Source organism: Primulina tabacum, chromosome 12, assembly GCF_025594145.1.
Source record: "Primulina tabacum isolate GXHZ01 chromosome 12, ASM2559414v2, whole genome shotgun sequence".
Classification (NCBI taxonomy): Eukaryota; Viridiplantae; Streptophyta; class Magnoliopsida; order Lamiales; family Gesneriaceae; genus Primulina; species Primulina tabacum.
The window spans coordinates 10,017,639-10,161,817 of NC_134561.1; the positions used below are offsets into that span (position 1 = coordinate 10,017,639).

At 39.2% G+C, this 144,179-nt stretch overlaps 3 protein-coding genes and 1 long non-coding RNA gene across 4 annotated transcripts in view; all 4 read left to right on the plus strand.

Moving 5' to 3' along the window:
- Window positions 1–30,564: 30,564 nt before the first annotated feature.
- Window positions 30,565–30,972, plus strand: LOC142520202 (uncharacterized). Its single transcript, XM_075623204.1, has one exon. The coding sequence runs from the start codon at window positions 30,565–30,567 to the stop codon at window positions 30,970–30,972; it is 408 nt and encodes a 135-aa protein (XP_075479319.1).
- A 399-nt stretch (window positions 30,973–31,371) lies between these two features.
- Window positions 31,372–119,954, plus strand: LOC142520060 (uncharacterized). Its single transcript, XR_012813893.1, has 3 exons — window positions 31,372–31,482; window positions 119,123–119,177; window positions 119,794–119,954. It is a non-coding gene; the product is annotated as an uncharacterized LOC142520060 (long non-coding RNA).
- Window positions 119,955–127,071: 7,117 nt separating this feature from the next.
- On the plus strand, window positions 127,072–127,590 carry LOC142520203 (uncharacterized). Its single transcript, XM_075623205.1, has one exon. It carries the CDS (start codon window positions 127,072–127,074, stop codon window positions 127,588–127,590), a length of 519 nt encoding a protein of 172 aa, XP_075479320.1.
- Window positions 127,591–142,536: 14,946 nt separating this feature from the next.
- The window catches only part of LOC142520205 (serine/threonine-protein phosphatase 7 long form homolog), a 1,659-nt gene continuing 16 nt past the window's right edge, over window positions 142,537–144,179 (plus strand). Inside the window, exons 1-5 of the mRNA XM_075623206.1 lie at window positions 142,537–143,174; window positions 143,397–143,479; window positions 143,555–143,667; window positions 143,752–143,839; window positions 143,937–144,068. Of these exons, the coding sequence (XP_075479321.1) occupies window positions 142,721–143,174; window positions 143,397–143,479; window positions 143,555–143,667; window positions 143,752–143,839; window positions 143,937–144,068 (870 nt within the window). The 5' untranslated portion in view covers window positions 142,537–142,720. The remainder of the gene's footprint in view (window positions 143,175–143,396; window positions 143,480–143,554; window positions 143,668–143,751; window positions 143,840–143,936; window positions 144,069–144,179) is intronic.

Consider the following 144,179-nt stretch of genomic DNA (forward strand, 5'->3'; position numbering starts at 1 on the left):
GTATTGTTTATGACTCGATTGATACAGAAAGGAGCAGATGGTATCCTTATATATTCAGTAGACATACTGAAATCGAGCTTAGTATTGGCAGATTTGCCAAGTGATGTACGAGTTGGTTGACGTCTTCCTAGATAAGATTTTGGATTTGCTTTATATCAGGAAGATAGATTTCAGAATTGAATTGATACCAGGTACTGTTTGTGTTTTAGAATTCAGTACAGAATGATATTGAATATACAGAATGTCACTGAATAAATTGAAAGAATTGAAAGATCAGTAGAAGAGTACCGGCTAGGAGTTACATTTGATTTAGTGTTTCTCTGTGGCATGGTTCAGTATGTTCAGAGATTTTCTGATGATTTCATGCTCGTTGTATCTATGATATTTTGATATATTCGCAGCGTCTGATCGATTGAATCAAACAATTGAAAATTGTATTGAATACTCTGAGAATTGTGATTATTGTATACAGAAATTATTCAGATAAGAATCTTGCTTGAAACAGATTGTATTTAGAATAAGCGATATCTGAAGTTAATATACCGATTGATTTTGACACAGTTGAGATTGTGATCAGTGACTGAGAACGATACCTATATCAGAAAGATCAGAAATGTCAGAAATTTATTTTGGTCTGAGTCGGCAGATTATCCTATACGATTGTTATCTTGTATCTGCTTGAGTATTGTTATTGTTCTAAAACAATATTTGAGAAAGCTTATATTGTTTGAGGGCATATTATATTTGCAGATGATATATAGCAGTTGATCAGAACGACATGAAGACGTGATTGATTAGTCAGAATTGACAATATTGCCAGAAATTGCCGTTTATGAGTTTACTGAACTCACTAGATCAGTATAAATTAGTGATATTGTGAATCTGATTTGATAGTACTGTTATTATGAGTCAGTGTTTGATACAGATTATTCAAACCGAATCAGAGCTGAATTCGAGAATTTCGGCAGTTCAAAGATTTAACCAGAATGTTCAGAACTTAAATTCGATAATCAGAGCAGAATATCGATCAAAGTGGCAGATATGTGATTTTTACTGTACGAGAATGATTATCATATGATGTCAAATGTGTCAGATTTGCACGACAGAATTTGATATCGATAGTCAGAACCAAATACCAGGTAGGTATATTTTTTTAATTTATATTATTAACTGATTTGTTTGTACCAAATAGTTCGAATCTGAAATGACAGATAGTGTCAAAAACACACAATAGTGGATTCATTTTTCATTTTGGTAACTGAGAATGGATAATATTCGGACAGACAGTTTTGATATAGACAGATTAAATCAGTTATGATAGAAATTGTACTAAAATGTTGGCAGAAATTGTACTGAAAAGTTTGAATTGTCAATAAATGAAGACAGAAAGATAGAAATCAGAAGATTTATTACAAAATTTGTATAATTCTGACTAGACATGGGGAGTATATTTCGATGAATTTCGTAATGAGATCACTGCAATACTTTCCAGATTGTGATATGATATGATTGTGATTGACAGATTGTTCAATCTATATCTAGTAGTTGTACAAGATGACGTACAAACATGACCAGATGACAAAGATCGATGTCAGAGAAATGGTCAGATTAACCAGAATGTTGAAATAGATTATATCAGATTGTGAATTTTGATCGAGTTTGTAATTGTTGTAGAACATATCATGAACTCATTTAAATATTATCCACCGACTGACAGATAGCCAGAGTGTACTATCCAGATATTAAAGGATATTTAAGGAGTTGTAGTGCTGGATGTTAGCACTAGTTGACATGACATATTGTCACTATATGAATTATTGTATAATAATAGCTACCAAACGAGTATTGAGATAGCTACAGATGAGACATTGTACAGTGAGTATTGCGGATTTCCTCTGAATGGGAATGATATTACAGTGATATTTAAGATTGAATTTGATAAAAGCAGAAATCTGATAATGAAAATGAAACTGATTCAGGAAAGAATGAAAACCAGCTTCGAATGAACAGACTTAATATGTCGACGTCGGATGGTGACGATTGGTAATTGAAGCCGAAGATTGAGTAAATCCTTGACTAGGATAAACAGATTTGATAACAGCTGATGATATTAATTTTGTATGAGCTGTTGATTGGTATATACGGATGTTGTATAGCCAGTATTGTGAGATTGATTATGTCAGAGTTATTTCGAAGGGTATTATGATATTATACTTCTTGAATTCTTATTCCAGATTAGAATCACAGATCCGTACAAGAACAATATTTCAAAATGAAGACTATTCTATTATTGAAAATACAGTAAGTTGACAGGGCATCAAAGAGACTATCTGAAAGACAGAATTTGTCATGAGATTAAGATTTCAGAATGGATTTATTGAGATGAGTTTCTGATTAAACTCTGTATACATTTCTTCTGATATGTCTGAATTGATTACTTGCGAGTTCGAGGACGAACTCAGATCTAAGAGGGGGAGAAATGTAAAGCCCGAGAAATTTATCTTGTTAATCAAAAATGATTTGGTGATAATTATTATAATGTATTCATAATTGAGAGGTGTTTATAGACGGAATGGATCAGACCGGGAGAGCCGAAAGAAGATTTTAAATTTTGTGTGAGGGATAGTCCTCGCGCATCTGCGCGACGTGGATGGGCGCACATGCGCGAGGTAGGCAGAACATTGCGCGCACATGCGCGACTTGAAAGCGCGCACATGCGCGGGTTGTCCAGAATGTTGGGCGCATATGCGCCAAGATAGTACGCGCATATGCGCGAGAGCCATTGTGAAGACACGCGCGGAGACTTAGTGTCTCGCGCATATGCGCCGATGGTATGCGCGCATATGCGCGAGACGTGTTATTGAAAGAATCAAGCCACATTTCTTAGAATGCATAAGGTGTACATATATATATATATATACAAGCATTCATCCGTAAGAAATGAAAGGAATTGAGAGAAAAGGGTAAGTTCCGTTCAACGTAGAAGATTTGTGATTTACGAGAAATCCGTCCATCAGAATTTGAATCCGACTTCAGTACTGTGTTCCTATCAACGCAGGCTACAACTGGACGTAAGTTTTGTTACGTTTAGACACGATTTGAAATTATGATATTGTCAGAATTTGATATGAATCATATATGGTGTTTCTGATACAGTAGACATCGTATAATTGAAGTCAGATTGAAGAATAGATTGTTTATGCAATTGTTATGATTTTCGAAAGATATTGATTGGGATTTGATATCAGAGTTGTGTTGTTACTGATCTTAAGTGTACAGATATTGAGATTATGAATTGTACTGATACTGATTATGAATTTGATATGATATCTGTGATGTTGAGATTGACGGGGATATCGAAACTGTATTGTTATGCCGTCGAAACATCAGTTGATTTAGAGTGATCAGATTCAGTAATAATTTCGATGATATCGATGATATGAATTAGATTGTACCTTGTTCAGATATGGATCAGATTATATACTGCTTTGAGTATTGATCAAAACAGGTTTTGAGTCGAATTATATACTGATATTGTATTTATGTGATTGTCATTGCCAGACTGGGTATGGACAGATTGGAATACAAGACTTCGTCTTCGTCAGACCGGGAAGACAAATGTATAATTCATGTTTGTTTGGAGAGGACACAACCCAAATGAGATTCAATTTGAGTTTCCCAACAAAATCACATTCTTGTTCTGTTTGTACTTTATATTGATTTGTATATATGTACTGAGATAGAAGTGTCATTGGTAGATACGCCAATTTTCTAAACGTTCGGTGATATCGATGCTTCGGATCAGATTCACTCCGATTGTAGATTTCGATACAGACCAGACCGAAGTTTAGGAATAAGATGTAACGCCACCCCGATTGGGAGAGTAGGTGGGAGACCTGTTACATCTTATTCTCACCGGGATCCCTAGACTTAGATACGAGTCAAGTTAAAGAGTAAGAGTCAGATTGTTTTATCTATATTCACTAATGTGTTATAATTACTGATTATGTGTTATGATTTATATTAAACGGCATGACATGCATGTATACATGTTTTATACTGGGATTTATTATCACCGGAGTATCCGGCTGTTGTCTTGTTTTGTATGTGTGCATGACAACAGGTGGGGCAGGATCGGGGTCAAGAAGATGATGAGAGAAGATGAGTTAGAGTGGTGATTCCGGACTTATTGTAGACTTGGTTTAATACTTGAAATTTAGTAGTTGAACCTTAGACTAGTTTGAATAAGTGTTGTACATTATTGTACTTTTATACTGAGATGTATATTAGTTAAATTCCATTACGTTCCGCACTTTATTAGTTAAATTCCATTACGTTCCGCACTTACATTTTTAAAGAGAAAAAAATTTTAGACCCTGTTTATCTTAATTGATAATTAAATCCCAAAGATGATTAAGAAGATGATTAGCGTCCGAGTCCCTACACTTAGTCTTTCTTCTCCAGATGAACTAATTGGGTATCTCTCTGAATGAACTTGTGACTTATAAAAATTTATTCATTCAGTGCTGCTAGATGAACTAATTGGGTATCTCTCTGAATTAACTTGTGACTCATAAAAATTTATTCATTCAGTGCTGCTGAGCAATGAATAAGTGGGTTAAGCTTGTTTTTATGGCAGTTAGTTTTGGCCCATCTTTGCTTGGCAAGTAAATTGTTTCAATGTTTTATATCCATTCAATTTCTGTTGTCAAGACCATGATGCTGATGTTAAGTAGCCATTTGAGTCTGATGAAAGTTGAAATTTTTGGAAGCATAGGAATATTTCTTATTGTTTCTTTAAAAAATTTAACTTTATTTTCAATATATTTTGATATAAATTGTTGCATGAAGTGGATCTGGGTATTTGATCATTTGAGTACATTTTTATTTTAATTGACTTTTCTTATTTATATTTTACAGATGTCACACTGACGGGACTTAATAGGTTGCCTTAATCGGATGGTGCTTCAAAGAAGAATTCAAGCATTGATAGATTAGAAAATTATTACTTGTTAGTTTAAAAATTTTGAATATATGAATAGATGCTGATGCAGTTGTTTTTATAAAATATTTTGTTCAAGAAAATTATTTGTTCTAGAATTCATATTTTATTAGTAATGTCATCTTTTAATATAATGACAAATTAATATAAAATTTTTTTAATAAATTTCATCATAATTAAAAATATTTTTTAATGAGGTTAATTAATAATTTAATGAGGGATAATTTTATTGTTAAATCGATTTTTAGTGAGGGGTAAATGATGATATAACGAAGAGGTATATTGTATAAAAAATTATTTAATGAGAGGCAAATGGTATTATAATGACGAAATTTTTCGTCATTTAAATTAGTTTTAATGAGGTAAAATCCCGTCACTAAATATGCTAAAACAATAATGACGGGACGTCATTCCCATCATTAATTACCTTTACCTAGGAGGGCAATAACGACGGTCCATGATGAGAAATTTCCCGTCATTAAAATTATTTAACTAAGGGTTTTGAATATTTAATGATGATATTTCCCGTCACTATAGGTCTATTTTCTTGTAGTGTATAAACTTTCTGGTAAAACTTCTAAAGTTAAAGGTCTAAAAGCTATTTGAATTAAACATATATGCATGAATTTATAATTCTTCATATAAGGTAAAATATCTTTATTGTTTAACAATCTAATAACCATTTCATCATTATATAGAGGTACTGATGATTCTGTAGTTTTAACTACTTGTTTAAAACCAATTCTTTCAAAGGTTCCTAATTTATAGATCATTTTAGATTCTATCTTAGGAATAGTCCATTTATTCAATAAATCTAAATTCTAAGGGTAAATCATATTTTTCATTTAAACAGTTATGAACAGTTTCTTTCATACCAAAAATATTCATTTGAAAAATATAATATAATATTAAAAAAAAGAAGAAAAAGATAACTTTGAAAATATTGATCAAGAAATTCATTATTTTGAAAGCATGTTTTGACAGTAGGGTTAAATAAGAGAGAAATAAGATTTTTAAATTTTCTTTTTGATCGTGCGATTTATCGGTTTATCCACTCGACGAACCGACTTCAGTTTTGGGATCGTTGACACGAGTTCTTCGATTTGCGTTATAAATTTTGTAGTTTTGGTGATGTTTGAAATTCGTCGATTTCTGAAATAAGTCCGATAAATTGTTAAATCATACAGAAATTGAAGATTGTTGAATAGTGTATGATTTTAACGAAGTAGAGAAGATTATAGTGGTGTTATTTTTAATTATTCTCAATTTATTATAATTAAGGATTTTTAATCGTTGGATTGAGATTGGAGAATTGTTTGTCAGTTGTTATTAATTCTGATTATATATTTGGAGTCTACGAATTATAGGCTACACGTTGATATAAAGTTTTCGTAATTTGACGGATGTTGTAAAATAGCCTATTATTTGAAGTTAATTGATTATGGTGTATTTGATGGTAGTATTGTGAATTAATTACACCAGAATATTAAATTGTTCAACAATACGAATTTAAAATCGAGTTTTATATTTTGTTGAATTAATTGTTGTCGGACTATTTGATGTTATATATTGAGACTGTTATGATTGTGTTGATACGGTGACAATTATCTGATAATTGTTGTTGAATTATTTAGATACCTCACAAGCATCGGGATCAAAGAAATAGCCAGATTTTATATTTACTCGATTATCAGGTACTTGTTGACGTACGAGCATACGTTGTTATTGTTTAATATTGATAAATACTATTGTGTTGAACGATGGTAAATCACCGGAATTGGTTGATTTGATATTATATTTGCTGCAGTTTATTATTGTTGATGTTGTTGGCTGTCGTTGTTGGGAGATGTCACGTTGATGTTGTTCGTTCAACGATATTGTTGTCGCATGAGTTGGGGTGCGACTTATCGTTGATGTTATTCGTTCGACGATATTGCTATCGCCGATGTTGGGGTGCGACGTATCGTCGATGTTGTTGTTGCAGTGTGATGTTGTTGAGGTTGTTGATGGTTGATTGTCTAGAAACGGCAAAAGGGGTATTTCTGTTATCATTTCAGTTATATCTTATGTTGTTAGTATAACTGTTATGTATTACGATGATGATTGTTGTGTATGCTCACCCTTTGGGGGCTGTTTCTGTTGGACAAGTTACAGGATTTTGTCGTGAGACATGATAGAGGTGAAGGACTAGGTGTGTCTAGTCAAACAGTCCTGTAGTTGATAGTAGATAGAGACAGTATAGTTTATTGTCTTATTTGAGTTGTGTGTATTTATTTATTATATTGTTTCTGTTGCACTGATGTAGATAGTGTGATGATTGCACTATTTTATCGTATATGCATTATATTATTACGTCATTGAAAAGAAAATTTTTATTCATATGACATCACACGTTGTATGATTACGTGGCGAGGTTTGGAGCGCCACATTTGGTGGTATCAGAGCATATGTTAGATGCCTGGGAAGGTTAGAAGTTGTGTTTGTGATGAGGGAGTTGGATGACAATTTTATCTGCATATGTATGTGCATTTGACTTGTTATTGATTATTTCTCGATATGATTGATTGATCTTTAGTTACGTGTGTTTTTGTGCGAAAGGTGTGATGATGATTACTGGATTGTAATTGTTAAAAGTTATGATTAACAATTTGATTTCCAGTTATGGCAGCTAAAGAACAGGTACATCCACACGAGGAAACAGACGAGGTTGACAGTGGGTTTGGACAGATCAATCCATTGCCACCTCCTCCTATGGGACATGCATCTGCAGATCAGCCTTTATTGCCTGGTGAGTTGACTTTGGCACAGTTTAGCAGTTATCTTCCGCCGAGATTTGACATCTCTGAGACTGGCGAGCGAGCACAGGAATGGATTGAGAGGATAGGGCAGATATTTGTGACCACTCTGTGTGCTAGGTCTGCTTGGTTACGATTGGCTACATTTCAGCTTTCGAGAAATGTACTATTGTGGTGGCAGACGACTGAGGCCGGATTGAGAGCCCCAGGGCCGTACTGTTTATTGGGATGTGTTTCGCTCTCTTTTTCTTGATAATTATTTTTCTATAATAGCCAGACAGAAGAAAGAGAGAGACTTCGAGGATTTGAGACAGGGCAGTATGTCTGTTTCAGAGTATGAGTCTTGGTATTCTGCATTGTTTAAATATGTCCCACATATTGCTACAAATGTTCATGCTAAGATGAGGCATTTCTTGAGAGGGTTGAAGTTAGAGTTATTTGATCGTGTGCAATCAAATAACCCGGTATCATTTGAGGATGCAGTGACGAGGGCTGAGATGGCTGAGTTGGTTATGCAGGAGTATGGGGCTCAGGGACGATTATCAGAGCCGACTAGGGAGTCATTGCGACCACATGGACAGTCTTTTAAATATCAGAAAGGTTCATCTTCTTCTTCAGCATCATCTGGGAAACGTTGATTTGATTCACGACGTGTTGAAAGTCGTTGTGGGGACCCGGGCTCTAACTCAATTCTTTTTGGGATTAATTGGATCTTCATTAGAAAATGTGGGTCAAAATTTTTTTTTGCTTTTTAACATTAATTCAAATGTATACAAACATACACAATATATTATACAACATGTTTCCATTGCACTTTATTCAAAAGATCATGCACTTGTTCAACTACAAAGATGTCACTAGTGTTTAGAAAATCAGTACAAGTCTAGTAAGAAACAACTAGTAATCTTCTACGCCCGAAATCACCACGCTACCTTGATCTCTCATCTTTGTCGTGACCCTGATCCTGTCCCACCTGTTGTTATGCACACATACAGACACAACAACAGCCGGAAACTCCGGTGAGAACAAATCCCAGTATAAGACATGGTAAACATGCATATACACAACATAATCATGAAGCATACTATCATGAATAAAAATCAATAACTACATGTCCCATAGTCTATGAAACATGATCAATATAAGCATGCAATCTAAATCAACTCATATCTTGACTCAACTCTGGTCTAACTCTAGGGATCCCGGTGTGAATAAGACGTCACAGTCTGCCACCTACCATGCCAATCAGGGTGATGGTACGTCTTATTCCTAGACTTCGGTCCTGTCTGTATCGAATGTCTACAATCGGAGTCAATCTGCTCCTATGCGTCGATACCACCGAACATCTAGAAATTAGGCAATTCTTCCAATGACTCTCCTATCTCAATGCTTAAATATAAATTAATAGACAAAGCATAAACATATAACCTAGTATGTGATTTTGGGAAACTCAAATCAAGTCTAATTCGAGTTATATATTCCCGAATCAACATGAATTATACCTTTCGTTGTCGTACAATCTTTGTCGTAGTCGAAGTCTCGATCTCGAAATTACCAATACAAATCTGAAATGGCATAATTAATGTGCATTCTATCAATCTTCCACTCAATGCAACACATATACGAATCAATAATAATTCTCGATACAATTCGACGGCATAACAACGTAATCTTGCGATACCGATAACTTAAACAACAATTAACTAATACAAGGACCATATCATCAATTCATAACCATCACAATCTATATATCAAGATCTCAAAATCTACATAATCTCATACCCATATATGCTGGAAATCTAAACAATCTCATATCATATCCGTTCTTCGATTCGTTTGTAATTCTAAGATCATCATAATCATGGGAACACAAAATAGAAATCAAATCTGACTTCTCCCAACATATATATTTCGAACCATGCTGAAAATGAACCATACTTACATCCTTTTGAAGCTTATGATGCAAGGAACACAAATCTGAACTCAGAATTAAAATCGAATGAATGGATCTTGCACAAGCTAATTTCTAAGCTAGAAGAAACTTAGAAGATTCTTTCATGGATATCTCGGCCTTTGTTGCTGGAGAATGAAGGAAAGGAAGACACATCTAACATATATGCATGGCCTAGGACACATGGTTTATTTTTCATCAACAACGTCGCACCGCGGGTGCGGTAACTTTTCACCGCGGATGCGCTCGGCTTTCGGCCTCCCTTCCAATTTTCCAAAATCGACGACCACGGGTGCGGTCCTGCTTTCACCACGGGTGCAGTCTCATTTATATGTCAAAATCCTACCTACTGGCCATCAACCGCGGGTGCAGTCCATTTCATAGCGCAGGTGCGGTGTTGCTTCGGCAACACATTCTGAAATTCAAAATAAATGGCCGCGGGGGCGGTCTTGTTTGAGGCGCGGGTGCGGTTCCTCTCATCAATGCAACACTTCATATATATATCACAATTTAAAAGTATCAAACGAGAATCGCGGGAATTACAGTCGTGAGGGCAGTTCTCAGTCTGTTCAGGGATAGAGAGGGGAGACCAGAGCAGTGAGATGTTTTTGTTGTGGGGGACTTCATCTGATTAGACAGTGTACACAGACCGAGATCACCTCTTTTAAGTGTGGCGGTGCAGGCCATGTAGCCAGACATTGTCCTAGTCGTGACGGACAGCGAGAGCCGTGATTGAGGTAGATCCTCATGGAGAGGATGACGACAGCCTCAGCAGTTTACATCGCGACCTTCTGGAGGATAGCCACGTATGCAGGGAGCTGGTCGGCCTCAGGCACAGGTGTATGCTTTGACCCGAGAGCAGGCATTGGAGGCACGAGAGGAGATGATAGCGGTTAAGTGTTATTTATGTTCTTATCTTACTTATATCCTTATTGATAAAGGTACCTCATATACTTTTATATCGAAGAGGTTTGTGGTTGAGCATCATATGCGCCTGTATCCATTTTCTATGCCTCTTTCTGTTTCGACACCTTCTGGAGTTGATATATCAGTTGTATCTATGATATCAGATGGTATTATTTCTTATTAGGGCTATGAGATGAGATCTGATATGATTATTCTAGAGATGACTGATTTTGATTGTATTGTGAGAATTAATGTGCTGAGGAGATATTGTGCGACTGTTGATTGTTATCAACGAGTAGTATATTTTTATACAGATGACAAAGAGCGTCGTAAATTTTATGGGAAGGGTTCTCGTCCCCGTGTTCCGTTTGTATCTGCTATCCGGATGTCTCGGTTATTGGAGCATGGAGATAAGGGTTATCTTATTTATGCTGTAGATGTGACAGAGAAGAAGAAGGAGGTGGGAATAGAGGAGATACTTATTGTTGTTGAGTTTGCCGATGTATTTCCTGATGAGATTCCAGGCTTCCCACCAGCCCGTGAGGTGGAGTTTGGGATCGAGTTGATGCCAGATACTTCCACTATTTCTCGTGCTCCTTACAGAATGGCACCAGCAGAGTTGAGGGAATTGAAATCTCAGTTGCAGTACTTGTTGGACAAGCGATACATTCGTTTTAGTGTATCACCTTGGGATGCACCAGTCTTATTTGTGAGAAAGATAGATGGAAACGATGCGACTTTTTATTGACTATCGACAGCTGAATAAGGTAACGGTTAAGAATAAATATCCCCTGCCTCGTATTGATGATTTGTTTGGTCAGTTGCAGGGAACCTCAGTATATTCGAAGATTGATTTGAGGTCAGGATATCATCAGATACGAGTTAGAGAGGAGGATATTCAGAAGACAGCAATCAGGACCAGATATGGACATTATGAGCTTTTAGTTATGCCGCTTGGGTTGATGAATGCTCCAGTTGTATTTATGAGTTTGATGAATAGATTAATTCAGCTTTATCTCGACCAGTTTGTTATTGTGTTTATTGATGATATATTGATATATTCCAGTAGTGAGGCTGAGTATGCAGGGCATTTGCATTCTGTGTTACAGGTGTTGCGAGATAGACAGTTGTATGCCAAACTCAGTAAGTGTGAGTTTTGGTTGGATCGAGTGGTCTTCTTGGGTCATGTTATATCGAGAGATGGGATTTCTGTTGATCCAGCTAAGGTCGAAGCCGTATTGCAGTGGTCTGCACCTACATCTGTACCAAAGATCCGTAGTTTCTTGTGTTTAGCAGGTTATTATCGTCGATTTATCGAGGGATTTTCAAAGACTGCTAGACCTTTGACATAGTTGACTCAGAAAGATGTGCGATTTCAGTGGTCTGAAGCATGTGAGAGGAGTTTTCAGGAGTTGAAGCACCGACTGACGACTGCACCGGTGTTATCAATCCCTACAGAAAACGAGAGGTTTGTTGTTTATACTGATGCATCATTACATGGTTTAGGATGTGTTTTGATACAGGATCGACATGTTGTGGCATATGCCTCAAGACAGCTGAAACCACACGAAATAAGGTACCCTGTGCATGACTTGGATTTGGCAGCCATTATCTTTGCCTTGAAGATATGGCGACACTATTTATATGGTACCTCGTTTACGATTTATACTGATCATAAGAGCTTGAGATTTCTGTTTACTCAGATAGAGTTGAATATGAGAATAGACGATGGTTAGATTTGCTGAAGGATTATGATTGTGAGATTGAATATCATCCTGGTCGAGCCAATCTTACAGGTGATTCATTGAGCCGTAAAGTGAGTTGTACTGCAGAGGATGTGAGTCGTTTATCAGCTATGATGATGTCTTGTTGTTCCTTGGGATATGATTTTGATCTCTCGACGACTCATATCCAGGTATCTACCTTATTAGCTGAACCTGATATATATGGTTGTATTCGTGATGCACAGATGACAGACGAGAGAGTTCAGCAATGGAAGGGGTTAGTTTCTCATAAACAAGATACTCGTTTTAGAGTGGCTGATGATGGCAGTTTGAGGATGAATGATTGTAATGCCCGAGATTTTGATTCTGTTGATCTGAGATTATTGATTTGGAACTGATATGATTATAAACGTATCATTTCGAGACCGGATTGGGCCAAGCATATGAATTACACAACTTTTGGACAGAACTATTGGCGCTCGAGCGGTAGTTTTTGACCGCCCGAGCGCCACTGTTCAACAAGTATATGTTTCGGGCAGAAGATGCGGCGCCCGAGCGGTAGTTTTTGACCGTCCGAGCGCCATTAGATAATATGAGGGGGGCCGAACATTCTGCGCCCGGGCGGAAATTCATGACCGCCCGAGTGCCAACCAGAATTGAAGAAAATGATGACACGTATTCATACATGCAAGGTGATATATATATATATATATATCTTCCTTCCTTAAGAAACGAGAAAGGAAAATTCAGAAGAAAAGCCCCCGAGAAATCCTCCAGCTTCTTCGTAGCTTTGAATTGTGATTGTGCGAGATCCGTCCGTCTGATTTTCAATCCGACTTCAGTACTGAGTTCCTATCGACGAGAGCTACAACGGGACGTAAGTTTCATTGATTTCTGTTATGTTATGAAATTATGATGTTGAAAGAATCGGATATGATTTATATATGTTGTTCTTTCGATATCAGACATCATATAATTGAAACCGGATTGAAGAACGGATACCTTATACAATTGTTATGATGTTCTGAGTAGATTTGATTGAGATGTGATATCAGATTTGTCTCGTTATCGATTATGAGTTGTGGTAACTCATATCTGTTGATATTGTATTGACGGGGATATTCAGATTGTTCCGTTATGCCGTTGATTTTGAATTAGATTCAGATTGATCAGATTTGGTATTGATTTGAGCAGTATACTGATATTGTACTTCTTGGTATTGTCATTGCCAGATTGAGTATTGGCAGACTTCGAATTCCAGACTTGAACGTTGTCAGAACTGCTATTAAAGAAAGGTATAAGTCAATGTCGAACTGGGAGAATGACTCAAGTGTGAAATATTTGAGTTTCCCTAAACCACATACTTATTGTTATTGTGTGCATTGATTGGATTGATTTGCTTGTTCTATTGATTTATAGAAATCATGTATTAGACGATTGGTCTTGTGACAGACGGGCCTGATGGTGATGGAATCGTCACTGACCCATTGCACATTGTCACCGAATAGTGATTGGCGGAGGTTGCCAAAGTCTGTGATGGATAGGTCAAGACACCAGATGTTTGGTTTATATCGATGTTTGATTAGAGGTGAAATTTACTTGTTTTACTGAAATTCGATATAGGAATGCCAACGTCTGGAAACCGGGATCCCTAGACTAGGAAAGAGTCTATCCTGAGATATGGAGTCATGAGTTGATTTACAGATTTATATTGAATTATGCTTTCAGAATTTGATTCATATTATTGATATCTGTTTCATGCTTTATATTGATTATATGATTGCATGTATCATTGATTTATACTGGGATATATTTCTCACCGGAGTTATCCGGCTGTTGTCGTGTTTGTATGTGTGCATGGCTACAGGTGGGACAGGATCAGGGTCGAGGAGATAAAGAGAGATCGTGATTAGAGTGGAGACAACGGACTTGGATCATAGATAGGGTTTAAACACTTGATATGTAGTTGTTGAACCTTAGTTTAAATGATTATATATGGTACAAGACTTGTACTTTGGTTTCGATGTATATATTCGAATGAATTCCATTACGTTCCGCATTTGATACTTGTATAAAAAAAAATTTAGACCCTGTTTATTATAATTGATTTAATTATTCCCACAGACGATTAAGAATTGAATTAGCGTCCGGGTCCCCACAACAGGTGGTATCAGAGCGATAGATCCTTTAGATTGAGATAGGAGCTAGTGAGCGGGGTAGATTGAGTTTTCTTTCCTGCTTTTGATTGCTAGTATGTTCTAATGCTTTATAATACATGTTTATCTGTTTATCTGACTTGAATTGGAAACATGTGTTATTAAGAATGAATCAGATCCGATTCTTGATCAGCAGTAAGATGATCAGAGGAGGACTGAAACAGGTTTGTTGTATTTGGTTACAAATCCTTTTGGTAATCAGATATGCCTCCTTGAAGAATACCAGAACAGGATAGCACTTCGAATCCTCCAATGGATGTGACAGCAAAACCGATGGAAACGTTGCTGAAGAGATTTAGTCGTTCCATCCACCGACTCTGAAAGGTACCGAGACTTTGGTGGATTGTGAGAGTTGGCTAGATGACATTGAGATGCTGTTTGAGTCCTTGGATTACACCGATGAGCGGAGAGTAAAATTGATCGGGCACCAGTTGCATGATGTTGCCAAGAACTGGTGGATTACGACGAAGAAAGCATTGGAGCATCGAGGTACGACTATTACCTGGAATGTCTTTATAACTGAATTTTATCAAAGATTCTTTCCAGTGTCGTATAGAAAGGACAAGGGAGCAGAGTTTGCAAATTTGAGACAGGGACAACTGAATATCGAAGAGTATGTGGCCAAGTTCTCTACATTATTGCGATGTGCTCCACATGTGGCTGAAAATGACGAAGCTGTTGCGGATCAGTTCCTTAATGTCCTGAATCCTGAAATATTTACATTGGTGAATACGGGGCGACCGAACAATTTTACTGATGCCTTTAACAGAGGCAAGGGAGCCGAAGCTGGTCTGATGAGACAGAAGGGAGCTTCGTTTGTGCCTTCAGCACCGAGACCACAATAACCACCTCCCTGATTTGAGAGTGGCAGCAGCAGTGGTGGAAAAAAGACTTCTTGAAAGCTAGAGGGAAGCAGTTTAAGAGATCTAGAAGCAGTTCATCCAGTTCTAGTGGCTCAAAACAGATCGGTCAGGGCTAGAGTTATACAAGAGCCTATTGCAGCCCTTATGGAGGAAAACATGCCACAGATCAGTGCCGAGGAGTGTTTGGTAGTTGCCGTATCTGCAGACAGCAGGGACATTTTGCTAGAGTCTGCCCACAGAGAGATTCTCAGAGATCACAGGGTGCCGAATCATCTGGATCAGCGGCACAGACTGATAGACAATCGGCTGCTGTTCATTCGTTCCAGCAAGCACCATCTCAGTCACAACAGAGACCAAGATGTAGCCAGACAGTGAGCCAGCCTCCTAGACAGCAGGCCAGAGTATTTGCTTTGACAGAGGAGCAGGCTCAGGAGGCACCTGACGATGTTGTTGCATGTAACTGTTTTATTTCTGGTTATCCTGCATATGTATTGATAGATACTGGTGCATCGCATACATTTATATCTGAGCGATTTGCATTGATGCATTCTTTTCCTATTGAGTCATTATCTGCTGTAGTGTCTGTCTCTTCTCCTTTGGGGACAGGTTTGATATCAGTTAAGTCTGTGAAACATTGTATGCTACAGTATGATGGGCATGAGATTGAGTTAGACTGTGTTGTGCTTGGGTTGTCTGATTTTGACTGTATTATCGGTATCGATATGTTAACCAAGTACAGAGCTACTGTTGATTGTTTCCACAAGATTCTGAGATTCAGACCGGATATGGCTGATGAGTGGAAATTCTACGGTAAGGGTTCTCGATCTAGAATTCCTTTGATATCCGTATTGTGTATGACTCGATTGTTACAGAAAGGAGCGGAGGGATTCCTTGTCTATTCAGTTGATTTACTGAAATCGAGTCCATCATTGGCTGATTTGCCAGTGGTGTGTGAGTTCGTTGATGTCTTCCCAGATGAGATTCCTGGTTTGCCTCCAATTCGAGAGATAGACTTCAGTATTGAGTTGATACCAGTTACAGTTCCGATTTCGAGGGCTCCGTACAGAATGGCACCGATTGAGTTGAAAGAGTTGAAAGAACAGTTGGAGGATTTATTGGCTAAGGGGTATATCAGACCGAGTATGTCTCTTTGGGGTGCTCCAGTACTATTTGTGAGAAAGAAAGACGATTCAATGAGACTCTGCATTGATTACCGGCAACTGAACAAAGCAACGGTAAAGAATAAATATCCCTTGCCTAGTATTGATGATTTGTTTGATCAGTTGCAGGGTTCTTCAGTATATTCCAAGATCGATATGAGATCTGGATATCATCAGCTGAGAGTCAGGAATTCTGATATCTCGAAGACAACATTCAGAACCAGGTATGGATATTATGAGTTTATTGTCATGACGTTCGGTTTGACTAATGCTCCAGCCGTGTTTGTGGGTCTGATGAACCGTATATTCCAGAGGTATCTTGATGATTTTGTTATTATATTCATTGATGACATTTTGATTTATTCGAAAAATATGATTGAACATGCCGAGCATTTGAGAACTGTATTGAAAATTCTGAGGGCTGAGAAATTATATGTTAAACTGTCAAAATGCGAGTTTTGGTTGAGACAGGTTGTATTTCTGGGTCACATCATATCCGGAGAGGGTATATCAGTTGATCCCAGCAAGGTTGAAGCCGTAATTTCTTGGCCGAGACCGACATCAGTACCCGAGATTCGTAGTTTTATGGGTTTGGCAGGATATTACCGTAGATTTATTAAAGATTTTTCCAGCATTGCCAAGCCGATTACTCAGCTGACTCAAAAGAATGCTCCATTTGTAAGGTCTGAAGACTGTGAGTCCAGTTTTCTTGAGCTGAAGAAAAGACTGACCAGTGCACCGATATTGACTCTTCCATCAGGTACTGGTGATTTTGTGGTTTATTGTGATGCATCTCACCAAGGATTAAGTTGTATTCTGATGCAGCGAGGACATGTGATTGCTTATGCCTCGAGATAGCTGAAGCCACATGAGACTCGTTACCCAATTCATGATATTGAATTGGCTACCATTGTATTTGCTTTGAAGATATGGCAACACTACCTATATGGTGAGAAGTTCGAAATCTATTCTGATCATAAAAGCTTGAAATATCTCTTTTCACAGTCAGAATTGAATATGAGACAGCGAAGATGGCTTGATTTACTTAAAGACTTCGATTGTGAAATCAAGTACTATCCTGGAAAATCCAATGCAGCAGCTGATGCACTAAGTCGAATGGTATGTTCTTTATCCTTATCGACGATTGGTGTTTCGAATTTGATAGAAGATTGTTGTTTGTCTGGATTGGTATTTGAGACAGATTGTAGACCACTGAGATTATGTACTGTTCAAGTCGAACCAGAGCTGATTTTGAGAATTAAAGCGGCTCAAAAAGTTGATCAAAATGTTCAGAATTCGATTTCGATGGTCAGAGCAGGGCATCGATCGGAGTATCAGGTTCATGACAGTGTTTTGTATGTGAATAACCGTATTGTTGTGCCGAATGTTTCAGATTTGAGACAACAGATATTGGCAGAAGCGCACAGCCGTCGTTTTAGCATTCATCCTGGTGGCAGAAAGATGTATAATGACTTGAAAAGACAGTTTTGGTGGAAACAGATTGTGGGGACCCGGACGCTAATTCATGTCTTAATCATTATTAATGTCAAATATAATAATTAAGAAAAGTGGGACTCAATTTTTTTTCTTTTTAAGTTATAAATGCGAAAACGTAACAGTAATCTATCTGATATACATGTCAAGAGTAAAGTACAAATCATGCACTACATGTCTCTATCTCAACTAGTTTTAACGACTATACATCCAGTGCTGAATCCTATTCTGCTTCTTGGCCCAGATCTCCACGCAAACTATAATCTCTCATTCTCTTCCTGATCCTGATCATGTCCCACCTGTTGTCAAGCACACATACAAAAAAGACAACAGCCGGATAACTCCGGTGAGAATTACATTCCCAGTATAAATCATGTATATATGCATTTCATATAAACAGATATAACAGTACGAAACAGATATTCATAACATGTATCAAAATAAGAAACATGAATCAATACAAACTATGAATCACACTCCGTGACTCTTCGACTCACATGAATCAATGCAACTCTGAATCACAATCCGTGACTCTTAGACTCTGACTCGACTCATCCTAATCTAAGGATCCCGATCGGAATAAGAACATACACCCACCTACACTCCAGATCGGGGTGGTGGTACGTTTTTATTCATGGACTTTGGCCCTTTTCCGTATCGAATCTCAGAGATAGGAGCTGCTCTACTCCCCAACATATCGATACGACCAAACGTCCGGCGTCTTGGCAAATTCGCCAAAGACTAGGCACATCCGCCCTGGCATATCCTGCCAAACCTCTGTGACAATGTGTAATGGCCCAGTGATGATTCTATCACTATCTGGTCCTCTGTCACGAGATCAATCGTCTACGACTAGGCGTATCCGCCTATGACTCAATACATAAATCCATAGACCAAAGATATCAATCACATCGATTGCAAATATCAATGCAATAAGATGAAGCATGTGATTTTTGGAAACTCCAGTCAAATCAGACTCGAGTTGTGCAATCCCGCATCAACATTAATTTATACCTTCCGTTTCGTTCTGTTGATATGACTCTGTCGAAGTCTCGAACTCACTGCCTGTAAAATCAATCTGGCAATAACAATATCAAATACAATGTATCAATGTATAACTCAATTCAAGACCTGTTCAGATCAATATTCAAATCAAACATAATCTGATCCATATCAACGATATCATGATACAATCTCAATTAATCCTGAATTTGATCAAAATAAATCTACTGATGTTTCGACGGCATAACAATACAGTCTTGGTAACCCCGTCAATCTGAACATCACAGATATAATACTACAATTCATAATCGATATCAATACGAATAATCATCTATAATAATAACAGGTCATAATATCAAATCTGCACAAGCTCACAATACCGGAAATACCATATCAGTATATACGAATCAACAACTCATATGATCCAAATCTGAATAATATCAATATACCCGGCAATACAGTATCAATTAGATATCAATTCCAACACCTCATAATCGATAACAACACCATTCTGATATCAAATCGGTCTATTCATAATCAAATCGACTGAAAATTCATAACAATTTCATACGGTATCCGTTCTTCAATCCGGTTTCAATTATACGATGTCTAACATGTCAAGAACATCATATATGAATCATATTCGATTCTGGTAATATCATAATTTCAAATCATATCGAAACGTAACAAAACTTACGTCCAGTTAAAGCTCTCATCGATAGAAACTCAGTACTGAAGTCGAATTGAAAATCAGACGGGTGGATCTTGCACAAATCAAGAATCTACAAGACAAAAGGCGTAAGGATTTTCTGAAGAGAATTCTCGACTCTTTCTGATGATTTCTGAAGGATTAACACATATATATATTCATTGCATGTCCATGATATGCGGCTTGTTTTTCTTTCATCTCCAGCGGCGCTCGGGCGGTTAACAATTACCGCTCTGGCACCGAACACTCTGTTCGGTTACTTGGCTTGTTAAACAATGGCGCTCGAGCGATCAAAAACTACCGCTCGGGCGCCAAACTTTCTGCCCAAGCCCTCATATTCTCGTCCCCTGGCGCTCGGGCAGTCAAAAACTACCGCTCGAGCGCCAGATGTTCTGTTCAAAGGGTAGACTTATGGTGCAATGGCGCTCGGGCGGTTGTAATGTGCCACTTGGGCGCCAGATGTTCTGTCCAACATCTTGGCTTATGATGCACCGACGCCCGGCTTCTCTTTTCACATCTTATTTTAGCTCCTGAAATCTCAATTCTGTCCATTAATCAATGTCTAATTACGATGGTAAAATCTTGGGCATTACATTTCTCCCCCCCCCCCCCCCTCCCCCACTCCTGAGATACGATTTCGTCCTCGAAATCACAGGTAATCAAATCAGCTATCATATCAGATATCCATCAGATACAATAAGGAATGGAGAATAGAAGCAAACTAAGAATACTCCCATCAATAAAAGAATTCTGGGAATTTCTGTCTCATGTCTAACTCAGTCTCCCAGGTAGCTTCTTCAATACCATAACGACTCCACTGAACTTTTACAAGCGGAATAGTCTTCGTTCTGAGTTGCTTTCTTCTAATGATTCTGATTCCCATCTGGAATAATAATTCAAGAAGTATAATGTTATAATACAACTCGATGTAACTTTAATAGAATCAATCTCAGAATATTGGCTATACAATATCCGTATATACCAATTCAGAGCTCATAGCAAGTCAATACCATTACCAGCTACCAAATCGGTTTACTCTAAATCAGTTCAATATTAAAATTCTTGTAACAAATATCAACAGTCGTCGTCTGATGTTGGCATATTCAGTCTGTCTATTTAGAGCTGTCGTCATTCTTTTCTGAATCAGCTTCACTTCTTCAGTCATATCCCTGATCATATCGGGTCCAATCTTAGGAACCTCAGAGATATTACCTCAAGTACAAAATGGGATGTGCCCTTCTCATCTTACAATGCCTCGAATGAAGCTATCTCGATACTCATCTGATAGCTATTGATGTACGACCACTCACATCGTGGCAATGAATTCTGCCAATTAGTGCTAAAATCAAGAACTATAGCTCTAAGCATATCCTCCAATATCCTGATAATCCACTCTGACTGTCCGTCAGTCGGTGGATGATATGCAGTATTCAAACATAATTTCATATCTAGAGCCTACCACAATTCTGGTCACAGTGCAAAGTCAACTGAAATCACGTTCTGATATAATTAACTTTCGGCACTCTGTGTAATCTGATCACTTTTCTAACAGAAATCTCAGTAATATAGTCATACCCGTACGTCTACATGTACGAAATAAAACTTACAGACTTGATCAGTCTGTCATTCTTAACTCAACCAATGCCCAATTTCAAGAGGAATGCGGTAGCTTCATCACGATATCCTTGGAAATGTAATCCCATTTCAATTCAGGAATCGATAAGCTATATAACAAATCTCCTGGTTTCTTTCTTTCTGTCTTCATATGTCGGCAATTCAGACATTTCAGTACAAACTCTGCTACATCTGATCTCATCTGTTTTTATCAAAACTGTCTGTTCAAATTATCATATATCTTTCAGTCAGCAGTAGGAATGTTGAATCGATTATTGTGCACTTCTGACAACATTAATCATTTCAAATCCGAAATATCTGGCATAACCCACCGGTTATTCACATACAATGCAGTATCACATACCTGATATTCTGATCGATACCTTGCTATAACTACCGATATAAAGTTCTTCCCATTCTGATCAATTTTCTGAACTGTTTTAACTCTCAAAATCAGCTCTGGTTCGGCTTGAACGGTATCGAATCTCAACTGTATACAATCTGTATCAAATACTGCTCCAGAAAATAATCATTCTCAAGCAATTCAAACTAACAATCATATACAGTAGCCTGATAAACTCATGCAACTACAAATTTCTGACACTGATGTTGTTCTTAGCTAACTAATCACGGCTTCACTGTGCTAGGATCAATAGATATATCATCTTCAGATATAACAAGCCCTGAATACACTCTGTCTTAATCAAGATTCACAATTCAACAGTTTCTGTATACAACTTTCCGATTCCCAGAATATTCAATAAAATACTCAGATATTTAACAAAATCAGTCATATTCTTCGAATATACCCGAATATCATAGATCAACTAATCAGAGAATCATCAAAATATTCTGAACACAGAGTTTATCAACTCACAAACATAGCTGATACATTCCAAAGAGAAACACTCAATCAGATGTAACTCTCGGCTAGTAAATCTTCTACCCGATTTTTCAAATTCTTCAATTCAATCAGTATTATTCGGTACGATGTTTTAAAATCAAACAATACCTGGTATCAAGTCAAGGCTGAAATCAATCTCCCTGGCTGGAATCAAACCCGGAGTCTCATCTGAGGAAATTATCAGTAACTCTCATATAACTGGCAAATCAGCCAATGATGGACTCAACTTCAGTAAGTCAACTGAATACATAAGGAGTCCCTCTGCTCCTTTCTGTAATGCTCGAGTCATAGATAGTACGAATATCAAAGGAATTCTAAATCTAGAATCCTTATCGTACAATATTCCTTCTTCGGTCATTTCAGGTCCGAATATTACCATCCTCCGGAATTAGTTTATGGTAAATTTGTACTTGATCAGTATATCAATATCAATAATGCAGTCGTACTCAGACAACACAAGTACAACACAAGTTAACTCAGTCTCATTCTCATCTCCCTATAGTATACGATGTTTCACAGAGTTCACTGATATCAAAACTCTCCTCAAACGGTAAAGAGATAAAATACTACAGCATACACTGACTCAACAGATAAAGCATACATCGATGCAGTTCATTCAGAAATCATACATAGGATGTAGGAGAATCTCTCAATACATACACGGAATAATCATAAAAGAACAGTTACCTGTAACAATATCATCAAGTGCATCCTGGATCTGTTCCTCGGTCACTGTCGCCCCTTTGCCTTTCTTCTGGACCTGGTTGTGTCGGAGTAGGGGTGGGTTGGAAAAAGCGAACAACAGATGATGGTCTATCAGTCTGGGTCACTGATCCAGATGACTCGGCACCCTGTGACCTCTGAGTATATCTCTGGGGACAAACTCGTGCAAAATGTCCATGCTGTCTACAAATACGACAAGTGCCAAACACTCCTCGGTACTGCTCTGTGGAATGCTTCCCTCCACAAGTGCTGCAATAAGGTCCTGTATAACTCTTGCCAGACCCACTAGAACTAGACGAACCGCTTCCTAACTTCTTAAACTGTTTCTTTCGGCCTTTCAAATAGTCTTTCTTTCCACCACTGCTACTACCAGTCTCAGGTCCGAGAGGTGGTTGCTGTGGTCTTGATGTTGGAGGCATAAACGATGCCCCTTTCTGTCTCATCAGACTGGCTTCGGCTCTCTTAGCTCTACTCAGAGCATCAGCAAAATTAAAGGGTCGGCCTATTTTGACCAATGTTAATATCTCAGGATTCAATCCTTTAACAAACTGATCAGTCACAACTTCATCATTCTTAGCCACGTTAGGAGAAAAACATAGAAAGGTAGAAAATTGAGCAATATATTCTTCAATGTTTAGCTGACCCTGTTTCAAATTTTCAAATTCTGCCATCTTATCTTCTCGGTACGAAACTGGGAAAAACCTTCGATAAAATTCACCTTTGAAGATCTTCCACGTAATCACTGTACTACGCTGTTCTAAGGCTTCCTTGGTTGAAATCCACCAACTCTTTGCGACCTCCTATAACTGATGCCCAATCAGTTTAACTATACGTTCATTCGAGTACTCAAGTAAATCAAACAATATCTCTATATCATCTATCCAGCTCTCACAATCAACAGTTGTCTCAGTACCCCTCAGAATTGGCGGTGTCAATGATTGAAACTTCTTCAACTGTATTTCCATCGGAGTTTCTGACACATCCATCTGATCAATCAACATGCTAACCCTGTTCTGGGATTCTTCAAGGAGGTATATCTGATGATGACAAGAGTTAGCAATCACATGAGACAAATCCGTCTCAGTCCTTTTCTGATCAGCTTACCTCTGATCAAGAATCGGTTCTGATTCATTCTCAAATAATACACATTACCAAATCAACTCAGATATTCAGGTAACATGTATCTTCAAAAACAGTAAACATGTATTAAAGCAGTAAATCATGCTAGCATTCAAAAGCAAGGAAAGAAGGCTCATTCTACCCCACTCACTAGCTCCTATCTCAGTCTACAGATCTATTGCTCTGATACCACATGCTGTGGGGATCCGGACGCTAATTCATGTCTTAATCATTATTAATGTCAAATATAACAATTAAGAAAAGTGGGACTCAATTTTTTTTTTCTTTTTAAGTTATAAATGCGGAAACGTAACAGTAATCTATCTGATATACATGTCAAGAGTAAAGTACAAATCATGTACTACATGTCTCTATCTCAACTAGGTTCAACGACTATACATCCAGTGCTGAATCCTATTCTGCTTCTGGGCCCGGATCTCCACGTTAACTATAATCTCTCATCCTCTTCCTGATCCTGATCCTGTCCCACCTGTTGTCAAGCACACATACAAACAAGACAACAGCCGGATAACTCCGGTGAGAATTACATTCCCAGTATAAATCATGTATGCATGCATTTCATATAAACGGATATAACAGTACGAAACAGATATTCATAACATGTATCAAAATAAGAAACATGAATCAATACCAACTCTGAATCACACTCTGTGACTCTTCGACTCACATTAATAAATGCAACTCTGAATCACACTCTGTGACTCTTAGACTCTGACTCGACTCATCCTAATCTAAGGATCCCGATCGGAATAAGAACATACACCCACCTACACTCCCGATCGGGGTGGTGGTACGTTCTTATTCACGAACTTTGGCCCTTTCCGTATCGAATCTCAGAGATAGGAGCTGCTCTACTCCCCAACATATCGATACGACCAAACGTCCGGTGTCTTGGAAAATCCGCCAAAGACTAGGCACATCCGCCCTGGCATATCCTGCCAAACCTTTGTGACAATGTGCAATGGCCCAGTGACGATTCTATCACTAACTGGTTCTCTGTCACGAGATCAATCATCTACGACTAGGCGTATCCGCCTAGGACTCAATACAAAAATCCATAGACCAAAGATATCAATCACATCGATTGCAAATATCAATGCAATAAGATGAAGTATGTGATTTTTGGAAACTCTAGTCAAATCGGACTCGAGTTGTGCAATCCCGCATCAACATTAATTTATACCTTTCGTTTCGTTCTGTCGATATGACTCTGTCGAAGTCTCGAACTCACTGCCTGTCAAATCAATCTGGCAATAACAATATCGAATACACAGTATCAATGTATAACTCAATTCAAGACCTGTTCAGATCAATATTCAAATCAAACATAATCTGATCCATATCAACGATATCATGATACAATCTCAATTAATCCTGATTTGATCAAAATCAATCTACTGATGTTTCGACGGCATAACAATACAGTCTTGGTAACCCCGTCAATCTGAACATCACAGATATAATACTACAATTCATAATCGATATCAATACGAATAATCATCTTCAATAATAACAGGTCATAATATCAAATCTGCACAAGCTCACAATACCGGAAATACCATATCAGTATATACGAATCAACAACTCATATGATCCAAATCTGAATAATATCAATATACCCGGCAATACAGTATCAATCATATATCAATTCTAACACCTCATAATCGATAACAACACCATTTTGATATCAAATCGGTCTATTCATAATCAAATCGACTGAAAATTCATAACAATTTCATACGGTATCCGTTCTTCAATCCGGTTTCAATTATACGATGTCTAACATGTCAAGAACATCATATATGAATCATATAAGATTTTGGTAATATCATAATTTCAAATCATATCGAAACGTAACAAAACTTACGTCCAGTTAAAGCTCTCGTCGATATAAACTCAGTACTGAAGTCGGATTGAAAATCAGATGGGTGGATCTTGCACAAATCACGAATCTACAAGATAAAAGGCGTAAGGATTTTCTGAAGAGAATTCTCGACTCTTTCTGATGATTCTTGAAGGATTAACACAAACCTCCCCAAGCCCTCATATTCTCGTCCCCTGGCGCTCGGGCAGTCAAAAACTACCGCTCGGGCGCCAAATGTTCTGTTCGAAGGGTAGACTTATGGTGCATTGGCGCTCGGGCGGTTGTAATGTGCCACTCGGGCACCAGATGTTCTGTCCAACATCTTGACTTATGATGGACCGACGCCCGGCTTCTCTTTTCACATCTTATTTTAGCTCCTGAAATCACAATTCTGTCAATTAATCAATGTCTAATTATGATGGTAAAATCTCGGGCATTACACAGATGAAAGCTGATATTGCTACATTTGTATCCAAATGTCTGAATTGCCAACAGGTGAAAGCCGAAAGAAAGAAACCAGGAGGCTAACTGCAGAGTTTATCTATTCCTGAATTGAAATGGGATCACATTTCCATGGATTTTGTGACGCAGTTACCACGTTCCTCCAGAGGTTGTGATGCGGTTTGTGGTTGTGATTGACAGATTGACCAAATCCACATGTTTTATTCCATACAAGATGACGTATAGATATGATCAGATGGCCGATATTTATTTCAGAGAGGTGATCAGATTGCACGGAGTGCCGAAGTCAATTGTATCAGACCGTGATCCTCGGTTTACTTCGCACTTCTGGCAGAGTTTACAGCAGGCTCTAGGTACGAAGTTACATCTGAGTACCGCATATCATCCACACACCGACAGATAGTCGGAGCGGACTATCCAAACAATGGAGGATATGCTTAGAGCTGTAGTGCTGGATTTTAGCACTAGCTGGCAGGATGCATTGCCACTTTGTGAGTTCTCGTACAACAACAACTATCATACGAGTATTGAGATGGCACCTTTTGAGGCGTTGTATGGAAAGAAGTGCAGATCCCCTCTGTATTGGGATGATATCTCTGAGATTCCTGAGATTGGACCTGATATGATCAGAGATATGACAGAAAAAGTGAAGCTGATACAGAAAAGAATGAAGATAGCTCAAGATAGACAGGCCAAATATGACAATGTTCGACGTAGACCATTTGTATTTGAGGTAGGAGACTGAGTGTTCTTGAAGATTTCACCTTTCAGAGGAGTTGTCAGATTTGGCAAGAAAGGGAAGTTGTCTCCACGTTATATTGGGCCATATGAGATTCTCGAGAAGATAGGAGATCGTGCCTATCGACTAGCCCTACCACCTTCTTTATCAGGGATACATGATGTCTTTCATGTATCGTTATTGCGGAAATATCTGTCTGATGCTTCACATGTTATTCAGCCAGGCGAGGCAGAACTGGACGAGACATTGAGCTATTTTGAAAAGCCAATTCAAATTCTCGATCGCAAGGAAAAACAGCTCAGAACGAAGACTATTCCGCTTGTGAAGATTTAGTGGAGTCGTCATGGCATTGAAGAAGCTACCTGGGAGACTGAGTCAGATATGAGACAGAGGTTCCCCGAGTTATTTCACTGATGTGAGTTTTCTATTCAGGTTCTGTTATACATTTCTTTCTGATATGATTTGATTGCCTGTGATTTCGGGGACGAAATCGTATCTTAGGGGGGGAGAAATGTAATGCCCGAGATTTTGATTCTGTTGATCTAAGATTATTGATTTTGGAACTGATATGATTATAGACGTATCATTCCGAGACCGGATTGGGCCAAGCATATGAATTACACAACTTTTGGACAGAACTATTGGCGCCCGAGCGGTAGTTTTTGACCGGCCGAGCGCCATTGTTCAACAAGTATATGTTTCGGGCAGAAGATGCGGCGTTCGATCGGTAGTTTTAGATCGCCCGAGCGCCATTAGATAATATGAGGGGGGCCGAACATTTTGCGCACGGGCGGAAGTTCATGACCGCCCGAGCGCCATTGTATAATACACGAAGGCCGAACATTCCACGCCCGAGTGAAAATTCATGACCGCCCGAGCGCCAACTAGAATTGAAGAAAATGATGACACGTATTCTTACATGCAAGGTTATATTTATATATATATATATATATATATACCTTCTTTCCTTAAGAAACGAGAAAGGAAAATTCAGAAGAAAAGCCCCCGAGAAATCCTCCGGCTTCTTCGTAGCTTTGAATTGTGATTGTGCGAGATCCGTCCGTCTGATTTTCAATCCGACTTCAGTACTGAGTTTCTATCGACGAGAGCTAAAACGGGACGTAAGTTTCATTGATTTCTGTTATGTTCTGAAGTTATGATGTTGAAAGAATCGGATATGATTCATATTTGTTGTTCTTACGATATCATACATCATATAATTGAAACCGGATTGAAGAACGGATACCGTATGCAATTGTTATGATTTTCTGAGTAGATTTGATTGAGATGTGATATCAGATTTGTACCGTTATCGATTATGAGTTGTGGTAACTGATATCTGTTGATATTGTATTGACGGGGATATTCAGATTGTTCCGTTATGCCGTTGATTTTGAGCTAGATTCAGATTGATCAGATTTGGTATTGATTTGAGCAGTATACTGATATTGTACTTCTTGGTATTGTCATTGCCAGATTGAGTATTGGCAGACTTCGAATTCCAGACTTGAACGTTGTCAGCACTGCTATTAAATAAAGGTATAAGTCAATGTCGAACCGGGAGAATGACTCGAGTGTGAAATACTTGAGTTTCCCTAAACCACATACTTATTGTTATTGTGTGCATTGATTGGATTGATTTGCTTGTTCTATTGATTTATAGAAAGCATGTATTAGACTACTTGTCTTGTGACAGATGGGCCTGATGGTGATGGAATCGTCACAGACCCATTGCACATTGTCACCGAATAGTGATTGGCGGAGGTTGCCAAAGTCTGTGACGGATAGGTCAAGACACCGGATGTTTGGTTTATATCGATGTTTGATTAGAGATGGAATTTACTTCTTTTACTGAAATTCGATATAGGAATGCCAACGTCTGGAAACCGGGATCCCTAGACTAGGAATGAGTCTAATCTGAGATATGGAGTCATGAGTTGATTTACAGATTTATATTGAATTATGCTTTCAGAATTTGATTCATATTATTGATATCTGTCTCATGCTTGATATTGATTATATGATTGCATGTATCGTTGATTTATACTGGGATATATTTCTCACCGGAGTTATCAGGGTCGAGGAGATTAAGAAAGATCGTGATTAGAGTGGAGACTACGGACTTGGATCATAGATAGGGTTTGAACACTTGATATATAGTTGTTGAACCTTAGTTTAAATGACTATATATGGTAAAAGACTTGTACTTTGGTTTCGATGTATATATTCGAATGAATTCCATTACGTTCTGCATTTGATATTTGTATAAAAAAAATTTAGACCCTATTTATTATAATTGATTTAATTATTCCCACAGACGATTAAGAATTGAATTAGTGTCCGGGTCCCCACAATGATAGATGGGTAGTTCTTGATATATCAGATTTGCGCCAAGGCCTGTTGCGGCGTGCATATTGTAGTCGATATTCTATCCACCCTGGTGGCAAGAAGATGTATAAGGATCAACACTCTCTGTTTCGGTGGAAGGAAATGAAACGTGATGTGATTGATTTTGTACGTCGATGTCTCAATTGTCAAAAAATCAAAGCTGAGAGGAGAAGCCCAGGAGGTGAATTGAGGATTTTAGAGGTACCGACTTTGAAATGGGAGCACATATCGATGGATTTTGTGACTCATTTCCCAAGAAGTACCGGAACGATTGATGCTATTTGGGTGATCGTTGATCGCTTGACGAAAGTTGCACATTTTATACCCTATAGCATGAGTAGTACGTACTTGACGAGGGCACAGTTGTATATAAGAGAGATTGTACGATTGCATGGGATTCCAGTGTCTATTATTTCTGCTAGAGATCCTCGGTTTACATCTCATTTTTGAGAAGGATTGCAGACTGCGATGGGAACAAAGTTGAGATTGAGTACGGCTTATCATCCCCAGACAGATGGTCAGACTGAGGGTACTATTCAGACGCTGGAGGATATTTTGCGTGCTTATGTTATGGATTTTAAATCTGTTTGGCAGTCATCTATTCCATTCGTATAGTTTGCGTATAACAATAGTTATTAGAGTAGTATTCAGATGCTCCATTTGAGGCATTGTATGGGAGATGTTGTAGATCTCTGTTATACAGAGATGATGTTGATCGAGCTGCAGTTACCGGTCTTGATATGATTCATGAGATGGAACAGAAAGTAAAGTTGATACAATAACGATTGAAAGCAGCTCAAGATAGATAGGCCGCCTAAGCCAATAAAAGACGAAGACGCTTAGAGTTTCAGCAAGGTGATCGAGTATTTTTGAAAGTTTCTCCTCTTCGTGGCTCAGTGCGATTTGGTATGAAAGGAAAGTTGGCACCGAGGTATGTTGGTCCATATGAGATATTGCAGCGGATAGGAACTTTGGCTTATCGATTGGCTCTACCTCCATCTTTATCTCGTATTCATTATGTGTTCCATGTGTCGATGTTGCGAAAGTATGAGCCAGACCCTTCACATGTGTTGGATATTTCTGAGGTTCACTTAGATCCTGATGTGTTTTATGTTGAGAGACCAGTTTGTATTTTGGATAGATCTGAACGGAAGCTTCGTAGTAAGCTTATACCGATGGTGAAGGTTCAGTGGGAGCATAGAGGTGTCGAAGAGGCCATTTTGGAGACAGAGTGGCATATGAGGGATCTCAACCCCTACTTATTCTTATGGTATGACGTATCTTTATTTATGCATGTTATTACTGTTGTTGATTAATTTCGGGGTCGAAATTCATTTAAGGGGTAGAAATGTAATGTCTGAAGTAAAAATTACAATTTGTTGATTTAGTAATTGGATATTACTATATAATTAACGATTTTTAAATAATTAAATATGACATATGTTGGTCATATGAAGTCCAAATGATTTGAAATTTGGATATAACGTAGAAACTCAAAGATATAGAAGTTTCATATTTTCAGTTTTTAAAAATTTGATCGTTTAACTGGTCCAAACGGATATATTGGCGTTGGAAATGTTATATATTATATATTATATTATTTTATTAATATAATATAATATAATATTAAAAAAAAGAAGAAAAAGATAACTTCGAAAATATTGATCGAGAAATTCATTATTTCGACAGCAAGTTTTGACAGTAGGATTAGACAAGAGAAAAATAAGATTTTTAAATTTTCTTTTCGATCGTGCGACTTATCGGTTTATCCAATTGACGAATCGACTTCAGTTTTGGGATCGTTGACACGAGTTATTTGATTTGAGGTATAAATTTTTTAGTTTTAGTGATGTTTGAAATTCGTCGATTTCTGGAATAAATCTGATAAATTGTTAAATCATACAAAAATTGAAGAATGTTGAATAGTGTATGATTTTAACGAAGTAGAGAAGATTATAGTTGTATTAGTTTGAATTATTCCCAATTAATTATAATTAGTGATTTTTAATGATTGGATTGAGTTGAGAAGTTGTTTGTCAGTTGTTATTAATTCTGATTATATATTTGGAGTCTACGAAGTATAGGCTACACCTTGATATAAAATTTTCGTAATTTGACGGATGTTGTAAAATAGCCTATTATTTGAAGTTAATTTGAAACGTCTGTCCTTTTTATTGCTTAAAAAGTACTAGAAATTTTTTTTATATAAACACTCGATTTTCGATCATGACATATAACTCATGAAAATACTTTTATAAAATATTTTGCCCTTTTTTTAAAATAAAACATCAGCCAACTAGCATTTAAAAATCAAGTGAAATAGTCACAACATAAAATCGTCTACTGTTTTACCAAACCTCAAGAAAGCAATAATTTGAAAAGAATAGCCCATACTAAACCTCTCAAAAACCTCTCAAAAGCATAAATAAATAATCTTAAAAATCTCTAACATAAATCATAAGTCATAAATCATAATGCGGAAAAGTAGAAGCGCTGGTCCTCGGGTTGTGTACGCCTTCAGTCCAGTCAAATCACCCGTCAAGTCCTCCCTCAAACTCACCTGCATCTATCACACCTAGTGAGTCTAAAAACTCAACACACCATCATCTTTATTGCAAGTAATACGTAATACAGTCAACATATAACAGTGAAAAATATTTGTACTTAAAATATCGTTTTCATGAAGATTCATAAACTTAAACATAAACATTTTCATAAATACTTTCATGATGCATTTCATAAACCTTAACATTTTTCCTTTTTCCTCAACATGACATGACATAAAACACTTTTCATGATCATAAACATTTTTCCTTTTCCTTTTCTTTTTCCTTTGTTGAATTTCGATCGTTAATTGTGACTTTCCTGATCATGACATAAAGGTCGATGGATCCATCTACATATGACCACAGTACTGGGCGGCGGGGGACACCAGCAACAGTCTCACCGGTCAACTGGGCCCTGGCCTATCATTATTCGAATAGAAATACGATCGTCGGGGCTCCCTCTGGGGTCTTTTTCCATAAATGGGCCTCCTCTGGGCCTTTTCCACTCACGATATTCCCATTCTTCTGTTACCACAAAACCGTTACCACATAACCGTTACTACATATTCGCAATGATGGAAACACGATCGTCGGGCTCCTACTGGGACCATAACCCTCACGATGTCGCCAACATTAACGAATTAGTCACAATCACTTCACTTCCTTCAACATTTACATTCTCATCACATTATAAAAATCATGCATAACAAAACATTTTGTTTTTGAAACCAAGCATGCAACATGTCTTTTAAATGTCTTCCTTAAATCATATAATCCCTTAAACATTTAAAAATCATAATTTAATCATGAACATTTCATAAACATTTAAAAATAATCATAATATCATAAAAACAGCATTTAGGGCACTGCCATGACCTTTACTAATTTCTAGGTGTAAAAAGACTGTTTTACCCCTAGACTCGACATTTTACGATTTCGACTTTTTCTTGATCTCATGACTCTAACATGTCCCAAATAATTATTTAAGCCTACATGAATTTTTTCGTAATTTTATTTGGCATAAAACTTAGACTTTTTCAATTATCTTTTTCAAATTCTTCTTTACTTAAAACACCCTATTTGACACCTAAACTTCGACCCCGAGCCAACTTCCGATTTTCAAGAGTTTCCCCCAAATCATGTTGGTCAAAAACTTGCCCAACATCCTAAATTAACCTACTGGACTCTAACTTCATCAAGCATCCCAATCTAAAGCCAAAAACGAAGCCCCTCACAACCCACCTAATCTGGCCGAGACCCCTAGTGGTGTAGGATTCTTTGGTTTGCTTCCCAACCCTTGAACCAACGAGCCCAGCCCTTGTACCAAGAGTCCTAGCTTGGCTAGGACTCTTCCCCAGCCCTTACCGTGAGTCCTAGCTTGGCTAGGACTCTCTCCCTAACCCGTGCACGACGAGCCCTGGCAAGCCAAGACCAAGCCTCCCCCTAGAACAAGCAACCCGATCGCCCCAATTGCAAGTTTCTGGTTTTGGTTTGCTTGTTTGTTCTCCTTTGGTTTAGTCGATTTAAGTGTGGTGTGTGGGACTCTAAAACATGCACAAACTTTACATGGTCACAACCTAATGTCATGGCATCCCCTACATACATACAAGGCATGAATTTTGTGCATAGAATCAAAAGTTCAAGGCATGCTCATGAGAAATTCCAAAAATTCTGAAAATTATATCATGTTTTTTTCATGCGTAAAATAATTTCAACCATAATATGATATGATAGATGGGAAAAGGAGACGTATGGCGTGCCTTTGCGTAATATACGCACGAAAATTCGTTTCCGATGAAGAACGGAGCGAGGAGACGAAGGCTATGAAGTTTCCCTTGAAGTTTTCTCAATTTTTCTTGCTTCCTTCGTGTGGTGTGTGTGTTATGGGGTTGTGAGTGGTTGGGAGAGAATTTCAGAATTATAAAAGTGAGTGGCCGAGAGTTTGTTTTGCAAAGTGAAGGGTTTTTGGTGATTTAAAACTTTAAATACTAATTAATTCACTAATTAGGACTTAGGCCTATTAAGCTAACCAATTAGGCCCATTAGTCTTAATTAGGATATAATTAAAATTTTTAAATAGTTTTGCTAAAAATAAGTTTGTGAATTTAATAGCCGGGTTACCAAAAAGTTCGAGTTTTAGTTAAAAAACCGACACCGATAAAATTTACGTCCCGACGTATAAAATCACCTCAAAACCCCTTATTTTAAAAAATATGAAAAATCATCAACCATATTTTAAATAAATAAAAATAATTATTTCATAAAAACATTTTCTAATTTTTCAGCCATCGGTCTCCGTTCCTCGATCGCAACTCGAATAATCTTTAAAAATACATTTTAATGCAACAATGTAGAAAAATATATTTTAAACACGCAAATATGCACCACATAATTAATTAATGCAATTAAAACATTTTAATCAAAATACAAAAAATTTAATAATTTATATGCATGTGGTTCGCGTGACCCTTTAAATTTTCGGGGCGCTACAATCTTCCCCCCTTAAATTGAATTTCGTCCTCGAAATTTGATTATCATTAATAACCAAAAGTTTATACTTAGCTCTAGTATCCCAAAAATCCACCCTTCCGCTGCGCTACTCTGATCAAACTTAAGTTCTAGAATGTCCTTACGTCTCTTTGATCCCCATTAATTTCGTCTTCTAAATCCTTATTTGCAATTTGCAACTTAAGAAAACCCATAATAACTTAGTGTTATACTATTATAACCCCAAATTTCAACTTTTCTTAAAATTCCCAATATTCGAAATGGATGACCACACTTATCGTATGTTACTTTCCCTATATTATACCAAAAAATGTTCGTCGACTTATCATATTTAAATTAAAAAATCCCAAACGCATCTGCTAACGCTTAGATTTTTCAAGCCTAATATCGATTCATCCTTAAAAACCCCTGATTAAAATTCTTTATAACACTATATCCAAGATATCCCAAGATTCAAAATATTCTTACAAGCCAAATCATCGAAAATTCCTACCAATTAAACCATCAAATTATCGCTTATTGCTAAACTAGTCCCCAAATTCCTTAATAATTGCAAAATAGATTCTTAATTTTCCCAAAAATATCACATTGGTCCCAAAATTTCAAAAATCCTACCATTATACCATAAGTTTTTGGCATTCTTAGTTTCCTTCGACGGGTTTCCCACAACATAAATTTCGAAATTTTAAACTTATTTACCTAAAAAATCATTTCCTATAACCAATCTTACCTTTCATGAGACTTAAAATCCCAATTTATACATTTTCTTACTTCTCAAGATAATCGAAGTCCTTGAATAATTATTACTTATGTCTAATTCCCAAAAATTAATTCGACTACTAACCATGAATCATAAATATTTTCTTAGAAAATCTACGTGTCCCAAAACATTCATAATATTCATGATTAACTTATAACCCAAAAAGTAAAATGTCAATACTAAAACCCAAAAATCAACATCGTCCAATTCCACCACAAAGCCAACATACCTTGAAATCAAATAATTTCTTATTTCATATCGTATAATGTTTAAAAATCATGAAGCATCTAATCTTTTAGCATAACAAAGTCATGCAACTATGCAGGGTAAAAATCGTTTGCCATGCAACCTTAAACATAACGTCAATCAACTTCAAAATGTGTATGCACATGTAGCTTAAACATTTAGATCATGTAAACATGTAGGTATCATCACATAAATCATATAAAGCATGTAAAACTTACAACTTGAGGCTTGACGACTGATCTTCCCGGCACTGATGGTGGCACAACCCTTTACAGAACCATTGCTCTGATACCAACTGAAACTTCTGCCCTTTTTATTGCTTAAAAAGTACTAGAAATTTTTTTTTTTTATAAACACTCAATTTTCGACCATGACATATAACTCATGAAAATAATTTTATAAAATATTTTGCCTTTTTTTTAAAATAAAACATCAGCCAACTAGCATTTAAAAATCAATTGAAATAGTCACAACATAAAATCGTCTACTGTTTTACCAAACCTAAAGAAAGCAATAATTTGAAAAGAATAGCCCATACTAAACCTCTCAAAAACCTCTCAAAAGCATAAATAAATAATCTTAAAAATCTCTAACATAAATCATGAGTCATAAATCATAATGCGAAAAAAGTAGAAGTGTGGCGCCCCAAACCTCGCCACGTAATCATACAACATGTGACGTCATATGCATAAAAATTTTCTTTTCGACGACGTAATAATATAATGCATATACGACAAAATAGTGCAATCACTACACTATCTACGTCAGTGCAGCAGAAACAGTATAATAAATACATACACACATAACTCAAATAAGACAATAAGCTATACTGTTTCTATCTACTATCAACTACAGGACTGTTTGACTAGACACACGTAGTCCTTCACCACTATCCTGTCTCATGACATAGTCCTGTAACCTGTCCAACAGAAACAGCCCCCAAAGGGTGAGCATATACAACAATCATCATCGCAATACATAACAGTTATATTAACAACATAATATATAACTTAAATGATAACAGAAATACCCCTTTGCCGTTTCTGGACAATCAGCCATCAACAACCTCAACAACATCACACTGCAACAATAACATCGACGATACGTCGCACCCCAACTCCGGCGACAGCAATATCGTCGAACGAACAACAACATCGACGATACGTCGCACCCCAACTCCGGCGACAGCAATATCGTCGAACGAACAACAACATCGACGATACGTCGTACCCCAACACCGGCGACAGCAATATCGTCGAACGAATAACATCAACGATACGTCTCACCCCAACACCGGCGACAGCAATATCGTCGAACGAACAACATCAACGTAACAACATCAACGAGACGTCTCCCAACAACGATAGTCAACAATATCAAAAATAATAAACAACAACAAATATAATATCAAATCACCCATATCCAGTGATTTATTATCGTTCAACGCAGTAGTATTCATCAATACTAAACAATAACAACATATGCTCGTACGTCAACACGTACCTGATAATCGAGTATATATACAATATGGCTATTTCTTTGATCCTGAGGCTTGTGATGTATCTAAATAATTCAACAATAATTATCAGATCATTGTCACCGTATCAACACAGTTATAACAGCCTCAATATATAACATCAAATAGCCCAACAACAATTAATTCAACAAAATATAAAACTCGATTATAAATTCGTATTGTTCAACAATTTAATATTCTGGTGTATTTAATTCACAATACTACCATCAAATACACCTTAATTAATTAACTTCAAATAATAGGCTATTTTACAACATCCGTCAAATTACGAAAACTTTATATCAACGTGTAGCCTATACTTCGTAGACTCCGAATATATAATCAGAATTAATAACAACTGACAAACAACTCTCCAATCTCAACCCAACGATTAAAAATCCCTAATTATAATAATTTAGAAATAATTCAAAACAACAACACAATAATCTTCTCTACTTCAATAAGATCATACACTATTCAACAATCTTCAATTTCAGTATAATTTAACAATTTATCGGATTTATTCCAGAAATCGACGAATTTCAAACATCACCAAAATTACAAAATTTATACCTCCAATCGAACATCACCAGAACTGAAATCGGTTCGTCGATTGAATAAACCGATAAATCGCACGATCGAAAAGAAAATTCAAAATCCTATTTTTTCTTTCTTCTCTCTCACTTCTGGTATGCAAACTTTCGAATGAAGATTCATATTTATCTTTTTTTTTTAATTTTTAATATTATATTATATTATATTAATAAATTATATTATATTAATAAAATAAAATAATATAATATAATATTTAACATTTTAATATCGGTACATCCATTTGGATCAGTCAAACGATCAAGTTTTCCAAACCTCAAAACATGAAACTTCTATATCTTTGAGTTTTCTACGTTATATCCAAATTTCAAATCATTTGGACTTCATATGACCAACATATGTCATATTTCCCTCTTTAAAATTAATTAATTATTTAGTAGTCTCACATTACTAAATCAACAACTTGTAATATTTACTTCAGGCATTATATTTCTACCCCCCTTAAATGAATTTCGACCCCGAAATTAATCAACAACAGTAATAACATGCATAAATAAAGATACGTCATACCATCAGAATAAATAAGCGTAGAGCTCCCTCATATGCCGCTCTGTCTCCCAAGTGGCCTCTTCGACACCTCTATGCTCCCACTGAACCTTCACATCGGTATAAGCTTACTACGAAGCTTTCTTTCAGATCGATCCAAAATACAAACTGGTCTCTCAACATAAGACACATCAGGATCTAACTGAACCTCAGAAATATCCAACACATGTGAGGGGTCTGGCTCATACTTCCGCAACATCGACGCATGAAAGACATCATGAATACCATATAAAGATGGAGGTAGAGCCAATCGGTAAGCCAAAGTGCCTATCCGCTGCATTATCTCATACGGGCCAACATATCTCGGTGCTAACTTTCCTTTCATACCAAATCGCACTGTGCCACGAAAAGGAGAAACTTTCAAAAATACTCGATTGCCCTGCTGAAACTCTAAGGGTCTTCGTCTTTTATTTGCATAGGCGGCCTGTCTATCTTGAGCTACTTTCAATCGCTGCTGTATCAACTTTACTTTCTGTTCCATCTCAAGAATCATATCAGGACCTGTGACTGCAGCTCGATCAACATCATCCCAGTATAATGGAGATCTACAATGTCTCCCATACAATGCCTCAAATGGAGCCATCTGAATACTACTCTAATAACTATTGTTATACGCAAACTCTACCAATGGAATAGATGACTGCCAACCAGATTTAAAATCCATAACATAAGCACGCAACATATCCTCCAGCGTCTGAATAGTACGCTCAGTCTGACCATCTGTCTGAGGATGATAAGCTGTACTCAATCTCAACTCTGTCCCCATCGTAGTCTGCAATCCTTCCCAAAAATGAGAAGTAAATCGAGGATCTCTATCAGATATAATAGACACTGAAATCCCATGCAACCATACAATCTCTCGTATATACAACTGTGCCATCGTCAAATACGTACTACTCATGCTACATGGTATAAAATGTGCAACTTTCATCAATATATCAACAATCACCCAAATAGCATCAATAGTTCCAGTGCTTTTTGGCAAATGAGTCACAAAATCCATCGATATGTGCTCCCATTTACAAGTCGGTACTTCTAAACTCCTCAATTCACCTCCCGGCCTTTTCCTCTCAGTTTTTATATGTTGACAATTGAGACATCGACGTACAAAATCAATCACATCACGTTTCATTCCCTTCCACCAAAACTGAGAACGTAGATCCTTATACATTTTCTTGCCACCAGGGTGGATAGAATATCGACTACAATGTGCACGCCGCAATAGGCCCTGGCGCAACTCAGATATATATCAGGAACTACCCATCTATCATTCATCCTCAAACTGCCATCATCAGCCACTCTAAAACGAGTATCTTGTTTCTGAGAAACTAACTCCCTCCATCGCTAACTCTCTCGTCTGTCATCTATGCATCACGAATACAACCATATATATCAGGTTCAGCTAATAAGGTAGATACCTGGATAGGAGTCGTCGAGATATCAAAATCATATCCCAAGAAACAACAAGACATCATCATAGCTGAGAAACGACTCACATCCTCTGCAGTAGAACTCACTTTACGGCTCAATGCATCAGCTGTAAGATTGGCTCGACCAGGATGATATTCAATCTCACAATCATAATCCTTCAGCAAATCTAACCATCGTCTCTGTCTAGGTAAACAAAAATCTCAAGCTCTTATGATCAGTATAAATCGTAAACGTGGTACCATATAAATAGTGTCGCCATATCTTCAAGGCAAAGATAATGGCTGCCAATTCCATGTCATGCACAGGGTACCTTGTTTCGTGTGGTTTCAGCTGTCTCGAGGCATATGCCACAACATTTCGATCCTGCATCAAAACACATCCCAAACCATGTAATGATTCATCAGTATAAACAACAAACCTCTCATTTTCTGTAGGAATAGATAACACCGGTGCAGTCGTCAGTCGGTGCTTCAACTCCTGAAAACTCCTCTCATATGCTTCAGACCACTGAAATCGCACACCTTTCTGAGTCAACTGTGTCAAAGGCCTAGCAATCTTTGAAAATCCCTCGATAAATCGACGATAGTAACCTGCTGAACCCAAGAAACTACGAATCTCAGGTACAGATGTAGGTGCAGACCACTGTAACACGGCTTCGACCTTCGTTGGATCAAAAGAAATCCCATCTCTCGATATAACATAACCCAAGAAGACCACTCGATCCAACCAAAACTCACACTTACTGAGTTTGGCATACAACTGTCTATCTCGCAACACCTGTAACACTGAACGCAAGTGCCCTGCATGCTCAGCCTCACTCCTGGAATATATCAATATATCGTCAATAAACACAATAACAAATCGATCGAGATAAGGCTGAAATACCCTATTCATCAAATTCATGAACACAGCTGGAGCATTCGTCAACCCAAACGGCATAACTAAAAACTCTAAATGCCCATATCTGGTCCTGAATGCTGTCTTCTGAATATCCTCCTCTCTAACTCGTATCTGATGATATCCTGACCTCAAATCAATCTTCGAATATACTGAGGTTCCCTGTAACTGATCAAACAAATCATCAATACGAGGGAGGGGATATTTATTCTTAATTGTTACCTTATTCAGCTGTCGATAGTCAATACAAAGCCGCATTGTTCCGTCTTTCTTTCTTACAAATAAGACTGGTGCACCCCAAGGCGATACACTAGGGCGAATGTATCCCTTGTCCAACAAGTCCTGCAACTGGGCTTTCAACTCCCTCAACTCTGCTGGTGCCATTCTGTAAGGAGTACGAGAAATAGGGGAAGTATCTGGCATCAACTCGATCCCAAACTCCACCTCACGGGCTGGTGGGAAGCCTGGAATCTCATCAGGAAATACATCGGCAAACTCAGCAACTATAGGTATCTCCTCTATTCCCACCTCCTTCTTCTTTTCTACCACATCTACAGCATAAATAAGATAACCCTCATGCACATGCTCCAATAACCGAGACATCCGGATGGCAGATACCAACGGAACACGGGGACGAGAACCCTTCCCATAAAATGTCCAACGCTCTTTCTCATCTGTATAAAAATATACCACCCGCTGATAACAATCAACTGTCGCACAATATCTCCTCAGCACATTAATACCCACAATACAATCAAAATAAGTCATCTCTAGAATAATCATATCAGATCTCAGCTCATAGCCCTCATAAGAAATAATATCATCTGATATCATAGATACAACTGATATATCAACTCCCGAAGGTGTCGAAACAGAAAGAGGCATAGACAATGGAGACGAGCACATATGATGCTCAACCACAAACCTCTTCGATATAAAAGTATGCGAGGCACCAGTATCAACAAGAATATAAGCAGGATAAGAACATAAATAACACTTACCCGCTATCATCTCTTCTCGTGCCTCCTCTGCCTGCTCTCGTGTCAAAGCATACACCTGTGCCTGAGGCGGACCAGCTCCCTGCATACGTGGCTGTCCTCCAGAAGGTCGTGGTGTAAACTGCTGAGGCTGTCGTCCTCCTCTCTCTGAGGATCTACCTCTAGCACTCCTAGGCTCTCGCTGTCCCTCACGACTAGGGCACTGTCTCGCCAGATGACCAACACCGCCACACTCAAAACAAGTGATCTCGGTCTGTGTACACTCTCTGATCCGATGAGGTCCCCCACAACGATAACATCTCACTACTCTGGACTCTCCTCTCTGCCCCTGAACAGACTGAGAACTGCCCCCACGACTCTCAACACGTCGTGAATCAAATCGACGCTTCCCAGATGATGCCGAAGAAGAAGATGAACCCTTCTGATATTTAAAAGACTGTCCCTAAGGTCGCAATGACTCCCTAGTCAGCTCTGATAATCGTCCCTGAGCCCCATACTCTTTCATAACTAACTCAACCATCTCAGCCCTCGTCACTGCATCCTCAAATGATACCGGGTTGTTTGATTGCACACGATCAAATAACTCTAACTTCAACCCTTTCAAGAAATGCCTCATCTTAGCATGAACATTCGTAGCAATATGTGGCACATATTTCAGCAATGCAGAATATCGAGTCTCATACTCAACAACAGACATACTACCCTGTCTCAAATCCTCAAATTCTTTCTCTTTCTTTTGTCTGGCTGCTATAGAAAAATATTTATCAAGAAAACGAGACCGAAACACATCCCAATCAACAGTACGACCCTGAGCTCTCAATCCGGCCTCAGTCGTCTGCCACCACAATAATACATTCCACGAAGGCTGAAATGCAGCCAATCGTAACCAAGCAGACCTAGCACACGGAGCGGTCACAAATATCTGCTCTATCCTCTCAATCCACTCCTCGGCTCGCTCACCAGTCTCAGAACTATCAAATCTCGGCGGAAGATAACTGCTGAACTGTGCCAAAGTCAACTCACCAGGCAATAAAGGCTGATCTACAGGTGCCTTTCCCATAGGAGGAGGTGGCAATGGATTCATCTGTCCAAACCCACTGTCAACCTCATCTGTTTCCTCGTGTGGATGTACCTGTTCTTTAGCTGCCATAACTGGAAATCAAATTGTTAATCATAACTTTTAACAATTACAATCCAGTAATCATCATCACATCTTTCGCACGAAAGTACACGCAACTAAAGAACAATCAATCATATTGAGAAATCATCAATAACAAGTCAAATGCACAGACACACGCAGATAATATCGTCATCCAACTCCCTCATCACAAACCCAACTCTTAACCATCCCAGACATCTAACATATGCTCTGATACCACCAAATGTGGCGCCCCAAACCTCGCCACGTAATCATACAACATGTGACATCATATGCATAAAAATTTTCTTTTCGACGACGTAATAATATAATGCATATACGACAAAATAGTGCAATCGCTACACAATCTACATCAGTGCAGCAGAAACAGTATAATAAATACATACACACAATAACTCAAATAAGACAATAAGCTATACTGTTTCTATCTACTATCAACTACAGGACTGTTTGACTAGACACACGTAGTCCTTCACCACTATCCTGTCTCATGGCATAGTCCTGTAACCTGTCCAACAGAAACATTCCCAAAGGGTGAGCATATACAACAATCATCATCGCAATACATAACAGTTATATTAACAACATAATATATAACTGAAATGATAACAGAAATACCCCCTTTGCCGTTTCTGGACAATCAGCCATCAACAACCTCAACAACATCACACTGCAACAATAACATCGACGATATGTCGCACCCCAACTCCGGCGACAGCAATATCGTCGAACGAACAACATCAACGTAACAACATCAACGAGACGTCTCCCAACAACGATAGTCAACAATATCAACAATAATAAACAACAACAAATATAATATCAAATCACCCATATCCAGTGATTTACCATCGTTCAACGTAGTAGAATTTATCAATACTAAACAATAACAACATATGCTCGTACGTCAACACGTACCTGATAATCGAGTATATATACAATATGGCTATTTCTTTGATCCTGAGGCTTGTGATGTATCTAAATAATTCAACAATAATTATCAGATCATTGTCACCGTATCAACACAGTTATAACAGCCTCAATATATAACATCAAATAGCCCAACAACAATTAATTCAACAAAATATAAAACTCGATTAAAAATTCGTATTGTTCAACAATTTAATATTCTGGTGTATTTAATTCACAATACTACCATCAAATACACCATAATTAATTAACTTCAAATAATAGGCTATTTTACAACATCAGTCAAATTACGAAAACTTTATATCAACGTGTAGCCTATACTTCGTAGACTCCGAATATATAATCAGAATTAATAACAACTGACAAACAACTCTCCAATCTCAACCCAACGATTAAAATCCCTAATTATAATAATTTAGGAATAATTCAAAACAACAACACAATAATCTTCTCTACTTCATTAAGATCATAAACTATTCAACAATCTTCAATTTCAGTATGATTTAGCAATTTATCGGATTTATTGCAGAAATCGACGAATTTCAAACATCACCAAAATTACAAAATTTATACCTCCAATCGAAGACCTCGTGTCACCGATTTCAGAACTGAAATCGGTTCGTCGATTGAATAAACCGATAAATCGCACGATCGAAAAGAAAATTCAAAATCCTATTTTTCCTTTCTTCTCTCTCGCTTCCGTTATGCAAACTTTCGAATAAAGATTCATATTTATCTTTTTTTTTTAAATTTTTAATATTATATTATATTATATTAATAAAATAAAATAATATAATATAATATATAATATTTAACATTTTAATATCGGTACATCCATTTGGATCAGTCAAACGATCAAGTTTTCCAAAACTCAAAACACGAAACTTCTATATCTTTGAGTTTTCTACGTTATATCCAAATTTCAAATCATTTGGACTTCATATGACCAACATATGTCATATTTCCCTCTTTAAAATTAATTAATTATTTAGTAGTCTCACATTACTAAATCAACAACTTGTAATATTTACTTCAGGCATTACAAGAAGCGCTGGTCCATGGGTTGTGTACGCCTTTAGTCTAGTCAAATCACCCGTCAAGTCCTCCCTCAAACTCACCTGCATCCATCACACCTAGTGAGTCTAAAGACTCAACACACCATCATCTTTATAGCAAGTAATACGTAATACAGTCAACATATAACAGTGAAAAATATTTTTACTTAAATATCGTTTTCATGAAGATGCATAAACTTAAACATAAACATTTTCATAAATATTTTCATGATGCATTTCATAAACCTTAACATTTTTCCTTTTTCCTCAACATGACATGACATAAAACACTTTTCATGATCATAAACATTTTTCCTTTTCCTTTTCTTTTTCATTTGTTGAATTCCGATCGTTAATTGTGACTTTCCTGATCATGACATGAAGGTCGATGGATCCATCTACATATAACTACAGTACTGGGCGGCGGGGGACACCAGCAACAGTCTCACCGGTCAACTTGGCCCTGGCCTATCATTATTCGAATAGAAATACGATCGTCGGGGCTCCCTCTAAGGCCTTTTCCCCTCACGATATTCCCATTCTTCCGTTATCACAAAACCGTTACCACATAACCGTTACCACATATTCGCAATGATGGAAACACGATCGTCGGGCTTCCACTGAGACCATAACCCTCACGATGTCGCCAACATTAACGAATTAGTCACAATCACTTCACTTCCTTCAACATTTACATTCTCATCACTTTGTAAAAAATCATGCATAACATAATATTTTGTTTTTGAAATCAAGAATGCAACATGTCTTTTAAATGTCTTCCTTAAATCATAGAATCTCTTAAAAATTTAAAAATCATAATTTAATCATGAAAATTTCATAAACATTTAAAAATAATTATAATATCATAAAAACAGCATTTAGGGCACTGCCATGACCTTTACTAATTTCTAGGTGTAAAAAGACCGTTTTACCCCTAGACTCGACATTTTACGATTTCGACTTTTTCTTGATCTCATGACTCTAACATGTCCCAAATAATTATTTAAGCATACATGAATTTTTTCGTAATTTTATTTGGCTTAAAACATAGACTTTTTCAATTATCTTTATTTAATTGTTTTAACGGTGTTTTAATCCCGAAAAATCCCAAACTTTAATATAAAATTCCTAAATTCTAAATTTTGTCTTTTTATATTATTTTAGCCCTTATGGACCACGACTTGACCCCCGTGAGCTGTTTTCCAATTTTTCTTTACTTAAAACACCCTATTTGACATCTAAACTTCGACCCCGAGCCAACTTACGATTTTCACGAGTTACCCCCAAATCATGTTGGTCCAAAACTTTCCCAACATCCTAAATTAACCTACTGGACTCTAAATTCATCAAGCATCCCAACCTAAAGCCAAAACCGAAGCCCCTCACAACCCACCTAATCTGGCCGAGACCCCTAGTAGTGTAGGATTCTTTGGTTTGCTTCCCAACCCTTGAACCAACGAGCCCAGCCCTTGTACCACCCCTTGTGCACCCTTCTATGACTCTAGTGCATCGCCTTGACCCGGCCCTTGAACCCCAGACCGCGCCCCCATCTCCTGGAAGTAGCACAAACCCTGTGCACCCCCTGGAATACCTCTCGGGTAGAGTCCTAGCTTGGCTAGGACTCTTCCCCTAACCCGTGCACAACTCTAGCCGAGCCCTGGCTCAATCCAAGTCCAAGCCTCCCCCTAGAACAAGCAACCCGATCGCCCCAATAGCAAGTTTCTGGTTTTGGTTTGCTTGTTTGTTCTCCTTTGGTTTAGTCGATATATGTTTGGTGTGTGGGACTCTAAAACATGCACAAACTTTACCTGGTCACAACCTAATGTCATGGCAGCCTCTACATACATACAAGGCGTGAATTTTGTGCATAGAATCAAAAGTTCAAGGCATGCTCATGAGAAATTCCGAAAATTCCGAAAAGTATATCATGTTTTTTTCATGCGTAAAATAATTTCAACCATAATATGATATTGGATGGGAAAAGGAGACGTATGGCGTGCCTTTGCGTAATATACGCACGAAAATCCGTTGCTGACGAAGAACGGAGCGAGGACAGGAAGGCTATGAAGTTTACCTTGAAGTTTTCTCAATTTTTCTTGCTTCCTTCGTGTGGTGTGTGTGTTGTGGGGTTTTGAGTGGTTGGGAGAGAATTTCAGAATTATAAAAGTGAGTGGCCGAGAGTTTGTTTTGCAAAGTGAAGGGTTTTTGGTGATTTAAAACTTTAAATACTAATTAATTCACTAATTAGGACTTAGGCCTATTAAGCTAACCAATTAGGCCCATTAGTCTTAATTAGGATATAATTAAAATTTTTAAATAGTTTTGCTAAAAATAAGTTTGTGAATTTAATAGCCGGGTTACCAAAAAGTTCGAGTTTTAGTTAAAAAACCGACACCGATAAAATTTATGTCCCGACGTATAAAATCACCTCAAAACCCCTTATTTTCAAAAATATGAAAAACCATCAACCATATTTTAAATAAATAAAAATAATTATTTAATAAAAACATTTTCTAATTTTTCAGCCATCGGTCTTCGTTTCTCGATCGCAACTCGAATAACCTTTAAAAATACATTTTAATGCAACCATGTAGAAAAATATATTTTAAACACGCAAATATGCACCACATAATTAATTAATGCAATTAAAACATTTTAATCAAAATACAAAGAATTTAATAATTTATATGCATGTGGTTCGCGTGGCCTTTTAAATTTTCGGGGCGTTACATAATTAATTAGGGTGTATTTGATGGTAGTATTGTGAATTAAATACACCACAATATTAAATTGTTGAACAATACGAATTTATAATCGAGTTTTATATTTTGTTGATTTAATTGTTGTCGGACTATTTGATGTTATATATTGAGGCTGTTATGATTGTGTTGATACAGTTGTTAGAGTAGGTGCTCGTCGAGCCTAGTGTTGGCCGAGGGTTCATGTTTAACATCTAAGTATAAACAATCTTTATTTTAATAATATTTAAAATTATTGTTTTGGCACTTCTTTATCTGTATACTCATGCTAATTGCATAGATAAAGTCCTTGAACATACAAATAGTAGAAAGAATATGAGAAGCTCATATTATGAGTATCACGAAACTCATATTTGCAATACTGTATATTCTAAACAGTTCCTAGTCGATTCAGCCGCCGCTAAGAAGGATATAGGCCCCTAGAGTTCGAGACTAGTATCTGCGATGTGAGTACCATGTTTCATTGGTAGGGGACATTGTAATGTCCGAACATGCAGATAGGTGCTCCTTGTAGAGTGCACGTAACAACCCTCCATAAAGGACTTTCCAAGTGGTTCTCACTTATCGAGTGGAAACGTCCTAGTTTATGGTTGTACACCATTAGTCCTTATGACCCGGGACAACATTGAGACTCTATATGCTAGCAATGCACTTTGACTTGTTTACCGACTCTCATGGGGTCATCAGGTGGCAAGGTTGGGTGTTTTGTCGAAACATATAGGAGTCGATGCATTGTAGTCGGGGATTCACCGTTTACCTTCGGGTATGGATATCCTATGTGATCTCATGCATATGTAGTCTGAAATCTCTGATCAGAGTATGGTGGTAATTATGAAAGTGGTTTCATAGATTATACCATCGATGCAACTACGACATGACATATAGTATCGATTCATTGACAACTCTCGATGTACCAATGATTGTCGAATCGGTCGGGATATATGAGTTGAAGGGACTGTACTGTACGCTAACCATAATTGAATGGTTCTTGCAGGCACTATCATTTGATACCTAGAGAATCATGTAAGCGATGCTGCTAGGCGTTTAACATGATTGATTGGGTACTATCAGATTTGAGTTCTGACGTTCTTATTATCAAGGAGTTGATAAGTAAGAATGGAGCAATTGGGTATGATTATATAAGGACATGTTTAGTCCCGAATCACATGGAGATGTGAACCCACGGATAGTTGTATCAATGAACCATTGAGGGTCACACAAGTGCAAACTTTTTAGATCCTGTTGAGAAGTAAAAGAGTTCAATGTGTTGAACGGCTTATAAAGGAGTTTATAAGCGTAAATAAAAATAGAAGTATGACTTCTATAAGGAGAATAAACTTTTAATTTGAGAAAGTGTTCCTAAATTAAAAGTTGGCCAAACTAATAATGTATTTGAAAATTGTGATTTTCATAAACATTGTTATGGACTAAATTAAATTAATTCAAGTGTTGAATTAATTAAACATTAGTGGACCTAGTAGTGTTCAAATAATTAAATAAATTCAAGTGTTGAATTAATTAAATAACATTGGGCCTTGTAGAGCCTAATTAAAATTAATTATTAAACTAGTGGGCTTGAGTAAAATCAAGTAAAGGTTAAATGGTCTCAAATGTGTTTGAAACATTTAAACTAAAGTCCATGGGCTTTGTAAATGTTAGAAGCCCACTTAAATTGCAAAAAGCTTCGGAGGTGAAGAGTTGAGGACTACTTTTTCATTAAAAATTTGCAGAGCATGCACCTTTATCAATTTTTCAAGCTCCAAGAAAAGTCTCCCCATCCCTTCTCTCTTACACTACTATGGCTAAAAATTTCACCAAGCATTCTCTCCAATTTTCTTCTTCATTTTTGTTGAGGAAATCCTACACTTTTCAATGAAAAATACCCTAATTTTATTAGTGCAAAATTAGGGTGGTTCTACTTTGTTAGTGGTGCACCTAATTTTGAAGAAAGGAGTCCAAGAGCAAGGAGAGCTTGTAGATTTGTCATCCTTTCAATCGCCAAAGTTGTTTACAACTTTGTTGGAGCCATAACATCAATCCTTGTGATTGATAGGTAAAAAAATTCTAAACACCCTATGTATGACATCTTGGTGTTTTTCGTATTTGCTACACATTATAGAATTAGGGTGCTCAGTTTTTGCCCTTGAAAAACAAATTTTGAAACTTCCGTTGCGCATTCGAGCACCTTAATCGATCCCTTTTCAAGTGGTATCATGAGCCAAGGATACTATTTTGTGTAGCATATACATGATATTATATTGAGATCGATTTCTAACCGCATTAGATAAATTTTTACAACAAAAATCAAGGCCAATGCAAGGGGATTTTTGGGCAGCATGTTGCGGGGCTGCCCATTTCGGGCAGCAAGGGCAGCCTGCCCCCTTCAAATTAAAAAAAAAAAATTTGTTAGCCGGAATCTGGCGACGACGATGACGACTAGGGTTTCCAAAATTGTTTTGGAATATCAAAGTGTCATTGGCCTTGATATTTTTGGGCCATTAGTGTAAAGGCCTAAAATTCTTACTTGGAAATTTGCGGAAAATTTAAAATTTTTCTTTTTAAATAATTAAAATTGCCTCCTTCATAAATGAACTTATAAATAAAGTTTGATGTTCAATGTGGCAGCGGAAGAATTAACATTTTTGAAATAACAGTAAAAAGTTTTTCCAACAATAATTAAAACGTTTGAGCCATCAATTAAAAATAAATGCTGAACTGAGGTTCTCGGGTCCTACTACTGCCGACTCGAGCCTGTTCACTGGTCCCCGCCCTCGGCCCCAGCATCATCAGAACCTACAACAATCAAGTCTAGTGAGTCTAAAGACTCAACATGCATATATCGTAAATAACGAGTAAATACTATAGTAAAATTTCATGGAATAAAAATGTCGTGTCATGAGGCATATCGTAAAAGGGTCGTGTCATGATTAATTATAATACGTGCATAACTGAATTGAAAATATCATGGTAAAAATGTTTGCTCCTTGGAGCCCTGTACTGAAATAGCCTGTTATAATTTTCCTGGTGAGATTATGGTATACGCAAGTGGCCCCTGCACTGAAACTGACCGGTAACTGGCGACCGGATAATAAAATGCTCCCATGACCGGTAACTGGCGACCGGATAAAATAGTAAACGTCTGATCAGACTGTAGCCACAGTATACTGGGTGAAACAAACTCAACTGACCAGTAACTGGCGACCGAACCGGTAACTGACGATCGGATTTAGCAATAATCCCATGATAGTGAAATGGCCACAAGCAATATCGCATAATCTCAAAAATGAACATTTTATATATTTATGCACGTAATATAATTAAATGGCACAATTAAATATCCTGCAATAATTTACTGCTTGGATTGGATTGCTCCCAGGCTCGCTGCAACCTAAATATGTCATGAAAAATATGCAATAGATTTATGGGACCAAACTATGCAATAACATTCTAAAATGTGACAATTACGCCTACCGACTTCGCATTTAATCATGACTCCAAACCAACCCGCACCAACACTGAACCGTCATGAAGTCATGATTAAAATATGCCTAAAATGATAAAATAATGCTCCTAAAATGGTGAGGGCCGAAATCTAGGTGAATGGAGGCCAAAACAAGAAACGCTCTTTCGAGAGTCAATTTGGCACATCGCACCGTAAATTCTCGTACGACCTCAAAAATGAACCGAATTACAAACGATCAAAAAAATGACCTTCCTAACTCGAGGCACTGTCCAGTCCAAGGCCATAGGCTAAAAGCCGACCGAGAACTCGAATGAGGCACTGAACCGTCACAGCAAGTTGCTGTCCAAAAATACAGCAGCTGTGCTTGGTTTGCTTGCGTCGTTTGCGAGGCTAATGGCCATTGGGGCTTGAACCTCCGACCAACACCTCTTACCAATGTCCCAAGGAATGATTTGAACCATGGCTAGGGGCCCTAGGCCAGACACAATCCTCACCATTCCAGCAACCAACCAAAAACTCCTACCGAGGACACTCATGCGTGCGTGTGTGGTGTTGTGCTTCACTTGCTGTCTCGTCTCGTTCCAGTGGTCATTTGATTGACCATGGCATGACCTAGACATCTTGGGGCATGGTATGAACCGTGGCTAAGGGCCATAGGCCACCAAGATCCACACCAAACCAACCAAATCGAACGCATCTATGCTGTAAAAATGAAGAAGCCGAATGTGGGGGAGGGGCTGTTCTAGCGTTTTATGTAAAAACCGATTAGCCATGGACCAAGCCACCAAAAGGACGACTTAGTCACGTCTTAGACATGCTAGGAAAGCGATCTAATCATGGCTATAGGCCCTTATGGCAGCCAAGATCCTATCTATTCCCTTATGACCGCAACATCAGATTTTCGAACACAAATGGACACAAATGGAGTTGCTGTCATTTTCGAATTTCCAGCAAGCATGGGGCTGAAACAATGGACTAAAGTGATCCTAATACATCCTAGAACATGTCTATATGTTGCCTAGGGAGCCTGGAACCGAACCAATACCTGAAACCACAACATCAAAGAAAACCGTGAAGCTTGAAAAGAAAGGGGCCGAAATTCTGCATGTTGTTCTTTTCTGAAAATGCTGATGTATTTCGGTTTTTACATGAAAGGGGGATCATGAAACATTAAAATATGATAGTATGACTTGATTGAAGAGTCAAGGAAGAATATATGCATGCCTGGTTTCGTTTGAAAGAAAAACGAAAAGTAGAGACGATCCGGCCCGGAGGAGGTGGAGCGCTTTGCTACTTAGCTTGATTCTGAATTTTTCTCTCTTGTTTTCCCTTAGAACCTCACGATTTTTGCCTCTAAAATGACTCTGAATTTTGAGCTTAGGGAGAGGGGAAGATGGTTAGGGGAGTGAGGGAAGTGGGTGAAAAATATAAGGGGCAACTCAAGACTAAGTCTCCCTCATTTTGAATTTTGAATTGTTGTTTGATATCAAATGAGTTGATGGATGGCTCTAGAAGGTGGGGGCCGAAATCTTAAGCTTTCTAGACTAGGATAATGCTCAACAATTAATTAATTAAGGTAGACTAATCATAAAAGAAAGATTAGCATGTTAACACCAAAAAGAATGGGTCAAAAGGGTGATGAGTTGGCATGGTAATGCTTAATCTATTAAGGGGCCGAAAATACAATAAAATGAAGGGGAAAAATTGTTTAGTTACTAAATATTAATACCTTAAGAGCCTTATCTATCCCTTAATTAATTTATTGAATTAATCCCTTAATTAAGTAACTCAAACGAGCTTATTTTCCTACTCACCTCAAGTAATTAAATTAAATCCTCAAACTTCCTTTTTAACTTAAATGAACTTACTTGCTAGCTAAAATAAATTCCGGAAATGTTTTCTAAATCTTAAATTCTATCTCATAGCTCCAACTCCAGTCCGGCCTCACTGAAATAACTGAAAGAATAAAATTAAAACTACTGAAATGAAATAATTAACTTTAAAGAAAGGCACTTTAAATACTCATGAAACAAAAATCATTTTAATTAAAATACTAGAATTATGCATGTTTTATACGTAGTCTAAGTTACGGGTTCTACAATCAGATTGTGGGGACCCGGGTGCTAACTTGTCTTCTTTAATAATTGGGACTAATTGGATCAATTATGTATACTACTTTGGTAAAAAAAAAAAAAATTCTTATATACAAAGCATTACTAACCAAAATGTATACAAGCATACATCAAGTTAAGTTTATTTATTGTACAAGATCAAAAGCAAAGTCTACAACACATAATAATCTTGCAAATTTATTCCATTTACAAACCATCTAACTAGTGTTTATTTCCATCAATACACGTCTAGGAATACACCACCAGTTTCATATCTAAGCCCGGATCACCGCGCTAATCATCACTCGTTCAAGCTCTTCTCGGTACTGATCATGTCCCACCTGTTGCCATGCACACATACAAACACGACAACAGCTAGAAACTCCGGTGAGGATAAATCCCAGTATAAAACATGTATACATGCAATACATAAGATCATATAAAAAACACAAACCATGTATCAAAAAACCGAATCATGATTTTATGACACATTAGTGAATACAGATAAAACTCTTGACTCGACTCACATCAAAGTCTAAGGATCCCGGTGTGAATAAGACGTAACAAATCTCCCACCTACTCTCCAAATCAGGATGGCGGTACGTCTTATTCCTAGACTTCGGTCCTTTCTGTATCGAACATCTACAATAGGAATCGTTATTCTCCTATGCCATTCGATACCACCGAACATCTAGTAACTTGGCCGCTCTGCCAATGACTCATATATCTCAAGTGCATTTCTATAATTCAATAGACCAAAATATAAACATCTCAAAACATAAACAATCTAGTATGTGGTTTAGGGAAACTCCAGTCCAATCTGACTCGAGTCGTATCTCCTGGTTCAACATTGATTTATACCTTTTTTTGTTTGGTGTTTGGTTGGATTAAATCAATCCCAATCTTCAAAACCTTCAATACCAATCTGAAATACATGTATAAGATGCACTATATCAATCTTCAACTCAACGTATGAATACCGATATGAATCTCGATGCATTTCTACGGCATAACGGTGTAGTCTTGATATACCGGCAACTTACACATCATAAGATCAATATCACCAATTCATAACAACAATGATATGCATATCATAACCCCAAAATTCTGTACAACTCATACCATATAAGCTGGAAAATCGATAACAATCGTATACAATAACATTTCTTCGATCCGATTTTGATTCTACGACGTCTAACATATCAAGAACATCATATATGAATCATATCCGATTCTGACAATATCATAATTTGAATACATAACAAAACGTAATAAAACTTATGTCCCGTTGAAGCCTGCGTCGATAGAAACACAGTATCAAAGTCGGATTGCAAATCTAATGGACGGATTTCACACAATCCCAAATCTAGACTCAAGAATTTTAACTTCTCTCGGTTGGTTTCGTTTCTCCTTGCTGGAAATCTGAAGGGAGGAATTGTACTTTGATATATATATATCATGCATGAAGAAGGGCAAGTGGCTTCCCCCTAACACAACACGTCTTGTGCATATGCGCGACCATTCTCGGCGCATATGTGCGAGACACTATGTCTCGGCGCGTGATAGTCTCGGCAGCTCGCGTATATGCGCGCCCTCATTCAGCGCATATGCGTGAGATCCCTCACAATTCTTCACAACTCTCGGGTACTCTTGCGCACATGCGCGGATCCAGGTCGCGCATATGCGCGAGGTGTTCTGTTCTCGCACATAATTCGGTCTTCTTTTCGTCTATCCCGGTCTGATCCGTTTCATTTATAATCACTTCAATTTATCCATAATTCATATCAGATTACGATAATCTAATTCTCGTGCCTTACATAGATGGCTAATACAATTTGTGAATTTAAATGGGCCAAAATATTTTTTGGTGAAAAATGTTTTTTTGGGCCCTTAAGTTTAAATCCACAAAAGTTGTACATATTATCTCATAAAATAAATAATTGAAGTTGGACTTTAATTATTTATTGTTAATTGTGATTTACAAGAAATTCGATTATAAATAAATTAATTAGAAAGTAGACAAAGGATTTTGTATACTTTGTTAATTTAGTTTATAATCGTGGCGGTTAGTGATTGGATCAAGATATATGATATTGGATCAATTAATTATTGTGATAATTAATTGATGGTGTATGATATGTGATATTATGCATGAAGCATGATCAAAAGCCCAAGCCCAATTTGCTAGGTGTATGCTAGGATATTTTGTGTTGAATGATTGTAATAATTATCAAGTTTAAAGTGGTCTTGGTTTATGGCCCGTTCCCATCCCATGAGATGTATCCCTATTTGCCATGGATATTTATTTGTAAATATTAGTATAGTGGAAGATCAAGATTGGAAGATGGTGGCCTTGATTATTATGAAGATAGAAGAAATGTAAATATTGGAGGCTAATGTAATAATTGCATTTGCATCCCATGCATTTCCCTAGGATTGGACCTAGGCCCGTGTTTAGCTGTGGGGACCCGGACACTAATTCATTTCTTAATCATCTTTGGGAATAATAATCATCTTTGGGAATAATAAGATCAATTAAATAAACAGAGTCTAATTTTTTTTTTAAATACAAATGCGAAAATGTAATGTAATCAATCTGATATACATATCCAAAGTAAAGTACATGTCTTGTACTTAATACATTAAAATCAAACTAGGGTTCAACCATTATATATCAAGTGCTGAAGCCTATTTACTTCTGATCCGGATCTCCACGCTAACTTTGTCCTCTCTCATCCTCTTCCTGACCCTGATCCTGTCCCACCTGTTGTCATGCACACATACAAACACGACAACAGTCGGATAACTCCGGTGAGAATATAATCCCAATATAAACATGCAATCATATAAAAACATATATAAAAGCATATAACAGTTATCAATAACATCTATCAAATCCGAAAACATGAATGATATAAAACTGTAAATAAACTCGTGACTCGTCATCTCAGACTCGACTTATCTCTAATCTAGGGATCCCGATTCCTGGATATTACAATATACCGAATCTCAGCAATAGAAGCCAATCTGCTCCTACGCAACATCGATATAAAACAAACATCCAGTGTCTTGGCATATCCGCCACAGACTTGGCATATCTCCGCCAATGACTAGGCATCTCCGCCCATGACTCAATACACGCTTTGTTATAAATCAATAGACTAAGCATATCAATTTCATTCAATTGCAAACATCAATGCAATAAAGTAAAGTATGTGATTTTTATGGGAAACTCGAGTCCAGTCTGACTCGGGTCGATCTCCCGGTTAACATTGATTTATACCTTTCTTTCGGTCGGTTTGACGAAGTCGAAATCTCGAATTCGAATCTACCAATATCCAATCTGAAATGACATTTCCAAAAAGCATAATATCAATATACAATCCGAATCAATCCTGGATATAATCAGAATTCAATCTAATTCTGTTTCAACGGCATAACGGCACAATCTCGATATGCCCAGCAATACAATATCAATCAGATATCAATCCCAATGTCTCATACTAGATAACAATACAATCTGATATTAATTCTCAATCAAATCAACTCTAAAAAATCATAACAATTTCATACGGTATCTGTTCCTCAATCCGGTTTCGATTATATGATGTTTAATATGTCAAGAACACCATATATGAATCATATCAGATTCCTTCAATATCATAATTTCAAATCATATCAGAACATAAGAAACTTATGTCCTTGTGAAGCCTTTGTCGAGAGGAACACAGTACTGAAGTCGGATTAAAATTCGGACGGACGGATCTCTGAAGCCTTCTTTTCGTTCTTTCTGCTGGAATATGAAGAATAAATACCATTGTATATATATTTTTCATGCCTAAGACCAAGTGTCTTCATCTTTGTGCAGCACGTCTCGCGTTTATGCGCGACCCTCCTTGGCGCATATGCGCGAGACACTATGTCTCGGCGCGTAACTTCACGGCATCTCGCGCATATGCGCGCCCTCACCCGGGGCATATGCGCGAGGTTCTTTGCAACTCTCTGCCATCCTCGCGCATATGCGCGGGTCCTGGTCGCACATATGCGCGAGGTTCTCTGCCAACCTCACGCATATGCATCCTGTCCGGTCGCGCATATGCGCGAGGGGTTCAGTCCTCGCACATAATTCGTGTCTTTGTTCGTCTTTCCCGGTCTGATCCGTTCTGTCTATAATTACAACAATTTATCAACAAATCATTTAGATTACAATAATCAAAATCTCGCACATTACATTAGCTCACACGGGCCATTAGTTTTGGGGCGATTGATCATCCTTGTTTTGTTTAATGTTTTAATATATGCATGATATGTTATAAATAATGAGTATGTGCGTTATTATTATGATAATAACAAAGTTGAATGAATCCGGCAAACATACGATCAAACATGGCAAGCTTTTAAATAAAATTAATGATGAGACCTTTCAAAATTAAAAAAACCCTCATTTTGAATAAGATTCAAAATTAATATCAAGCCCGAAAAGGGGAATTATAAAGTTGTTTATAATTTCCATGTCTTCCATCGACAATGGGTACATGATGAACGCTACCCGTGTTCGGGGCTCGGCTCATATTATTGGGGGGGCACTGGACACCGGAAAGCTGTGACATCCATTGATATGGTGATGTGAACTACGTGGAACTCCCATGATTTCGGCTCATATTATTAAGGGAACTCATGGCGACTGTCCATTAAGGTTCAACATCGATGGGTAAGGCTTGACACGTAAAGATGAACGACGTCATATTATTGGGTTCTCATCAAATGTGAGACAAAAATTTACGTAGAGGGTTGCATAGTGATGCAATTGGAAACTACCTTTTAGGAATTATGATTGGCTGATATTATTCGGGATCATAATTCGCTAATTGGAATTTGCGTACCTACTGAGGAAGGAGTTTCCCGTTTTCACTAGAGGGTAGTGAAAGATGTCAAAAACAGTGGGAGTAAACATTTATAAAGTAAAAGTCTATACTTTATATCTTACTAAATATTTTAAAATAGTCATTAAAATTTATCTGTTTTACTTTTCAGTACAATTTTTGACAATGTCTTTGATTCGTAATCCGCTATCTGCAATACTCGACAAACACGTATTAACCGGACCTAACTACCTCAACTGGCTAAGAAACTTAAAAATCGTCTTGAATTCGGAAAGAATAGCAAATACACTGACTGAGTCGCCCCCTGTTGAGGCTCCGACTGACTGCACTCCTGAGGAATTGCAGACTTACAAGGAATGGTGTGACCATGACTTGAAAGCTAGGTGTTATATGCAGGCTTCTATGAACGATGAGCTGCAGGGGCGTTTTGAGGATGCAAAGAGTACTGCTGACATTCACTTGCATCTCAAGGAGCTCTTTGGTGAGCAAACACGGCCTCTTAGGCATGCTACCGTCAAGGAGCTAATCACTTTACGCATGCGAGATGGGGCTTCGGTCCATGAGCATGGCCTAAAGTTGATTGGGCTGGTGGACAAGCTCGTTGGCATGGATCTGATGTTGCCTTTGGAGTTGACCACCGACGTGTTGCTTTTGTCGCTGCCGAGTTCATTTGATCCTTTTGTGGTGAACTTCAACATGAACAAGATGGAGCCGACCCTTGAGGAGTTGGTGAACATGCTTGTGACGTTTGAATCCACTATCAATAAATAGAAGTCGGTTCTTTATGTGGGTTCTTCATCTGGTACGAAGATTGATCCACGTGGGAAGGGAAAGAAGCGTCCTTTCCAACGTCCTAAGAAGAACATACACTCGAAGAGGCAGACTCCGAGTCCCACTGTGGCAGCCACACCAGTCAAGGCTGACAAGACTGTTGATATTTGGCATCACTGCAAGAAGCCTGGACATTGGAGGCGTAATTGCAGGGAATATCTTGCCCAGAAGAGTTCTGGAAACAGTATGTTCTATATTGAAGTAAACATTTCAATTAATTATACTTCTTGGGTATTGGATACCGGCTGTGGCTCACATCTCTGTAATGATTTGCAGGTGATGGGAAGAAGTAGAAGGCTTAGGGAAGAGGAGAACTTCTTGAGGATGGGCAATGGAGCAAGAGTTACTGCCAAGGCCGTAGGAGATGTTTACTTATTGTTGAACAATGATTTTAATTTGATTTTGAGAGATTTTTTGTTTGTACTAGATTTGGTGAAAAAAATTATTTCTATTTCTATGCTTGATAAAGATGGATTTTCTTGTTTATTTAGCAAAGGTGTTTGCAACATTTACAAGAACGAATGTTTAATTGGTACTGGAGAACTTGAAAACGATCTCTACACCTTAAAATTGAAAGATATTCCACTAAACAATGTCCAAGCAATAACAACAACAAACAAGCGAAAACAAGATACTCTAAATTCGGCACAATTGTGGCATGCTCGATTAGGACATATTTCCCTAAGAAAGATGAACAAGCTAGTGGGAGTAGGCATGTTTGGTATGTCTGATATTAATGCTCTAACGACTTGTGAATCCTGTCTAAAAGGAAAGATGACCAAAATTTCCTTTAAGGGCCATGTGGAGCGAGCTAAAGGGTTATTGGATTTGATCCATACCGATGTGTGCGGTCCGCTTAGCATCACCACTAAGCATGGACATGCCTACTTCATCACCTTTACCGATGACTTTTCGAGGTATGGGTATGTGTATTTGATGAAATACAAGTCTGAAGCCTTTGAAAGGTTCAAAGAATTCAGAAGTGAAGTAGAGAAATAGTTGAGACAAAGCATCAAGACACTTAGATCGGATCGATGTGGTGAGTACTTGAGTGCCGAGTTCCAAGAGTATCTTAGGGAGAATGGGATTCTCTCGCAGTGGACTCCGCCTGCTACACCACAGTTGAATGGTGTTTCGGAGCTTCGTAACCGGACTTTGATGGACATGGTTTGGTTTATGATGGGGTTCACGGAGTTGCCGCCATCCATTTGGGGATATGCACTTGAGACAGCGGCACTGTTGTTGAACAATGTCCATTCAAAGGCAGTTGATAGACACCATATGAGATATGGATGGGTAAGCCTCCAAAATATTCTTATCTTAGAATATGGGGGTGCCCTACTTATGTGAAAAGCAGGTAGTGGGAGATAAATTGGATAGTCGATCCATTTTATGTTACTTTGTGGGATATCCAAGGAATTCTGTTGGATATTATTCTATCATCCCCAAGAAACAAAGGTGTTTGTTTCTAGAAATGTAATCTTTTTGGAAAAGTAATTTCTATTGGATAAAAAAGAGGAGATGATAGAACTCGAAGAGGTTCGAGAAACACCCACAATTGAAGAACCCGCACCCGAAGAGCCAAGAGAGGAGATACAAGCTCCTAGAAGATCCGAGAGAGTCTCGAGACCACCTATGAGGTATGGTCTGCTTCTTGAAGAGGGCCATGATGAGCCTAACCATGGATGTGATCCAAGGAACTTCAAGGAAGCATTATCTGATGCCGATTCATCCGAGTAGCTTGAAGCAATGGAATCTGAGATGAATTTCATGCATTTGAACCAAGTGTGGAATCTCGTGGATCTACCTGATGGAATTGTTCCCATAGGGTGTAAATTACAAGAAGAAACTTGGGGCGGATGGAAGGTATTGACCTTCAAGGCGCGATTGATAGCAAAATGATATATTCAAAAACAAGGAGTTGACTTTGAGGAAACATTTTCTACAGTTGCAATGTTCAAGTCCATAAGGATATTGCTAGCCATAGCTGCATGATATGACTATGAGATATGACAGATGGATGTCAAGACAGCCTTTCTTAATGGGGATATTAAGGAAGAGATTTACATGTCTCAATCTGAAGGGTTTACATCTGTCGGAAGTGAGCATATGGTATGCAAACTTCAAAGATCTATTTATGGTCTAAAGCAGGCATCTAGGAGTTGGAACCTTAGATTCGATAGTACAATCAAAGAGTTTGGTTTTACTAAGAATCCCGAGGAACCCTGCGTGTATAAAAAGGTCAGTGGGAGTGCTGTGACATTCCTGATGATTTATGTTGATGACATTCTACTCATTGGGAATGATGTAGAAATTTTACAATCAATTAAATATGGTTAGCGAGTAAGTTCTCGATGCAGTACTTGGGTGAAGCATCTTTTGTATTGGGAATACAGATCTATAGAGATAGATCGAGAAGATTGCTTGGTCTCACCCAGTCCACATACATTGATACTATCGTGAAGAGTTTCTCGATGGATGAGTCCAAGAGAGGACATCTACCAATGTGTCATGGCGTGTCCCTATCCGAGTCTATCTCCCAAGACTGATGCAGAGATAGCGGCGATGACACGAATTCCGTATGCATCTGCAATTGGTAGCATCATGTATGGGATGATATCTACATGTCCTGACGTGGCTTTCGCACTAAGTGTAGTGAGTAGATATCAATCGAACCCTGATCTTCCACATTGAAAAGCTGTGAAAGAAATCCTCAAGTATTTGAGAAGGACCAATAAATTGTTCTTGGTCTATGGGAGTGGAGAACTGAAATTGGAATGCTATACTGACTCTAGCTTCCAAAGCAATATCGATGACTCAAAGTCAACCTCTGGGTTCATATTCATGCTCAATGTTGCTGCTGCCTCTTGGAAGAGTTCCAAGCAAGACAGTACTGCGGATTCCATCACTGAGGCAGAATACATTGATGCATCAGCTGCAGCAAAGGAGGCTGTTTGGATAGGGAATTTCGTCCAAGAGTTGGGCATCATTCCTAATGGAGTTGCTCTCGTCTCGGTGTTTTGTGACAACACGGGAGCCATTGCTCAAGCAAAGGAGCCAAGTTCTCATGAGAAGTCCAAACATGTATTGAGAAAGTACCACATACTCCGAGAGATTGTGGAAAGAGAAGAACTCTCGATTGATAAAGTCGGCTCCGCAGATAATGTTGTTGATCCACTAACTAAGCCTTTACCTGGACCATTATTCGAGAAGCATCGCGAATCGATGGGTTTGAAGCATATGGGTAGTTGGCTCTAGTGCAAGTGGGAGATTGTTAGAATAGTTGCCCGTCGAGCCAAGTGTTGGCCGAGGGTTCATGTTTAAACTCTATGTATAAACAATCTTTATTTTAATAATATTTAAAATTATTGTTTTGGCACTTCTTTATATGTATACCCATGCTAGTTGCATAGATAAAGTCCTTGAATATACAAATAGTAGAAAGAATATGAGATGCTCATATGATGAGTATCATACAACTCATATTTGCAATACTATATATTCTAAAAAGTTCCTAGTCAATTCAGCCGCCGCTAAGAAGGATATAGGTCGCTAGAGTTCGAGACTAGTATCTGTGATGTGAGTACGATGTTTCATAGGTAGGGGACATTGTGATGTCCGAACATGCAGATAGGTGCTCCTTGTAGAGTGCACTGAACAACCCTGCATAAAGGACTTTTCAAGTGGTTCTCACTTATCGAGTGGAAACGTCCTAGTTTATGGTTGTACACCATTAGTCCTTATAACCCGGGACAACATTGAGACTCTATATGCTAGCAATGCACTTTGACTTGTTTACCGACTCTCATGGGATCATCAGGTGGCAAGGTTGGGTGTTTTGTCGAAACATATAGGAGTCGATGCATTGTAGTCGGGGATTCACCGTTTACCTTCGGGTATGGATATCCTATGTGATCTTGTAAGGTCCAAAATTAAGACAACGTAATCCAACTGCATGCGAATCTAGGAAATAATGAAAAATAAGTAATAATTGATTTTAATTGCTAATTAATTATGTGACATACTTGTTCATATGTTAAATGAGATTTTTATTGTCATCATGCATAAAATTGTATTTTTAGGAATATTCAAACTGACGATCGAGGAACGGGGACCGAGGGCTGAAAAATGTCAAATGTTTTTATTAAATGATTATTTTTAATTATTTAAAATATGGTCGATGCTTTTCATATTTTTGAAAATAAAGGGTTTTGAGGTGATTTTATACGCCGGGACGTAAATTTTATCGGTGTTGGTTTTTCAACTAAAATACGACCTTTTTGGCAACCCGGCTAATAAATCCACATATTTTCTAAAAGAAAAACTTTTTTAATATTTTAATTATGTCCTAATTAGACTAATGGGCCCTATTAGATGGCTTAATAGGCCTAATAAGCCTTGAAGGTGATTAAGTAGTATTTAAAGTATTAAAATATACTAAACCCTATTCTAGAACATAAAATAATCAATCACCACTCAATTTTATTTTCTTAAAACACTCCCCACCCCCTTGCACGGCACTACATACAATTTGGAGAGGGTTTTCGAAAGAGCAAGCAAGATCAAGCCATCGTCGCGTCCCGCTCTTCGTCGTCAATGGATATTCGAGCGTATATAACGCAAAGGCACGCCATACATCTCCTTTTCTCATCCATCATATCATATTATGGTTGAAATTATTTTACGAATGAAAAAAAAACATGATATACTTTTCAGAATTTTCGGAATTTCTCGTGAGCATGCCTTGAACTTTTGATTCTATGCACAAAATTCACGCCTTGTATGTATGTAGGGGCTGCCATGACATTAGGTTGTGACCAGGTAAAGTTTGTGCATGTTTTAGAGTCCCACACACCACACATATATCGACTAAACCAAAGGAGAACAACAAGCAAACCGAGTCCAGAAAGTTGTTGTCATGGTTGGGGCGAACGGGTTGTTGTCCTAGGGGGAGGCTTGGCCTTGGCTGGGGCCAGGGCTCGGCTAGAGTCTCGCATGAGTCAGGGGGAGGGTCCTAGCCAAGCTAGGACTCACAGACAGGGCTGGGGGAGAGTCCTAGCCACGCTAGGACTCTACCCGAGAGCACAGCCCAACGCTGTGCAGGCTTCGCACCGCTTCAGGGGTCAGGGGCTCGATGCATGGGGCACGGGCTGGGCTAGGGTGGTTCACTAGGGTCCTAAGGTGATGCACAACATGCTGGTTTGGGGCTAGGGTCGTTGGCTAGGGTCCCTAACACAACAAACGAAGAGTCCACACACTTTGAAAGTTTCGGCCAGCATGGGGTCACTTAGGGGGCTGTTGTTTTTGGCCTTGGGTGAGGTTTTCGTGAGTTTCCTAGGTCCAGTAGGGTACTCCAACATGTTTGGCAAGTTCTGGTTTGTTATGGTCCAAGGGTAACCTGATTAAATCAAAAGTTGGCTCGGGGTCGAAGTTTAGGTGTCAAATAGGGTTTTTAAAAAAAGAAAATTTGGAAAACGGCTCACGGGGGTCGAGCCATGGTCCATAAAGGCTAAAATAATATAAAAAGACTAAATATAGAATTTAGGAATTTTATATTAAAGTTTGGGATTTTTCGGGATTAAAAAAACACCGTCAAAACAATTAATTAAAGATAAATGAAATATTCTAATATTTAAGCTAAATAAAATTACGAAAAAAATTCATGTAGGCTTAAATAATTATTTGGGACATGTTAGAGTCATGAAATCAAGAAAAAAAGTCGAAAACGTAAAATGTCGAGTCCAGGGGTAAAACGGTCTTTTCACACCTAGAAATTAGTATAGGTCATGGCAGTGCCCTAAATGCTGTTTTTATGAAATTACGATTATTTTTAAATGTTTATGAATTGTTCATGATTAAAATATAATTTTTGAATGTCTAAATTATTTTTATGATTTAAGAAGAAATTTAAAATACATGTTGCATGCTTGGTTTCAAAAATGAAAAATGTAAATATTACTCATGATTTTTCTAAGTGATGTGAATGTAAAATGTTGAAGGATGTGAAGTGATTGTGACTAATTCGTTAATGTTTGCGACGTCGTGAGGGTTATGGTCCCAGTGGGAGCCCGACGATCGTGTTTCCATCATTGTGAATATGTGGTAACGGTCATGTGGTAACGGTAAGAATGGGAATGTCGTGAGGGGAAAAGGCCCCAGAGGGAACCCATTTATAGGAAAAGGCCCCCGAGGGAACCCCGACGAGCGTATTTCTATTCGATCATGATAGGCAACGGCCAAGTTGACCGGTGAGAGTGTTGCTGGTGTCCCCCGCCGCCCAATACTGAGGTTTCACGTAGATGGATCCATCGTCATGTCATGTCATGTCAGGAAAATCACAATTAACGATCTGAATTCAACAAAGGAAAAAAAAGGAAATGTTCATGATTATGTTTAAGGTTTTATGTCATGTCATGTTGAGGAAAAGGAAATTCAAGTTTGCATGTCATGAAAATGTTTATGTTTAAAGTTTTATGCATCATGAAAATGTTTACGAAAATGTTTATGTTTATGCATTTTCATGAAAACGATATTTTAAGTACAAGTATTTTTCACCGTTATATGTTGACTGTATTATGTATTACTCGTTATAAAGATTATGGTGTGTTGAGTCTTTAGACTCACTAGGTGTGATGGATGCAGGTGGTATTGAGGGAGGACTTGATGAGTGATTTGACTGGACTGAAGGCGCACACAACCCGAGGACCAGCGCTTCTACTTTTTCCGCATTATGACTTTTGACTCATGCTTTATGATTAAAGATTTTTAAGATTATTTATTTATGCATTTGAGAGATTTTTGAGAGGTTTAGTATGGGCTATTCTTTTCAAATTATTGATTTTTAGGTTTGGTAAAATATGCGACGATTTCATTTTATCACTATTGCATTTGGTTTTTAAAATGCTAGTTGGTTAATGTTTAATTTTAAAGGGTAAAATGTTTTATAAAAATATTTTCCTATGAGAAAGGTACATGGCCGAAAATTGAGTGTTAAAAAAAAAATTTCTAGTACTTTTAAAGCAATAAAAAGGACGGGACGTTTCAGTTGGTATCAGAGCAAAGGTCCTGTAAAGGGTTGTGCCACGATCAGCGCCGGGAAGATCAATTGTCAAGCCTCAATTTGTAAGTTTACATGCTTTATATGATTTAGTATGATGTTACCTGCATGATGATATGAATATTATGTTTATGATGCATGTTTATTAGGTTTCCGAGTATTTATGCTTTGCATGCTTAAATTGATAAAATGAATTAGGACATGTCACATGATTAGAAAACTTAGATTTAATTGCATGTTGGTTACGTTAGAATTTGGAAAACATTCAGATAAAATGCCTCCTAGTGTACCCGTTATCGAGAATCAGGAAGAGAACAGTGTTAATTGCCGAGGGAATAGTCAAAGAAATGCACCACCACCACCACCTCCTCCTCCAGGGGATCCTGCTACTCGTGCTTTAGAGGGTATGGCTCGTCTCTTCGAGCAACAATTACAGCAGCAGCAGTTACAACAGCAGCAGTTACAGCTGCAGTTACAGCAGATGCAGCAGCAGCAGCTACAGCAGCCATCTTGGCCACAACAGGATATTTATGAGCAATTCCGGAGGCTAGGGCCGAAGGAATTTTCTGGAACCACCGATCCATTTGCTGCTGAGAGTTGGATCCGATCACTCGAGGTACATTTTCGCTATCTGGACATGGGATACGCCGACCTTGTGAGGTGCACTACTTATCTGCTTAGGGACGACGCTTCTTTATGGTGGGAAGGAGCCGAGCATCGTGTTGACCTTGCTACACTCACATGGGCACAGTTCAAGACGAAATTCTATGAGAAATACTTTACTGCTGACGTCAGAAGCCGGATAAAGAGGGAATTTATGACTCTCCGTCAGGGAGACATACCTGTTGCTGATTTTGTGAAGAAGTTTGATAGGGGTTGCCACTTTGTACCCCTTATTGCCGGGGACGCGGAAGAAAAACTTAGGCATTTCAAGGATGGCCTACGACCTACCATTCGGGATAAAGTTATGATGATGCGTCCGGAGAATTATGCTATGGCTGTTACTTATGCATATCAGGCTGAGCAGTCCTTAAAGGACATTGACTTTGAGATTCAGCGCAAGAGGCAGCACTATCAGAATAACAATCAACCCAACAAGAAGCCAAATACGGGTCCTCCTAGACCTCAAGGGCCTCAAAATCCCCAAGGTCATGTCAAGAAGCCAGCGCCACCAAAGCCACAAAATCCTGGAGCACCAAAGCCTGCTGAGAGACAACCATGCAAATAGTGCAACCGTACACATCTTGGCAAATGTGAATGGGGATCATTTAAATGTTTTTACTGCAAGGAGGATGGACATAAAGCTATCGAGTGTCCAAAGAAGAAAGCAGCTACCACGGCCCGAGCTTATGTTATGAATGCCGAGGAAGCTGAGGAAGAGGCAGACACTACACTCATCACGGGTAACCTAGTCATTTAACATTTTTATATTGTTTATTAATGCATGAAGTGTTAAATTGGTTATTAGAATTGATTTGGGATCAAGTTTCAACCTATAATAAATTAGGTTGCATGTTCTACCTAGTTGGATTTAAGTGATGATTTTAGAAACCATAGAAAATGATTTGAATTTTGTGTCTTGTTTTATGTGAAGGATGGAATGATTCAAAATATAAAAAAAACAATTTTAGGGAAAAAATTAAAGAAAATCATAATTTAGGGAGATTTCGAAATTTTGGGGGTTATTGTGCAATTTTCGAAACTTTGAGGTCTATTGTGTAATTTCGAAAAAAAATAAAGGGACTATAATGCAATAATTCGAAAATAAGGAACCTAAGTGAAATTTCTGAAATCTTAAGAATCAAAATGCAATTCTCGAAACATGAAAGGCTAAGGTGCAATAATTCGAAATTTTGGGGTCAATTTTGCAAATTTAAAAAATTGAGGGACTAAGGTGCAATTTTTTTTAAAGAAATGTTTAAGTTCAACGCGCAATCTTCTTATAACTTTGGGAATTAATGATAGTAAATCCTTAAGATTCAACGCGAAAAGATATATAAGACAATTTTCATCGCAGGGAGGATCATCATTTTAGGTGTAGCTACCTATGCATTGCTAGATTCAAGAGCTACACACTCTTTCATATCTGAAACCTTCATAAAAAGACTGAAAATTACTCCTCAAGATATGGGTTTGGGTTTCAAAGTTTCTATTCCATCCGGCGATCAGATGCTCACGTCTAAGATTGTTAAGAATCTGGAGCTTCGGTTATTCAAAGATGTTGTTCGGGCAGATCTTAATGTGCTTCCTATGCCCGAATTCGATATTATACTTGGGATGGATTGGTTATCAGCAAATGGAGCTTCGATTGATTTCATCATCGATCAGTATCTATTAGACCGCCTAGTGGTAAATCTTTTGTCTTTGAGGCGGCATGAAACAAGCAAATGCCGCACATCATCTCTTGTCTATGTGCAAGGAAGCTTATTAAGCGTGGATGTCAAGCTTATCTAGCATGTGTCACTACTACACATGAATCCAGCAGTCAGAAGATAGAAGATGTTGATATTGTGAGAGATTTTCCTAGCGTCTTTCCCGACGACGTTTCTGGCATTCCGCCCGATCGTGAAGTGGAATTCTCTATTGATCTTATGCCGGGCACTGTTCCTATATCTAAAGCACCTTATCGTCTAGCACCTGCTGAAATGAAAGAACTAAAAGATCAAATCCAAGAATTACTAGACAAGGGTTTCATTCGCCCTAGTTACTCTCCATGGGGCGCTCCGGTTTTGTTTGTGAAAAAGAAAGATGGCAGCATGCGTCTTTGCATTGATTATCGAGATCTTAATCGAGTTACCATCAAAAATAAGTATCCACTGCCAAGAATTGAGGATCTGTTCGATCAGTTGCAAGGAGCATCGATATTTTCTAAGATTGACCTGCGATCTGGATACCATCAATTGAAAGTCAAAGAATTTGATGTTCACAAGACAGCGTTTCGCACGAGATATGGGCACTATGAGTTTATGTTCATGCCATTCGGGTTGACCAATGCGCCAGCGATCTTCATGGATCTCATGAATCGCGTATTTCAGCCATATCTGGATCAGTTTATTATTGTCTTCATTGATGACATATTGATCTATTCCAAGAACAGAGAGGAGCATAGCCGTCATTTGAGGATCACACTGCAGGTATTACAAGACAGAAAGCTATATACAAAGTTCAGCAAGTGCGAGTTTTGGCTTGACAGAGTGGCGTTCTTAGGCCACATCATTTCTAGTGATGGCCTGGAAGTTGATCCGAGTAAAGTTGAGGCAGTAAAAGAGTGGCCAGTACCGAAGAGTGTCACCGAGATTCGCAATTTCTTGGGACTAGCTGACTATTATCGCAAATTCATCAAGGGGTTCTCATCTATTGCAGTGCCTTTGACATCTTTGACGAAGAAAAATGCTAAGTTTATTTGGGGATCCGAGTGTCAAGACAGTTTTGACAAGTTGAAGCAAGCCTTGATATCCGCACCAGTGTTATCTATGCCATCGGGGCAAGGGGAGTATGTTCTATATACCGACGCTTCTAAACTTGGTCTGGGCGCAGTTCTGATGAAAAACGACCGAGTTATCGCCTATGCGTCAAAACAGTTGAAAATTCATAAAAAGAACTACCCTAATCATGATCTTGAGCTTGCAGCAATAGTCTTTGCACTAACAATTTGGAGGCACTACCTTTATGGGGAGAAGTGCAAGATATTCATCGATCATAAAAGTTTGAAATACTTCTTCACCCAAAAGGAGTTGAATATGAGACAGCGCAGATGGCTTGAATTGGTAAAGGACTATGATTGTGACATTAGCTACCATCCGAGGAAAGCTAATGTAGTGGCAGACGCATTGAGTAGAAAAGCAGCAGTTATCACTCATTTATCACTCCAAAGACCATTGCAGTCCGAGATACAGCGGTTTGAGCTTACAGTGTATGCTAGGGGCGAGGCCCCTAATCTTGCCACATTATCAGTACAGTCGACTTTGAGGGACAGAATTCGTGATGGGCAGTCTACTGATGAGCAGTTGCAAAAGTGGATAGCTAGAGATGAAACCAAGGGCCGGAATTTATATTCAGTAGTGGATGGCTTGGTCCGTTATAGAGACCGTCTATGGGTTCCTAGTGATGATTCCTTGAGAAACCTTATTATGAAGGAAGCCCATGACACACCATATTCCATTCATCCGGGCATCACAAAAGTGTATAGAGATCTGCAGTTGTTATATTGGTGGCCAGGCATGAAGAGGGACATTCTGAGATATGTATCCGAGTGTTTGACTTGTCAGCAAGTCAAAGCAGAGCATCAAAAACCAGCGGAAAAATTAAAACCACTCCCTATTCCCGAGTGGAAATGGGAGAACATCACTATGGACTTTGTTGTGAGATTGCCAAAGACAGTTAAAGGATTCAATCCCATTTGGGTGATAGTGCAAGATATTCACTGATCATAAAAGTTTGAAATACTTCTTTACCCAAAAGTAGTTGAATATGAGACATCGCAGATGACTTGAGTTAGTGAAGGACTATGATTGTGACATTAGCTACCATCCGGGAAAAGCTAATGTAGTGGCTGAAGCGTTGAGCAGAAAGGCAGCAGTTATCACTCATTTATCACTCCAAAAATCGTTGCAGTCCGAGATACAGCGGTTTGAGCTCACAGTATATGCTAGGGGCGAGGCCCCAAATCTTGCCATACTATTAGTCCAGTCGACTTTGAGAGATAGAATTCGAGATGGACAGTCCACTGATGAGCAGTTGCAAAAGTGGAGAGCTAGAGATGAAGCCAAGGGCCGGAATTTATATTCAGTGGTGGATGGTTTAGTCCGTTATCGAGATCGCCTATGGGTTCCTAGTGACGATTCCTTGAGAGATATTATTATGAAGGAAGCCCATGACACACCTTACTCCATCCATCCGGGAAGTACGAAGATGTACAAAGATTTGCAGTTGTTATATTGGTGGCCAGGCATGAAGAGAGATATTCTGAGATTTATATCCGAGTGTTTGACTTGTCAGCAAGTCAAAGCAGAGCATCAAAGACCAGCGGGAAAGTTGAAGCCACTCCCTATTCCCGAGTGGAAATGAGAAAATATCACCATGGAATTTGTTGTGGGATTGCCAAAGACTGTTAAGGGATTGAATGCCATTTGGGTGATAGTCGATCGTCTTACGAAATCAGCACATTTTCTACCTATTAAGACGACATTCACCATGGTTCAGTATGCCGACTTGTATATTCGGGAGATAGTTCGGCTGCATGGGATTCCTATATCCATCGTTTCTGACAGGGATTCGAGGTTCACGTCGTCTTTTTGGAAAAGTCTGCATGCAGCGATGGGGACCAAGTTATTGTTCAGTACAGCGTTCCACCATCAAACCGATGGTCAGTCAGAAAGAGAGTTATACAGATTTTGGAAGATATACTGCGAGCATGTGTTATTGATTTCCAAGGCAGTTGGGAACCAAAATTACCTCTAGTGGAGTTCATTTACAATAACAGCTATCAATAATCAATAGGAATGGCTCCTTTTGAGGCACTCTATGGAAGGAAGTGTAGATCTCCTATTCATTGGGAAGAGGTTGGGGAAAGAAGAGATATTGGTCCAGATGTGATTGAAGAGACAGCTGAGCTGGTAGTCAAAATTCGTGATAGAATGAAGACTGCGCAAAGCCGACAAAAGAGTTATGTGGATAAAAGGCGAAGGGACTTAGAGTTTGCAGTGGGCGATCATGTATTTGTGAAAATAGCACCCATGAAGGGTGTTATGCGCTTTGGCAAGAAGGGCAAGCTTAGTCCAAGATTTAGGTCCGTTCGAAATTTTGGAGAGGATTGAGACACTAGCTTATAGAGTGGCATTGCCACCAGCGCTTGCAGGAGTTCACAATGTGTTCCACATTTCGATGCTGCGGAAGTACATGTCGAATCCGTCACATGTGCTTAATTATGAGCCTCTTCAACTAACTCCAAATATGACTTATGAGGAAAGACCTGTCCAGATTTTGGCAAGACAAGAAAGACGATTGCGTAACAAAGTCATTCCAATGGTCAAGGTCAAGTGGCTGAATCACTCAGAAGAGGAAGCTACTTGGGAAACCGAGAGAGACTTGAAGAGTCGCTATCCAGATCTATTCGGTAAGTTTTAATTTCGAGGACGAAATTTTATTTAAGGGAGGGAGGAATTGTAAGGTCCAAAATTAAGACAACGTAATCCAACTGCATGCGAATCTAGGAAATAATGAAAAATAAGTAATAATTGATTTTAATTGCTAATTAATTATGTGACAAACTTGTTCATATGTTAAATGAGATTTTTATTGTCATCATGCATAAAATTGTATTTTTAGGAATATTCAAACTGACGATCGAGGAACGGGGACCGAGGGCTGAAAAATGTCAAATGTTTTTATTAAATGATTATTTTTAATTATTTAAAATATGGTCGATGCCTTTCATATTTTTGAAAATAAAGGGTTTTGAGGTGATTTTATACGCCGGGACGTAAATTTTATCGGTGTTGGTTTTTCAACTAAAATACGAACTTTTTGGCAACCCGGCTAATAAATTCACATATTTGCTAAAAGAAAAACTTTGTTAATATTTTAATTATATCTTAATTAGACTAATGGGCCCTATTAGATGGCTTAATAGGCCTAATAAGCCTTGAAGGTGATTAAGTAGTATTTAAAGTATTAAAATATATTAAACCCTATTCTAGAACATAAAATAATCGGCCACCACTCAATTTTATTTTCTTAAAACACTCCCCACCCCCTTGCACGGCTCTACATACAATATGGAGAGGGTTTTCGAAAGGGCAAGCACGATCAAGCCATCGTCGTGTCCCGTTCTTCGTCGTCAACGGATATTCGAGCGTATATTACGCAAAGGCATGCCATACATCTCCTTTTCTCATCCATCATATCATATTATGGTAGAAATTATTTTACGCATGAAAAAAAACATGATATACTTTTCAGAATTTTCGGAATTTCTCATGAGCATGCCTTGAACTTTTGATTCTATGCACAAAATTCACGCCTTGTATGTATGTAGGGGCTGCCATGACATTAGGTTGTGACCAGGTAAAGTTTGTGCATGTTTTAGAGTCCCACACACCACACATATATCGACTAAACCAAAGGAGAACAACAAGCAAACCGAGTCCAGAAAGTTGTTGTCATGGTTGGGGCGAACGTGTTGCTTGTCCTAGGGGGAGGCTTGGCCTTGGCTGGGGCCAGGGCTCGGCTAGAGTCTCGCATGAGTCAGGGGGAGGGTCCTAGCCAAGCTAGGACTCACAGACAGGGCTGGGGGAGAGTCCTAGCCACGCTAGGACTCTACCCGAGAGCACAGCCCAACGCTGTGCAGGCTTCGCACCGCTTCAGGGGTCAGGGGCTCGATGCATGGGGCACAGGCTGGGCTAGGGTGGTTCAATAGGGTCCTAAGGTGATGCACAACACGCTGGTTTGGGGCTAGGGTCGTTGGCTAGGGTCCCTAACACAACAAACAAAGAGTCCACACACTTTGAAAGTCTCGGCCAGCATGGGGCCACTTAGGGGGCTGTTGTTTTTGGCTTTGGATGAGGTTTCCGTGAGTTTCCTAGGTCCATTAGGGTACTCCAACATGTTTGGCAAGTTCTGGTTCGTTATGGTCCGAGGGTAACTCGATAAAATCATAAGTTAGCTCGGGGTCGAAGTTTAGGTGTCAACTAGGGTTTTTAAAATAAGAAAATTTGGAAAACGGCTCACGGGGGTCGAGTCATGGTCCATAAGGGCTAAAATAATTTAAAAAGACTAAATTTTGAATTTAGGAATTTTATATTAAAGTTTGGGATTTTTCGTGATTAAAACACCGTCAAAACAATTAATTAAAGATAAATGAAAAAGTCTAATATTTAAGCTAAATAAAATTACGAAAAAAATTCATGTAGGCTTAAATAATTATTTGGGACATGTTAGAGTCATGAAACCAAGAAAAAAAAGTCGAAAACGTAAAATGTCGAATTCAGGGGTAAAACGGTCTTTTCACACCTAGAAATTAGTATAGGTCATGGCAGTGCCCTAAATGCTGTTTTTATGAAATTATGATTATTTTTAAATGTTTATGAATTGTTCATGATTAAAATATGATTTTTGAATGTCTAAATGATTTTTATGATTTAAGAAGACATTTAAAATACATGTTGCATGCTTGGTTTCAAAAATGAAAAATGTAAATATTACTCATGATTTTTCTAAGTGATGTGAATGTAAAATGTTGAAGGATGTGAAGTGATTGTGACTAATTCGTTAATGTTGGCGACGTCGTGAGGGTTATGGTCCCAGTGGGAGCCCGACGATCGTGTTTCCATCATTGCGAATATGTGGTAACGGTCATGTGGTAATGGTAAGAATGGGAATGTCGTGAGGGGAAAAGGCCCCAGAGGAAACCCATTTATGGGAAAAGGCTCCCGAGGGAACCCCGACGAGCGTATTTCTATTCGATCATGATTGGCAAGGGCCAAGTTGACCAGTGAGAGTGTTGCTGGTGTCCCCCGCCGCCCAGTACTGAGGTTTCACGTAGATGGATCCATCGTCATGTCATGTCATGTCAGAAAGTCACAATTAACAATCTGAATTCAACAAAGGGAAAAAAAAGGAAATTTTCATGATTTTGTTTAAGGTTTTATGTCATGTCATGTTGAGGAAAAGGAAATTCATGTTTGCATGTCATGAAAATGTTTATGTTTAAAGTTTTATGCATCATGAAAATGTTTACGAAAATGTTTATGTTTATGCATCTTCATGAAAATGATATTTTAAGTACAAGTATTTTTCACCGTTATATGTTGACTGTATTACGTATTACTCGTTATAAAGATTATGATGTGTTGAGTCTTTAGACTCACTATGTGTGATGGATGCAGGTGGTATTGAGGGAGGACTTGATGAGTGATTTGACTGGACTGAAGGCGCACACAACCCGAGGACCAGTGCTTCTACTTTTTCCGCATTATGACTTTTGACTCATGCTTTATGATTAAAGATTTTTAAGATTATTTATTTATGCATTTGAGAGATTTTTGAGAGGTTTAGTATGGGCTATTCTTTTCAAATTATTGATTTTTAGGTTTTGTAAAATATGCGACGATTTTATTTTATCACTATTGCACTTCGTTTTTAAAATGCTAGTTGGTTAATGTTTAATTTTAAAGGGTAAAATATTTTATAAAAATATTTTCCTGTGAGAAAGGTACATGGCCGAAAATTGAGTGTTAAAAAAAAATTCTAGTACTTTTAAAGAAATAAAAAGGACGGGACGTTTCAGATCTCATACATATGTAGTGTGAAACCTCTGATCAGAGTATGGTGGTAATTATGAAAGGGATTTCATAGATTACACCATCGATGCAACTATGACCTGACACATAGTATCGATTTATTGACAACTCTCGATATACCAATGGTTGTCGAATTGATCGGAATATATGAGTTGAAGGGACCGTACTGTACGCTAACCATAATTGAAAGGTTCTTGCAGGCACTATCATTTGATACCTAGGGAATCATGTAAGCGATGCTGTGAGACGTTTAACATGATTGGTTGTGTTATATCAGACTTGAGTTCTGACGTTCTTATTATCAAGGAGTTGATAAGTAAGAATGGAGCAATTGGGTATGCTCATATAAGGACATGTTTAGTTCCGAATCACATGGAGATGTGAATTCATGGCTAGTTGTATCAATGAACCATTGAGGGTCACACAAGTGCGAACTTTTTAGATCCCGTTGAGAAGTAAAATAGTTCAATGTGTTGAACGGCTTATAAAGGAGTTTATAAGCTTAAACAAAAATAGAAGTATGATTTCTATAAGGAGAATGTAACTTTTAATTTGAGGAAGTGTTCCTAAATTAAAAGTTGGCCAAACTTATAATGTAATTGAAAATTGTGATTTTCATAAACATTATTATGGACTAAATTAAATTAATTCAAGTGTTGAATTAATTAAACACTAATGGACCTAGTAGTGTCCAAATAATTAAAAAAATTCAAGTATTAAATTAATTAAATAACATTGGGCCTTGTAGAACCCAATTAAAAATAATTATTAAAGTAGTAGGCTTGAGTAAAATCAAGTAAAGGTTAAATGGTCTCAAATGTGTTTGAGACATTTAAACTAAAGTTCATGGGCTTTGTAAATGTTACAAGCCCACTTAAATCGCATGCTTGGGAGGTGAAGAGTTGGGGACTACTTTTTCATTAAAAATTTGCATGGCATGCTCTTGCACCTTTATCACTTTTTCAAGCTCCAAGAAAAGTCTCCCCCCTTCTCTCGTACAATACTATGGCCGAAAAGTTCGCCAAGCATTCTCTCCAATTTTCTTCTTCATTTTTGTTGAGGAAATCCTACACTTCTCAATGAAAAATATCCTAATTTTTCTAGTGCTAAATTAGGGTTGTTCTACTTGGTTAGTAGTGGACCTAATTTTAAAGAAAGGAGTCCAAGAGCAAGGAGAGCTTGTAGATTTCTCATCCTTTCAAGAGCCAAAGTTGATTACAACTTGGTTGGAGCCATAACATCAATCCTTGTGATTGATAGGTAAAAAAAAATTCTAAACACCCTATGTATGACATCTTGGTGTTTTTTGTATTTGCTACACATTATAGAATTAGGGTGCTCGATTTTTGCCCTTGAAAAACAAATTTTGAAACTTCTGCTGCGCATTCGGGCTCCTTAATCGATCCCCTTTCAACGGTGACAATTATCTGATAATTGTTGTTGAATTACTTAGATACGTCACAAGCATCGGGATCAAAGAAATAACGAGATTTTATATATACTTGATTATCAGGTAGGTATTGACGTACGAGCATACATTGTTATTGTTTAGTATTGATAAATACTATTGTGTTGAACGATGGTAAATCACCGGAATTGGGTGATTTGATATTATATTTGCTGTTGTATATTATTGTTGATGTTGTTGGTTGTCGTTGTTGGGAGACGTCACGTTGATGTTTTTCGTTCAACGATATTGTTGTCGCCGGAGTTGGAGTGCGACGTATCATTGATGTTATTCGTTCGACGATATTGTTGTCGCCGGTGTTGGGGTGCGACGTATCGTCGATGTTTTTTTCGTTCGAAGATATTGCTGTCATCGGAGTTGAGGCGCGACGTATCGTCGATGTTATTGTTATAGTGTGATGTTGCTGAGGTTGTTGATGGCTGATTTTCCAGAAACGGCGAAGGGGGTATTTCTGTTATCATTTCAGTTATATCTTATGTTGTTGTTAGTATAACTGTTATGTATTACGATGATGATTGTTGTGTATGCTCACCCTTTGGGGGCTGTTTTTGTTGGAAAGGTTAAAGGATTTTGCCGTGAGACATGATAGAGGTGAATGACTAGTTGTGTCTAGTCAAACAGTCCGTAGTTGATAGTAGATAGAGCCAGTATAGTTTATTGTCTTATTTGAGTTGTGTGTATTTATTTATTATATTGTTTTTGTTGCACTTATGTAGATAGTGTGATGATTGCACTATTTTGTCATATATGCATTTTATTATTACGTAGTTGAAAAGAAAATTTTTATGCATATGACGTCACATGTTGTATGATTACGTGGCAAGGTTTGGGGCGCCACACAAAGGCAATGCTATCTTGGAAAATCCCGCTATAAACCGACGGTAATAACCAGCTAACCCAAGAAAACTAAGTACCTCAGTAACGGTAGTTGGTCGTAGCCAGTTATTAACAGCTTCAATCTTGCTTGGATCCACAGATATGCCTTCTTTTGAAATGAGATGATCCAATAATGCTACTTGTTCAAGCCAAAATTCACATTTCTTCCATTTAGCATACAAATGTTGATCTTTCAAAGTCTGCAAAACTAGGTTCAGATGTTCTCGATGCTCCTCTGCAGTTCGTGAGTAGATAAGAATATCATCTATAAACACAATCACGAACTTGTCTATAAATGGCTTGAAAATTCTGTTCATTAAATCCATAAAAGCAGCTGGTGCATTCGTTAGTCCAAATGGCATTACAAGAAATTCATGATGCCCATACCTCGTTCGGAAGACAGTCTTTGAGATATCGTCTGTCTTTACTTTTAGTTGATGATAGCCTGATCGTAAATCAATCTTCGAAAAGATAGCACCTCCTTGTAATTGATCAAACAGATCATCAATCCTGGGGAGTGGATATCTATTCTTGATTGTCACTTTGTTCTATAATCATTACATAGACGAAAGGTACCATCTTTCTTCTTCACAAATAAAACAGGTGCACCCCACGGTGAAAAACTCGGTCTAATAAACCCTTTATCAAGTAACTCCTGTAAATGTTCTTTTAATTCTTTCATTTCTGTAGGAGCTAATCGATAAGGGGCTTTTGAGATCGGATGAGTTCCTGCCACAATATCAATCACAAATTCGATCTCTTAATCTGGGGATAAGCCTGTTACATCATCAGGAAATACTTCTGGGAATTCACAAACAACATCTTTTTTTTTAATTCACGAACATGTGAGTCAATAGTTAAAACAGATGCTAAGTATCCTTGACACCCCTTCTGTAGTAATTTACAAGCCTTCATACAAGAGGTTATCCGAAGAGGTAAGGATATATCTGCACTTGGTACTGTGAATGGTTCAGCTCCTACTAGTGCAAATTTGATCATCTTTATGCCACAGTCAATAGTAACTCTGTACTTCGAGAGCCAATCCATTCCTAATATCGAATCAAAATCAGTCATCCTCAGAACTATCAAGTCAGCATACATATGATGGCCTTGGACATATGTTTGACACCCTCGCACAATCTGATCTTTCTGTAATTCTTGCCCGGAAGGTAAGGCAATGGCGATTTGTGTCTCTGTTGTACTTGCTGTAATGCCCAGTCTCCTTACAAACGATTCCGAAATAAAGGAATGTGTGGCTCCTGAATCTAGTAAAACAACAGCAGTGATACCAGAGATCAAGAACATACCAGTGATCATCGATGTATCCGCATCCACTTCCTCTTTGGTCATAGAGAAAGGCGTCCATGTACTTTCTCAGAACTTCCTGGACAATTCCTTGCGAGATGCCCTGGCTTTTTGCAACGATAACAAACATTGGAACCTTGCATACATTCACTGTCATGGAGTTTGCTACATTTAGGACAAGGTGCTCTAACTTGTTCTTTACGTGGAGGGGGACCCTTGCCACGAGGTTCCTCTGGTCGAGTACCCCAACTATCAGCTTTTTTCCTTGTCTGTTCCTTGGCTCGTTTGAAAGTACTGCTGCCTTCGTTGTTGTCTATATCTGTCAATGTCTTGCTCATCCTGTTCTGCCATAAGTGCTTCATCTACTATCTCTCCATATGTAACAACCTTTGACATCCGTACATCTCTTTTAATTTCAGAGCGAAGTTCCCGCATGAAGTGTTCGCCCTTACTTGTGTCATCATGTGCAATATATGGTACATATTGGACTCCAGCCTCGAATTGTTGTATGTATTCCGCCATTGACATGGTTCCTTGCTTCAGATTAAGGAAATCACTGGCTTTCTTGTCTCGTACATCTTTACTGAAATATTTGTTGTAAACCATGGATTTAAATGTATCACATGTCAATGTTATCGCAGGTAATGCCTCCCTTGCACTCTCCCACCATATTCTTGCATGTTTTGTTAATAAAAACATGGAACAAATTACTTTGTCAGCATCTTCCATATGAAGGTAGGAGAAGATGGACTCCAACGACTTAATCCATTCTTCTGCTACTGCATGCATTCCGGAGGATTCAGACGTCGAAAACAATCATACACATCTGTTTGAATAGGTTCTCGTCTGGGTAGCATGGCTTGTGCGTGTGCCTGCTCATGAGTAGTCCGTTGCATCTCAAGTAATTGCTATATCTGTTCCCCATGGACTTTCTCTTGTTGTTGGAGCAGCTGAGCAAAATCATCTATAGGTCGTGGCGCACTGCCCTCACCTTTGACTGCTGGGGCCTTGCCCTTAGATGACTCTCCTTCCTGTACCTTACGTTTAGGTGGGATCATCTTTTATCTTAACCTACATATATATAGGTCACGTAGAAACACATAACTTAGCATAAACTATGGGATACAAAGATAATTACTTGTCGAGTTCTCCATGTGTGGATGAATTGCAATCTCTTTCCTGTTGAAGAACCGTGGGCTATGATAACACTCTAAAATGTCACACCCTTACTCTATACTTAGCATAATTACCATAATCAAAATAGGATTTGAATGATATATCTATATTATGAAGCAATTCAAAACAAAGGGCATCAATTTGACGGTTCATAAAAATTTTGGCATGATGTCCCTATATTTTGACTATATAAACAACTCAATCAGCAATAACAATACGTACATATAAACTTAGTCTTATAAACAAATATACTCTGTATCATTATACACATAGACATAAACATTGCAAAACATGTTTCTAACCCTGAAATTTAATTCATTATAATACATATGCAGAAGCTACACAATAAGACGTCCTGGTTCTTGTCGAGGTGAGGCACGTCACAAGCATCCATTGGCGAACTGGCATCCTATGCATCTTCACTACCTGATCCTGTAATACATGAGATACGTGAGTTTATAAAACTCAATAAGTTGGTACTTGTACGTATCAATATGCGTCGAAGGAACATACATATCAAGTCGTGACAACAATTAATCTTTAAACCATGTCATATCATAGCATATATTCATGTTCGTTTTCGTACTTGAGCCTCATTAGTTGACCTGTACTACCGTGCTTGCTTTATTATATAGCTACTACTGTGTTGGACGTCAAGGAGCAAACTTTGGCAACCCCACGCCCCATGAACATATATTGGCCAATAGGTTTGGTGGCCATGATGTCAACAAGCTCTATATCATGTAAAAATCAGTTCTTTTCTTTTCATGTTCATGTTCATGTTCATGACATAGCACCCATCTTCAATATTCATGAGTTCCTTTCATATTAATACATAACAATAGAATATGGTGCTATTTTTCATCAATAAACATACTAACAATGTACATATAGCAATAATCAATGAGAATCATTTGAAATCATAATATTACTCATGTATTATTTCAAGAACATGCCAACTTACAGTCCAAGTGTTCGAATACTGGTTTGAGACTATGTTTCTCGTTCCTATAATGTCAAATACATCAATAAACCAATCACTATGTATATACTAGGTGAAAAACACTCCTTTATTGTCCTCTACTTGTATAACAATCAAAAGAGACGAAAACTTACACCCTTAGGAAGTTCTTGTGATGAAGAACTTAATTCTTACTTCAAAATGATGAAAGAAATGAAGAAGGGAGCTTTTGGGAGGAAGAATCCTTGTTTTGCTTCGTGCTTTGGCTGCAAGAGAAGGTAAGAATGGTGGGGTTTGCTTGGAAAAATCAAAACTTATCTTTTATACATGAGGTGGCGCCCAGGCAGACGTCTTTTACCGCCCGGGCAAGGAACTATCGGCAAAATTTTTGTACAGGTCCGTCGGGCAGACATTCTCGTCGGCTCGGTCGAGCAGCTTTCGGCTCTGCACACTATTTCATCAAAAATCGCTCCAAAAACTTTTCTTCCTTCCATAATCTGAAAAAGTGGTAAACATGAAAGTTGTAGCCCTATGTCTTAGCTTGCTAATAGTTATGGCCTCACATAATTTGGATAAATATTCTAATCTTATCCTAAACCCGTAAAAACTGTCATATTTTCATCTCATTTCCTACCAACTTCGTTACCCTACTTCTGCCTACACATCCTACTGTCACTATTTAAACACATATTCATTCTCAATACACCATGGACAATCTAGAAATTATATTCAATCTCAATATCGATACCTCAATCAACATGTAAAACATAATGAGCTAAATCATTACATATTAAATGAATTAAACACATTATTATCATTTGTATGAGTAACCGGGCATTACATTAATACAAATGAATCATAATTCGATGTTGAAACTCATTTGTAAATACTGTATAATCTAAATTAGTTCCTACTCGATTCATCCGCCTAAAACATGGATAAAAGTCGCTTGAGCGCGAGACTAGCATCTGTGATGTTCTGTACCGCGTTTCTTGATAAGGGCATAGAGATGTCCAAACATGCAGATGAGTAGTCATATGACGATTATACTGTACAACCCTCCCTCGGATTTTTCAAGTGGTTATCATTCATCGAGATGATAAGTCCGTGGTTATGATTGTACACCATTAGTCTTTACGACCCGGGACAACACTGAGGCTCTATAGACCGACTCCAGGAGAGTCATTGGTGGCGAGATTGGGTACAGTTGCGATACATGTAGGAGCCAGTACATTGTAGTCGGGAATTCACCGCTCACCTACGGGTGTGGATATCTTATGTGATATGATGAAATAATAGTGCCAGAAATCTCTGGCCAGAGTATGAGATGTACGTTAGAGAAGGAGTTCTCTAATTGTACATGCGATGCCACTATTTATTCTCAAAGATGTGTCACATAGTTATCGAATTCATATGCAACCCTCGATGAACCAATTGTTGCATATTCGATCGGGATATATGGGATGAAAAGTCCGTAATGTACGTTAATTATAATTGACTGGTTCTTGCAGCCACTATTAGTTATACCTAGGGAATCATGGGGCGATGCTACTAGACGCTCTTACCATGCTTCGATGGATTTAATCAGAAATATGATTTCTGACATTCTCATGATCAATTGTTGATAAATAGAATGAGGCAAATTAGGGTAAACCCAAATAAAGGATTATGTATTGAATCACAAAGAGTTGTGAACTCACGGCTAGTTGTATCTCTAAATCATTAAGGGTCACAGAAGCACTTGATCATTTGTTCCCGTGGAGAGAATAAATTCAAGAAGCTGAATTTATATTATGATATAGTAAATTCAAGAAATTTTTGATAATTAAATTTTGAGAAAAATAAATTCAAGGAGTTGAATTTCTGAGATAGTAAATTCAACTTCTTGAATTAAAGTTCTTGAATTAAAGTTCTTATGAATTTATAAAATATGGAGAGAATAAATTCAATGAGTTGAATTTATAAATTTTGAGAATATAATTTGTTAAAATCAAAAGTTGAGTTTATTAAATATTAAATTAAGCATAGTGGAAAGTATGTTAAATGGGCTTGTAAGTATACTAAATAATTAAAGTTCTTAATGAGTTTTGATTAATCAATTAAACTAGTTGGACTAGTCCAATTAATTAATCAAGCCCATTAATGTTAATTAAGAAGCCCAAATGTTGTATTATGGTAATTCGGTCATGGATGTTTTATTTTAAGTATGAGACTTAAACCATAGCCTCCACTAATTTCATTGTGTGTGATTTTCGAAAATCACAACCATAATTCTTCCAAATATTTAGTTTACTTAATTAACTAGATTAATTAAGTAAATGATGATTAAAGAAATATTAAGATTTCTTTATTCTTATTGCATAGATTCCTTCGTGAGTTTCAAGGATTTTGCAAGAAAATTTTAGCTCTCAAAATTTTTGAAGTTTTCGGCTACTTTAAATAAAAATGTATTGGGTCGATTTCTTCTATGTGTTCTATCTCTTGAAAAAATCTTCTATACTTTCTAGGGCAAGTTAAAAGAGGAACTAGTAATCCGGTCGTAGACCTGATTCGGTTATTAAAAAGGAGATTTGAAGAACGTACGTAGAAATTTACAACAAGAGTTACGTCCGCTCATACCGGAGTAGTTGGAGGCAAATGAATGAATTAACTAAAGGTATATATTAAACATCCTCTATATGTTTTAATTATTAAAACCATACGAGTGTCCAAACAATATTTTGAACGTCAAAATAAATTTTTAAAACTTCCGCTGCGTTGTGGGCACGAGAAAACCGAGACTCAACGTTTTTATCATTAAAGTTAATGAAGTCTATAATCGATCTGATGCCCCGGAACGTCCCGGGTCAGGGATAGGCTCTGGGACTTCCCGGGCCATGGAGCATATCCATTGTTAGTGCCCGGGCCAGGATGGGATGCTCTCAGGCCAATAGCATGACAAAATGGATTAATGTCTCGAGCCATTGAACCACCCGGGACATGATTTCCAAGAGATGTGGAAGACCCTAGCTCTTCTGTAATTAACCTGAGAGGCATTCTGCTCGGTGACCTCGATATGAGTGAAGTATTTAATGCCGCCGATAAACAGTGTGTATAGCCGACCTATCTCTGACACTAATGCAAGTGGTCAATAAATCAAGTAGTCTGGATATGACAAGTGCGCGATTTGACATGTCAGAACAATAGAATATAATCAGCCACCCTATTATAATTAATGCTCACACACAAAAAACGAAGTCATCATTACATCCTCTACTATAAATACCAGATTCTTTACTTGCATTTATGATTCATTCAGATATTAATCCACACATTTAATACTCTCACTTACTCTCCACACCAAGCACAAAGTTATCATTTGGCTACATTGGTTTTATTGCTTGAGTAGCCTGCTGACTTAAGCATCGGAGTGGTCACGCCAGACATCCCTCCGGCGTCCATTCACGTGGTTACCTTTCTGTTTGAAGATATCACAAATCGGATCGAGGAATTACGAGATTCAAGCCCGGCGTCCAACTCATATTTACTTTGATATTTTGATAGTTTACCCGTCAGAGTTCTCGACCCGACTCGTCCATTTCGCCTGGGTTGCATCATTGGCGCCGTCTGTGGGAAATTTGAGTTCTAAGACGTTGATATGGCTCCTACTAGAAGAACAGCAAATCAAGACAGTTCCCGGGTTCAGGGAGAAAACAACACCCATGTTTCTGGTGCGGACGGTCCGCCCCCCAATGGACCCCCGCCTACCTTCAATCTGACAAGCGAAGATTTGGCCAGAAGAATAAACAAAGCAGTAGAAGAAGCCTTAGCAAAAAAGAAAGATCCCCACCATTCTGCTCGACAAGAAGGAGAGCAAGAGCAAGGTCAATAAAATCGAGAAGATGAGAGAAGGGAGGAAGAAAGGGAATCCAGTGTTGGTTCTAAGTCCCCTACCGTAGCAGAGGAATTAGAAGAATTGAGGAAAAAAGTGAAGGTATTGGAGGGGCAGGTTGGTTCCAAAAGCAGTTCGCGGGTTGTTAAAGGCTGTCCTTTTGATGATGCCATCGTTCGGGAACCACTTCCCGGGAATTTCAAATCGTCCAAAGTCAAGGAATATGACGGTAGCTCTGATCCTGAAGAACATCTTGCTAGGTTTGAAAACATGGCTATGCTGCATTGCTATGGAGACCAGATCAAATGCAAAGTGTTTCTAACCACCCTGGTCGACTCGGCTCAGAGATGGTTCGAGGGGTTAGATCCTCAGAGTATTCGCTCTTTTGAAGATTTTCAGAAAGTGTTCTTACATCAGTTTAGCAGTAGCAAGAAATATAAAAAGACTGCCTTCAGTTTATTCGAGGTAAAGCAGCACCTTGACGAAACTCTAAGAGCTTATATCAAAAGATTCAACCGAGTGGCCTTAGATGTGCCTGCTTGTGCGCCCGAGACAAAAAATACTGGTTTTTCGCAAGGATTGCTAGAAGGGGATTTCTTCCGCTCCCTCACCAAAAAACTGCCGGGGGATTTCGAAGATCTTTTGTCCCGGGCAGAAAAATACATCAATATGGAAGAGACCCAGCATCAGAAAAGAGAAGCATTAAAAAGAGCAAGGGGAGACCGGGTTGTCAGGCCTGAGGAAAGAAGTAACAGGAGGAATGGTTCCGGGCATCTTTCTCACGTTCCCCTGAGAAATGCCCGGGATAGGGAGGTTCAAGAGTGCAGCTCGGACGTGACCCCATTTCCTAATCTCACAGCCCGGTCAGTCCAATCACAGAAGACAGGATACTGCACTCTCATAAAGAAGGCTCTCACAATACGAATGAATGCCGAACCCTAAGGAAAGGATTTAAAAAGCATTCTGAGACGGAATCCCGCCCTTCAAGGAATGAGCCCAGGTCACTGCCTTGGATATCACAACGACCTGGACCGAACGCTCCCAAAAGATCAGTCGACATCCCAAGGAGAAGCAGGAGAACAGAAGAGAGTTCTCGGGAAGAAAGGGGCAGACAAATAGAAAGAAAGGACCTTCCCCCCAGCCGGGGAGTAAACAAAATGATTTCATGAGGATCTACTGATGGTGATTCTAACCGGGCCAGGAAAGCAAGGGGTAGAAGAGTGTGTTTAGAAGTTGATGGCAGGAGGCAAAATGAGCCGATTATTAGTTTTGGCCCAGAAGACCTCAGAGGAGTCAGCCCACCTCACAATGATGCTCTGGTCATTCAGGCCCGGATCGCTAATTATGATGTGTTGAGAGTTTTTGTGGACAATGAGAGTTCTGTCAATGTCATTTTCAAAGAAGCCCTGGTCCAAATGGATTCACATGAATACCAGCTGGAGGTAGTTGAGACTGCTCTGTTCGGCTTCGCAGGCCATGCTGTATACCCTGAAGGAGAAATCACTCTTCCCCTAATACTTGAAAGTGGAGACTTGAGGAAGACAGTTATGACGGTTTTCACCGTAGTAGATGCCCCATATTAGTATAACATAATCCATGTAAGGCCAGCCATGAACGAGATGAGAGCTGTAGCTTCTACTTATCACCAGAAGATCAAGTTCCCAATACGAGGACAAGTTGGAGAGGTTAAGGGAGATTAACCCTCTTCCCGGAAATGCTATGGTGAAATAGTCCGAGTAGGCCAGAAGAAGGCGAGAAGGGAGGAAAAAGGGAAGAAGATGGTTCAGGCAGCAAGAGAGGTAGAGGAAAAGGAAGTACATTTTGTTGGGGAAGATGAGCAGGAGGTGGTTGAAGTAGGACCAGGAAAAAGTATCCGGGTGGCCCGAGACCTTGAAGCCTCCACCCGGGTAAAACTCCTAACCTGTTTAAAAGCTAATATCTCTGTTTTTGCATGGTCTCAGCAGAAAATTATGGGAATATCACCCAAAGTAGCCGAGCATAAGTTAAACATCATCCCTGGATCCCGACCTGTGAAACAGAAGAAAAGGCATTTTGGGCCCGAAAAAGACAAAATCATTGAAGAATAGGTGAAGGAAATGCTGAAGGCCGGCCACATCAGAGAAGTCCAATTTCCCACATGGCTCTCTAATGTGGTCCTTGTTCCCAAAGCCACAGGGAAGTGGAGGATGTGTGTGAACTTCCGGTATTTGAACAAAGCTTGCCCGAAAGATTGTTACCCACTTCCTCGGATTGATCAGTTGGTGGATTCGACTTCTGGCTTCGAGTTGTTAAGTTTCATGGACGTATATCAGGGATATCACCAAATCCCTATGGCCCGAGAAGATCAAGATAAGGCCAGCTTCATCACTTCCGGAGGCACCTTTTGCTATGTGATCATGCCGTTTGGATTAAAAAACGCTGGGGCCACATACCAGCGGTTAATGAATCAGGTCTTCCAGAAACAGATAGGCAGAAATATTGAGGTATATATAGATGATATCTTGATCAAAACTCGAGAAATATCTTGTTTTATTGATGACTTGGCAGAAACCTTTGCCACATTGAAGAAATATGAAATAAAGCTCAACCCGGCCAAGTGTGTGTTCGGGGTCAAGAGTGAAAAATTTTTGGGTTTCATGGTCACAGACCATGGAATTAAAGTCAACCCAGAAAAAATAAAAGCTATGATCGATATGCCTTCCCCTCAATCTGCTTGAGAGGTACAGAAATTGATCGGGAGGATCACTGCTTTATCCCGATTCATTTCTCGATCTGCTCACCGGAGTTATCCTTTCTTTCAAGTCCTCAGGAAGGCCCAAAAATTTGGTTTGGATGAAGGGTGTGAACAGGATTTTCGAGACTTGAAGAAGCATTTAGCCGAGTTGCCTGTTCTGGTAAAGCCGGAGCCGGGGGAAAAGTTGTGGGTTTATCTGTCTGCCACTGAACTTGCTGTTAGCTCTGTTCTCATTAAGGAAGAAGGGATAGATCAGAGGCCCGTGTACTATGTCAGTCATGCCCTCCGAGGGGAAGAATTAAAGTATAGTGAATTTGAAAAAATAGCTATAGCCCTAGTGATGACTGCTCGGAAATTAAGGCCGTACTTTTTGTCCCATCCAATAGTGGTCTTCACCAATTCTCCGCTCGGAAGAATAATGACACGTGCGGAAGTCTCAGGAATAATGGTCAAATGGACAATAGAGCTGGGAGAGTACGACATTGAATATCAACCCCGGGTTGCTATCAAAGCCCAAGCTTTAACAGATTTCTTAATAGAGATGGTCCAGCCAGCAGAAGAAGAGGTATGGAGAGTTTTTGTTGATGGTGCTTCAATCTATCCGGATGCGGAGTTGGAGTGGTCATAGTTGCCCCAGCCGGGGAGAAGATCAAATTGGCCATAAGAATTGATTCCCGGGTCACAAATAATGAGGCTGAATATGAAACTGTTCTGTCAGGATTGCAGGCCGCCCAGGAAGTTGGGGCCTCCCGAGTGATTATTTATTCTGATTCTCAGTTGGTGGCGCAACAAATTAAAGGTGCTTACGAGACCAAAGATGAAAAAATGCTCAAGTACCTGAAACTTATCACAGCCCGGGCTGCCACTTTTACCGACTGGAGCATTGAACAAATCCCCCGGGAAGAGAATGGGGAAGCTGATAATCTCGCCAAGATGGCCACCTCCATATCCGAAGTAAGAACCCGTGAAATCATGTGTTTCACGCGGATGGTGCTCTCTATTAATGAGGAAATACTCCCGGTCCAGAAAAGTGCATGGATGACTCCGATCGTGGAATACATAGTACATGAGAAGCTCCCAGAAGATCGAGTCTAGGCCGTAAAAATAAAAAAACAAGTGCCCAGGTTCGTCTTTTTGAATAATGTTTTGTATAGGCGATCCTATCAGGGCCCATTACTCAAGTGCTTATCAGAAGACGAGGTAGAGTACGTCCTCCGAAAAATACACGATGGATGCTGTGGGCAACACCTCGGTGGAACAGCTCTGTCTCGGAAAACTATTTTGGCCGGGTTCTGGTGGCCCCGGATGAATCAAGATGCTGCCCGACTTGTCCAAAAATGTTAGGGTTGCCAACACCATTCTAATTTTCACCATCGCCCAGCTGCGAGTATGCAACCAATCTCTGCATCATGCCCTTTTGACTAGTGGGGTTTGGATATTGTGGGTCCTTTCCCCATAGCCCGAGCACAGAAAAAATTCTTTCTTGTGGCTGTGGATTATTTCTCCAAATGGGTAGAGGCTGAGCCATTAGCCAAGATTACCGAGGATGAAGTCATGAAATTTCTTTGGAAAAATATTGTTTGCAGATATGGCATCCCGAGGAGATTAATTTCAGATAATGGAAGACAATTTCAGGGAAAGAAGATCATCTCCTGGTGCCAAGAAATGAAGATTATTTAATCTTTCACCTCAATAGCTTATCCTCAGGCTAATGGCCAGACTGAAGTGACTAACAGAATCATTGTGCAAGCATTGAAAGCCCGGATCCATGGGAAGGGTAAAGATTGGGTGGAAGAATTACCGAGTGTCTTATGGGCATACCGCACTACGCCTCGATCATCTACTCGGGAAATACCCTACAGCCTTGTCTATGGTTCAGAAGCAGTCCTACCAGTGGAAATCGGGCAATCTTCTACCCAGGTAGAATCTTACCCAAGCAACAATGATCAATCCCGGGCCGTTGAACTTGATTTAGTGGAAGAAAGAAGAGATCGAGCAGCCACTCGAATGGAGTCTTATCGTAGCCGGGTGATGAAGTCCTACAACAAGCATGTTTGGCCACGAAATTTTCAGGTCGGGGACCTGGTTATGAAGAAGATCAAGCCCGTAGGCGATGTGGAAAAATTAGAAGCCCGTTGGAAAGGACCCTTCAAAGTAATTCAAAGAATTAGCTCAGGTGCAGCTTATTATCTCGATGATTCTCAGGGACACACTCTCAAAAGGCCATGGAATGCTTTTCATTTAAAGAAATATTATGTTTAAAAGCCCGTGTATCTATTATTTCTTCAACAAATAAAGAAATGATTCAGGGAAAATCTACAAATTCCAGGGACCCGTACCCTGGCCCAGGGACCCGCACCCTGGTTATCTACAAAGTCCAGGGACCCGTACCCTGGCCCAGGGACCCGCACCCTGGTTATCTACAAAGTCCATGGACCCGTACCCTGGCCTAGGGACCCGCACCCTGGTTATCTACAAAGTCCAGGGACCCGTACCCTGGCCCAGGGACCCGCACACTGGTTATCTACAAAGTCCATGGACCCGTACCCTGGCCCAGGGACCCGCACCCTGGTTATCTACAAAGCCCAGGGACCCGTATCCTGGCCCAGGGACCCGCACCCTGGTTATCCACCAAGACCGGGGATCCGTACCCTGGTCGTCCACCCAGCCCAAGAACCATTCTAATGACTTGCACCCTTGTTACTTGTCAAGCCTAAATTCCCTATCGCACCTATGGGTCTATGATTTGTGAAGAAAGATTAACAATCGATAAAATTCGCAAAGTTATTACCGAATGCAACTCAATGTTTTGAAGTAACTATCAAATGCAAGAAAAAGAAAACATTTCATTGAAAGGAAAAATATTTACATGGTGTCCGGAAGCCAGGAAAATAAAGAAAAAACCACACGTCCTAATTTACTTGGGATCTCGGCCTTGGTCCTCCTCTTCTTCTTCTGGGAGAGATGCAGCAGTCTTTTCTAAGTCAGGAAAGTCCTCCCGGTCAGATGGAACAAGGCCTGCCTCCTCGATTTGCTCGAGGCACTTGTTGAAACCCTGTTCTAAATAAGGGAAGGCTTTGTCAGCTACCATCTTCTTAAACTCCGGAGACTTCAAAAAGTTGGCCATTTGCTCCTCCTGAGCAGTCTTGAGGAGAGTCACAGCAGCTTGAAGGTCTTTGGCCCGGACGCGGGAGGACTCTGCCTCTGCCCTTGCTGCTTTCGCCTCTGCCCGAGCCTCAGCAAGCTCCGCTTGAGCCAAGTCCATTTGATGTTGCCAGCAGGCCTTCTCCCGAGCCAAGACATGCTCATTCAAACGACCCACCTCCTCTTGGAGTTTAGCATGCATCTTTGTGCACGAGTAATAGCCAAGCCATTTTGGTGCGCATTATTAATAACTTGGATCTTGTACCAAGTATACATAACCTTCACCCCGATATACTCTTCGACAGTCCTTTTCAGATTCTCCACATAAGGACGTAGCCCGACCGTTATTTGACTGTGTGCACCAATGGAAGAGACCGTGCTACTGCAGGCGCTAGAATCACTTGAGCTCGACATATTAAACTGATACTCACATTTCATCCACATCGTCTTATTTATTGACAAGTAGCATTTAATATTAAGGAAGTTGGAGAGGCTTGAGGCAGTCGAAACGCCTTCCCGTTTATTCCGGAAGAGAGTTAATCACAACCGTAGAATGAATACATGAACGATCAGGATGAGTCTTGGGAATAGAGCTGAGTAGACGAAAGGACGTGCACGAATATCGATGTGTTGTAATTATTAGATTCTCGAAAAATGAAGCGATTTTCGGCGATATAAATATTAAGAGCATGCATCATAATGACTCCCGTGGACTACCTGAGAACACTAACTAAACATATTAGCACGGGAAAAATAAGGCCCCGACATCATATTCTTATCCCGGACGGTGAGAGAGCTCGAAAATTTATCTTAAAGGCCGGGAATGTGAGGTTCCGGCATCTTATTCTAAAACCGAGATATGTGAAGGGGACCCGGGCTCTAAATCAATTCTTTTCGGGATTAATCGGATCTTTATTCAAAAAAATGTGGGTCAAAATTTTGTTTTTTTTTATCTAAATTCAAATGTATAAAATCAATACATAAGCAACATCTTTACTTTATTTTCACATGCACAAGATCTATTTCTATGTTATTACAACAAACATAAATACATGACTTGGTCTAGTAAATTCATACAAACTAGTGTTTAATACAAACTACAATTCACACGTAGTACAAGTCTAGTAAAAACCACTAGAAATCTTCTGCGCCCGAAGTCGCCACTCTATTTCGATCTCATCTCTGTCGTGATCCTGATCCTGCCCCACCTGTTGTTATGCACACATACAGACATAACAACAGCCGGAAACTCCGGTGATAACAAATCCCAGTATAAAACATGTTATGCATGCATATACACAAAATAAATCATGAAGCATACTATCATGAATCAAATCAAAAGCAATAAGTTCCATAGTCTATGAAACCAATCATATAAGCATGCAATTCAATCAAATCGTGTCTTGACTCGACTCAACTCTAACTCTAGGGATCCCGGTGTGAATAAGACGTCAATGTCTGTCACCTACCCTCCCAATCGGGGTGACGGTACGTCTTATTCCTAGACTTCGGTCATGTCTGTATCGAATGTCTACAATCGGAGGAAGTATGCTCCTATGCGTCGATACACCGAACGTCTAGAAGTTTGACAAATCTTCCTGAAACGACATATCGAGAATCATAATATCAATATTCCATTCTCAATTCAACACTGAATCTGATTAATCTGGATTTAATTCAAAACCAACGGCATAACGGCACAATCCCGATATTCCCGTCAATACAATATCACCAGATATTAATTACAAATCATAACCCATATCTGATATAATCCATAATCAATTCATAATCCAAATATGTCCCATTTTCAATCGGTATAATCAAAAAATCATAACAATTTCATAATCAGTATGTTTTTCGATCTGACTTCGATTATGCAATGTCTAGTATTCCCAGAACACATAATAATGATCAAATCACAATTTCTCCAACATCATATTTTTGAATCAAGATAAAACTTAATAAAACTTACGTCCTTGTGTAGCTCTTGACGAGGGGAACTCACAACTATGCTCCGATTAAAAATCGGATCACCGGTACTCGCAAAATCAATTTTCTAAGATGTAAGGAATTTAAGGATTTCCATGGAACTCTCGCTTGTTTCCTTGCTGAAGGCTTGAAGAATGAAGACCATTTATATATATCAAGTTGTCTAGGGGTGACAAGTGTCCCACTCAACTTTCCATATTTGCACTTTTGTCCCTCAACTTTTCACTATTTGCAAATCGGCCCCCCAATAATTACGAAATTGCCATCAAATTTAAATTAAGTATTTTTCCACTTAATTACAAAATTGCCATATAATTTAAATTCAGTATTTTTTCACTTAATTACAAAAATGCCATCAATAATATTTTCTTTTCGGGGTCTCATAAAATTGATAACATCTTGGGGACCCGGGCTCTAACTCAATTCTTTTCGGGATCTCATAAAATTGATAACATCTCGGGCCTTACATGGCAGTTCGGTTTGTCGATTGTCCGTTATTTATCTTCGATTAAGGTCGCTCAGTATTGTCGGTTATTCTATACATGATATCAACTGAGGAAAATCAAAGATGCTAGGAAAATAACAGAAATGTAAAACAAAAATAGCTTTTATTTATTTGACAAAATTATTGCGGACTACATCATAATATTCCTTCTCTACGAAAGCCATCCACAGGGTCATCCAGCCCTTTATTCCTCCAGTGGACGTCTTGAGGAAGCTATCGGAGGTGGTGAGGTCCGTCAGAATTTTCCTTTCCTTGTAGAGCATCAACTCGTAGACATAATCATCCTCGAAGAGATCCGCTGTCTCGGAAACGTGTAGGCGTTCCCAGAACTTTTTCAGCTTTACCACCAGTCTAGAAGTATTAGCTTCCCTGAAGCTTTTCCCAGTAGTGGATAATCTTGTGGAAAACTTCATCTTCTATAGCAGTTTTTCGAGTTTCCAAGGCCGACTTCTCAAAAGCTGCAGCCATATCCGGGGACTTCGAGCCGCTTGCACCTGCCATTGTATTCCTTGAATAATAAGTTTTCTGGTGCCGATTGAACAGAAGGTGGGTCATTATATATAGGAGAGGGAAGCCGATCCACACCATTGATCCATAATGAATCAAAAGGCTCAGATTTACATAGGAAATTGCGCAAAGATATTTGAAAAGACGCAAAGATATTTGAAAAGACAGGTCCAGGAATCAATGCGTCAGAATGATTTATCTTCTTGGGAAACAAAGAGTCTCTGACAAACCTTATAGCCTACGTCAGCAATACCCACGTGTCAACACGCTACAACTATCCCGAAAAAGACCAAGTGGCAAGGCGATTTTCCTGACCGGGCACACAAGACTAATCGGGACAGCGAGTATGACTCTAGCCCGACTAATTTAGGACGGAATGATGATGCCCCGGAACGTTTCGGGTCAGGAATAGGCCCTGGGACTTCCCGGGCCATGGAGCATATCCATGGTTAGTGCCCGGGCCAGGATGGGATGCTCTCAGGCCAATAGCATGACAAAATGGATTAATGTCTCGAGCCATTGAACCACCCGGGACATGATTTCCTCGAGATGTGGAAGACCCGAGCTCTTCTGTAATTAACCCGAGAGGCATTCTGCTCGGTCACCTCGATATGAGTGAAGTATTTAATGCCGCCGATAAATAGTGTGTATAGCCGACCTATCTCTGACAATAATGCAAGTGGTCAATAAATCAAGTAGTCTGGATATGACAAGTGCGCGATTTGACATGTCAGAACAATAGGGTATAATCAGCCACCCTATTATAATTAAAGCTCACACACGAAAAATGAAGTCATCATTACATCCTCTACTATAAATATCAGGTTCTTTACTTGCATTTATGATTCATTCAGATATTAATCCACACATTTAATACTCTAACTTACTCTCCACACCAATCACACAGTCATCACTTGGCTACATTGGTTTTATTGCTTGAGTACTCTGCTGACTTAAGCATCGGAGTGGTCACGCCGGACATCCCTCCGGCGCTCATTCACGTGGTTAACTTTCTGTTCGCAGATATCACAAATCGGATCGAGGAATTACGAGATTCAAGCACGGCGTCCAACTCATATTTCCTTTGATATTTTGATAGTTTACCCGGCAGATTTCCGACTCGACTCGTCCATTTCGCCTGGGTTGCATCACAATCGTTAATTCCCCAGCCGAAACCAAAAAATCTGGTCGAAGTGAAATCTCTCGTTACAAGTCGTTTGGGTATTATATTTGCACAACCAAATCATGAACAAATATACAATGTGGAAGAGTAAATCCAGAATAAATAAATACTTTTAAATATGGAATGATTTGTTGATAAAAAAAATATCTTACAAGAATGTAAAATATATACACGTGTTATATATATATATATATATTATATTATATTTTTTTATTCAAGTCAAAGACTCATAGCCTGCATCTGTTTTTTTTTCTCTCGACTTTGATTTATTTGGTTTTACTTGGTCAAACTTATTGGCCTAAATTATAATATTATTTTCCAATAATTAAATAAATCTTTACCAATAATAATAATAATTGAATAAATATTCCACTGCAACAACTCTTGAAATTGACCATTTAACTAAATATTTTACGAAGATAATTAATTAAAAATTGTGGTGTGCTAGTGTGGAGTAATTGATGACCACATCCAGCCGTCCATATCAGTGAGCAAATCCATATTTTGAAGGCTGGGATTGGTCAACAAACTAGTATTTGGGAAACTTCAAATGAATTTGCACGCCCATACTCATTTAATGGATTCAAATGTGGTTTGTTGAAGGGGAACAAAACTGTGTGGAAATTCAGTTTTTTATTTAGAAAATTTATCGAATTAAGAATATATGACTATTTAGAATTTATCTATCCCACGTTGAATTTTTACGAGTATTGTGAGCAGGCTTTTTGTGAAACAATATCACAGATTCACACATTATTTTTCCATGGTTCATGTCATAAATTCGTCGCATAAAAGTATCTCATGAGATGATTACTGAAGATTTCGGTTAGGAAAACTACTAAGTATAATAAGTTAAGTAATAATATAGTTGGATAAAGTCCAAATCGTCGCACTATAGTAAACACGATGCGCGCAGCGTGCGCGAAACGTGGGCGCGCAGCTGCCGCGCGCTCTGTGCGGAACGTTCGCACAGCGCGCGGCACGCTTCGCGCGCACCGTCCGCGGGGCTGTGCGCGCCCTGTGCCCCCGCCACTGCCCGATACGATCGGGCAGCGGGAGGGCAGCGCAGGCGCGTCTCGGGCACCGTGTCGGGTCATGGGCTTGAATTGTTCAGGCCTAGGGTGCGATTTTCTGATTTTACAAAATTTTGGATAAAATTGATATTTTATGAAAATTGTTCAATTTTTCCTTAAAATAAAATTTTGCTAAAATTGTAATTTTCTTATAAGGTAAATAATTAGAATATGATTTTAATTATTTATGGTAAAAATATGTTTTACAAGAAATCAATTATTATTGAATTAATTGAAAATTAAATAAAAGTGTTTATTTAATTTATTAAATTCTTTAATAATTGTGGTGGTTAGTGATAATATTATTAGATGCATAATTAATAAATTAATTAGAATTGTTTAATTAATTGATGTGGGGACCCGGGCTCTAACTCAATTCTCTTTGGGATTAATTGGATCTTTATTCAAAATGTGGGTCAAATTTTCGCTTTTTAACATTAATTCAAATGTAAATACTAAGCATAATATCTTTCTTTATTTAATTACAACACATATAATATACATGTCATGTTTTACTACCAACACATCACTAGTGTTTAATACAAACCATAAACTACAAGTAGTACAAATCTAGTACAACATCACTATTGATCTTCTGCGCCCGTAGTCACCACGCTATCTTGATCTCATCTCTGACGTGACCCAGATCCTGCCCCACCTGTTGTTATGCACACATACAGACATAACAACAGCCGGAAACTCCGGTGAGAACAAATCCCAGTATAAAACATGTATACATGCTGAAACGAAATCATAAATCATGCATGAAAGCAATAACAATGGCTCCATAGTCTATGAAACCGATCTATCTAAACATGCAATTAAAATCAAATCATATCTGGACTCGAATCGACTCTACTCTAGGGATCCCGGTGTGAATAAGACGTCAATGGCTGTCACCTACCCTCCCAATCGGGGTGACTGTACGTCTTATTCCTAGACTTCGGTCATATCTGTATCGAGTGTCTACAATCGGATTGAATCTGGTCCGAAGCGTCGATACCACCGAACATCTAGTTTGGCAAGTCTGCCAATGACTCTCCTATCTCAAAGGCTTGAATAAAACTCTATAAACAAGACAGCATTCTATCAAGAGATTTGAATATAAATCTATAAACAAATCAAATTCATATCGAAAGATAAGCAACAATTCTAGTATGTGATTTGGTTGGGAAACTCAAATTAAATCTCATTTTAGTTGTGTCTTCCCCAAACAAAACATGAATTATACCTTCTTGTCATTGAATAAATCGAAGTCTCGCCGTAGGGATATCGAACCTGTCAATCCAAATCTGAAATGACAATGTTGAGATGCACAATATCAAATCACAACTCAAACTAATACTAATACGGTTCAATATCAAATTTTGATACAATTCGACGGTATAACGGCATAGTTTCTCGATACCGGTCCATTCAAATCTCAACATATCTCAACAAATCATAATCCTCAACTCATAATCAGCACAATCTATATGTCATATCTCAAAATCTGCATAAGCTCATACATATATATGCTGAAAACTCATAACAATTGCATATGCCCTCATTTTCTCGATTCGTTTACGTTTCTACGATGTCCATGATCTCAAGAACATATGATTATAAGCATAACAGAATTTCCCCAACACGTAAACTTCAAAACATGCTGAAACATAACCAAGCTTACCTCCTTTGATAGCCCTTGAAAAGAGGAGCTCAAAACCGAAGTCGGATTAAAGTTTGGATGTGTGAATCTTTCAAAATCACAAGCTTAAGAGCACAAGAAAAGTTGAAGCTTTCTCCCCTGAATCTCTCGGTTCTATCTGCTGAAGAGGAAAGGAACAAGGACAACTCATTATATTGCATGGTTAAGGGCAAGTGTTTAATTCTTCAGCAAACACGTATGACCGCGGGTGCGGTAGTTCATGAACCGCGGCTGCGCTCAAGCTTCGGCAATTCATTCGTTTTCCAAAATCGACGACCGCGGTTGCGGTACATATAAGACCGTGGGTGCTCAAGCAACACTTCATCTTTTCATTTTATCCACCTACAATCAAGGGCATTACATTTCTCCCCCTCTTAGATTTTAGTTCGTCCTCGAACGTGAAATCAATTAATCAAAGTATGTACAAACAGTAGTAAAATCAAAACTGAATAAATACTCACATCATGAGAATAACTCGGGATATTTCTGTCTCATATTTGTTTCTGTCTCCCAAGTCGCTTCCTCGGTGCCATGACGATTCCACTGGACTTTCACTAGTGGAATAATCTTTGTTCTGAGTTGTTTCTCTTTCCGATCAAGAATCTGTATCGGTTGTTCAATATAACTCAACGTTTGATCCTGCTCAGCTTCGTCAAGCCGAATGACATGAGAATAATCTGGTATGTATCTACACAACATCGATACATGAAAAACGTCATGTATCCCGGATAGAGAAGGAGGAAGAGCCAGTCGATATGCTCGATCGCCAATCTTCTCAAGAATCTCGTATGGACCGATGTATCTAGGAGACAATTTCCCACGCTTGCCAAATCTGACAATGCCTCTGAAGGGAGAAATCTTCAAGAATACTCTGTCTCCCTGTTCAAATACTAACGGTCTACGTCTGATGTTGGCATACTTGGCTTGTCTATCCTGTACCGTCTTCATTCGCTTCTGAATGATCTTCACCTTCTCAGTCATTTCCCGAATCATATCAGGCCCAAGTTCTGGTACCTCAGATATATCATCCCAGTACAACGGAGATATGCACTTCTTGCCATACAATGCTTCAAACGGTGCCATTTCTATGCTCGTTTGATAGCTGTTGTTGTACGAGAATTCACACAACGGTAGTGAATCTTGCCAACTAGTGCTGAAATCTAGCACTACAGCTCTCAACATGTCCTCTAAAGTCTGGATAGTCCGCTCTGACTGTTCGTCGGTCTGAGGATGCTAAGCAGTACTCAAGTGTAATGTCGTACCTAAGGCCTGCTGCAAACTGTGCCAAAAGTGTGAAGTGAATCGTGGATCACGATCTGATACGATAGACTTCGGCACACCATGCAATCTGACTACTTCTCTGATATAGATCTCGGCCATCTGATCGTGTCTGTATGTCATTCTGTATGGAATAAAACAAGCCGATTTGGTCAATCTGTCAATAATAACCCAAATCGCGTCACAGCCTCGGGATGATCGAGGTAACTTCGTCACGAAATCCATGGAAACGTGATCCCATTTCCATTCTGGAATAGATAAACTCTGAAGTAAACCTCCGGGCTTCTTTCTCTCAGCCTTTACCTGTTGGCAATTTAAGCACTTATACACAAATTCTGCAATATCTGACTTCATCTGTTTCCACCAGAATTGTGTCTTCAAGTCGTTGTACATTTTTCTGCCACCAAGGTGAATGCTGAATCGACTATAGTGCGCTGCTGACAATATCTGTTGTTTCAACTCCGAAACATCTGGCACTACAATACGGTTATTCACATACAGGACAAAATCACGTACCTGATATTCAGACTGATGTCCTGATCTGACCATCTGAATTGACTGCTATATATTCTGATCTCTTCTTTGAGCTTCTTTGATTTTCATAATCAAATCTGGCTCAACTTGAATCGTGGCAAGTCTTAATGGTTTACTATCCTTGTCAAATGCTAAACCAGACAAACAACAATCTTCAACTAAATTCGTAACACCTATCGTCGATAAGGATAGGGCACAAATCTTTCGACTCAAGGCATCTGCTGCTGCATTTGACTTCCCTGGATAGTATTTGATCTCGCAATCAAAATCTTTCAGTAGATCAAGCCATCTACGCTGCCTCATGTTCAACTCTGACTGAGAAAACAGATACTTCAGGCTTTTATGGTCAGAGTAAATCTCAAATTTTTCGCCATAAAGATAATGACGCCAAATCTTTAATGCAAATACGATAGCCGCCAATTCAAGATCATGAATGGGGTATCGAATCTCGTGTGGCTTCAGCTGTCTAGAGGCATATGCGATCACATGACCACGCTGCATAAGAACACATCCCAGTCCTCTGTGAGATGCATCACAATATACAACGAAATCGCCAGTACCTGAAGGAATCATCAAGACAGGTGCACTGGTCAGCCTCTTCTTCAACTCTAGGAAGCTAGACTCGCAATCCTCCGACCACACAAATGGTGTATTCTTTTGCGTCAACTGGGTAATCGGCTTCACAATACTAGAGAAATCTTTGATGAATCGTCTATAGTACCCTGCTAGACCCATGAAACTGCGTATCTCAGGCACCGAAGTCGGCCTAGGCCAACCGATCACAGCTTCCACTTTACTCTGATCCACAGAAATACCATCTCCAGATATGATATGACCCAAGAAGACAACCTGTCTCAGCCAAAACTCACAATTTGACAGTTTAGCATACAATCTTTCATTTCTCAATGTTTGCAACACAATTCTCAAATGATTAGCATGCTCATCCAAATTCTTTGAATACACCAAAATATCATCAATAAAAACAATCACAAACTCATCTAAATACCTCTGAAGGACGCGGTTCATCAGTCCCATAAACACCGCCGGAGCATTCGTTAATCCAAAAGGCATGACAATAAATTCGTAATGTACATACCTGGTTCGAAATGCTGTCTTTGGTATATCAATATCTCGTACTCGCAGCTGGTGTTATCCAGATCTCAGATCGATCTTGGAATAGATAGAAGATCCCTACAACTGATCAAATAAGTCGTCGATACGAGGCAAAGGATATTTGTTCTTTATCGTTGCCTTGTTCAGTTGCCTGTAATCTATACACAATCTCATAGAACCGTCTTTCTTTCGCACAAATAGCACTGGAGCAACCCAAGGAGATACACTAGGTCTGATATATCCCTTGGCTAGAAGATCTTCTAATTGTGCTTTCAATTCTATTGGCGCCATCCTATATGGAGCTCTCGAAATTGGAACGGTACCCGGAATGAGATCAATGCTAAAATCTACCTCTCAGGCTGGAGGTAACCCTGGAATCTCGTCAGGAAATATATCGGCAAACTCCCGTACTAATGGCAAATCTGCCAATGCCGGGCTCGATTTCAGTAAATCTACTGAATAAATAAGGAACCCTTCTGCTCCTTGTTGCAACAATCTACTCATAGTCAAAGCAGACACTAAGGGAATCCAAGATCTGGAACACTTACCGTAGAATTTCCAGTCTTCTGTCATTTCGGGTCTGAATCTGACAATCTTGTGAAAACAATCTACGGTGGCTCAATACTTGGTTAGCATATCAATCCCAACAATACAATCAAAATCAGATAAACCCAGTACAACACATTCTAAATCGATCTCATGCCCTTCAAACTGCAGTAAGAAATGTCTAACTGAAGTCACAGATATCAGACCACTTCCCAACGGAGAAGAAATAGACACTACAGTAGACAATGACTCTACAGGCAATGCATGTGTCAATGCAAAACGTTCTGATATGAATGTATGCGATGCACCTGTGTCTATCAATACATATGCAGGATAACCGCAAAGAAAACAGTTATCTGCAATCACATCGTCTGACGCATCTTGGGCTTGCTCTTCCGTCAATGCAAACACTTGAGCCTGTTGTCTGGGAGGTTGGCTCAATATCTGGCCAGCTCTGGCTCTAGGCTGGGATTGTGTAGGCGTGGGCTGGAAGGAATGGACAGATGAAGCTTGCCTCTCAGGCTGAGTCACTGATGCTGATGACCCTGCACTCTGAAATCTCTGTGCACCTCTCTGGGGACAGACTCTGGCGAAATGTCCCTGTTGCTTACATATGTTACATCTGCCCATCACTCCCTGACACTGCTCTGTGGCATGTCGGCCTCCACAAGTAGTACAATATACACCTGTCACATCTGTACTCTGGCCAGGACCTCTTTGTCTTGACCCACTGGAGCTCGACGAACTGCTCCCTGACTTCTTAAACTGTCTGCCCTTTGCTTTCAGAAAATCCTTCTTGCCACTACTACTGCTTCCACTATCAAATCGAGGAGGAGGTGGTGGAAACTGGGCGGCGGGCTGTGGCGGTCTCTGACTCTGAGCACTATAGGAAGCCCCTCGCTGCCTAATCAAGCCAGCCTCTGCTCCCTTCGCTCTGTTCAGTGCATCAGAAAAGGTATTGGGTCGTCCCGTGTTCACCAAAGTAAAAATATCAGTGTTTAAACCATTGATGAACTGGTCTGCGACCGCTTCGTCATTTCCTGCCACGTGTGGCGCAAATCGAAGCAAAGAAGAAAACTTGGCAACATACTCTTCTATGTTCCACTGCCCCTGTCTCAAGTTGGCAAATTCGGCCCCTTTATCTTTTCGATACGACACTGGAAAGAAACGTTGATAAAATTCATCTTTAAATATTTTCCAAGTAATATCGATACCTCTATGCTCCAGGGCTCGTTTCGTTGTAAGCCACCAACTTTTTGCCACTTCTTGTAATTGATGCCCAATCAACTTCACTATCCGTTCGTCTGTATAAGCCAGAGATTCAAACAACATCTCTATATCGTCTAACCAGCTCTCACAATCCACTGCGTTTTCTGTGCCCTTCAAGGTAGGTGGATGGAATGATTGAAACCTCTTCAACAAAGTCTCCATCGGTGTAGCAGTAACGTCCATCTGAGTACCTGACGTACTCCCCTGTTCTGGCACTTGTCTTGCAGCTGGTTGCGGTATCCTTCTAGGCGGCATATCTGATTATCAAACAAATTAGGATACAATCTATACAATCTGTCTCAGCCCTCCTCTGATCATATACCTCTGATCCAGAATCGGTTCTGATTCAGTCTTTACAAGTATATGCTGTAGGTCAACTCAAATACAATACAACATATAATAGGGAAAGCATTAAATCATGCTAACACATCAAAAGCAAGGAAGAAGACTCGATCTACCCTGCTAATTCTATTCTATCTCAGTCTACAGAACCTACGGCTCTGATACCACCTGTTGTGGGGACCCGGGCTCTAACTCAATTCTCTTTGGGATTAATTGGATCTTTATTCAAAATGTGGGTCAAATTTTCGCTTTTTAACATTAATTCAAATGTAAATACTAAGCATAATATTTTTCTTTATTTAATTACAACACATATAATATACATGTCATGTTTTACTACCAACACATCACTAGTGTTTAATACAAACCATAAACTACAAGTAGTACAAATCTAGTACAACATCATTATTGATCTTCTGCGCCCGTAGTCACCACGCTATCTTGATCTCATCTCTGACGTGACCCAGATCCTGCCCCACCTGTTGTTATGCACACATACCGACATAACAACAGCCAGAAACTCCGGTGAGAACAAATCCCAGTATAAAACATGTATACATGCTGAAACAAAATCATAAATCATGCATGAAAGCAATAACAATGGCTCCATAGTCTATGAAACCGATCTATCTAAACATGCAATTAAAATCAAATCATGTCTGGACTCGAATCGACTCTACTCTAGGGATCCCGGTGTGAATAAGACGTCAATGGCTGTCACCTACCCTCCCAATCGGGGTGACTGTACGTCTTATTCCTAGACTTCGGTCATATCTGTATCGAGTGTCTACAATCGGATTGAATCTGGTCCGAAGCGTCGATACCACCGAACATCTAGTTTGGCAAGTCTGCCAATGACTCTCCTATCTCAAACGCTTGAATATAAATCTATAAACAAGACAGCATTCTATCTAGAGATTTGAATATAAATCTATAAACAAATCAAATTCATATCGAAAGATAAGCAACAATTCTAGTATGTGATTTGGTTGGGAAACTCAAATTAAATCTCATTTGACTTGTGTCTTCCCCAAACAAAACATGAATTATACCTTCTTGTCGTCGAATAAATCGAAGTCTCGCCGTAGGGATATCGAACCTGTCAATCCAAATCTAAAATGACAATGTTGAGATGCACAAAATCAAATCACAACTCAAACTAATACTAGTACGGTTCAATATCAAATCTTGATACAATTCGATGGTATAACGGCATAGTTTCTCGATACCGGTCCATTCAAATCTCAACATATCTCAACAAATCATAATCCTCAACTCATAATCAGCACAATCTATGTGTTATATCTCAAAATCTGCATAAGCTAATACATATATATGCTGGAAATTCATAACAATTGCATATGCCCTCATTTTCTCGATTCATTTACGTTTCTACGATGTCCATGATCTCAAGAACATATGATTATAAGCATAATAGAATTTCCCCAACACGTAAACTTCAAAACATGCTGAAACATAACCAAACTTACCTCCTTTGATAGCCCTTGAAAAGAGGAGCTCAAAACCGAAGTCGGATTAAAGTTTGGATGTGTGAATCTTTCAAAATCACAAGCTTAAGAGCACAAGAAAAGTTGAAGCTTTCTCCCCCGAATCTCTCGGTTCTATCTGCTGAAGAGGAAAGGAACAAGGACAACTCATTATAATGCATGGTTAAGGGCAAGTGTTTAATTCTTCAGCAAACACGTATGACCGCGGGTGCGGTAGTTCATGAACCGCGGCTGCGCTCAAGCTTCGGCAATTCATTCATTTTCCAAAATCGACGACCGCGGGTGCGGTACATATAAGACCGCGGGTGCGGTGACATTACCGCGGGTGCGGTTACGTTTGCACCGCGGGTGCGGTGTCATTTCTGTAGTTACTTCCCAACTCTTTGTCCATCAACCGCGGGTGCACTCTGTCTTGGACCGCGGGTGCGGTGACCCTACTGTAAAATGACCAATTTTCTGTCCATGCACCGCGGGTGCGGTGCTTCTATAGGCGCGGGTGCGGTCCCTTTCTTCAAGCAACATTTCATCTTTTCATTTTATCCACCTACGATCTAGGGCATTACAATTGATGTTAAAATTTTATATTAAAAGAATGAAGGATGATCGAGAGCCTCTTGACCAATGTGTTAGGTGTATGTTAGGATATTTTACTATTTTATTCATTTTGTTAATATTTGATATTATTAAAGTGGGCCTGGTTTATGGCCCGTTCTCACCCCATGAGATGTATCCTTTATGTGTCATGGCTGTTTAAATGTAATTATTAGAAATAGTGGGAGATCAAGACTAGAAGATGGTGGGCCCGATGCACAAGATGAACACATGTAAAATATTGGAAGAACTTGTAATAGTTGCATTTGCAACCCTGCATTCACCTAGGTTTTGGACCTGGTTCCATGTCTGGCTCACGTGGATCTAATAGTGTTGGCGATCGATAATCCTTATTTATTGTTGAATGTCATATTATGATATATATGTGATATATAGTAGTATGCATATATGTATATTATTAGATAATATAGTAGCATGAATCCGGCAAACATACAAACATGGCACGTGATTTTAAATTAAAATGAAGAGACAATTTTAAAATTAAAATCCCTCATATTGAATAAGATTCAAAATTTATATCAAACCGCAAAAGTAAAAATTAAAAGAGTTTAATTTATTCTTGCCTTCCATCAACTGTGGTTGCATGTTGATCGCTACCCGCGGACAGTGTCTGGCTCATATTATTGGGGAGGCCTGGACGCCGGAAATCTGTGACTTCCACCGGACATATGATGTGAATTGAGTGGAACTCCCATGACTTCGGCTCATATTATTGGGGGAACTCATGGTGACCGTCTACTACAATTCAACATTGATGGGTCGGTTTGACACGCGAAAATAAACGGCGTCATATTATTGGGTCCTTATTAAACGAGAGGCAAAACACGCGGATGTTGCATAGGAATGCAATTGGATTCTACCTTTTAGAAATTATTATTGACTGATATTATTCGGGATTATAATTGACTAATTGGACTCTACGTGACCACTAAGGAAATACGATTTCCTTTTTTCATCAGAGGGTGGTGAAAATGTAAAAATAGTGGAAAGGAAATTTATAAAATAAAATCCATATTTTATGTCTTAGAATTATTTTAAAATAATCAGGAATCCTTATTCTGTTTCCACATCAGTATATTTTCGATTTCGTCACATAATCCATTTTTGTTATTAACAAGCTAACCGAATCTAATTTTAAAGATTGGTTGGGAAAAATGTTCTGAATTCGGAGAAAATAGCATACACATTAATGTCAGTCCTGCTGAACTGAACAAGAATGCAAGATGGTAGGACAATAGTATGCAAGCTAAAGTGTAACATGCTCGCTTCTATGTCAAATGAACTGTAGGGACAGTTTGAGAAAACGTTGAATGTTGTTGACATTCAAATACACATGCAAGAGTTGCATGGTACATGAAACTCGTACAGTGATGCACATCATTTTTAAAAGCTCATGACTACATGCATGCAAGATAGGGCTCTGGCCCATGAGCATGGTGTACATTTGATTGGGCTTATTGAGAATGTCGTGGGCCTGGAATATGTGATTCCTATCGAGTTAATTGATGATATCAATTTGTTGTCTTTCTCTTCCTCATTTGACGAGGTTATGGTGAACTTAAATTTGAATAAGATAGATGATAGCCTTGAAGAGCTAGTTAATATGCCTATGACTTATGAGATCACCATAAAACAGGAAAATGTTATTTTTTCTAATGGGCCTCTCGTCAGGACGAAAAATGGCCCACAAGGTAAGGGAAAGAAATGTTCTGCCCCTCACAAGAAAAAAAATCTCAATAAGAGGTAAACTCTAGAGGACACTTAAAGGGCCTACAAAGCCCGATAAGTCAGAACATATTTATTTCACTGCAAGAAATCCGGACATAAGAAATTATATGTGCCATAAATGTTCTGGAAATGATAAGTGAATGTCAAAGTAAATAGAATTTCAACAACAAACAAAAAAAAATTAGATGATCTAAATCTCGCACAACATAGTCTATTAGATTTGATCCACGCATACATTTGTGGCCCGCTAAGTGTTAGCACAAAATATGGGCAAATCTTACTTCATTACCTTTACTGATGACCATTCGAGGTATGCGTATATTTATGAAACACTAATCTGAAACATTTGAAAGGTTCAAAGAATTCAGATCTGAAGTAGGAAAACAGCTAGAAATGAGTATTAAGACACTTCGATATGATCGAGATGGAGAATACTTGAGTGCTGAATTTTTGGGTTATCTAAAGGAGAGTGAGATTCTCTCACACTGGACTCCACCAGCAACACCACAATTGAATGGTGTTTCTGAACGTCGTAATCGAACCTTGATGGACATGGTTTGATCCATGATTGGATTCGCTGAATTGCCTACATCGTTTTGGGGCTTTGCGTTTGAAACTACGGCAATGTTGTTGAATAATGTCAATACTAAAGCAATGGATAAAACACCATATGAGATATGGATGGCAAAAACTCCCAAATATTCTTAAATGAGAATATGGGGATGTCCTGCTTATGTGAAGCAAACAGTGGGTGACAAATTGGATAGTAGATCCACTTTGTGCTATTTTGAAGGACATCCAAAGAATTTTGTTGGATATTATTTCTATCATCCCAATGAAACAAAAGTGTTTGTTTCACGAAAATGTCACCTTTTTGAAAAAGGAATTTCTACTAGATAGAAAAGGCAAAAGGATAGAGCTTGAAAAATTGAAGATACTCCCTCAACTGTAGAAGTTGAACCTAATCCCCAACAACCACTAGTTGAAGTACAAGAACCTAGAAGGTCTGATAGGGTTATTAGAGCACCGTCAAGATATACACTTCTTCGTGAAAAAGGTCATGATGAGCCTTGTGTTGGACGTGATCCAATGAACTTTAAAGAAGTAATATCTGATACTGATTCAACCAAATGGCTTGAAGCCATGCAGTCTGAAATGAACTATATATATATTCAAACCAAGTCTGTTAATTGGAGGATCCACATGAGGGAATCGTTCTCATAGGATGCAAATGGATCTACAAAAGAAAGCTTGGGGCGGATGGGTGGGTATTGACCTTCAAAGCAAGACTGGTTGAATAAGGTTATACTCAAAGACAATGAATTGGCTATGAGGAAACTTTTTCACTAGTTGCTATGTTTAAGTTTATTAGAATACTACTAGCCATAGCAGCATGTTATGAATATGAGATATGGCAAATGGATGTAAAGACTGTGTTCCTCAATGGAGACATCAAAGAATAAATTTATATGTCTCAACCTGAGGGATACACATCAGTAGGAAGTGAGCATAAGGTATCCAAACTTCATAAATCAATATATGGTCTCAAGCAGGCGTCAAGGAGTTGAAACCTCAAATTTGATAGCACTATCAAGGAATTAGGTTTTGCTAAAAATCCTGAGGAACCATGCGTGTACAAGAAAATTAGTGGGAGTGCAGTGACATTCATAATACTTTATGTTGATGGTATCCTGATCATTGGGAATGATGTAGGATTACTGCAATCAACCAAAGTATGGTTAGCAAGTAAATTCTCCATGAAAGAAATGGGTGAATCATCCTATGTATTGGGAATACAAATCTATAGAGATAGAACGAAGAGGATGCAGGGGCTCACCCAAGCCACCTATATCGATACCATTTTGAAACGATTTTCTATGGAAGAGTCCAAGAGATGATACTTACCAATGTGTCATTGTGTTACTCTATCTAAAATTTTGTGTCCCAAAACTGATGAAGAGATAGAGATGATGACACATATTTCATATGCATCAGCCATTGGTAGTATCATGTATGGTATGATATAGACACTTCCTGATGTTGCTTACGCTCTGAGTCTTACAAGCAGATATCAGGCGAACTCTGGTCCAATGCATTGGAAGGCATTGGAAGATATTTTTAAGTACTTAAAAAGGAATAAGAACTTGTTCATGGTCTATGGGGGTGGAGAAATGAAATTGAAAGGCTACACTGATTCTAGCTTCCAATGTGACGTAGATGATTCGAAATCGACCTCTGGTTTTGTATTCTTGCTAAATGGTGCGGCTGTCACTTTAAAAAGTTCTAAGCAAGACACCGTTGCGGATTCCACCACTGAAGCTGAATACATTGCTGCATCCGCTGCAGCCAAAGAGGCAGTTTGGATGAGGAATTTTGTCCAAGAGTTGGGCGTTATTTTTAATGGAGTTGATCCAGTCCCGGTGTACTGTGACAACACTGGTGCCGTTGCGCAAGCAAAGGAACCAAGGTCTCATCAACGATCCAAACATATACTGAGGAAGTTCCATATCATACGGGAGATTGTGGGAAGAGGAGACATATCAGTCTAAAGAGTCCTCTCTATAGATAATGTTGCTGATCCACTTTCAAAGCCCTTGCCAGGACCATTGTTTGAGAAGCATCATGAAGCAATGGGATTATAGTTATGGGCAGTTGGCTCTATGGCAAGTGGGAGATTGTTAGAGTAGATGCCCTGCAAGCCAACGATTGGCTAGGGAATTTATTGACTCAAGTGTAATAAACAATCTTTATTTTAATATAATTTAACTTTTTATGGTCTTGTTTTACTTTATCTCTATACCCATGCAATCAGCAAAGATAAAGTCCTTGATTATACTTTAATATAAATGAATCGTAATTAGATGTTGAAACTCATTTGTAAATATTGTAGAACCTAAATTCATTCTTAGTCGATTCGGCCGCCTAAAACATTGATAAAGGTCGCTTGAGATCGAGACTAGCATCAATGATGTTGTGTACTGCGTTTCTTGGTATGGGCATAGAGATGTCCAAACATGTAGATGGGTAGTCATATAATGATTATACCGAACAACCCTCTCTCAGTCTTTCCAAGTGGTTATCATTCATCGAGAGGATAAGTCAGCGGTTATGATTGTACACCATTAGCCCTTACGACCCGGGACAACACCGTGTCTCTATATGCTAGGGCTGTAATTTGACTCGTTTACCGGCTCCAAGAGAGTCATCAGGTGGCGAGATTGGGTACAATTGTGACACCTGTAGGAGCCAGTGCATTTTAGTCGGGGATTCACCGCTCACCTACGGGTGTGGATATCCTATGTGATCTTATTAAATAATAATGCGTGGAATCTCTAGCCAGAGTATGAGATGTACATTAGAGAAGGAGTTTTCCAGTTGTACATGCGAAGCCACTATTTATTCTAAAAGATGTGTCACATAGTTATCGAATTATTATGCAACCCTCGATGAACCAATGGTTGCAGATTCGATCGGGATATATGAGATGAAGGGATCGTACTGTACGTTAATGATAATCGACTGGTACTTGCAGGCACTATCAGTGATACCTAGGGAATCATGGGGCAATGCTACTAGATGCTCTTATCATGATTCGATGGGTTTAATAAGAAAATAGTTTCTGACATTCTCATGATCAAATGTTGGTGCATGAAATGGGGCAAATTAGGGTAAGCCCGAATAAAGGATTATGTCCTGAATCACAAAGAGTTGTGAATCCACGGATAGCTGTATTCCTGAACCATTGAGAGTCACACAAGCACTGGTTTACTTGTTCTTGTTGAGATAATAAATTTAATGAGTTGAATTTAAAAGAAATAAGTTTGATATGATCAATCGATAAGCTTATAAATAAAGTTTATAAAAGCTTATAGAAATTTTGAGAGTATGACTTCTAAAGACGAATCAGTCTATGACTCAATACATACATTGTCTATGAATCAATAGACCACACGCATCAATATCATTAATTGCAAATATCACTGCAATAAACTAAGGTATGTGATTTAGGGAAACTCGAGTCAAACCTCACTTGAGTTGTGCAATCCCAACTCAACATTAATTTATACCTTTCGTTCTGTTACTCTGACTCTGTCGAAATCTCGAACTCAAAGCCTGTCAATATAAATCTAGCAATAACAATATCAAGGAGTATAATATCAATACCCGTTCAAATTACTACGGGATATAATCAGAATCCAATCAAATTCCGTTTCAACGGCATAGTGGCGTAATCTCAATATACCCAGCCATATCATATCTATCAGATATCAATTCCAACATCTCCTAATCAATAACGACTCAATTCTGATATCCAATCAACTCCAAAATTTATAACAATTCCATGTGATATTTGTTCTTCAGTCCGGTTTTGATTATACGATGTTTAACATAATAAGAACATCATATAGGAATCATAATTTTAAAACATATCAAAACGTAACAAAAATTACATCTTGTTGAAGCCTGCGTCGATAGGAACACAGTACCGAAGTCGGATTCCAAATCAGACGGACGGGTTTCTCGTAAATCAAATTCTGGCGTCAAGAATTTGATTTCCTCTCGGAAGCTCTCGCTTTCTCTTTCTTCATGATTAATCAACGAGTTTGTATATATATATATATATATATACCTGCATGTAAGGCAAGTGGCTCAATGTGCCTACTGCACGTCTCGCGCATTGTGCGACCACTATCGACGCATATGCGCGAGACAATATGTCTCGGCGCGTCCTCTGCACAGCACCTCGCGCATATGCGCGCCCTTACTCGGCGCATATGCGGGAGGCCTTTGTTCATTTTATCCAACTCTCGGGTGCCCTAGTGCATGTGCGCGGATTCACGTCGCGCAGATGCGCGAGGCTCTCTGGACATCTCGCGCATGTGCGCGCTCCCCAACGCGCATGTGCGCCCACTTCTCTGGAGTTGACTTTAAACCCTTGCACAGCTCGCGCATATGCGCGCACACCCACCGCGCATATGCGCGAGACCCTCTGCCCGTTTCGCGCATGTGCGTGTCTCATGTCGCGCATGTGCGTGAAAGGCACTTTCCTCGCACATACATCTTTTCATGCTGAATCAAATCGTGTCCCGATTAATCCTCTCATAAACATATCAAATTATAAATCAATAATTACAGATTACAAGGATTAAATTCTCGGGCATTACATTTCTCCCCTCCTAAGATATGATTTCATCCCTGAAATCACAGACAATCAATCATACCAATAAGAAGGAATGTAATAGAAACGGAATAGAAACTTACATCAGTGAAACAATGCTGGGAATTCCTGTCTCATGTTTGATTCAGTCTCCCAAGTAGCTTTTTCAATGCCATGACGAGTCCATTGAACTTATACAAGTGGAATTGTCTTTGTTCTGAGCTGTTTTTCTTTACGATCGATAATCCGAATCGGCTTCTCGACATAACTCAATGTCTCATCCAGCTCGGTCTCGTCTGGCTGAATAATATGAGAATCATCAGGGAGATACTTCCGCAGCATAGATACATGAAAGACGCTATGTATCCCTGACAATAAAGGTGGTAATGCGAGTCGATAGGCATGATCTCCTATCTTCTCGAGAATTTCATATGGACCAATGTATCGTGGAGATAATTTCCCATTCTTACCAAATCTGACAACTCCTCGGAAAGGTGAAATTTTCAAAAATACTCGATCTCCAGTCTCAAATACCAACGGTCTTCGTCGAACATTGGCATATTTGGCTTGTCGGTCCTGTGCTGCCTTCATTCTTTTCTGAATCAGTTTCACTTTTCCAGTCATATCTCTGATCATATCAGGTCAAGTCACCGGAACCTCAGAGATATCATCCCAATAAAGAGGGGATCTACATTTTTTTCTGTACAACGCTTCGAATGGAGCCATCTCAATACTTGTCTGATAGTTATTGTTGTACGAAAACTCGCAAGGAGGCAAGGCATCTTGCCAATTAGTGCTAAAATCAAGCACTACAGCTCTCAGCATATCTTCCAATGTCTGAATCGTCCGCTCTGATTGTCCGTCAGTCTATGGATGATATGCGGTACTCAGATGTAACTTCGTACCTAGAGCCTGCTGTAAACTTTGCCAGAAGTGCGAATTAAACCGAGGATCACGGTCTGACACAATCGACTTCGGCACTCCGTGCAATCTGACCACCTCACTGACATAAATATTGGCCATCTGATCATATCTGTATGTCATTTTGTATGGAATAAAGCATGCAGATTTGGTCAATCGATCAATCACGACCCAAATCGCATCATAACTTCTGGAGAATCTCGGTAACTGTGTCATAAAATCCATGGAAATGTGATCCCATTTCCATTCAGGAATGGACAAACTCTGTAACAATCCTCCTGGTCTCTTCCTCTCAGCTTTCACCAGTTGGCAATTCAGACACTTGGCTACAAATTCAGTAACATCAGATTTCATCTGTTTCCACCAATACTGTGTCTTCAAATCATTATACATTTTCCTGCCACCAGGATGAACGCTAAAATGACTATTGTGCGCTTCTGTCAGTATTTGGCGTGTCAATTCTGAAACTTTTGGCACAACAATACGATTACTCACATACAAAATACCGTCACAAACCTGATACTCCGATTGATGTCCAGCTCTGACCATAGCAATCGAATTCTGTACGTTCTGATCAACTTTCTGTGCCTCTTTGATTCTCAATATCAATTCTGGCTTAGCTCGAATTGTACACAATCTCAGAGGTTGACAATCTGTTTCAAAAGCTAATCCAGACAAACAGCAGTCTTCTATCAAATTCGAGACACCTATCGTCGATAAGGATAAAGAACATACCTTTCGACTCAGTTCATCAGCTGCTGTATTGGACTTTCCTGGATAATATTTGATTTCACAATCGAAATCCTTCAGTAAATCGAGCCATCTTCGTTGCCTCATATTCAACTCAGATTGTGAAAACAAATACTTCAAACTCTTGTGATCAGAATATATCTCAAATTTCTCGCCGTACAGATAATGTCGCCATATCTTCAATGCAAAGACAATGGCTGCCAATTAAAGATCATGAATTGGGTAACGAGTTTCATGTAGTTTCAGCTGTCTCGAGGCATAAGCAATAACATGCCCTCGTTGCATCAGAATACAACCCAATCCTCGATGAGATGCATCAAAATAAACCACAAAATCACCAGTACCTGATGGGATAGTCAATATCGGTGCACTGGTCAGTCTTTTCTTTAGTTCAAGAAAACTGGTATCACATTCCTCAGACCAAACAAATGGAGCATTCTTCTGGGTCAACTGTGTAATCGATTTGGCAATACTGGAAAAATCTTTGATGAATCGACGATAATATCCTGCCAAATCCATGAAACTGCGAATCTCGGGCACTGACGTCGGTCTCGGCCAAGAAATCACTGCCTCAACCTTGCTGGGATCAACTGATATCCCGTCTCCGGATATAACATGTCGCAGAAATACTACTTGTCTCAACCAAAACTCACATTTCGACAGTTTAGCATATAACTTCTCAGTCCTCAAAATTTTCAACACAGTTCTCAGATGATCAGCATGTTCAATCATATTTTTTGAATAAATCAAGATATCATCAATAAAAATGATGACAAAATCATCCAGGTATCTCTGAAAGATACGGTTCATCAGCCCCATAAATACAGCCGGTGCATTAGTCAAACCAAATGGCATGACAATAAATTCATAGTGCCCATACCTGGTTCTGAAGGCTGTCTTTGAGATATCAGAATCCCTGACTCTCAGATGATGGTATTCAGATCTCATATCGATCTTGGAATATACGGATTAACCCTGCAACTGATCAAACGAATCATCAATGCAAGGCAAGGGATATTTATTCTTTAGCGTTACCTTGTTCAGTTGCCGGTAATCGATACAAAGCCTCATCGAACCATCTTTCTTTCTCACAAATAATAATGGAGCACCTCAAGGAGACACACTCGGTCTAATATACCCCTTGGCCAGTAAATCTTCCAATTGTTTCTTCAATTCTTTCAACTCAATTGGTGCCATTTGGTATGGGGCTCTAGATATCGGAACTGTACCTTGCATCAACTTAATGCTGAAGTATATCTCTCGAATCGGAGGCAAACCAGGAATCTCATATGGAAAGACATCAGCAAACTCACACACCACTGGCAATTCGCCCAATGATGGAATCGATTTAAGTACATCAACTGAATAAACAAGGAATCTCTCCGCTCCTTTCTGTAACAATCGAGTCATAGATACTACAGATATCAAAGGAATTCTGGCTCGAGAACCCTTACCATAAAATTTCCACTCATCAACCATCTCCAGTCTGAATCTCACAATTTTGTAGAAACAATCAACGGTAGCCCTGTACTTGGTCAGCATATCGATACCCATAATACAGTCAAAATCAGATAGTCCAAGTACGATACAATCTAACTCAATCTCATGCCCGTCATACTGTAGCATACAATGTTTCACAAAATTCACTGATATCAAACCTGTCCCCAAAGGAGAAGAGACAGACACTACAGACGATAATGACTCAACAGGCAATGCATGACTCAATGCAAATCTCTCAGAAATAAACGTATGAGAAGCACCAGTATCAATTAATACATAAGCAGGGTAACCACATAAAGAACAGTTACCTGCAACGACGTCATCTGGTGCTTTCTGAGCTTGCTCCTCTGACAAGGAAAATACTCGGGCCTGCCGTCTCGGAGGTTGGCTAACTGTCTGGCTTCCTCCTGGCCTCGGTTGTGACTGAGATGGTGCTGGCTGAAAGGAATGAACAGCAGCTGATCTTCTATCAGTCTGTGCTGCTGATCCTGATGATTCGGCTCCCTGGGATCTTTGGGAACCTCTCTTTGGACATACTCTGGCAAAATGTCCCTGTTGTCTGCAGATGTGACAACTACCAAGCACTCCTTGGCATTGCTCTGTGGGATGTCTCCCTCCGCAAGTTCTGCAGTAAGCTCCGGTATAACTCTGTTTGGAACCACTGGAGCTAGAAGAACTGCTGCCAGACTTCTTAAACTGTTTTCCTCTAGCTTTCAAGAAATCCTTCTTTCCACCACTGCCGCTACCACCGTCAAATTTGGAAGGTGGTTGTTGTGGTCTCGGTGCTGGAGGAACAAACGAAGCTCCTTTCTGTCTCATCAGACCGGCTTCTGCTCCTTTGGCTGTGTTCAGGGCGTCAGTAAAGTTATTCAATCGTCCTGTGTTCACCAATGTAAAAATCTCGGGGTTCAAGCCATTAATGAATTGATCAGCAGTAACTTCCTCGCTCTCAGCAACATGTGGGGCAAATCTCAACAAAGTAGAGAACTTGGTCACATACTCCTCAATATTCAACTGACCCTGTCTCAAATTGGCATATTCGACCCCCTTGTCTTTCCTGTACGATACTGCGAAAAATCTCTGATAAAATTCAGTTCTAAATACATTCCAGGTAATAGTCGTACCTCGATGCTCCAATGCTCTTTTTGTTGTAATCCACCAGTTCTTTGCAACGTCCTGCAACTAGTGTCCTATCAACCGAACTCGTCGCTCATCTGTGTACTCCAACGAATCAATCAACATTTCTATGTCATCCAACCAACTCTCACAGTCAACCGAAGTCTCTGTTCCTTTCAGGGTTGGTGGTTTGAATGACTGAAATCTTTTCAACAATGTTCCCATTGGAGTTGCTGTCACATCCATTGAAGGATTCGAAGTGCTACCCTGTTCTGGTATTCTTCGAGGAGGCATATATGATTACCAAAAGGATTAGTAACCAAATACAACAAACATGTTCCAGTCCTCCTCTGATCATCTTACTGCTGATCCAGAATCGGTGCTGATTCATTCTAAATAAAACATATTACCATATAAAATCAGATAAACAAGTAACATGTATTAATGCAGTAAGACATGCTAGCATTCAAAAGCAGGAAAGAAAACTCAATCTACCCTGCTCACTAGCTCCTATCTCAATCTAAGGATCTATCGCTCTGATACCACCTGTTGTGGGGACCCGAACTTAATTCAACAATTAATTGTTATTAAGATCAAAGTTAACAACTAAGTAATAGTGGGTCATAAATTTTTTTTTAATATACAAGTGCGGAAACGTAAGATAATAAATCTTGTACACGTGTCAGTGTCATAGTACAAATCTTGCACAACATTTATGTAACTTAATTAAAGTTCAGTCGCTAGGTCAAGTACTGAAATTCACTCTACTCTAAGTCCGGATCTCAACGCTAATTTTGAATCTCTCATCCTCTTCCTGATCCTGGTCCTGCCCCACCTGTTGTCATGCACACATACAAAACAAGACAACAGCCGGATAATTCCGGTGAGAAATACCTCCTAGTATAAACAATGTATACATGCAATCATATACACAATATAAAAGCATATAATAGATATTCATGACATGTATCGAATCAGAAACATAAATCAATATCACGTAATGAATCACAGTTAGACTCGGACTCGACTCAATCCTAATCTAGGGATTCCGGTGTCTGGACATTGAAAAATATATCGAATCTCAGTCGATAGGAATGAATCAACTCCTAAACGACTTCGATATAATTTATATATCCAGTGTCTGGGGGAATCAGCCACAGAATTGGTGAGTCAGCCAGTGCCTAGGCGAATCAGCCAGTGCCTAGGCGAATCAGCCGATAGCTAGACGAATCAGTCTAAGACTCAATACATACATTTTGTATGAATCAATAGAACACACACATCAATATCATTAATTGCAAATATCACTGCAATAAACTAAGGTATGTGATTAAGGGAAACTCGAGTCAAACCTCACTCGAGTTGTGCAATCCCAACTCAACATTAATTTATACTTTTCATTCTGTTACTCTGACTCTGTCGAAGTCTCGAACTCAAAGCCTGTAAATATCAATCTGGCAATAACAATATCAAGGAGTATAATATCAATACCCGTTCAAATTACTACGGGATATAATCAGAATCCAATCAAATTCCGTTTCAACGGCATAGTGGCGTAATCTCAATATACCCAGCCAAATCGTATCTATCAGATATCAATTCCAATATCTCCTAATCAATAACGACTCAATTCTGATATCCAATCAACTCCAAAATTCATAACAATTCCATATGATATTTTTTCTTCAGTCCGGTTTCGATTATACGATGTTTAACATAATAAGAACATCATATAGGAATCATATCAGATTCTGACAATACCGTAATTTCAAAACATATAAGAACGTAACAAAACTTACGTCCTGTTGAAGCCTACGTCGATAGGAACACAGTACCGAAGTCGGATTCCAAATCATATATATATATACCTGCATGTAAGGCAAGCGGCTCAATGTGCCTACTGCACATCTCACGCATATACGCGACCACTATTGGCGCATATGCGCGAGACAATATGTCTCGGCGCGTCCTCTGCACAGCACCTCGCACATATGCGCGCCCTTACTCGGCACATATGCGCGAGGCCTCTGTCCTCTTTTTTATCCAACTTTCGGGTGCGCTCGCGCATGTGCGCTGATACTCGTCGCGCATATGCGCGAGGCTCTCTGGACATCTCGCGCATGTGCGCGCTCCCCGTCGCGCATGTGCGCCCACTTCTCTGGAGTTGACTTTAAACCCTCGCACAGCTCGCGCATATGCGCGCACACCAACCGCGCATATGCGCGAGACCCTCTGCCCGTTTCGCGCATGTGCGTGTCTCATGTCGCGCATGTGCGTGAAAGGCACTGTCCTCGCACATACATCTTTTCATGCTGAATTAAATTGTGACCCGATTAATCCTCTCATAATCATATCAAATTATAAATCAATAATTACAGATTACTAGGATTAAATTCTCGGGCAATACAGAACGTTTGGCGCCCGGGCGGTAGAAAATGACCGCCCGAGCGCAAGGATATATAAAAGGTATGTTCGAGTAGAACATGCCGCGCCTGAGCGGTAATTTGTGACCGTCCGAGCGCGGTGCAATTGTTAGCCGGGGGCAGAATGTCTCGCGCTCGGGCGCAAAAATTCTACCGCCCGAGCGCGTAGGCGGTGGAAAGATAAGATTTATTTCTGCTGTCTGAATTCTTCATTTCATTTACGTAGCTTCGAGAGAATACGAGAGAAATCAAATTTCTTTCTTCCGAATCGACTTCAAAACGCTGTCTAAACGCGAAACAAATTATATATTTGTGATCTTCGCATCGAGGGCTTCTGACTGAGGTAAATTTCTTCTGGTTCCAGCAGCTCTAAATATCAAAGTGCTAGAATAGCATGTATTTGAAGTTGAAATTCCTATATGTGGTACAATAACCGACAATAAACTCATATTCGAAGTCGGAATTGAATTATATTATGATTTGGATTTGATATGAATTTTTGAAGTTTCAAATGATATTTGAAACTCATATTAATGATTTTGGATTATGTTATTGATTGGAATGAGTATGTTATTGATGTAGATAAAGTGTTATATCAATATCTTCAGGCTACATCAACTGGAAACGAAGAATTGAGGTATGTTGCGACCGGGTAACATACGACAGGTATCTGTATTATATGATATATGTCGGATTAATTTGATTGATTGGAATGAGAATACATGTCTATATGCCTTATTTGTTGATTGATGTGGCATACATGACATTGAGATTGAGATATCGATGTATAAAATAAATGTTTTGTTAACACACATCGTTTGATGCATACATCGATACATGACATGCACGTTGAGCTATGATCCTTGGATACCCTGATATGATTTGATTGGATTCTGGGGTTTGTGAACACAATTGCTATGTTGGTATTATATGACCCGTAAAGCATAGACAATTGTGGCCCTGATGATTGGATATGAGATTTGGGATTTGATGGCGCTTAGTCAACGCTATCATACGAGTATCCCTTATTGAGGCCGGTGTGGCAGCTCGAGCACTGATTTGATAGCGATTCGATTGATTCTGACATGTGCTCAGTGGATGGGCATTTGACCCGATACCTCCACGACATACATGCATTGCATACGATATATCATTGTTTAGATATCTGTGGTATATATGATTGGTTGTTCCATACGGAGCTTTGCTCACCCCCAAGGAGGGCTGTTGTTGTCTTTGTGTGTGGACAATAGCAGGTACTCCAGGATATCAGGAGACCGGAGAGGGTACTTCTGGAGGGAGCAACAGCTTGGGCTGAGGTTTTATGTTTATGTCTTGTTCTCAGTATATATGTATATGTATCTATATACCGGGGCATGTCCCGAGGATATGAGTTGTTTGTATATGATTGGTTTTGATTACGTGTGGGCATGTTTATGACGTGAGAATAAATACTATTTTTAGTATTCAAATAAAATTATTTGGGCTCATTGTAAAGAAAAATTAAACTTGTTTTCCGCTATAACTAGTTAACCCTAATCAGATTGCATTGTAATAACGATTAGGAACTAAGGGCCCCACATAGAGTGGTATCAGAGCATAGCTGGGAATGCTCGATTGAGTTTTGTGTACACTTGAATAGGCACAAATGAATTGTGCGTATGTGTTTGATTTATTTGTATTACTTGCTCTTACTTGATTTGATTTGAGTAAGTATCTGATGAGATTGATGATATGAGATGATGAGATTATGAAATTGATATTGATTTGTAATATTCATCATTTGATTTGCAGATGAATCCCACAAATGAAACTGCGAGTAGCAGTACTGAGAGAATAGTTGGGCAATTTGAAGGATTGTCCATGGATGTAGTGATGGCTCGATTCCAGGATCTAAAACCACCGAGGTTTTTCGGCACTTAGAGTGCTGAAAGAGCAGAGGCCTGGTTGAAAGATATCGAGCACTTGTTTAATATTGTTGAGTATTACAAGGCTCGGAGACTGAAACTTACTCTTTATCAGTTGAAGGACCGAGCTAAATCTTGGTGGGAATTAGCTGAGATTGGACTGAAAGAGGCCGAGATTGAAGTCACATGGGATGTCTTCAAGGCCCAGTTTTTGGAGCAGTACTCTCCTCCTTCTTATTATACTGCTCAGGAGAATGAATTTAATAATCTGCAGCAGGGAACGATGTCTGTTGCGGAGTATGCTTCAAAATTTTCTACTCTATTGAAGTATGCACCTCACGTAGCTGGGAATGCGAGGGCAAAATATAACAGGTTTGTAAATGGATTACATCCTGTTTTATATACTTTTGTGGTTTCTGGATTGCCTACCAGCTACGCAGAGGCAGTTGAATGAGCTAAGGCAGCCGAGGCTGGACTTAGGCGGGGAGGTCCACAGTATACTCCTCTACCTCCAGTGTCAGCTCAGCAGCCTACTTTGCGGCCGAGAGGTAAGAAGTTCAAGAAGACTGGTACTGTTTCTTCGTCTTCTTCGAGTTCGAGTGGATCACAGAGTGGGAGTCCTGTGATTGCTTCTTACAGTAGCCATTGTGGAGGTAAACATACTATCGAGCAGTGTCGAGGTATGTTTGGTACTTGTTATCAGTGTGGGCAGGAAGGCCATTTCTCTCGAGTATGTCCGAACAGGGGTACGACTTCTGCTCAACCCCAGCCAGGATTTAGAGGTGGCCCTAGTATGATGAGACCTACTGTTCTTGTTCCATCCTTTCAGCAGTCGAGTGTCCCACGATATCGAGGATCGGGTGGTCAGAGTGCCCAAGTTCCTCCTCAAGTGAGAGTGTACGCCATGACCGAGGATCAGGCGAGAGAAGCTCCTGGCGGAGTGATTGCAGGTATTTGCACGCTTTGCGATTATCCTGCACGTGTTTTATTTGATACAGGAGCATCTCATTCATTCATATCTCATGCATTTGTTGCATCTCACGATATTGAGTGTACCCCGTTGTATGATACTTTGTCGATAGCCACGCCAGCAGGGAAGATTATTTTGTCTGAGAAAGTTGTGCAAAATTGTGTATTGATATATGAGGATAATGTGGTATTTTTGAATTTGATTGTCCTCCCAATGCATGACTTTTATTGTATTGTTGGCATGGATATCTTGACGACGAATCGTGCTACTGTGGATTGCGGTCATGGAGTAGTTCGATTTCGACCGATTGATGGACCCAAGTGGAATTTTTATGGCAAGGGTTCCCAAGCCAAAATTCCATTGGTATCCTCCTTAGAAATGTCTCGACTTTTGACTAGCGGAGATGAGGGTTATCTTATCTACGCTATTGATATTTCGAAGAAAGAGTCTTCTTTATCTGAGATTCCTGTTGCGAAAGAATTCCCGGATGTATTTTCCGATGAGATTCCTGATTTTCCTCCTCATCGAGAAGTTTAGTTTAGTATTGATCTTGTACCGGGAACTGCGCCTATTTCTAAAGCTCCTTATCGCATGGCACCTCTGGAATTGAAAGAATTGAAAGAACAATTGCAGGATCTTCTCGATAAGGGATATATTCGACCGAGTGTATCGCCTTGGGGAGCTCCAGTTTTATTTGTTTGGAAGAAAGATGGTACTATGCGAATGTGTATCGATTATAGGCAATTGAATTGGGCTACTGTGAAAAACAAGTACCCACTTCCTCGTATTGATGACTTATTTGATCAGCTTCAGGGTACTTCTGTATACTCGAAGATTGATCTTCGTTCTTGGTATCATCAAGTACGAGTTCGAGACGAGGATGTGCCCAAAACTGATTTTCGTACGAGGTATGGATTTAATGAATCGTGTCTTCCGAGATTATCTTGACCGATTCGTTATTGTGTTTATTGATGATATTCTTGTTTATTTGAAATGGAAAAAGGAGCATGCTGAACATCTGAGATTGGTGCTTCAAACTCTTCGTACTAATCATTTAGATGACAAATTGTCCAAATGTGAATTCTGGATGGACAAAGTGGTATTTTTTGGCCACGTCATTTCGAGACATGGCATATCTGTTGATCCTACGAAGGTCGAAGCTGTATTGAATTGGCCGAGACCTACGAATGTTCCTGAGATCCGTAGCTTCATGGGTTTAGCTGGCTATTATCGACGTTTTATTGAAGGATTTTCGAAAATAGCTAAACCTATTACTCAACTGACACAGAAGAATCAGCGATTCATTTGGTCAGATGAATGTGAAGCTAGTTTTCTTGAATTTAAGACGAGATTGACCACAGCACCTGTGCTAACTATTCCCTCAGGTACCGGAGGATTTGTTGTGTGCACAGATGCTTCTGGTAAAGGTTTGGGCTGTGTTCTGATGCAACATGGCAAAGTGGTTGCTCATCCGTCTCGTCAATTGAAATCTCATGAAACACGTTACCCTGTTCATGATCTCGAATTGGCCGCCATTGTGTTTGCTTTGAAAATTTGGCGCCATTACTTGTATGGAGAAAAGTTTGTTATCTATTCGGACCATAAAAGTCTGAAATATCTCTTTTCTCAATCTGATTTGAATATGAGGCAACGCAGGTGGATGGATCTCCTGAAAGATTTTGATTGTGAGATTCAATATCACCCTGGATCGGTGAATATTACTGCGGATGCCCTTAGTCGAAAAGTTTATGATTCTATTCTAGCATCTATTTTTGTCCCCAAAGTACACGAGGATATATGTACTTCTGGCTGGACTTTTCACTCGAATTGGAATTCTGTCACTGTCTCAGCATTGCAAATTGAGCCGAACTTGATATCGAAAATACGAAAGGCCCAACGAAGCGATGCTCAGATCCAAAAGTCGAAAAAACTTGTATCTGCAGGACATCAGTCTGGATTCCAGATTTCTTCTGATGGTTCTTTACGACTTAATGGTCGGCTGGTAGTCCCTAATGATTCCTATTTGAAATATGCTCTTCTTCGAGAAGCACATTGTAGTAAATACAGTATTCACCCTGGAGGTCGAATGATGTATTTGACATTGAGACCTCAATTCTGGTGGAAACGTATGAAGAAGGACATTGCTGAGTTTATTTCTAAATGTCTTGTCTGCCAGCAAGTGAAAACCGAGAGAATGAAACCGGGAGGATTGCTCCATAGTCTCGAAATCCTTAAATGGAATTGGGAACATATTACTATGGATTTTGTGACTCATTTACCTCGTTCGCCCAAGGGCTATGATGTTATTTGGGTCATTATTGATCGGCTTTCGAAATCTGGGCATTTCATTCCGTATGAACGGACTTATCCTTATAAGAGAATGGCCCGTTTATACATTGAGAATGTTGTGAGGCTGCATGGTGTGCCAGTCTCAATTGAATCTCATCGTGATCCCAGATTTACTTCTAAATTCTGGGGTAGTTTTCAAGTAGCGATGGGTACGCGTTTGGCTATGAGTACTGCTTATCATCCTCAAACGGATGGCCAGACTGAGCGTACGATTCAAACGTTAGAGGATATGTTGCGTGCGATTATGATGGATTTTAGAATGGGATGGCAAGATGCCTTACCATTGGTTGAATTTTCTTATAATAATAGCTTTCAGACGAGTATCGGTATGGCACCATTTGAATCTCTATATGGGAGACGATGTAGATCACCATTATTCTGGGCTGAAATTGGTGAAAGACAATTAATTGGACCTGAAATGATACAGAAAATGAACGATAAGGTTCAGTTGATTCGGCAGCGGATGAAAGCTGCTCAGGATCATCAAACGAGTTATGCGAAAAAACGAAGACGACCCTTGGAATTCCAGAAAGGTGACAGAGTATTTTTGAAAATATCTCCCTTTAGAGGCACTGTTCGATTTGGCATGCGAGGGAAATTATCTCCTCGATATGTTGGTCCATACGAGATTCTTGATCGAGTTGGTGATCTTGCGTATCGATTGGCATTGCCACCAGCTCTATCTGCTATTCACGATGTGTTTCATGTTTCTATGTTGAGGAAATATGAACCAGATCCATCGCATGTACTTGCACCTGATGAGGTTGAACTTGATCCTTCTCTTTCCTATGTTGAACAACTTGTTCGCATTATGGATCGGAAGGAGAAGATATTGCGAAATAAATCGATTCCGTTGGTTCGAGTACAATGGACACGACATGGTGTGGAAGAGTCGACGTGGGAATTGGAGAGCAAGATGCGAGATTCATATCCGCAATTATTTGATTCTATTCCACCTTTTCCATTGTATTCAATGTATACTGATCCATTTACTGATTTTAGTTTTGATATGTACTATAACTGGTAACATATATATGTTTGCCAATGTTATGTATATAGAGATGTTTGAGATTTCGAGGATGAAATCTTTTAAGTGGGGGAGAAATGTTATGACCGTGTATCATATTATCATAAATCCTATGTGATTATCGATAATTCATGAATTTGATATGTGATTATGTATTTGATGTATATCATGACAATGAAATTCAGAAAATGAATATTGGATATGAATTGACGTTGTAAGAGCTCGAATGAAGAATCCGGACGCCAATATAGTATAAAAATAAATATTTGTACAGAACGTGTGGCGCCCGGGCGGTAGAAAATGACCGCCCGAGCGCCAGGATTTATAAAAGGTATGTTCGGGCAGAACATGCCGCGTCCGAGCGGTAATTTGTGACCGCCCGAGCGCAGTGCAATTGTTAGCCGGGGGCAGAATGTCTCGCGCTCGGGCGCGAGAATTCTACTGCCCGAGCGCGTAGGCGGTGGAAAGATAAGAATGATTTCTACTGTTTGAATTCTTCATTTCACTTACGTAGCTTCGAGAGAATACGAGAGAAATCAAATTTCTTTCTTCCGAATCGACTTTGAAACGCTGTCTAAACGCGAAACAAATTATATATTTGTGATCTTCGCGTCGAGGGCTTCTGACTGAGGTAAATTTCTTCTGGTTCCAGCAGCTCTAAATATCAAAGTGCTAGAATAGCATGTATTTGAAGTTGAAATTCCTATATGTGGTACAATAACCGACAATAAACTCATATTCGAAGTCTGAATTGAATTATATTATGATTTGGATTTGATATGAATTTTTGAAGTTTCAAATGATATTTGAAACTCATATTAATGATTTTGGATTATGTTATTGATTGGAATGAGTATGTTATTGATGTAGATAAAGTGTTATATCAATATCTTCACGCTACATCAACTTGAAACGAAGAATTGAGGTATGTTGCAACCGGGTAACATACAACAGGTATCTGTATTATATGATATATGTCGGATAGATTTGATTGATTGGAATGAGAATACATGTCTATATGCCTTATTTGTTGATTGATGTGGCATACATGACATTGAGATTGAGATATCGATGTATAAAATAAATGTTTTGTTAACACACATCGTTTGATGCATACATCGATACATGACATGCACGTTGAGCTATGATCTTTGGATACCCTGATATGATTTGATTGGATTCTTGGATTTGTGAACACAATTGCTATGTTGGTATTATATGACCCGTAAAGCATAGACAATTGTGGCCCCGATGATTGGATATGAGATTCAGGATTTGATGGCGCTTTGTCGACGCTATCATACGAGTATTCCTTTTTGAGGCCGGTGTGCCAGCTCGAGCATTGATTTGATAGCGATTCGATTGATTCTAACATGTGCTCAGTGGATGGGCATTTGACCCGATACCTCCACGACATACATGCATTGCATACCATATATCATTGTTTAAATATATGTGGTATATATGATTGGTTGTTCCATACGGAGCTTTGCTCTCCCGCAAGGAGGGCTGTTGTTGTCTTTGTGTGTGGACAATGGCAGGTACTCCAGGATATCAGGAGACCGGAGAGGGTACTTCTGGAGGGAGCCACAGTTTGGGCTGAGGTTTTATGTTTGTCTTGTTCCCAGTATATATGTATATGTATCTATATACCGGGGCATGTCCCGAGGATATGAGTTGTTTGTATATGATTGGTTTTGATTACGTGTGGGCATGTTTATGACGTGAGATTAAATACTATTTTTAGTATTCAAATAAAATGATTTGTGCTCATTGTAAAGAAAATTTAAACTCGTTTTTCGCTGCAATTAGTTAACCCTAATCAGATTGCATTGTAATAACGATCAGGAGCTAAGGGCCCCACAATTTCGAAGACTTATTGTCCCAGGCAGAGAAATATATCAATATGGAAGAAGCTCAGAAGCAGAAGAGGGAGCCTGTAAGGAAAGAGAGATGGGACCGGGTGTCTAAGCCCGAGGAGAGAAGATAGAAGAGGGGTAATCCAGGGCACTTTTCTCATCACGTGCCTCTGAAGATTAACAGGGAAAGGGAAGTACAAGAATGCAGTAGAGACCTGGCCCCGGACCATCAATTATACTTGCTAGAGAAGAGTGGATTTTGCACTCTCCACAAAGTGTGTTATCATAACACCGAGGACTGCAAGACACTGAAGGGAGATTATGTCTTACCTTCCGCCCCGGGACCCAGTCACGACAACAAGAGACCAAGATTTCCACCTTGAACATCTCGGCAGCCAGGATCCAGTGCCCGAGGAGGAGGTATGAGGAATAATCCGAGGAGTGAGCCCGGGAGAAGAAGAGAACCCGAGCCCGAGAGAAAAAAGAATTCGCCCCCTGCCACGAGGTTGATTAAAATGATATCAGGAGGCTCCAATGATGGAGACTCCAATCGGGCGAGGAAATCGAGAAGTAGGTGGGAATGTATGGAGGTAGAAGGGACGAGGAGGAATGAGGCAGTCATCAGTTTTGTCCCTGAGGATTTGCAGGGGGTCAATCTACCCCACAATGATGCCTTGGTGATCCAAGCCCGGGTGGCAAATTATGACATTTTGAGGGTCTTTATTGACTCGAGCAGTTCTGTAAATGTAATTTTTAAAGATGCCTTTGTGCAGATGGATTTGCAAGGTTTTCACTTGGAAGCTGTGGAAACTGCCCTCTTTGGCTTTGCTGTCCATGTGGTCTACCCGGAAGGGGAGATTGTCTTACCACTAACCCTGCGCTCTCAGGATCTCAAGATGACAGTGATGAGCTCTTTCACTGTAGTGGACTCCCCATCTTGATATAATATCATTCTGGGGAGGCCGGCTATGAATGAATTAAGAGTCGTGGCATCCACTTACCATCAAAAGATAAAATTTTCTGTGGGAACCGGGGTAGGAGAAGTCCGAGGGAATCAGCCATCTTCTCGGTAGTGCTATGTGGAGGCAGTCCGAGCTGATCAGAGCAAAACTAGGAGGGAAGGAAAGAAATCAAGAGTGGACAACGAAGGAGGAAGAGTAGTGGAGAAGGGAGAGGTACATTTTGTGGCAGAGGAAGAACAGGAAATGATAGAGGTTGGACCAGGGCAGCAAATCAGGGTGGCTCGGGACCTCAGCACATCAACCCGGGTTAGTCTCATCAATTATTTAAAAGCTACTATTCATGTGTTTGCCTGGTCCCAAGAGGAGTTGACAGGGATCTCACCCCTGATATCGGAGCATCAATTGAACATTCTCCCGGGCTCTCACCCGGTAAAGCAGAAGAAGAGACACTTTGGTCCTAAAAAGGACAAAGTTATTAATGAACAGGTGAAAGAGCTGCTGAGGGCCGGCCACATTCGAGAAATTAAATTTCCTACATGGCTCTCGAATGTGGTGTTGGTACCTAAATCTACCGGGAAGTGGCGGATGTGTGTAGATTTCCGCGATCTTAATAAAGCTTGTCCCAAGGATCATTATCCCTTACCCAGGATTGATCAGCTGGTGGATTCCACCTCAGGTTTTGAACTACTGAGTTTCATGGACGCATACCAGGGGTATCATCAAATTCCCCTGGCCAAGAGTGATCAAGATAAATCCAGCTTCATCACCTCGGGAGGTACATTTTGTTATATTGTAATGCCTTTCGGGTTGAAGAATGCAGGGGCTACTTACCAGCGTCTAATGAACAAAGTCTTTGAGAAGCAGCTGGGACGAAATGTGGAAGTTTATGTGGATGATATTATGGGCAAGACCAAGGAAGTTGCGGACTTTATTGTTGATCTAGAAGATACTTTTGCCACTCTCATGCATTACGGGATCAAGCTCAACCCTGCCAAATGTATTTTTGGCGTAAGAGTGGCAAATTCTTGGGATTCATAGTGACAGATCGGGGGATCGAGGTGAATCAAGAAAAAGTCAAATCCGTGTTGTGTATGCCATCTCCCCGATCTGTCAAAGAAGTACAGAAGCTGACCGGGAGGATTGCTTCCTTATCTCGATTTATATCCCGGTCAGCACACAGAAGTTATCCTTTCTTCCAGGTTCTAAGGAAGGCCCAACAATTCGGGTGGGATGAGAAATGCGAACAGGCCTTCCAGGACTTGAAGATTCACCTTGCAGAGCTCCCTGTGTTGGTAAAGCCGGAGCCCGGGGAAAAACTATTTGTTTATCTTTCTACTACGGAGCATGCTGTCAGCTCGGTTCTAATAAAAGAAGAAGGCTCTGATCAAAAACCTGTCTACTATGTCAGCCATGCTCTAAGAGGCCCTGAGCTCCGTTACAGTGAAATAAAGAAGGTTGCTTTGGCCTTGATCATGACTGCCCTGAAGCTACGACCTTACTTCCTGTCACATCAAATCATTGTTCTCACCAATAGTCCTCTTGGCAGGATCATGACTCATTCAGAAGTATCCGGGTGGATGATCAAGTGGATAGTAGAGCTGGGAGAATATGACATTGAGTACAAGCCCCTAGTTGCCATCAAAGCGCAAGCCTTATCAGATTTCTTATTAGAAATGGTTCAACCCGATGAAGAAGAAGTATGGAGAGTATTTGTGGATGGGGCATCTAGCCTTGCTGGATGTGGAGTAGGGGTTGTAATAATATTTCCCCGGGAGAAAAGGTTAAATTGACACTAAGGATTGACTTTCGGGTAACCAATAATGAGGCCGAGTATGTGGCTGTTCTCGCAGGTATCTGAGCTGCCCGGGAAGTTGGAGCATCCCGGATTATCCTGTATTCTGATTTACAGATCATCACTCAACAAACAAAAGGTGTTTATGATGCTAAGGATGACAGGACGCTCAAATATTTACAGCTCATTCGAGCCCAAGCAGATATCTTTGCTGATCGGAGTATTGAGCAAATACCCCGGGAGGAGAATGGCGAGGCAGATGCTCTGGCAAAAATGGCTGCTTCTCTATCAGAAGATAGCACCTGGGAGGTCTTACATGTTTCTCGGCTGATCCTCTCAACCGAGGAAGAAATATTACCAGTACACGGGGACTCCTGAATGACACATATGATTAAGTTCATTATGAATAATGAACTACCCGAGGACAAAGCTCAAGCTCAAAAGATTAAGAGACAAGCTCCCAGGTTTGTTCTCTTAAATAATATTTTATACAACAGATCATTCCAGGGACCTCTTTTGAAATGCTTATCAGAAAAAGAGGTGGATTATGTCCTCCGAGAGATTCACGAAGGATGTTGTGCTGAGCACCTCGGAGGAATATCTTTGGCCCGGAAGACAATGCTTGCCGGGTTCTGGTGGCCAACTCTAAGTCAAGATTCTGCTCGAGTGGTCCAGGCTTGTGAGGGCTGTCAACATCATTCAAATTTTCGACACAGCCCGGCCACTCTCATGAAGCCTATTTGGGCATCTTGCCCCTTTGATCAGTGGGGCATGGATATTGTAAGCCCTTTCCCAATTGCCCGGGCGCAGAAGAAATTATTGCTAGTAGCTGTTGATTATTTTTCCAAATGGGTAGAGGCTGAGCCCTTGGCTAAAATCACTAAGCAGGAAGTTTTAAAATTTTTGTGGAAGAACATTGTGTGCCGGTTTAGAGTGCCCAGAAGACTGATCTCGGACAATGGAAGACAGTTTCAGGGCAAAGGAATTACGTCGTGGTGCCGGGAAATGAAGATCACTCAATCTTTCACCTCTGTTACCTATCCTCAAGCTAATGGCCAAACAGAAGTTGTCAATAGAATTATTGTACAAGCATTGAAAACAAGGCTACAAGTCAAAGGAAAAGATTGGGTGGAAGAATTACCCAGTGTTCTCTGGGCTTACAGAACCTCTCCTCGCGCACCTACTCAAGAAACTCATTTTAACTTGGTATTTGGTTCTGAAGCAGTCCTTCCGGTGGAAATTGGGCAAACATCTTCCCGGGTAGAATCTTACCCGGACAACAATGATCAAAGCCGGGCTATGGAGTTGGATTTGGTGGAAGAAAAAAGAGACCGAGCTGTCATTCGAATTGAAGCATATCGGAGCCGGGTTATGAAATCATATAACAAAAAGATCCGGATCCGAGACTTCCAAGTATGGGATCTAGTCATGAAGAAAGTCAACCCTGCTGGGGATGTCAGGAAGCTGGAAGCACTGTGGGAAGGACCTTATAAAATTACCCAGAGAGTCAGCTCGGGATCCTTTTATTTAGAAGATGTTCAAGGACATTCTCTCAAAAGGCCTTGGAATGTATTTAATTTAAAAAAGTATTATGCTTAACAGATATAATTATTTGGTTGAAGATATAATGAAAGATCTGTTTTTCTCAGAGAGGAGTGTTATATATTGTTTCTTGTATCTTCACTCGGGAAGTACCAAGCTCCGGTTATTTAAAAAGCCCAAGGCACTATACCCTGGCTCGTGGAACCACACCTCGAGCATTCCCAAGTCCCGGGACATTCTCCCCGGCCCAAGGCTCCGTACCTTGGTTCTTAAAAAGCCCAGGGCACTACACCCCGGCTCGGGGAACCACACCTCGACCATTCCCAAGTCCCGGGACATGTTTCGCGGCCCAAGGCTCCGTACCTTGGTTCTTAAAAAGCCCAGGGAACTACACCCTAGCTCGGGGAACCACACCTCGACCATTCCCAAGTCCCGGGACATGTTCCCTGGCCCAAGGCTCCGTACCTTGGTTCTTAAAAAGCCCAGGGCACTACACCCTAGCTCGGAGAACCACACCTCAACCATTCCCAAGTCTTGGGACATGCTCCTCGGCCCAAGGCTCCGTACCTTGGTTCTTAAAAAGCCCAGGGCACTACACCCTGGCTCGGGGAACCACACCTCGACCATTCCCAAGTCCCGGGACATGCTCCCCGGCCCAAGGCTCCATACCTTGGTTCTTAAAAAGCCCAGGGCACTACACCCTGGCTCGGGGAACCACACCTCGACCATTCCCAAGTCCCGGGACATGCTCCCCGGCCCAAGGCTCCGTACTTTGGTTCTTAAAAAGCCCAGGGCACTACACCCTGGCTCAGGGAACCACACCTTGACCCTTCCCAAGTCCCGGGACATACTCCCCTGCCCAAGGCTCCGTACCTTGTTTCTTAAAAAGCCCAGGGCACTACACCCTGGCTTGGGGAACCACACCTCGACCATTCCCAAGTCCTGGGACATGCTCCCCGGCCCAGGTTTTCATACTCTGGTCAATTCATACGATGCAAAGTCTTTGTGCCTTGACTTAAAGGATTTATATCTCGAGCATCGATTAAAAGGATTATTATTCGGATTCAAAAGTTTAGCAGCCCGGGCACTTACTGAAGTTCCCGGTTATTTCTCAACACTTAGAAATCTTTTGACTTATTAAGATGTGAATATTGTGATTATGTTAGAAGACCGGATATATGGCAGGCTGTTATTACAATAAGGATGAAAGGAAAGGTAAGATTTCACTAATAAATAGCCCGGAGGCAGAAATGTACAAATTACAAAAAAAAAAATATGCTAAAAAGCTATTCAAGTAGAGGGTCCCACGGTTTCCCCAGGACCATTCTCAGCCTCCTTCTCGGCAGCATCGTCCTTGGGAAGGGAATCAATGGCCTTGTCAATATCAGAAAAGCCCTCCCTACCTGCTGGAATAAGGCCTTCTTCCTCAAACTGCTCCTGGCACTTCTCAAAGCCGACTTTGAAGTAGTTGTACGATCTATTTTCAATAGCCGCTTGGAACTCCGCAGATTGAAGGAAGATAGTCCTCCATTCATCCTGGGTAAGTTGGTGGAGACTGAGTTTCTCCTCAGCAGCCGTGACTCGATGCTGCTGAAGGCTGTTTTCGTCCTCGAGATAGTTAACTCGGGATTCGAGGAAGGAGATCCCCTCCGAAGGGTTTCCTCCCTAGCTATGCTCTCATCCCTGGCAATTTGGGCAGAAGCCAGCTGCTGGTTAGCCATATCCAAAGAGGCCGGGAGGCCGGCACTCTTTCCTTGATAAGCATGGGTAGCCTGAGCCAGTTCTGCTTGCATCTTGCCAAAGAGATCTTGGCTAGTTTTGGCTTTTCGTCCCTTCTTAGTGGCCACTGCGGCCACCTCCTCGAAGGCCGAGACCATCATTTGACCAGCCTGGACAACAACCATAATAATAAAAATTATGTTCATGTATACATATACAAAGAAGGAGAAAAATGAGAACTTACAGAGAGAAGTCGGTTTGAGCCCTCCAGAAATCGGCCACTCACTGGGGTACTATTTAGAAATGCCTCCTTGGCAGGGATGAGTATCTTCTCTAGGCGCTTAATGCCGGTGGCAGTAGCTCCCTCAAAAAAGATATTAGCCTGGGAAAGCTGATCGGTTGAAGGGAGCTCTTGGCCGGGTTCTTCATTGGACTGCTGGCGGAGGGGAGGAGATGGAGCAGATCGGGAGGTGCCCTGGCCACCCTCGGGGAGGTCTTCAAGAATGACCAGCTCCGGGTCCGCAGTAGCTTTTCGTTTCCTCTAACTGAGAGGAATGAGATCTTCAGATCCACCGAGGTTTCAGTCATCACCCGGGAAGTGTTATCCCGGTGAGGGTCTTCCCGGGAAGCTTCAGCTCTCCGGGCTGCCGCCTCTGCAGCCCGTTGCTTCTCTTCTTCAGCAGCTGCTCGGCGAGCCGCCATTTCTTTCTCTCGCGCCTTCTCAGCTGCTTGCCTCTTAGCAAAAGCTTCCTGCATCTCGGAGTTATAAGCATAAAGAAGAGACAAGGTTATGGTAAATTAAAACGAGCAAGATAAGGGAATAAGGAGACGCAGTAGAGAAAGGATGTATCGGGTTGAGAGCCCGAGCCCACCACCTCGTCGATTACACGGTCCAAGGGGTCCTCAACCCGGGAACTCAACCCATATGCTACTAAATTTTCGTCCGAGATAAGGGCTGAAGAGGAGTACTTACGCCCCTCTACTAATGTTTGACTCACCAGAAAAAGCTCCTCAAATTTGTATGATTGGGAAAGGGCAGGTTGTTGGGGAAGGGAAGGGAGAAACCCGATTAAACAAGAAAGAGGACCCGGGAGTTGGATATAAAAAAATTTTCCTTTCCATCCCTTTTGAGAGGAAAGGATGTCATCAAGGAATCGGGCGTTTAGCCGGGAAGTCAGGGAAAATGCATTATCCCCAAGCCGGCAAGAATAGTAATAATGAAGGGTGAGGGGGGTTATGAGAAGATTATTTATTTTGAAAAGGACATAGGCCGAGGCCATAATCCTGAAAGAGTTGGGATGAAGTTGATTGACAGGCACGCCAAAAAACTTGGCAACATCGATATAAATAGGAGGGACGGAAAATCGAAGACCATTCCTAACCTGGTCCCGAAAGAAAGTGGTGTATCCGGGGGGAGGTTGATCTGCTCGATCAGAAGGACCAGGAATAAGAATGGGAAAATCAGAAGGAATAGACCCTAGAACCCGGAGCTCCTTATCTGCCCCCGAGTGCAAGGTGCTGCTCATAGAGGAGAACCAGGGAGCTCCTGGGGTCTCGGTTGGAGTAGGGCTCGAGACCCGGGCTTTGCCCTTGCTCTTGCTCTTTGTAGGAGCTCGGGAATAGCTAGAAGAAGAAATTTTTGAAGAGTTTGGTTTGGTTTGATGGGCTACTGGTTTTTTAGAAGGCATGGTAATAGAACGACGAGGGGGAGACGGAGAAGAATCAGAGCGCAGTACGGTGGACTCTGCACTAGGCGAGCCTCGCGCATTGGCTCCTGAGGTTGAAGAGGTAGAGTTAGACATAGTTTAAAGGAGGAAAAAACTTACAAGTTTTTAGGGTAAAATACGGTGGAGGATCGTCGGAAGTTGAATGTTTTACGCTGTGGAGCTTCGAGAAGAAATTTTGCATGGGCTTCGCCGAGAGTTTGAATTTGAAAGTGATTTTAAGAAAATGGGAGGGCTAATATATATAGGCGGTAGGGGAAGATCTCGACCATTGATCTGGATACACGTGGACGATTGAGATTCACCTCATAAACTGAAACAGGCATATGAAAGGACGTATGAGGATATCGAGGAGACATGATCATTATTGCCTCGGAATATGAAACGATTCTCGGCGGTATAAATGCTAAAGCATGGGTAATAATGACACACTTTGGGCTACCCGAGAATACTAAACGACACTACATTTATTAAGCCCAGGAGAAATAAGGTCCCGACGTCTTATTCAAAACTCAGGTTGTATCAGACCCCGGTATCCCATTTAATCTATGGGATATTTGAAGCCCCCGATGCTCTTACACATGCTGAAATTATGTTTCAAAAGTAAAAGTATGACTGATCGAGACAGCGAGTCAAGCTCTAACCCGACTATTTTAGGGATGGGTGGTGATACCCCCATAAGGAGCCGGGTTATCATTAACCCGGTTTATTAATTGGGAGGCCCAGATCAGAGCCAGCTTCCCGGGCACTTCACTTCTTCCCGGGCAATCATCATCGCCCGGGTTCTCATACAAGTAACCAGGTAACCTACTACCCGGGCCACCTCGAGAATTGCACCACACTCGAGTATGATTGATACAAACAGTCTAATCTGTCAGAACTACTTGGACTTGGAGTGTCCTAGAAGTCATCAGAAGCTAGTATGGGCAACCGACTTACCATACTTAGTAGGTGGCACGAGAATCGAGGTACCTACCCCATTTTCTGCTATAAATAGCAGGTATTAATGTCATTTAATGATTCTGAAAATCTTTGAACTCTAAAGCACTTGCATATTTTCTCTCAAATATTGCTTGTGTTCATCTAAAAATCTGCTGACTTTATCATCGGAGTGGCCACGCCGGACACCCCTCCGGCGCCCATTCACGAGTTCTTTTCATTGTTTGCAGGTGCTATGACAGCCATTATCTTCACTCCAAATTCTCAAACACTATAAATTGTTGATTTGATCCGTTGAAACTTCTAACCATACTCACCCATTTCAGACAGATCACAACAATATTTATTTACTAAAAAACATACGAGTGTCCAAATAATATTTTGAATGTCAAATTAAATATTTAAAACTTTCGCTGCGTTTGGGTACGAGAGAAACCGAGATCCAACATATATTACATTTCATGAAATATATTACATTTTTCAAGCCATAAATATAAAATTGTGCATATTGGATGTCCATGATTACCCGGTAATCTTTTAAAATTTTGCGAATTATGCTGGAGTTTTCACTCACTATAACAGTAAGAGATTTTATACATAATGTTTGAATTTCTATACAGGAAAACACATGAGATGTAGTCATATATTTTGTAAAATTAAATATAGAAATAATTTAATTATCTCATGACACACGTAATATAGAATATCATTTGAAAGGTTCGAATTTTTAAAACATTTCGTGGAACCTTTTCTAAAAATAGTATGAAATTTCAGCTCTTTGCCTAAAATTGCATACTGAAACCGAATACTATTTCTAGCCGGTTTAACCATGTGTTGATCAATATTTTTGAAGCTATTTTTAATTTATTCTCTTTCGAGTCAAGATCAAATAATATATATGCAATTTATTGGTCAGATTAAATGCAATAGATTTGCATAATGTCAGTTAACAACATAAAATAATCAAAACTCTAATAAATCCAATATGCAAACAACGATCACAAGTTTGGCCGTATCGTAGTCCCAAACATAAGATAACTATCCCAGAAAATCAATACTAGACAAAAATCTAATGTTTAAATTCATGAAATTAAAGAAATAAAAATAAAAAGAAGAAATGAGCGTGAATTAAGTGCAGTCATTTAAGTGTATATAGGAGATAGAGAAGATAGAGAAAACTTAAATAAAAAAATATCCTCCTACTATGATATAATGTACTTTATCCATAAGAAAGATTGAGTTTTTATCGATCTTTCCGTATCATAATCCTAAAAGTTTTTTGCTCTCCAAAATATTCAACAAATCAAGTACCACAATTAAGATTTTTAAAATATGATATTTTGTCATTAATTTCGAGCTTCTTCATGCAGTTACAAGTAAAAATTGAAGAAAATACAAGGCGTGGCCACGGATTGTTCCGTGACTTTTCTGTAAGGCCCGAGATTTTAATTACCGTAATCCGAGATTAATCTGAAATGATTTATTTATTAATTGATATGATTATAGACGGAAGGGATCAGACCGGGAAAGACGAAAGAAAATCAAAATGAGGAGCAAGAAAGAGTCCTCGCGCACATGCGCGACGTGATGGGCGCACATGCGCGAAGAAAGACGCGCATATGCGCTAGCAGCTCATGGCGAAGGCAGAGGACCTCGCGCATATGCGCGAGATAGTTCGCGCATATGCGCGAGGAGGTGTATCGGTACGACTCGAGTCCAGAGAATGTCACGCACATGCGCGGAAGGACGTCGCGCATATGCGCGACTTGCTGTAAGTTCGGACAGAACGTTCGGCATGCATCACGAAAAATCGACATTTGGTCTCTATATGCAACGTGGATGATATATATATATATATCAATCCTTACACTTCTTAGGATCAAAAGGAAAAAAAACGAGAAAGAACCGAGGGAAGAAAACTCCAAGTTCCTTTCGTGTGAAATTTGAGGGTTACGCAAAAATCCGTCCGTCCGATTCATAATCTGAGTACGGCACCAAATTCCTAACAACGTAGGCTACAACTGGACGTAAGTTTTACTACGTTTTGATATGTCTTGAAATTATGATGTTGTCAGAATTGAATACGAATCATATATGGTGTTTCTGATACAGTAGGCATCGTATATCTGAAGTCAGATTAAAGAACGGACTGTTTATGGAATTGTTATGATTTTTGGATTCAATTTGACTGAGATTTTATATCAGATGTGTATTGTTATTGAGAGTATGAGTTGTACTGATACTGATTACGAAATCTGGTATTATATTTGTAATGTTTGGACTGACAGGGTTATCGTGACTATATTGTTATGCCGTCGAAACATCCGTAAATTGATATGGACCAGATTCGGTATTGGTTGAGATTGTATTGTGGTACCATATGTCGATTGGCATTGAGCAGATTATGTTGTGATTTGTGTATTGACTAGAACAGGTATTGAATTGAGTAAGATATTGATATTGTGCCTGTTTGATATTGTCATTGCTAGATTGGAAATGGATAGAATTGACTTCGGAACTTGGTCTTCGTCAGAGCAAGAAGATAAAGGTATAAATTAATGTTGATTTAGGATTGCACAACTCGAGTGAGGTTTGGCTCGAGTTTCCCTAAATCACATACTCTACCTTATTGTATTGATTTGATTGATGTACTTGTTCTCTTGATTTATAGACAGCAGGTATTAGACGAGTAATCTTGTGACAGAAGTGCCCGATAGTGGTGGGATCGCCACGGGCACATTGCACAACGTCACAAGATAGTGTATTGGCGATTGTGCCAAAGTCTGTCACCGGATGTTTGGCTATCGATGTGGATAGAATTATAACTTCTTCTATTACTGATGATCGATATTATATCGATGTGGATAGAATCGGAGCTTCTTCTATTACTGGTGATCGGTACCGTATCGATGTGGATAGAATCATAACTTCTTCTATTACTGATGGTCGATATCATATCGATGTGGATAGAATCGGAGTTCTTTCTATTACTGGTGATCGATACTATACCGATGTGGATAGAATACGAGCTTCTTCTATTACTGGTGATCGATACCATATCGATGTGGATAAAATTGGTATTTCTTCTATTACTGGTGATCGATACCCTATCGACGTGGATAGAACTGGAGTCTTTTCTATTACTTTTGATCGATATGGGAATGCTAACTTCTGGAAACCGGGATCCCTTGACTAGGATTGAGTCTAGTCTTAAATTTGGAGTCATGAGTCTAATTGACAGTTTATATTGATTTATATGGAATTATGTTCTTGATGATGGTACATGTTTAGAATAGGATTTATTCTTGATATGGATTTATATTCTGATTTGAATACATGTTAGAAATATCTGTTATATGCTTTTATATTGTTTTATGGTTGCATGTATACATGATTTATACTGATAATGTAATTCTCACCGGAGTCATCCGGCTGTTGTCTTGTTTGTATGTGTGCATGGCAACAGGTGGGATAGGATCAGGGTCAAGAAGAGAACGAGGCTGGACTAGATAGCGTGGAGATCCGGTCTTTGAAGCAACTTAGGATTCAGCACTTATATATAGTTGATCCTAGTTGAATTCTTGTAGATAGTACAAGATTTATATGTTTATGTTTAATATGTAATTTGAATTGAATTACATTACATTTCCGCTTTATATTTTTAAAAAAAAATTTAGACCCTATTTATTATAATTGTTTAAATTATTTCTAAAGACGATTAAGGAATGAATTAGCGTCCGGGTCCCCACATTTTCTATTTTTCTTCTTCTTCCAAAACTCTATATTGACAACTTCAAATATTATAAAAATAATCTTTTAGCCCAATTTTGTTCTAAGATCATAAAACTTCCTCGATCATATCATAAATATTCTTGGATGATAGAAAAACACTTCATCGATTATTTCTTTCATTATCGAGAATCCTTCCTACTAGACATTAAATTCTTTGATCTTATCTTAAACTTTTTACATCTTTTGGTAAAACCTATAAACAATAAAAATATTATGATTTAACCGTAATCTCGGAATAAAAATATCAGATAAACACGAATACGACAAAATAAAGTTGTAAAAGATTTATATGATTCGTTCTTATCATACCCCCATGTTTAGCTTTTGTTCATCATGGAATAAATAAGAAAAAATAGAGATGAAAAATATCCATTATTTACCACCCAAAGTTCACAATCGAAACCTCACAATCTACTAAATCTCTTCACACCAAATCAAAATATCATACTTTGAAAATCACCAGATTTATTTTCGTTGCAATTCAAGACTCAAACACTGTCCGAAAAAGATAAACAAAATGATATGCGTGTAGTGTGAAAGTCATAACTTACACTCCTCAAAGGTTTATTAGTTTCAAGGATTTCTCATTTTTATTCATCATTTTTCCCGAAACGCACCATATGCTCGACTTTCATACAGCTCTCTTCTAAATGTTCAACAATTATAACTCAGTTAATAGGTATTTTCAAGATTATAACATAAGGCAACATCTCACGGATATAATAAATTGCACTAAAGTAAGAGAAAGAGTAAATAAATATATTTCTTATGTAGCGCACTCACACAACTCTAACTGTGAGAACCCAGGATTTCCGAAGCAAATTATGTAAGAAATAACACTTGAAATTAAACTTAAAACTTTAAGCTTAACTATAAAACTCAACTATAAACTTAAAATTTCAGCTAACAAGGCTCGAGGGAGAAACTCAAAAGCTCGAGGAGTAGCTCAAAGGGGATCTACGCTGTAAGAAACCACAACAATCGAAGAGTCATCAACGGAAGAGTATATCCCCAACACAACGACTCAATATTCTAGCTCAAGGAAGCTCAAACTTACTTGTCCTAAATGAACCAAAAAGGGAGCTAAGAGAAGAGATAAAGGAATAGACAAATTTAATGTCTAGGAAATAACTCTTGAGTTGATCGATGTGACCCTTGTTGCTTTACTACAATAAAAATGATTTTCCGCAGCACGTCATCAACAACGTACATTAAAAGCACGTTGCATATATTATTTTTAACGGCGTGCATTCATATGTGCATTGTTAATATTTTTGCACTTGACAGAAATAATGGCGTGCATTAAAAGCACGCTACGGATAGTAATATCCGCAACATGAATTTATGGTGTTATTAATAAATTATATAAACGACAACGTGCAGTTATATATGAGTTGTTAATAACCTATGCAATTTTTGGAGCGCAAAATAAAGGCACGCCATAAATAGTATTATTAACAGCGTGCATGTTTATGTGTGCTGTTAATAGTAAATCATTTTAAAAAAATATCGTGTCTAGAAATTAACAACGTACATTAATCGTATGCCTTCAATATTATTATTCCCGGCATCCATATTAGCACGCTGTAAAAAATGGGTTCCCAATTATTTAGAACAATTATTAAATTAGCGACGGTTTTTATATGTAGCGACTGTTTTGATACAACCGTCGCTAATTTAAATTTAGCAACAGTTTAAATTATACCATCACTGAAACGTCTGCTTTTCATTTTACTTAAAAATGTACTAGAAATATATATTTTTTTCACCATAATTTCGAAAATTTACATATGTACACTTTAAAATACCTTGACACCATTTTCTAAAATAAAACAACCAACTAGTATTTGAAAATTAAAAGAAATATTCGAAACTTGAAATCGTCAACCGTTTTACCGAACCTAAAAAGCAATAAATGTGAAAAGTATAGCCCATACTAGACATCTCAAAAACCACTCAAAAGCATAAATAAATAATCTTAAAAATCTTAACATAAATCATAAACTTAAATGCGAAAAATAAAAGCGCTGGTCCTCGGGTCATGTGCACCTCCAGTCCAATCAAATCAGGCATCCAAGCCTCCCTCAACATTATTATCATATTCACCTGCATCAATCACACCTAGTTAGTTTAAAGACTCAACACATCATATTCTTGATACCAAATATTACGTATAAAACCACAAGCAATAGTGAGAATACTTTTACGTAAAAATAACATTTCATGACATGCATAAACTTTAAAACATGAACATTTTCATATCATCCTCAACTTATTCATATAAATATTATCATCAACATATACGTATTCCTTTTTCCTTTTCGTTGAATTCAGATCGTTAATTGTGACTTTCATGTTCATCTAAGTCTACGTGTTGGGCGATGGATCCATCTACATATAATCACAGTACTGGGCGGCAAGGACATCAGCAACACTCTCACCGGTAAACTGAGCATTGGCCTTACGTATTAACATATCATCGTATACATATTCGTATCCAAGGAAACACGATCGTCGGGCTCCCACTGAGACCATAATACTCACGATATTTCCAACATATCATCGTATTAGTCACAATTACTTAACTTCCTTCATCGCTTCATATTCTCATCACTTTATAAAATTTAAACATGCATATAACGTTTTCCTTTTAAACCAAGCATGCGACATTTCTTTGACATTTCTTTAAAATGTCCACGTTAACTCATGAAATCCATAAACATTTTAAAAATAACATTTTAACTTATACATATCCATGAACATTTAAAATAATCATATTAACATATAAAACAGCATTCAGAACACTGCCATAACGTTTACTAATTTTTTGGTGTTAAATTACCATTTTACCCCTGGACGTAAAATTTCACGTTTTTTGACTTTTTCTTAATTTTATTGACTCTAACATGTCCCATATAATTATTTAAGCTTAAATTAAAATTCACATAATTTTATTTATCTTAAAAACTAGGTTTTTTAATTACTTCGTAATTATTCGTTTTGAAGGCGTTTTAATCCCGAAGAATTCCAAACTTTAATATAAAATTTCTAAATTTAAAACTTAGACTTTTTATATGATTTTAGCCCTCGTGAACCACGACTCGACCCCCGTGAGCCGTGTTTCAATTTAAAAATCAAGAATACCCTAAATTCGAACCACTTGAGCAACCCTATGGACCATCTCTCGGTTTCATCGAGCCAAGCCCGAGCCACCTTGAGCCATCCACTGGCTCGAACTCCCCTGGTCCATACTGAACCCCCTGGACCCCCCTAGGACTCACCCCCAACGCACAGCAAACCCCCTGCACAAAACAGGAGAGTCGTGCGGGTCTTCGTGCATGCGCCTAGTCTCCCTCACTTCCTGGACCCTTCACCCGAGCCACTCCCAAGCCCAGAAAACCCTGGACCAACCTCCACCTCCCACGTGGCACTATTCCATTCGTCCAATCTGTATCTATGCCCGATTCCTTCTTCTTTCCTCCTCCTTCTCTTCTTTCCTCCTCTTATCTTTGCCCTCTCATTCTCCCATTTCTCAGTTTCTCAATTCCTCCCAGAAAAATTTTTTTAGACGAAGTTGAGAAGATCTACAACATAATTCGGAATGGCAGATAATCGAAATCAAGAAGATCCCGGTGTCCTCTATTTACAAGCGACACATATGTCATCAAGAGTGTCTTCGTTAACCGTTGATGATATTGTCAAAGTGAAGAGGTTAGACAATTTGATTTGGAAGTTATATACTGATAATTACTTACACAGGCGTGTACTAGCATATATAAATCATATGGGTTTTTATGGAGTTTTAGAATATGGGTCACAAGTTCTTGATAATCATTTGATTACTGCGCTTGTTGAACGTTGGCGACGCGAGACACACACGTTTCATTTTACATGTGGTGAAGCAACAGTGACATTACAAGATGTTTCAATAATTTGGGGTCTAACAATTGATGGTGAAGCAGTAACTGGAGTAGATTTATCACATAAAGTTGAGGAATGGCAACACATATGTTTGGATATGTTGGGATTTTTGCCAGCATCAAAATATTTGAAAGGTGGTCATCTGTCTATGACTGCAATACACGATCATTGTATAACTAACCATGTTAATGATAAAATTTCAGAAGTAGATGTTGTGAAATTTAGTCGTTGTATTGAGTTAATGATTATTGGAGGATTAATGTTCCCTGACTATCAAGGAGGGTCATGTAGACTAATATTTTTGCAACAGCTACGAGATGTTGATAACGTGAAGTCTTATAGTTGGGGTAGTGCAGTTTTAGCATTTCTATACCGTGAGTTGTGTAACGCGTCACGTATAGAGAAGACTACAATGGCTGGACCTTTATATATCCTGCAAGTATCATTAATGTGATGTGATTATTTAACACAATATTTTGGTTAAATGTTAATTGGTTTTTATTATTATAAGCAGATATGGGCATGGAGCAGGATTAAATGTGTTAACCCCGATCGAGATGGGTTAACATTAGTTGTACCTCCCGTTGATCCGGATGGTTTCATTCCAGTTTCTCCATATGGTGCACGGTAATATTTAAAAATTATGGTGGTAATATCATATATATCTTGTATATTTTCTTGATATGTAATTTATTTTTTTTATAATTGTAGATGGAAATATGGATTTAGTTACACACATTCGCCAACACATTTTGTAAGAATTATAAGGGATTCTCTAGATCGTATGAATAATAATGAGGTATTATAGAATGTTAATACGTAATAGTGATTACACGAAGACTATTTTGTTTTGATTGATTAAATGAATATTCAACGGTATTTATTTTTTTTTACAGTTTAATTGGAGCGTATACCAGAAAAACGACATAGATGTGAAGACGATTATTGATTCATACAACAATAGAATATGGCGATGTGTTTGTCCCCTTATATGCTTTGACATCGTGGAGATGTGTCGTCCTAATCGGGTAATGCGACAAATGGCCGTAGAAGAATTATTTTTACAATGTAACTTCCACAAACTGCGTGTGCTATCCACGACACGGTACTCACGCCTGACAACTCTGACTGAATAATCC

What these genes read in the sequence shown, in the direction of transcription:
- LOC142520202 (XM_075623204.1), top strand. Translation starts at nt 30,565, where the DNA reads ATGAAAGGAAAGTTGGCACCGAGGTATGTTGGTCCATATGAGATATTG.
- LOC142520203 (XM_075623205.1), top strand. Translation starts at nt 127,072, where the DNA reads ATGAGGAATAATCCGAGGAGTGAGCCCGGGAGAAGAAGAGAACCCGAG.